Genomic DNA, 144,179 nt, shown 5'->3' with positions numbered 1-144,179 from the left:
TTAAATCCAAAGGTACATTTTGGTTTCCCATTATAGAAACAATGTCCTTAAAGGTAAAAACTGCAACTGTACAAATTTGTTTCTAAGTCTTAAGGTACAATTATGTTCTATAAAAAGGTACTGCCCCAGTGACAAGGGTTTGTACCTTCTTTGGTACAACATTGTACCATTTTTGGTGTATTATATAGAACATTAGCATAGCTGTGCAAATTGTAAACAAGCAGGTTGGAATTCTGCAATGGGTGTTATAGAAGGAACTGGACTCCAGACACCAGATGAATATTTTTTCATATTTATTTATTTTTATTAACAAGATCATCTCCATCGCTGATCGTAAGTGAATCAAGGGATAGAATTCAGTTGTACTTTCAATTACATCTACTTTTCATTCACTTTCAGTTACCAAAATAACTATAATTCAACAGAAGATGGCGCTGTTTCTGTTCTGCACAAAACTTCAACAATATGAAATGTACAAAATGCACATACATTAGCCTGGAACAGTCCAACTAATGTGGCTGAATCCTTCTTTATTAGATCCCTAAACCTTACCCATTCATATTCTGTCAACCAATCAAACTTTCAACTATCACAGCGCTGTTACTGATTGGCCAGTGAGTGGAGACTCTAATCTCTGCTCTCTTTAAAACTCCCTCTGTTCTGTGCATTTGCAACACTTTGTGCTATTATCTGTCAAACGTCTTGTGTTGTGATTTTCGGTGGTTTAATTAAAAACTGAACACAGCAATAATGGTTGAGCAGTACGTTGGAAAATGGAAAATGACTTCAAGTGACAATTTTGATGAATACATGAAGGCTGTAGGTAAGACAGATTTGACTATTATATATTACAGTTATTCTTTTACAATCTATACTATTACTATTTGCTATTTCAATCATACTTTGTCTTTGTGCACAGGTGCTAGTTTTGCCTCTCGACAAATGGCAAATCTTGCTAAACCAAGTTTGTTGATTGCTGTGGATGAGCAGGGCGTCATCACTATGAAAGCTGTCACTACATTCAAGACCCTGGAAATCAAATTCAAGTTAGACGAGGAATTTGATGAGACGACAGCAGATGACAGAAAAGTGAAGGTAAGGGCACTGTTATTTATAGCAATGAAGAAAAGATTTTTTCTGGATTTACTGGATTATTTAGTTTGTGGTTGAGTAAAATGTTACATGTTTACATGTGTTTTGTTCTTTAAAGCTCTGAAACACATTATTTCCTTGTTTCAAATACAAATACTCTAATTAAAAATTTTCAGTAAATAGAAATTCATCAGAAAAAAAAAAATGATTTATTTGTTTTGACTGAAAATAAGAGTTTTTGAAGAGAAATGTTGCTTTCTTAAAGGGATTGTGAACTCAATATTTTAAATTTCTTCACAATTTACTCACACTCAAGTGGTTCTACTCTTTATAAACTTCTTATAATAATTTTCTCTTCTAGTGAACACAAAATAAGATTTTCTAATGGCCATTGAGACCCATAGTAGAAAGAATAACAACAATAAAATACTATGGCAGTCAAAGGTTGTTTTTTTAACATTCTTCAAAATATCTTCTTATGTGTTCAACTGAAGAAAGAAATGCAAACCGGTTTGGAAGTGTACAATGAGTAAATGTCTTGATTTTTGGGTGAACTATCCCTTTAAGTTAAAACATTGTTATTGTGTAGTTTAAAATGAATATAAAAATGAAACTTGAACGCTTACATTTCCCAGTTCTGGGTTTCAGCTCGACGGGCATCCGCTAGGTAAAACATATGTTGAAATAATTGGTGGTTCATTCTGCTGTAATTACCCCTAATAAAAACGGGACTAAGCTTACGGAAAATTAATGAATGAATGAAAACGAACAAAAAAAATAAAAATAAAACACCTTTCATTTTAAACAGGATAAAATGTCATCAGTAGTAAAACAAAAAGGATGTTTAAATGCAAACAACAATTACAATTTATTTTGTTTATTTATTTAATCATGAGCATAATTATGTGTCATTTCATATGTTACGCTTTGCTTTGCTTTCCTTTTCAGACTACTATGAGCCTTGCGGATGGTAAACTTATTCAAAAGCAGACCTGGGAAGGAAAGACCACAATAATCGAAAGAGAGATTCAAGACACGAAAATGATAGCGGTATGTGTACAAGCCTCATGCAGTTAGCTTTATATCGCTAAGCTGCAGTTTTTTATTATTATTTATTTTTAAATTTGTTTGTGTTTTTACATTTTATGTAATTTTTACAATTTGAGTCTCCCTTTGAATTTTTTTTCCTTTTTGAAATATTTCCCAAATGATGTTTAACAGAGCAAGGAAATTTTCACAGTATGTCTGATAATATATATATATATATATATATATATATATATATATATATATATATATATATATATATATATATATATATTAGCTGGAATGAAAGCAGTTTTACTATTTTTAAACACCATTTTAAGGTCAAATTTATTAGCCTTTTTAAGCCATATTTTTTTCCGATAGTCTACAGACAAACCATCATCTTAAAATAGTTTGCCTAATTACCCTAACCTGCCTAGTTAACCTAATTAACCTAGTTAAATGTCTAGGTTTAAATTTAAATGTCACTTTAAGCTGTATAGAAGTGTGTTAAAAATATCTAGCCAAATATTATTTACTGTCATCATGGCAAAGATAAAATAAATCAGTTAATATAAATGAGTTATTAAAACTATTATGTTTAGAAATGTGTTAAAAAAATCTGCTCTCTGTTAAACAGAAATCGGGTTAAATATAAACAGAGGGCTATTAATTCTTAACTGAATTACTGTTCAACTGTATATATTTTGTTAAAGCGTGAGTTTACCTAAAATTACAAATTGCTGGTAATTTGATGACAAGTATATTCTCCTGTAAAAATTAAAGAATTACCTGAAAGATATTTAATAACTTTTTAAGTTTGAGAGTCAAAAAGCCTAAAAAATGAACAGCTGTTGCTCTTGACCTCTTCACTGAGGTCTTATTATATATAATGATAGGTCTTTATGAAACTGAACATTATTTACAACAATATTACCTTTAATCCACAGCCTGACAGTGTTCATGACTGCCTGTAGCTCAAGCTTTCTGTCCCAACTCGATCATATTGCTTTATAACACTATTGTCTGGAACTACTAATATTTCTTTTGTTTGATCTGTATATGTATTTTAGGTGCCTTGTATTTTATGTACTGTATGACCAAGAACAAAGCAACAAATCTTTTTCAATATTGTACTATAGAAAAAAAAGTAGCAAAGTTTCATTTTGGGGAAACTAACTCTTTATTTTAGTTTTGTGGTTTAAGTTTACCATAATAAGTATATATTGCATATATCATAAATCAGTGTATTTCCCAAATAAGTACACCCCCTTTTAAAATGAATTCTTTATCCATTTCTCAGTGCATATAGTCAATCAATTTTGGTGCATTTAAACAAAACAGCACTGTTATGAATTAGAAGCCCCATATAAATCATTATAATAAAAAAAATAAGAGATTGGTCATCGAACATCATTAGGACATCAATAAAAAGACAATGCAGATAAATTCAAATGAGGTTTTACAAAAGATTTCAAATAAAATATAAACTACAAAATTTCAAGTAAATTTGATAGATTTTTTACGTTTCTCATGATTTCTCCTCTGTATTAAAATTGTATTTAACATTTTCCCTAATTTGGGTTTACTGTTTTTGTGGACCAGGATTTTAAGTTATTTTGTTAAATTAGCTACTTTTAGCTTTGGTACTGATTAATCTAGTGTATATACATAAATTATAGTAAAACATCCTATAGAAAGCCATCAGGTTTGATTTGGTATTTCAGTGTTGCATTCATTGTTATACATATTAATCTCTTTCTCTTCTCCAATCATCTCTACAGAAATGCACCATGGATGACGTTGTGGCTATCAGGACATACGAAAAAGATGCATGACCGAATGAACTACAGGCTTTAAGACATTTTAAAGTTCTTGTCAGATTTTAATGATCATTGAACTTGACTGATTTGATGTGAGCTATGAATTGCTTTGTTTCAATGTTTTTTCAGCTTTTTAAACATAATAAAAACAATAACATAAATGTCTCTTTACTGTATATATTACATTATCGATGAATCCTATATATAATCCTGTATAGGAATAAAATACTGTATGTGATCCAAGATGCACTGTATTCTCAGTCAATTTGAGTTGGAACAACATGAGTGAATTAAGTTAACTTATTAGTTTTAACAAACTTAAATGATGTGAACATAAAAAATTAAGTTGTAGGCTCAATAATTGTGTCATTTCAGCTCATTTTAAATAAGTAGTTTGAACAGACATTAAACATAATGCTTGAGTGTGTAAGAAATTACGCTAGTTAACACAACATAACTTAAAAGGATAATTTACACAAAACTGCAATTTACTTTCATTTACTCCTTTGTGCTCTTGCTTTTTTCTGATAAACACAAAAGAAGATATTTTTAAAGACTGTTAAAAACTGGTATCTGTTGTCATCCATATTAGGGGAAAAACCAAGAGGGGCAATGCAATGCTGCATGCAGTACTTTTTAATGGGCTCACCTCACCTCACCTCACCTCACCACGCCCCCTCACAGTGACGTCACTAGCTCCATTGAGTGCATTGTGTCTGACATTGCATCTCTAACATATGCAATCTCAGCTTGCATCATAAAGGCTGCATTCAGATACTACTGGGGAAAAAAACACTATGAGTCAGTGGCTACCAGTTTTAAAACCTTCAAAATATGTAAACAAATATTATACATTCATTATACAATATATATACATATATATATATATATATATATATATATATATATATATATATATATATATATATATATATATATATATATATATATATATATATTCATTCATTTTCTTTTCAGCTTAGTCCCTTTATTAATCCAGATCCCCACAGCGGAATGAACCGCCAACTTATACAGCACGTTTTTACGCAGCGGATGCCCTCCAGCCGCAACCCATCTCTGTGAAACATCCACACACACTCATTCACACTCATACACTACGAACAATTTAGCCTACCCAATTCACCTGTACAGCATGTCTCTGGACTGTGGGGGAAACAGAAGCACCCGGAGGAAACCCACGCAAACGCAGGGAGAACATGGAAACTCCACACATAAACTGACCCAGCCAAGGCTCGCACCAGCGACCTTCTTGCTGTGAGGAGACAGCACTACCTACTGCGCCTCTGCGTCGCCCTCACAAAGGTTTGAAACAAGTAAAATATTAGTAAATGATGACATAATTATTTTTGGGTCTACTATCCCTTTAAATGGACTGTACAAGAAACAATTTATTGCTCATACTTACACTCATGTATTTATATTATCGTTCTTTGGTTTGAAAATGCACACATGCAACATTCTTGGGATGTCATTTTATGGCTGAAAACTAATAAGCTGTAAATAAATAAGGGAAACATTCTGCATCAATTAATTTGAAGATAACTTTGCTGGAATACTCTAGGCATGTTATTTTTCAATCACAACCCTAAAGAAACATCTTCATTATTATTTGATCCTTTAAAAGAAACAACCAAATGGGAAAAACATTAGGTGAATGAGGAAACATTTTATTATAAATATATCTAAATTTCTATTCCAAAAATTCAAACTTGAAAATTACAGTCCACAATTTTTATTATTCGGTTATTAAAAAAATAAATGAAAACATGTTGATAGTTTGATTATAAAGCATATTTGTAGACTACACTCACAGAAATAAAGGTATGCGAGTTGTCACTGGGGTGGTACCTTTTCAAAAGGCACACATTTGTACTTTTTAGGTACTAATATGTACCCTTGAGGTATTAATATAGACCTTTTAGGTACACATATATACACCTTTTGAAATGGTACCACCCCAGTGATAGCTCGCATACCTTTATTTCTGAGAGTGTATATACTGCAGATTGGCGAGACTACAGTATAAATGTTTGAAATGACTACAGAACACATTTTCTTTGCACAAGATATTGACATTATAATTCAGGCTAGCTTATATTTTGGCATTATCTTTAATGCTTTATAAATATTCTCATTCATGAATCTGGAAGAGAGTCTCAGTAGTCCTTCACAAATGAAAAATTAAAATAAAAATAGTGTATGGTTTTAATAGTCAACCTGTAACAGAATACCAAATTGGAGACATGGTGGCAGTTAAAACTTTGGAAATAGCAAGTGAGTACATCAATAATTTTAGTCTTTCAGAGAGTTCAAGCCACTGATATTTGTTTTTGCAGGTGTTATGTTTCTCAAAACTTATTTATTTATATTTGTTTCTATGTTGTGGTGTTGTTAACCCTATTTTATTATTTTATTATAACCCTTCATTAATTATTTGTTTGTTTATATTTTATCCCTAAGATCATAGGTGGCAAACTCAGTACTTGGAGGGCCGCAGCTCTGCACAGTTTAGTTCCAACCCTAATTAAACAAACCCAATCAAACTATAGTTAAATCATTCAGGCTTGTTTGAAACCTACATGTAAAGGCTCGTTTATACCTCTGCGTCGAGTGATCAGCGTGACCCACGGCGCATGCAATGCGATGTAAAACAACTATGTATGGACAACCGCGATCTGCTTACCTCTTGCACCTTCTCTACTCCATAAAATGAAAATGTCCTCCATAAATGGTCTCGTACCTTATCGTCTTGAAAAGCACTGATCAGGTGATGAATAATGTATGGGGAATTCCCCAATACTTAATTACTCCTGACAGGTACACAGGAAAGTTAAGGCAATAAATGGATATATTTTTTTAAAATAGTTTTTCTTTTATTTCACACGATGTGTTTTTTAAACACTCATTATGTGGCAATGTTACACAGTGCATTTATACTTCTGCACGCTGTTTTTGTTCAGAAACGCTTTCTGGCAGTAGGTTTTTATGTTCCTCTGTGATGAGTTTCTTCGCTGATGTTTTGTTTTTTCTGAATGCTGCCTTAATGTACAAGTGGCTCAAACTCGGGGGATCGGCAGATGTTCAAAAAACTTTAATCATAAGGTAAACAAAAAACGTTTGAGGTTACAGAAGTAACCCTTCGTTCCCCGAGGAGGGGAACGGAAGTGCTATAAAGTGGATTTGATCTTGGAAAATCCACGTATGGGAGGTTTCGGTTCAGAAGCCGCTTGTCTGAGAGAGTATTAAACGGGCCAATGAATGCAATGAATTGGCAGCGTAAGCTTGCACAGGTGTGCTTCATTGCCAATTATCCCAGCATATAAGCACACCTGGAGCAAGCAAACGCCATCCTTTTAAGCTGAAGAGACTTTCTAACAGCTAAGGGACAGTCATTAGGGCGACGGAGTATAGCACTTCCATTCCCCTCCTCTGGGAACGAAGGGTTTTTTCTGTAACCTCAAATGTTCCCCTTCGGTTGGGGAACTTCAGTGCTATAAAGTGGATTTGATCTTGGAAAATCCACGTATGGGAGAACTATGGAAAACGCCATAATGACTGCATCTTACCAACGCCCCCGATGAGGGGATAGTCAAGCAAGCGTGACGCACCCCCATCATGGGAGGCGCGGTCCTCCAACGTGTCCCTGGCCCTAACTTATCCCACTTCAACAGAAGTTTTACGGATTTAGATATATTTTTTTGGGAAGTCGTGAGCGTCTAGATAATTCTAGGAAATACGACAGTACGTTGGTAAGCGTGCAATCCCGATAGAACTTAACCGTGGCGGAATAGGCATATGGGATCGCCTAGTGGGGATCATGCATAGCAGGCACCTATACCCAAGACGCGGGCTGACCAGCGGGCAGACCAACAACGTAGTGGGCCAGCAAGTGACTCCTCCACTGAGTCAGTGCTGGGGGCCACGGAGGAATCTGCAGGGCTCACCTGACGGGGAACTTTACTGACAGATAAAAAGGCGCACGTATCTCCGTGTTAGGGAGAATGGTGCAGCAAGCGTGTTTCAACACCCTAGCGAATTGTTTTCTCAGTCACCAAAGGGTTACCTAATACCCTTGAGGAAACCGGCTTCACTCGCAGATTGTAAAACCTTGCAAATGTGTTGGGTGTCGCCCAGCCCGCAGCTCTACAGATGTCTGTTAGAGAGGCGCCGCGTGCGCGTGCCTGAGAAGATGCGATGCTCCGAGTGGACGCGGCTCACCTCGGCTCTAATAAGCGAGAGAATGGCATCCACAATCCAGTGGGAAAACTTAACTTCGATACGGCACTTCCCTGCTGCCGACGGTCCGGAAATACGCAAGACGCGAACTGGACAATAAAGAAAGGGCTGGGTCTGCCTCCTCCGGGGGCAGCGCTTGCAGGCTTACTACTTGGTATTAAAACGGAGTGGTAGGAACCTTGGGCACATATCGTGGGCGGGGTCTCAGGACGTGAGAGAAAGCCAGCCCAATTACAGTCACTGACCAAAAAAATGCCTCCGGGTCCCCAAACCCTCTAATCGATATCAACGCTACCAGCAGAGCTGTCTTCAGGGACAGAAAGGTACTGAGTCGAGGATCGAAGGGATCTGACGCGGCTCCTTTCCAGGTCCACAGCCGCATGCCCGCAACGCACAGCCCCCCAGCCCGTGTTGGAAGCGTCTGTTGAAACAACAACAAGGCTGGACGCCTGTCCTAGAGGCACTTAGGCCTGTAGGAACGAGGAGTGGCTCCAAGGGCTGAGGGCGCGGCGACACAGCGCAGTAACAGAGACTCGATGTGCGCGCCCGTGCCATGTGCGTCTGGAGACTCGATCGTGAAGCCAGTGCTGAAGTGGTCTCATATAGAGTAATTCGAGTGGCGTGAAGTAGCTGCGGATGCCATATGCCCCGGGAGCCTCTGAAATAGTTTCAGTGGGACCACTATTTTACTGTCGAGCTCTCTCAGACAGTACAGCATCAGCTGAGCGCGCTCTCCGGAGAGGCGCGCTGCCATGGTGACCGAGTCCAGCTCCAGCCCGAGAGAAGAGATCCTCTGCGCGGGGGCGAGTTTGCCCTTTTCTCGGTTGACTTGAAACCCGAACAGGTGGAAGTGCCGGAGCACTTTGTCTCTGTGCATAATCAATTGCTCAGAGTGGGAAAAAATCAGCCAGTCGCCAAGAAAATTGAGTATGCGGGTTCCCGCGAGCTGAAGGGGCGCTAAGCCACCCACCCTTGGTGAGGACCCGAGGAGACAGAGAGAGCCCGAAGGGGAGGACTTTGTATTGTCAAGCTCTACCTTCAAACGCAAACCGCAGAAACTGACGGTGACGAGAAAGAGTGGAGACATGGAAATACACGTCCATCAGGTCTAATGCTGCAGACCAACCCCGAGGACGAACGCACCGGAGGATGCGCTTCTGCGTGAGCATTCTGAACGGCAGCTTGTGCAGACAGTGGTTCAAAACGAGCAGATCTAGGATTGGCCATGACCCACCGCTCTTTTGGGCACGATGAAGTGTGGGCTGTAAAACCCGCTCTCCATCTCGGCTGGAGGGAGCGGCTCGATTGCATCCTTCGCCAGGAGGACAGCAATCTCCTCTCGCAAGACAGGGGCGGACAGGGGGCTGACCCTGGTGAATACACACCGTGACTTGGGGGGCCGTTTCGCGAACTGAATCACAAAGTTGAGTCTGATTGTGCTTATGAGCCACCGTGAAGAGCTGGCCCGCACTAACCAGGCAGGCAGAGCTCTCGCTAATGGACTCATCGATACAATCGCTGACGTACCAGCAGTGGGGCAGCGCGGAGTGGGTGTGCTGAACCGGGAAGCGCACGGGTCCCACGGAAGAGCTGGAGGTGAGAGATTTGCTCTCACTCCGCACCCGAGCTCCGGAGGGGAGGCTCGAGGGGTGGGAGAAAGGAGACCATCCTCCCAGCGCTCGTGAGCCACTGGCGAAATGCACCGAACCTGCAAGCTAGAAAGCATAGCATGCCAGACTGGCAGATTTCGGGCTGTCACATCCGGGGAAGTGGAAAAGTCCTCTTTCATGATGTTTTCATGGCAGTAAAAAGTGCCGTTGGAAATGGCCCTCCAGCGGGGAAAGAGCAAGTTCCCTCTTTTCCAGCTTCGCGGTCCGTTACCGCGTTCTGGGCAAGGGGGGCTGCCTGCTTCCGAGGTGCTCGATGCACTCGCTTTGCCAGAGGCATGTGCAGGGGCGGTGCAGCTCTCGCAGGCTGGCGCCTTCGACGAGGAGCAGGTATGGATGGCACGGCGGGCGGAGCGGGCTTACGAACCCGCCGATAAGACATCACCCATCAGACTGCTCTCTCACTGCCTCGAATTCCTGGGTGAATTCACAGACGTGTCGCCGAACATGCCAGCTTGGGATTTGGGGAAGTCAAGAAAGCGGACTTTGTCGACTTTGCGCATATCCGCTGGGGGTGGCGCTCCTGGATCACTAGTGTGGTAATCGTCCTCCCCAACGCACAAGAGCTTAGTCGGCGGCGGTGCGAAGCTCATAAGCCTGGGTTGGACCCACCCTCGTGCAGCTCGGCCAGCGCCTGCGCTTGGTAGCGCTGGTAGGTGGCTATTGCATGCAAGGCGGAAGCAGCCTGGCCCGCAGCCTTGTAAGCTCTAGCTCCGAGGGAGGCAGCTAACTTACAGGCTTTGAATGGAAGTAGAGGCGGACCCCGCCAAGAAGAGGCGCCGCGCGGATTAACCGCCATAGCGCACTCAACCTGAGGAATCGCCACATACCCCCTGGCCGTTCCACCGTCAAGAGTGGTGAGGGTGGAGGGACACGCAGCACGAGCAGAAAAAAGTGCCCTTCAAGACCGGTGTCATCGAGCGTACGGTCTACCATCTGTTAGACGGATCGCTTCCCCCGCCCGAAGCTTGGATGGAGCGATTGGAGGAGCGGGAGGTTCGCGGGCCCGTGGGCGACGGATTATCTCTCGCTGAAACCCTCAGATCTGCCAGAGTGCCCGCTGCAGAGCAGGGGACAACTAAGGTGGTTTGCCCTTTTGCAAAGGCTAGCCGCGATCTTTACTGCTCAACAGTCATGGCATCGCAATGATGACATGAACTGCCCGCGAGCAGCGCATTAACATGCTGGACCCCCCAGGCATGCAACGCAGTGCCCGTGCCCATAATCCGAGGACAGGAAACCACCGCATCCAGAAACGCACAGTCCATCAGAAAGTGTCTGAAGCGAAAAGGATGGCGTTTGCTCGCTCCAGGTGTGCTTATATGCTGGGATAATTGGCAAAGAAGCACACCTGCGCAAGCTTACGCTGCCAATTCAATGCATTCATTGGCCCGTTCAATACTCTTTCAGATAAGCGGCTCCTAAACCGAAACCTCCCATACGTGGATTTTCCAAGATCAAATCCACTTTATAGCACTGAAGCTCCCCAACCGAAGGGGAACAACAGTTTCCATCTAGAGCTCTTTCACGGGACTCCACACATACACACTGACTTTATCAGGCTCACGCAGGTAATCTCCGCCCACACTCGTCAGTGCTACCAAACCGATCAATCACAGATCTTGTGCTACACATTGTTGCGATGTGTAGTTACATTATTTGAGAGATGCAATTCAGTGACGACTACGGTGAGGGCTATGCAACCACGAGTAGGCTGCGCCGGAGCATATGTGTGCACTTGACGCAGAAGTCTAAATAGCCTTAAGTGTTGAAGCAGAACTAAACTGTGCAGGGCTATGGCCCTCTAGGAGTCTGACACCCCTGCCCTATATTATTATAAGGAGATGGAAGGAGATGTAGGATAAATAGAGGGGTGGTAGAGGGGTGGGTTTGAGACTGTATTCCACACTGAAGACCACTGGAGACTTGACGCTCACTGAGTGAAGTGTGTGTGTATGAAGAGATTAGTGAAGTGATTGGATGAAGATATTCTGGTGTGAATGGTTAGATTTCAGGTGACTGAGTGGTTCTCTTTCATCATCTCATGTTTGAGATCCACCTATAGGAAGGCATCCGTACCTGACCTCGGTAAAAGCATCCACTTACACCTTACAACTCTGGCATGACAGGCTCACACAGTCTTCCCAATGACACTGCCTTTTCCCACTTAATATTTCCTTCTCATCGTTACTGCGACTCCACAGCATACAACTGTGCCTGCCTTAGATATGTGGCTTCCTAAACCTGCTGAGTTTGCCCAGCACATTTTATCATGAGCCTTTCCAGCTGTTTGTGGTGCTCTGATTACTTTAAGGGACACTCACCGCTTTTGTGACTTCTCAAGTGTCCCAATAGTATCTGGGTGCAGACTTGTCCAGTCTTAGATGTATTACTTCAGGTTCATGTTTACTCAGGCCGCGCACTCATTTCTCTTGTCTTTGACTGTGACTTTGTCTCTTTTATGAGCGTGTACTCACGCTCTCTGAAATACATGTGCTAAATAACAATTCATAAATTTGTTCTTAGAATCCACCATATAACACAAATCATGTCATCATATCAGATTGGGGGTTTAGAGGTTCTGCTGGTAAATGGAGACAAGAGAATGCAACAGTTTTAGTGTTACCGGTCTGGTAACTGATGTTGGGCCTATTCCACCCTGTGTACATGCAGTAGATGCTCTGTTTAACAGTTTTCTGTTAAAAAACTGTAAACTGTTAAGTGAAGTTTATTCATAAACTAATTTCGAGAGGATCACGTGCTTATGATTTATCACGGCCGGTCTCGCATTTGCTAATCACTATCTTCCACAGTTTCAGTTCACTTTATCTTTGTTTGAAAGAAGCAGCTTCACTGTAGCTAGCTCCATTGAAGAACCAACTCTAAACTAGCATGGACAACTAAAGCAGCTACAAGCTACAATCTTCAGGATCTTTGTTTGGAAGAACGCTCTGCTCTGCTCATCAACTACAAAAGCTACAAAAGCTACAAGCGCTACAAAAGCTACAAGCTACAAAAGCTTCAATCTACACACTTCAATCTACAAGCTTCAAGCTACAATCTACAATATACAATCTAAAAGCTTCAATCTGCAAGCTACAATATACAAGCTACAGCAACAACAACAACTATTACTACCATTTCAAACAACTACAACTCCAACAATTTCATCAACAGCTTAAACAACAACACCAAAACCTTCCACTTCAAAGAGCCTCCACAACGCATCTGCTGTGTCTTCAACCTTATTTCCCAGCAAGATATCAGCCAAAACTCCAAAGCTATTGCAATAAAACTGAACCTTTACCTTCTCCTAGCAGTACACATGCGATCCATCGTTTAACAGATTGTTTACTGGAATGTGTTCAGCAGAGCAGCAGCTCCAGCCATAAACAATGTTGAATTTGATTAACAAAATGGCCGCTAGGCTTTTTGCACCTTTTGCATGGCCTGACTGAAACTCCTTTAAGCCAATAGCTGTAAAGAGAAGCATCACCATCCAATGAGCTAAAAGACTGGAGATGGTCCCGCCCTCTCTCTTGACTCTGTTGCAAAGACCTTATGAATGAATAGGCCAGACACGCTTGTGAATTTAGTTAAGTTAAGATAAAAAAAAAAAAAATCCAATAGACATTTAACTTCTGAAAAGATTATTACCCAACCAGTAAATATTAGCAAGCTATTGGAAAACATTATGCCATCAAGCACAAAAGTCCAATTGTAATACGCCATACAAAGCGTCATATAAGATTATGTAGCAAGTCAGTCGGATGTGAAAACGGCAACGAAAGAAACTTCTCACTTGACTGTTATAAATAGAAATTTAAACTTCACTATTACTTCACATGCTCAGTCTTCAAGAGGTACCAGTTTTCCAGGACCATCAGACAAGCCACACCCCATATCCTCAGCTCTCCATCCCTCTGCCATCCCGTGGGGAGACGAACACCCACCCCTACCATCCTTGCACATTGTAGCAATGAAGCTATCAGCCCATTCATTAACAAAAGCGCTTCCATTTACATGCCCTTATTCAGATGCCTCGCATGGATATCAACTAAAACAATTTTCATGTCTGCCATACTTGTATTATTTTGCAAAGATTTAATTTCTGATTCTCTTTGTTTTTCTATTTTAGAGATCATGACTGCTGGCTCCAGAAGCTGACCCTCATCCAACCTATTACACTCCACATCCTCTTCACAAAGGATACATTCCATTTTTCACTTTATCTAATCTGTCCTAACCTGCAGTCTGCGACCTCCGAACCTGAAACCGTCGATTATCTTATTAAAAAGAAATCGACAACAACTTCATGATTGGACCATTCAAGGCTCCTCCATTTAATATCTTGCGCATTAGCCCCATTGGTGTCACTACTCAAAAATTTTCTGGCAAAAAACGCCTTATAGTCGACCTTTCGTCCCAACACAATTGCTCTTTTACTAGCATTAACAGCACTATCTCATTGGACGAATATTCGTTCAACTACCATGACATTGATCAATCGATCTCTCTCTTTCTCTCTCTCATAAAGATAGCCGGTCGTAACATCTGGCTAGCCAAAGTAGACATTTCCTCTACCTTTAAAATCATGCCAATCCACCCAGACTTCTGGCACCTTTTTGGCATTTATTGGCGCAATCAATTCTATTTTTCGGATGTAAAAGTTGCCCAAAAATATTTGATATGATGTCAGAAGCTTTATGCTGGATTCTGTCTAATATTTACGAAATCCCATACCTCATTCACCTTCTAGACGATTTTCTTATTTCCCCCCGTCATCTCCTCCAGCCAAACACCTAGCGATCACCCAGCAGGTTTTCGCTGATCTCGGAAGGACCCAGTACTTCAATTGAATTTCTAGGCATTAATCTAGACTTGCATAAATTCCAAGCATCCCTTCCTAAAGAGAAAATCAATCGAATAATTTCTCTATCCCAAATTTTCCTTGAAAAACACAACGAGAACCCCTATAAATTCTCGGCTATCTAAATTTCGCTATGCGCATCATTCCTTTAATTTCCCACCTCCTTCAACTATCCACCACAGTTCATGGTTTAGAAGAAACAATTTTTCTCTCTAAACTCAGTCGCGATGAACTCTGCTTATGGATCTCTTTCCTTAAGCAATGGAGCGGCTGTTCCTTTTTCTACAGCGACTTGATTGCATCCCCTATTGAGATTAACTTATACACAGACGCTGCCCCTCCAATTGGTTACAGTGGCTACTATAAAGGACACTGGTTTGCCTCAACATGGCCACCCCAATTGAATTCCATTCTAAAAGACCAATGTTCTTCAGTCCTCTTCGAACTCTACCCTATCATCGCAGCAGCCATCCTGTGGGGGGACAAATGGTCTACATCTAGCATTCTCTTTCACTGCGATAACGAAGCTACAGTGCATTGCATTAACAAAGGGCGCTCCCACTCCCAATCACTTATGCCATTTTTAAGACGCCTTATCTGGATATCTGCTAAAAAAACTATTTATCATGATTGCTGAACATGTACCTGGTTGCAAAAACCAAATTGCTGACTCTCTCTCGTTTCTCTTTGCAGAAATTCTGGCAACTGGCCCCGGAAGCGGACCCTCACCCAACGCCTGTCCCTCCTTATTCAGAAACGATATTGCCATAAACCACCCACTTCATAATCTTCATCAAACTTCTCTATCTCTTATCCTACAAGCAATAGCTCCCAGAACCCTCAATGCATACCTCACAGCATGGAATTCATACAAACAATTCCATACCATGCTAGACAACCCATTACACTCAAAATCCTTACCTCATGCATCTACACCCTCCGTAAAGGTTACATTTCCTCCCATACAGCCCGCACCTTAGATGCAATGTTCAATCTAGCATTTTTGGGTTCCTTAGATGTTCTGAATTAACCGTTACATCCAAATTTAACCCTCTACTCCAGCCCACTATCTCAGATCTAGCTTTGCAAGACAAGGAAACCATCTCTTTCCTTATCAAACAATGCAAAACAGATCAATTCCAGTTAAGACACTCTATCCTTATTTTCAATATACCTTCACCTACCCGCCCGTTTCAAACCCTCCTAGCCTACCTTAACCAAGCAGATCTCAAGAGGCTAACCCTCTAGCCTCGCTTTTTACTGATGACGCTAACCGTCCAGTATCTCGATTCTGGTTTCAAAAACACCTTAAAGAAATCCTTCGCCTATCAGGCTTTCCCCCAGAGCCCCTTTTCCAGCCACTCATTTAGGATTGGCGCAGCAACTACAGCAGCCTCTAACGGGCTCTCCCACCATCAGATCCAGACCCTTGGTCGCTGGTCTTCTGAAGCTTTCAAATCTTACATTCACCTCAGTAAATACCACCTCAAGAAAGCCCAACGGGCTTTAACCAACCCCCAAGCCCCTCCTCACACGGCTCCGACCCCCAAAGGTGTCTAACAGAGCCTCGATTCTCGCAAGAGTCATCCAAATCAAAACACTGTAGAAGCCCATTTGTCCACCCCATGGCACCCTTACATGTTTGCCAACAGACTCCCACAAGGGCCGTTGCAGTTAGCATCTTCCACAAGACTTATTTACAGATGTTAACGTTTGTATCCATATGTTCTCTGCGCATGTGCTGTGTTTGTCTGTATGTATAATATTTGTGCTTGTTTCCTTCTTCCAACCTTTCCAAACTTTTTCCTTATAACCCTAGCTTTCAGCCTCTTGTTTCTTTTCTTCTCTACACTCAACTCCCAACTAAACTCTTCTACACTCTACCTCTAACGATCCTTCTTCTCCTGTCTAGACCCCACCTCCAACCTCTGACACCCGCAGGAGCCCCCTCGAGCTCCAACTCTTGCAGGACTTGGCCAGAGTCCTTTCTTCTTCATGCTGCTACCTATCTTCTCCCGCCTAGACTCTACCTCCAAGCTCTGACCCCCGCAGGGGTCCCCTCAAGCTCCAATTCCATCAGGAATAATCCAGAATCTTAAACTGCTACACTCTACTTTCAACTACCTCTCTTCTCCTTTTTTGACATCACCCTTTAAGCTCTGACCCCCGCAGGGGTCGCTCCGAGCCCCAACTCTCGCAAGAGTTACCCAGAATCCTCTTTTCTACACACTGCTACCTATCTTCTCCCATCTACATTCTACCCCCAAGCTCTGACCCCCGCAGGGGTCACTCTGAGCCCCAACTCTCGCAAGAGTTACCCAGAATCCTCTCTTCTACACACTGCTACCTATCTTCTCCCATCTACACTCTACCCCCAAGCTCTGACCCCCGCAGGGGTCCCCTCGAGCACCATTTCCAGCAGGAGTTATCCAGAATCCTCACTTCTACACTCTACTTCAAACTACCTCTCTTCTCCTTTTTAGACACCACCTTCTAAGCTCTGACACCCGCAGGGGTTGCTCCGAGCTCCAACTCCTGCAAGATTTACCCAGAATCCTTTCTTCTACATTCTGCTATCTATCCTCTACTGTTTAGACTCTACCCCCAAGCTCTGGCCCCCGCAGGGGCCCCTTTGAGCTCCAACTCCCGCAGGAGTTACCCAGAGTCCTCTCTTCTACACTCCACTTCAAACCACCTTTCTTCCCCTTTTTAGACACAACTCTCAAAGCTCTGACCCCCGCAGGGGTCCCTTTAAGCTCCAACTCCCGCAGGAGTTACCCAGAATCCTCTCCTCTACACTCTACTTCCAACTACCTCTCCTCTCCCGTTTAGACATCTCCCCCAAGCTCAGACCCCCGCAGGGGTCCTTTCGAGCTTCAACTCCCGCAGGAGTAACCAGAATCCTCTCTTCTACACTCTACTTTATTTACCTCTCTTCTCCCCTTTAGAAGGGAGGCCCCCTTTTTTACCCATCTTACCACATAAAGTCCAGCCCCCTTATAGCTCCAGTCTCTTTACCCTTCGTAACCCTACTTATTTAATGCCCCCTGCATGAACCTCTCTTTCCTTCCATTATATCCAGCAGCCGGATATAGCTCTATTCTCCTGCTTTTTGGGGAGTTTTTCCTTAAATACGCGGCTGCTGTCCCGAGCGATTAATTACTACATTTTGGGGAGTTCTGAGATCCACCGAGCTTGGGCTTCCCTCTTGCTCTGCCAACGGGAGGAAGCCCCAGGCTCAAGGAGCCCTTGAGCTCGGGGGCTCTCTCCCGGGACAGCATGCCAAACAAGCTTTTATAAATCATCAGCTAAGTGTGAACTCTTGAAGTAAAGTTTATTCATAAACTAATTTTGAGAGGATAACGTGCTTATGATTTATCACGGCCGGTCTCGCATTTGCTAATCACTATCTTCCAATCATATGAGCCCTAAGCTACTATAAATAGCCACAGTTTTCAGTTCACTTTATCTTCGTTTGGAAGAAACCCCCCTCTTCCCCTATTCTCCTCCTTTACCTCTGATTGGGCAGCACGGTGGCCCAGTGGTTAGCACTGTGAGCCCCACAGCAAGAACACTGCCAGCCTTGGTTCCACAGGACCGGTGGGTGTTTCTGTGAGGAGTTTGTATGTTCTCCCCGTGTCCGCGTGGGCTTTCCCCGGGTTCTCCGGTTTCCTCCCACCATCCAAAGACATTCAACATACATAACAATCAAGCTTTGTCTAATCCCTTGTGTTCCCTAAGCTACCGCAGCAGGGGAGTTCTGAGATCCACCGAGCTCGGGCTCCCCTCTTGCTCTGCCAACGGAAGGAAGCCCCGGGCTTGAGGAGCCCTTGAGCTCGGGGCTCTCTCCCGGGACAGCATGCCAAACAAGCTTTTATAAATCATCAGCTAAGTGTGAACTCTTGAACTGTTTGCTAGTGAAATGCTCATTTTTTCCACTTAGACTTACTTTGCATCCTGTAAATAGGAGATTGCAAATAATGTGAAAAATCAAGAGGTATGAAGAGGTATATTGAGTCTGTATTCCAAATTGGTGATCAGATGCGGAGTTCTCTGCTTTCAATCTCTTTGTACTTATTATTTATTTATTTTATAAAGTAACCAGTGCAGCACTGCAGCTCTTAAATAAATATGATGGTCATTGAACAGTATGCAGCAATTTAGTAGACTGTGTGCTTTTACATCGCAGTGGCTAAAGATTTATGGACCTGCATGATCTTGTCCAATAACATTGTGTATGAAACTTAATTTCACCTCAAATGGCAGCCATGGCAAGATGCTTGACATCCAATCGCAACCGAAAAAGATCTCATCCGAGCACCATTCAGTGAACATGTGATGTGTTAATCCTCAGCAGTCCGGTTCACAATAATAACCTCAATACCCCCAGGATTAGCACTAGTCTAGCAGTCGGAGGGGTTCACTGACCATGCGCTGCTTGCAAACTTCTTACTTCTAAAACATACATTCCTCTTTTTTTGTGATCCTAATCTTTCTGAGTACTACAATGCAATTTATATTAAAGCATGTGGCATGAAGGAGGATTTCGTTTCATTTGTTAGGATTAAAATAAGACTTAAAAAAAAATACTTTAAATAAGACTTTGGGAGAAGTAGCAATCAGCAAGAATCCTAATCATTTATATTATTATAATTTATTATATTATAAATATTTATTATGTATTTATGAATATAATTTACAATACATGTATATTAAGAATATATTTTGTGTATTTATTTTTCAAACTAATTGGATAATACAAGCGAGAATGCAAATGTTATTCATTTAAAAAATATATTTTACATAATTATGTTTTTATATACCTGTTTAACATTACTGCTACATATTACTACTAAAACTATGCTACTACTGTACTACCAGTACTACAACTACTACTTAATAATAGTAATAATAATAATTATTATATTTTTCACACACAAAATAATACATGCATTATTCAGTGTTGTATCAAATGACATAAGCTTAATTGGGTCATGAGACAGATTTAAGTCTGAGAAAGTGAAGCCTTGAATTTTCTCTCAATGCTCCATTGTTTTCTAGACTCTACTTATAAGGGACACCCTTTTAAGAATGTCCCAAAATTTTAACAGGAGCTTAAAAAGTTATGATATTATTGCCGCTATAAAAAAATTCTTTGATTTAATTAGTATACCTTACTTTAAAAAGAATCATTTAAACTTATAAGACTGTGTCAAAGATGATAATTGGACATCCAAACCATAAGTTAAATATTTATTTTATGTTAACATTAAATAAAACATTATTTTATTTCCTCAACAAAAATAGTGACAGTCACATTTGTCACTATTACATTTGAACCATTTTCAAATTCAGTGTAACAATAGTTTAAATACCATCAACTATTGTCAGCTATATCTAGAACAAGAACAATTTCATGACACATTAAAAGACTATTTAAGGATAAAATAATGAATTGTCCTTTTAAATTGTATACTTTGCCAATAACCTTCAAAATAACCTTCAAAATGTCAGCAGAAAGATTTAATCATTTAGAATGATCACCTTTGCTTTTAATATTTTTACATAAGGATATGTCACACTGAATAATAAGAAAAAAATATCACATCCATAATTGCACAAATATTATTTGAAGCATTGGTAGTAAATGCTATAATTTCAGACACACACACACACACACACACACACACACACACACACACACACACACACACACACACACACACACACACACACACACACACACACACACACACACACAGTTTGATTTGATTTGATGAAGACAGTTGATTGTCTGTCTTTAAATGCTTACTTTTTTTTTTTAGCAAATTTTAACCGGTTTTTGTGGAACTGTATTTTAAAATAAGCAGTTACTTCTCAGTAACAAAGCATTTGCAGCATTTACTGAATTTGCAACATGAAATTGAGGAACAAGTTCAACTTTCTTACAACACTGCCATCTGCTGTTTATCATCGTCCTTTACGTGTTTATACTTTGTTATGGTGTTAAATGCAGTCTCCAGTGAGTAAAAAAAAATCCCACCACATTATTGATAACAACATAGGGTTTGGCATATTCAACTTTCTTTGAACACACACAGTCCAATTGTTAGTAATTCAAAACTGAATTCTCCGTAGTGCTTTTATCAATTATGTTTTTTCTTGATCATAATTTTGATATAAAGGGCGTTCTATGGGATGTGATGTTTCTGGGGTAAAGATGTTGTGAAAATGTCTAAACAACACAACACTAATAAAAAAGGTGAAAGATTATGATAAAAGGTCTTTAAAGCATATTTAATCATTTTAACCAATGTACAAAGAGGCTCATTTAAACAAATTACTGACATCAGTTATACAATAATTTAAAGCCACAATAATTACATATGTTAAAGAACATAATTTCCTTTTGAAAAGCATTCCTTTCAAAAAAAAAATTACAAAATGTAAATAACGTGAGTACACCACAAGTGTAACTATATATGGTCTGGCACAGTCTCTGTACTTCACAGAAATAATTTTAATTATATTATCATCATCATTTTAACTGTTTTTCCCAAATAAAATGTCGGCTAAAAACTGAAATGTCAAATATCAAAACATGAAAGACAACCATCTCTTGATGGAAAACAGTAATATAAACAGACATAAATTAGCCTGGAACAAGAACAGGTTCAGGAGACATGCAAGCAGGGCTGATAGTGGAAAAAATTCCTGAGCCTGAACTTTTTTTCCTTGCCCCTGAGGTGAGTAGGGGTGGGGGTACTATGTATGCAACGCACTTTTAACACATAACTTGTGGGCCCCTGGGCCCAAATATATTAACAGCCTATGTGTAACCCTGATCATCATTATTGTCAAGTGGCTCTTTTTAGACACATGCCAGTAATGTCAGTGACACATGCCAGTAATGTCAGTGACACATGCCAGTGTCAGTGATCTTGTGACATGTGCCAGTAGGTGTCAGTATAAGCACGTTATAAGCACATTAATCTTATAAGTCTCTTTGCTTTAATATTTAAAAATCATTAGGCAAATGACACCTGTTATCTTACATGCATATATGTTATGAGTTTTCAACATGCATTTTATTATAACTTTTTAAAGGATATTATTTAATATACCTTAAAATGAAAATAAGTTAAATAATAAAATAAATGAATTAATTAAAAACATAAAGAAGTCCATATTGTAGGGAACAAAGGAACTGCCAGGATGCAATAATATACAGTACAACAGATAAGTGTAACCCCTCCCATACATAAGCATGCCACAATAAATTTGACTGACATGTACTGTCAAATGACTATATTACGTAAGTATGACTACGAATACATAAAATAAATGTGTTTAAATTAAAACATTGTGGAGTAGCTCAGCAAATAAACTAACTTGCGACGCGATAAATTATGTTTAAAGTCGCGTAATGATTAAATATGGTTTTGCTCGTGTTAATTAATGTCATAAGCTTCGCCGGGTGTCGATGTCACTGCAGTGACATGCAGCGCGACACTCTGAGTGACACAGGTCACTACACATGCCACTAGCGAGTGACACATGACAGTGGAAAACCGGACTGTGCCAGTGTCATCTGTACGTCAGATGTCGTGTCACTCCATGTTAAAACTGCTACTGTGAATCCGCGTTCAAGCGCACACAATAAGCTAAAACTCGCCCCAAGCACCGGCAAAAACAAATAACAATGAATGTGTCGAGGAAAGAGTAAGGACATATCTTAATTATTTATTTATTATTTTATTTTATTTTTTTATTATTTTATTTTATTATTTATTATTTTAATTTATTATTTACTTATTCTGAGTCAGTGTCGCAAAGATCCTGACTGGCAATCTCCTCTTGGACTCGCCTTTAGAAAGAAATTCATCTTTACGGATAACATGAAGGAGTTTTTTTGTTTTCGATTTGTTTTATTTCGTTAAGTAATAATTTAAAGCTTTCTATAAATATATTTATTATGTCTGTGAGGCATATTGCTTCATTTTGTAAAGCGCTCCTGTTCAAAAACCAGATGACAGAAAGCGCATAATTTTGGTTTTCTTAATTTTATAAAAACGCTGTAATGTTTTTTGATGTATTACTCGTACTTTGTGAGCAAAAATGACGGATAACTTTAAATTGCTCCCACTGAAAAAATGCAAGTGATTGCTCTGGCGCCTCGATGTCCTGCAAGCTTTTTATAAGCAAACTATGCGCCTAATAGCACACATTCTTTAACGTTTAAGCTACCATTGTTTTATACTTGAACTGTTTTATATCTTTTATTTTAGGCAAGTCGTGATGATCTGAGAAGGCAAACTGATCAAACAGACAATGATGGTTTTCCGCTGGGCGCTGTTCGTTAAAAAAACTAATTTTTAACGAATAAAAAATGCTCCAAACGTTTTTCTAAATAAGCGTTTTTCTAAATAATAAAAAAAGAAACTAAATAAAAACACTTTGCCATTAGGATACATACAAAACTGAACTATTTCATAGCTGAAACACTAGTTGTTTAAGGAGAAGGGGGAAATATATTTTTGTCCCGTCTATTGCTTCACCGTTATTTCGAGAATTATCCCAGCGTAAATATGCAGATGTCATTCCCAAAACATATCAGCGTATATGTGCCGAAAACGAAAGTTTCATACAAATTCTGAATGGATTATAGCCTGGAAAGTGCAAAGCACGCTCCTCTTATTATCACTAAAAAGCGTCACTAAGTTCATAGAGATCTCACAAAGATCCGTTATAATTTATAAAGCTCTCTAAACTACACAATTAATCTTTTATTTACATGGCGTCTACACTCAAAAGATGATTCACGAGCACACAAAATGGCACTTAATAAAAACCAATCCGCCGCTTTCAGCAGTGAGTGAATTCTGTGAATCTAGAGAAATGACAGATCAATATCCGTGAACCTGATTTTTTTTTTCCCCCGCAGCCACAGTACGCCGGAAATCCGGCGTGGTGCCGGAACGCTATCACCCCTGCATGCAAGGCATTGAAAAGTGGAAAAAGGAATCGACCAAAGGAGGTGAAGCAAAACAAGTTGGGGTGCAATATGGTCCAGGGTTTACTGCAGAGAACCAAGGTAGAACTGGAAGGAGATACAAGGCAACTCCACATTGAGGGATATTGGGAGCCAAGGTGGAGCTGGAGGGATGATACAGAAACATCTGGAGTAGGCAGGGGAAGAGTCTTGAGTGCCAGGCTTGGAGCATGTATGAAGTCACCAGGGTTAGAGGCCTACATGGAGTTGGTAGGGCTAGATGTCTGCGTAGAGCCAGCAGGGCAAGGAGCTTGGCTAGGGCTGGTAAGGCAAGGCACTTGGGCAACAATGGCATGACAAGAGGCTTGTGTAGCACTGGCAGGCTTAGTGTCTTGGGAGGAAAATGCAGAGACTACAATTGGGGAATGTAGACTTTATTACACTATACTCCGCAGCTTGAGCCAGCACTGGACTACACTAACTGGCTGAAACCCGCACTGTGCTTTAAGATGATGATGTCTTTATTACACTGTGCTCAGGGTTTGGAGTTGACACTGGACTGCAGTGAGGGGGTCAAGGCAGTCCTGCACTGTGCTTTGGGGCTTAGGACTTCACTGCATTGTACTAATTGTTTTCTTGTGCAGGATGACAGCAACTGGGAATGAATGCTAGGGGCAGTGTTTATGAAAGATTCTGATGAAGGAGTGAACAGGTGCTGTTAATCAATAATCATGTTATAGTAGGCAAGTGAACTGGGATCCAGGTAAGGGAGGTGGCTGTAGTGACTGCCTGAAACTACAGCAAAATACAGAAATATCAAGTGACAAGTAGAAATACCTGACGAGCCCTTGTCATTTCAAAACTGGACTACTACAATACTCCTCTAGCTGGACTCTCTTCTTCCTCCCTTAAACCTCTACAATTATCTTCAATGATCCCAAGAGAGCCAATGTAACAGTTCTTTTTATCTCTCTGCATTGGTTACCGGTCGAGGTACATGTAAAATTTAAATCATTGATAATTGCTTACAGAACAGCTACTGGCACAGCACCCTCTTGCATGCACCTGCTCCTGAAAGTTTACATCCTCTCCAGGAGTCTCCAGTTGGGGAGTGAGCATCGCCTTTTGGTACCATGGCTGTAAATCACTGGTATCCTTCAAATGACTACTAACAGATCACCTGGACCCCTGTAAACAAATTCCAGCCGGGCCTTGGGTTGGGGCTTGTATGCATGCACCTGGTGGTCAGATTTTATCCTACGGAACCCGGCTGGGCTGAGCCTGAAGGAGGAAAGTGGGACCATCCTCCTACAGCCCCACCACCTGCAGGGGGAGCCATAAGGGGCCGATGCATTGTGGAACGTGTGGTGGTCAAAGATTAGGACCATGACAACCTGATCACTGAGCACAGAAACTGGCTCTTGAGACACAGATTGCCACCTCACTGGGAGGGAAAGAGCCCGAGATTGTGCAGGAGGTGAAATGTTACAGACTAGAGATAGTTGTTTTCACCTCCACGCACAGCTGGGAATCTGGAACCCAACTTCTTAAAATGGACTGGACTTTTTTCTACCCTGGAGTTGTTCATGGTGAGAGTGGGCTGGCTGTTGTGAGCTTGCTTATAGCTCCCTAACTTAGCTGGCATGTGTTGTAGTTTTCTCCGGTGAATGATAGGGTGGCCTCCCTGCGCCTTTGGGTCAGGGTAAGGTCTCTTAGGCCGTACTCACACTAGGTACAGTTGCCTCGAACCGGGCCAAAGCATGCTTGTCTCCCCTCCCGTCTCCCCCGACGGCCCGCACTCACATCATGTCGGGCCTCGGCATGCTTACGTCATCGCTGCTGCTCTGTTTAGTGAGGAGCGCTCTCTATGGCAAGCCTTTTTAGCATTTAAATCTTTGTTCTGACTCCATAAATATATTAGAGATATCTCTAATTATATTTTGACTAGTCATAATTATAATTCCACTACTCAGAATGACAATTAGAGATATCTGCAATTACAAATGTACTAGTACGAAATCAGATTGGAGATATCTGCAAATATATTATGACTAGTCATATTCCTCCATTGACTTCCATTGAAAAATATTTGCAGATATCTCTAAATGAGTTTTGATTAGTCACAATTGTAATTAGAGATATCTCCAAATGAATTTTGACTAGTAACAATTGTAATTAGAGATAACTCTAATTGAGTTTTTACTAGTCATAATACATTTGGAGATATCTTTAATTCGTCATATTTAGAGATATTTACAAATATATTTGAAGATATCTCTAATTAATTTACTAATAGTCAAATTACAGTTGAATTAGATTTTTGACTTGACAAAATTCATTTCTAATTACGAGTGTGACTATTTAGAGATATCTGCAAATATTTTTCAATGGAAGTCAATGGAGGAATATGACTAGTCAGTCATAATATATTTGCAGATATCTCCAATCTGACAAGTCGAATTATAATTATGACTAGTCAAAATATAATTAGAGATATCTCTAAATATATTTATGGATAGTCAGAACAAGGTTTAATTGCTAAAACGGCTTGCCATACGCTCTCACCCAGTAGCACAGTGGAGATTTCTCTAGTTATATCGTTTCAGTCGTTTGTTATGCAGTGACATGCAGTCAAATATTTCGCCAAACAGCCCTTAGGGATGCGGTGACACGCAGTTAGATATTTCACCGGACAGGTCCGCCACTTTTGGTGCTCATAAACAATCATAAAGCTCTCGTGCTGCAGGAATGAGGAGGTCTGCTGAAGGCGCGCAGCTGACGTGCAGTGAGGGGTTTGTGTCTTTAATAAACGACGGCAGTTTGCGATCACTGAACAGTAAGAATTATTAATAAATCCATATGAAACAGTCCCTTAAAAGTCACGTATCGCTTTCAGTTTCGGGCTTTGGCGCGGTACATTTGTGTGTGAGTGCAAAACGCGCAAAGCCCAAGTGATCCGCGCTCAGGCCCACCTCTTCCAACCGGGCCAGGGCCGGCCAAGTGAACCGTGCTTGAGCCCGATACAGCGCACTCACACTTCTCAAACGATCCGGGAAACGGGCCTGGGCACGGTACGGATGGCATAGTGTGAGTAGGCCCTTAGTTTGGTTTGTACCTATGGGTCAAATACCAGAGCAAAGTACCCGGCCTTCTTGGAGTCCTTGGGAGCAGGGGCGGACTGGCCATCTGGCAAACCGGGCAGTTTCCTGCTGGGCCAACATAATTTTTGGGCCGGGCTGATCATTGTCTTATGAACTGATCGGCCCATTAAAGGCTTAGCAGCATATAGTTTTTTTTCTGTCTTATTGACTGACAACGCTGCGATCTGTGAGTCTCTGAAAGTAAGATGCTTTTTTTCCGGACAGACCGGACTGGCCCATGTGACACTCTGCAGCCCATTGGTTCTTTTCTTTATTGACATTGGGCTGGCCCAATCGCAAACTCCTATTTTGGGCTCTGTGTGAGCGTGGATCATCTGTGTGTATTTGTCAAAATAGTCGAGAGTCAGAGAAAAGAAACGGAAGGGAGGCGCAGAGAAATCACGGGAAACTGGTGTTTCATTTAGCAGTTCAGAAAAGTTCTCCGTTCATTCTAGTACACGGCTAAAAACGCAAATCACGTGACCAAACACACACTCCGCCAAGAGCTGCAGCCAGTAGTTCAGCGGGTGAGCATAAACCCCAGTTGAGAGTATAGCACATGTCGGACAATTCATAAGAGATCTACTGCTAGATCTCATCTCACTATAGTTGTTAAACGTGATATTGAATTCATCCTGTTGTCTCTATATAACAACTCTTCTGTCTTTTGAATCACTTGTTCATAACTGTTTTGGCTGAGTGCAAAGATAAGTTAATATATTAATTTATGTAACACACTGATTCTGCACATTGATTGATTGCTGGCCTTTATCGTATAAATTTATTGTACGTTTTACTGTTATAATGGCCGTTTTTGATTATTAAAACTAATATTCTGCAAAAGAGACAGGGTAAAGTTTGTTATTTTCAAAGAAAATGAAAGGAGACAGTTATATTTAAGCCCTGTTTTGTTATAAGAATGCCGAGTGCAGATGACGCTCATATAAATATGTAGCTACACGAGGCTGTTTGGTGTCTGTTAATCATAATATCAAAATGAAACAAATTTTCTTATATTGTGTTTTCATTGTTTAGATAGTGAAACAGCTAGCAGGGTGAGGTGAATGAGGTTATAAAGTACACTGTTTCCTTTAAGGATTTACCCATGCATCAGCAGGCAGTTTTTGTTATGTTTATAGTTTAATATAGGCTGAGTGAATAGTGTATTGAATAAGCTAAATTGACTGTAGTGTATGAGTGTGTGTGTGAATGAGTGTGTATGGGTGATTTCCGATATGGGGTTTGTGGCTGGAAGAGCATCTGCTGCATAAAACATGCAGGAATTGTTGGCAGTTCATTCCACAGTGGCAACCCCTGATAAATAAGGGACTAAGGTAATTAGTGTATTTTTTAGAACTTAACAAATATCTTTATGGACAGTATACAGAAATTAAATTGAGATTAAAGTTTGTATTTATTTATTTATTTCATATATATGGCTTTTTGTTTTATAAAATAGGAGTTGATAAACATATTGAATGTGCATAGATAGATAGCATTTTGATTGAATGTAGTGGGCCGCTTTGGCCCAAAATGCCAGGGCAGATTTTTTGCTCCAGTCCAGCCCTGCTTGGGAGGGGTGCTGGAAGGTGCTCAGACTGATGAATCCGTTGTTCTATTTGGGACTTCTATGCCCATGTGTGTAAGGACAGTAATACCTGGAGGAGCGTGATTAGGAGGAACGGCCTCTCTGATCTGAAACAGAGTGGTGTTCTGTTATTGGACTTCTATGCTAATCACAGTTTGTCAAAAACAAACAACATGTTCAAGCATAAGGGTGTCCATTAGTGCACATGGCACCACGACACCCTAGGGTGGAGGTCGATGATCGGGGTTGTATCATCTGATCTCCAACCATATGTCTTGGACACTCGGGTAAAGAGAGGAACTGCTGGCAGGGGGTAAAACTGGACAACGTAATGGGAGGGTCCTCTGGGAATGTCTGGGTGAACCTCAAATCAGAAGGATTTTCAACTCTCACCTCCGTAAGAGATTTGACCTGATCTCAAGGGAGGCTGAAGACATTGAGTGGTCCATGTTCTCCAACCCCATTGTTGAAACAGCCATGAGGAGCTGTGGCCATAAGGTCTGTGGTGCCTGTCGAGGTAGCACTCCACAAAGGGATGCCGTCAAGCTGAAGAAGGAGTCCTAGAGGGCTTGGTTGGCTTGTAGAACTCCCAAGGCAGCTGATAGGTACCAACGGGCCAAGCTTGTTGCATACTTAGGCCTGGGAAGAGTTCAGAAAGACCATGGAGGAAGATTGTTTGGCCCTAAAAAGATTCTGGAAAACCATCCAAAGTTTCAGGAGGGGAAAGGAGTTCCACAACAACACTATTTACATCGGAAGTGGGGAGCTGTTGACTTTGACTGAGAATGTTGTCGGATGGTGGAAGGAATACTTTGAGGATCTCCTCAACCCCACTGACATGTCTTTCACTGAGGAAGCAGTGACTGGGGATGCAGGGGTGAACTCAAGCACTGGACACTGGAGAGGAGGATCAGGCCGATAGTTTAACCTAGGATCAGGAGGAACAATGCGGTTTTCGTCCAGGCCGTGGTACACTGGACCATCTCTATACCCTCACTAGGGTGCTTGAGAGTTCATGGGAGTATGCCCAAGCAGTCCACATGTGTATTGTGGACGTCTTGTGGAAAAACACTCGTGGCATTCTGTGGAAGGTGCTCTGGGAGTACTGGGTCAGCGGCGATCTGTTAAGGACTGTATTGTCCCTGTATGAACATGGCAGATGTTTGGTTTGCATTGCCGGCAATAAGTCAGACGTGGCTGGGATGAGAATCAGCACCTCCAGGTCCAAGGCCATGTTGCTTCACTGGAACAACATAGTTTGCCATCTCCAGGTTGGAGGAAAGTCTATAATCCAGGTGAAGGAGTGAGGGAAGGATGGAATGTGAGATTGACAGGCAGATCAGTGGAAAGGCAGAAGTAATGTGGCCAATTTACCGGTCCGTTGTGGTAAAGGGTGAGCTGAGGTGACAGGCAAAGCTCTCGATTTACTGTTCAATCTATGTTTTCTCACCTATGGTCATGAGCTTTGGGTCATGACTGAAAAGACAAGATCTCAGATACAAGCGGCCAAAATGAATTTTCTTCACAGAGTGGTAGGGTGGCAGGGCGGCAGGGCACACCGTCATAGATGTGAGAAGCTCTGTCAGCCGAGAGGAGCTCAGAGTAGAGTCGCTGCTTCTCCACATTGAGAGAAGTCAGCTGAGGTGGCTTAGGCATCTGTTCTAGGCATGTCTCACTGTGAGGAGGCCTCGCAGAATACCCAGGACATGCTGGAGGGATTATGTCTCTTGGCTGGCCTAAAAATGCCTCGGGATCCCCCTGTAGAAGCTGGAGGAAGTGTCTTGGGAGAGGGAGGTGTGGGGTTTTCTCCTGAGATTGCTGCACCTCCGATCTGGTCTCAGGAAAATTGATGAAAATGAATGAATGGATGGTTAAAAGGCTCTTCATTTTCTGATAGTAGTGAATATAGTAAGTGATCTCAATGTATTTACATTTTTATATTCTGGATAAGGTGTAGGACACAAAAAGTTTATCCAATCAGAATATTCAGGCCGAAAATTATGATAGGTAGCCTAAACTGTCTGTCAAGCTGTAGATTTATATATCTGCAGAACCTGTTCACACAGATAAATAAGTCATTAGCACACTCATTACATGCACTACACCATTCTGGTGCTGGCAAAAACATTAATCCGACCTTTCTAAAAGTCAGACATAGATTCTGTCAAAGCACCTTTACTAAGGCTTACACTGTAAAAATGTTTAGAAAATAGTCATTTTTAGCTAGTCGGATAGTCATAGGTAGGCCCACCCGGAATCTGCGCATGCAGACTTCCGCAGATTTTTAGCCCATCTTTAATTCTGTTTATTTACTTGAGTAAATGTGTGTACATCTATATTTATTCAGTTTTTTTTTTATTAATTTCAGTAATAATATTGACTACTATGAAAATGTTCATCTGATTTATGTACAATGCAGTTTGTACAGTATTATTTTCTGTCCTTTACTAGATATATTATTTGACAAGCTTGCTTTATTTACCAAATAAAGTGAATCTAATTGGATTTACATTTTAACCATTAAATAAAAGTTAAAAAGATATTATTTTTTTATTTCATATATAAAGGTTTTAGTTATGATATTCCCAAAACAATTCCGCAGAAATCTGCAGATTTTTTTCCAAAATTCTCTGCAGAAATAACAAAAAATGTCTGCAGACTCCGTCTGGCCCTAGTCATAGGCTACTGGAAATAATTTTATTTTTATATTAAAAAATGCACAAATATTACCCAAATACTTTCTTTATTAAGTAAATAAATATTTTTTCTATAAAATTGTTAACAGTTAAAAAAACATAAATACACAGAACTAGCAAAACTGCATTTAATTAAAGTGATTCACTCCTTTCCTTCAGTAGCATATTCTGACATTTCTTAATTTTGCATTTACTAAGTACATTATTTTAATGAATAAAGTTTATTTAATGATTATTTCCTTTAAAAAATATAAATAACTATAGTTAATAAAAAGTACTGTGAAATGGAAACTGCAAACATAGGCCTACATAAGTTGTGGTTATATTTAAAAAGTCCCTAATGCAAATAATTTGGGTAAGCTAAAATTGTCTGTATGTGAATGAGTGTGTATGGATGTTTTCCAGTGATGACCCAACATATGCTGGGTAAGTTGGCGGTTCATTCCACTGTGGTGACCCCAGATTAAGAAAAAGACCAAGCCGAAAAGAAATGAATGAATGAATGAATGAATGTGTAAATTCATTATTTTACTCTATTTAACTGATATACTTTAAATATGTCAATAAAAAGTTAATTTGGAACATCACTTTTAGAAACGTTTCTAGGCGTTTTAGTCTTCTGTGAAAAAGCTACCTTAGCCTCAAAAAACCACCCTTCCTGTATTTACATCTGTTCGGCTGTGCTTCTTCAACGGGCGCGCGACTGATGGGTCTCTTATTTTGAAATAAGGAATTTCAGTGAGGCCAGCGGCGCGTGATTGACGGAGGCTTCACGGCGGCCGAGGACCGTTCACAACAAAGGCGAGAAGCAGATTTTTTATTTGGAGTCAACACTGTTTCATCAGTTAACTGCGAAATTATTCAGGGTCTAAAAGAAGAGAAAAAACGACAGCTGTCATCGTGCTAATTGGGTAAGCATGTTATTTATATTCAGTTATGCTCCATCGGTGGAATTAACGTTACTTGTTTGTAACGACATGCAGTGTTATCAATACGTTTATGTGTCATAACAACAAGTCCACCAGTCGACAGCGATTAAATTGAGTTTCTTTCTTATAGTTAATCTATAACGTTAGTCTATATATACTGGCTAAACGTGTGTGTCTCTGTTTTTTCGGTAACATCTGGTTTTATAATGACAAGTTGCCAAGCTAACTCAGTTATCATGACTGATCCGAACACAAACGAGCTGGAAAAGCGGACTGCTAATAGATTTAATTTATAATTACAAGTAACAAATGCTTTTTTGCGCAAAATGGAACGCAGTGGAAACAAAACCATCAAGCTAAAAAAACTGACCAGCAACACTGAAAACACGCCCCGGTTACTATTTTTATCAGTGTAAATAATAATGTTTTGCAATACACGACTGTCCAGTCCAGTGTTGATTTTCTCGTGATTCGACTGTGTAATCTATGAAATGTTTATGTAAATGGCTGAAGCCGTAAACACGTCGCCCTGCCCCTTCTAGGAAATCGACGTTTGCTATAAACAGCGCAAAGAATCTGGAACAACACAAACACAACAGCTGACTTCCTGCATACCGAGCATTTCACTCTCCAGCCGGAAAAAATAAACGTTACGTGCCTTCTTATTACCCTTACAAACGTTATCACGTTATGCCTTAGTTACTACAATTGTTGTTGTTGTTGCTACCGAGCCATAACTGATTCAGTGTCAAATCTTGTTTAGGCTGACAGACGTGTTTTGGGATTAACGTTACTCTTGATTAAAGGTGCAACAGTTGAAAATAAAAACATAATAACAGAGATATTTAATTAAAACTATCCACAAGACTCCAGATTAACCAGGGCTTCTAGAAAAAGCTGTTTTGATGCACATTGGATGCCCACCTGTGGATGCTGACGTCACATGACTGGCAGTTGACAGAAATAGAGTGGTGCAGGGATGATATCAAAAACCGGAAGAATAGCTGTGTTTATGTCATATTATTAACTCTCGCTCATAAGTTGTATTTTTTTTCCCCAGCATCAAAAGTTTTTCCACCTGACTCCCTCAATAAACATTTAGACGTTAGGTGTTGCCCAAATCTCACAATTCCAATTATATCAGGAGCTACCACTTGAATGTCACATTTTCATCTTGAAAGTATAAGATGACATGAAGGTTCCTTCAAGATTTTCCCTTTGGATTTACCATTTTTTTAGAGTAAAATGACATCTGTGGTAAACGTGTCTTGGCAATACTTTAATTGCCAGTTGAATGTATATTTTATATAAGCCGTTGCAAAAAGTAGCTACATAAGAACACCAGGATGCATGTCTGTTCAGTTATTGTTATGTTCAAGTATCATCATGGTATGAACAGTTTAGACCAGGGGTGTCCTGGAGGGCCGCTGTCCTGGAGAGTTTAGCTCCAACAAAAATCAAACATACCTGAACCAGCTAATCAAGCTCTTACAAGATATATTAGAAACTTCCATGCAGGTGTGTTGAAGCAAGTTAAAGCTAAAGTCAGCTCGACACCAGGCCTTCAAGACCGAGTTTGGACACCCCTGGTCTAGACAGTTTTGTAATTATAATTGTAAGTCTCTATAATAAACTCTTAAGTAAAATCTCACAGTATCCCACATCTTCTTGGTTTTGATGTCGTCCTTGCATCACTTTAACCAATCAGGTGATTAAAAGTTGGCTTTCTAACCTTATAATTGATGCACATTACATCATTTTTTCCACATAGTTTTTGTGAGGAACGAGCTATGAAATTATTATATTGACCTTATTCTTCACATATGAGCAGGCACAGCCATTGGAATCTATTTGGCTCTAGATTTCTGGTCTCATTCACTTTCATTAAATTTTAAAAGTTAAAACAGCTTGTTATTATATTTCTTATTATATAATTCTACTTTTTATGTACACTACCTGACAGAAGTCTTGTTGTTGATCCCAGTAAGAGCAACAAGATATAACTTGAGTTCTAGTTGATCATTTGGGAAAGTGGCAGACGGTAGATTTTTCCTATGAATCAGCTGTTGAATAGCATCCTAATCATCACAAATACTGCAGAAGACCTATTGGAACTCGCATGAAGCCAAGATTCTCAAAAATTAGTCAAGTTTGGTAAAGGAATAATCATGGTTTGGGGTTACATTCTGTATGGAGCGTGCGAGAGATCTGCAGAGTAGATGGAAACATAAACAGCCTGCTGTATCAAGACATTCGTGCTTCCCATTACATTACAAACCACAGGAAAGGGCAAATTCTTCATCAGGATAGCACTTATACTTCAGCCTCCACATCAAAGTTCAAGGTGCTTCAGGATTGGCCAGCCCAGTCATGAGACATGAACATTATTGAGCATGTAAGATGGAGGAGGCATTGAAGATGAATCCAAAAATGGGTCAAGACCTCATATCTCACAACACGTCTTTCTTTAAAAATGGTCAGTTATTATTTTGTTACTTTTGAAAAAAAGTTTTTCGTAAACATTTGTTGTGCTTTATGGAATTTCATTTAGGAATGTCCTTTTATACTCATTTTTTTTAAGATTGAGAAAAAACACTAATAAGATAAAAACAAATCCCAGCTGTTGAACAAAAACACAAGTGTACTTTTTTGAAGAGGTTTTGAAATGATCAAAGTGTTATGGGAGAAGCAGCTGTTTTATAGTGGAAACAATGGTTACCATGGCAATATATTTTTATGATTGTGACGAGAGCATTACAGTGCCCTGCAGATCGTGGCCACTTTGATGTTAAAGGAATAACATTGTGTTTGAGTGTGAAGATATAATCTAGTTACTCTCCGATTTCTAGTTGCTTAATGATTGACTTTATGGTTTGGTGTCTTGCTAATCTTTGGCTGATATACTGGTCCTCATGTCATTCCAAATATGACTTAGCCTACTTTCTTTATACAATGGAAGTCATTGGTAACCAAAAGTGCTTATTTGTCAACACTCTTCAAAATATATTATTGTAAAGCAAAGCACAGTATATCGCTATCTGGCGACAAATGCTCTTTTTATATTACCATTATGGTCCCATAGGGGAATAAATTATTGGCTGATAAATCCTAGATTACTTCCCCTGGTTGATGGACTTCAGATGTGTGTTGAGGCCTTGAGAGTTTTGATTAGTTTCTTCCACATGACCTTACATGTCACACACAGCAGATGTGCACATCATGCTAGAGGGAAGAAAAGATGTTGGCAATGTGGAAGTTTTTCTCCATGAAGGAAGAGGGTTTCAGTGTTTGTTTGAGCAGTGTTGGGTATACACACACACACACACACACACACACACACACACACACACACACACACACACACACACAAGCATATATATATGCATGTATATACACACACACACACACACACACACACACACACACACACACACACACACACACACAAGCATATATATACATGTATATACACACACACACACACACACACACACACACACACACACACACAAGCATATATATACATGTATATACACACACACACACACACACACACACACACACACACAAGCATATATATACATGTATACACACACACACACACAAGCATATATATACATGTATATACACACACACACACACATATATATATATATATATATATATATAAATATATATATATATATATATATATATATATATATATATATATATATATATATATATATATATATATATATATAATACGCAGTTAAAGTCAGAATTGTTAGCCCCCTTTGAAATTTTTTTCTTTTCTAAAATTTTCCCCAATGATGTTTACAGATGTTTTAAGCGTCTTTTTTCCAGATAGTCTACAGAACAAACCATTAGTATATGATTTGCCTAATTACCCTAACCTGCCTAGTTAATGTAATTAACCTAGTTAAGCCTTTAAAATGTAATTTTAACTGAGTACTAGTTTCTTGAAAAATATCTTGAAAAAATCTAACATTGCAATATTTTTTATTTTGCGATATATATTGCGATACACACTATTTCACCATATGATGGAATATCTACATTTGAAAAGAATTTATAATGTTAGATTTATTGGGCTGATTCTGCAGTGGGAGTGCATTTCCAAAAAATCTAATACATTTATAAAATATTTGGGGTCCCCTGACACATTTTCCTTGCCTGTCCTATTTGCAGTTCATTTCTGCTTTTGCATATATTGTATTTTATGTATGTGTTTAGTCAGAGATTGATGAATTAATTAATGATAAATTTAATAAACAATCCATAAACATTTTGGGGTCCTGACACATTTTCTATGTGGTCTGTGTTATGTGCAGTGCATTTCTGTATGTGCATGTGTTTTGAGTATTTTCATGCCTAACAATCTATAAATATACAGTCAGGAAAAAGATACAATTGAAATAAAGCTTTTTATGTTAAAATTTTTTTATGTTTTATGTTATTGTTTTCCAAGTTTAACAGTATTCAAGTACAGTAACTGAATGATAAAAATCAAAATAATTCAAAAAAATTTATCATTGTTATGCCTGAATGCTTTTAAAAATCACTATACAATCACAGGAATCAAAAACACATGCAAATGATAAATTATAATATGAACTCAACACTGCATATCCTGTGATGTGACTATGTAAAGATCACATTGCGATATCGATGCGGAAACAATATATTGTGCAGCCCTAGAGTAACACGAATGGTCATTTTATGTACACTTCCACTTTTAATGCTTTGACATCCCTTTTTAAAATATAGTTCACACTTATCGCTCTATATAAGCCAACCCAAGGCCCACCAAAAAGGTTAGCCATGAAACTAGGCCGGACGAGTTGTTTCACCCATGAGATTATCTATGTGTGTCAATTTTTGTGTCATGTTCCTGTTTATTTTTTTAGCGTCTGTTTAAGATTTTAAGCAAGTAATGCGAGCGTAAATACAACCACAACTGATACCTCAGGTGTCCATGTTGACAGATGGCATTTGTGGGGGCATAACTTTTGCCCTGCTGAATCCTGCCCCTCGACAGAACCTGCTCGCAGTAGGACGACAGCAGTTGGCAGAGGGAGCCGGAAGCCCCTAGTGTTCCTGGAGGAAGTCTGTTTCTTTCCTCACCAGCTCCTGTGGAGATTGAGTCACTGTGTTGAGACAATTAGCTGTCTGCTTCTGATCCAAGACCTGTGTTAATTTTGCTTGTTGGACGGTTGACAGGGATTCTTGTCGATGTGCTGGTTTTAGATCAGCTGTGAGAGGTGGCCGCGCTCTCACAGGTCTACTAAAGGACACACATGTGAAGTGGGACACGTTTAGCATCTGCTTCTGTCAGGCCTCTCTCATGTGGTTTAACACGTGATTTTGTTTTGTGCCGGTTGGTTGTGGTGGGGATATTGTTTGCCCAGATTAAGCACTTCTGGCCTGATCCTTCCTCAGGTTTTGACTACATGTGTTTCTAACAGTTATACATTTAATATATCTTTAAGTAGGATTATTTTCGGTTTGGGTAGTTTTTTGTTATAAATTTTTTAAATAATTATCCAAGAATGCATTTATTTGAACCAAACATATTTCAGTGAATTACAGTGTCTGCAGGGTGATATGATCACTCAGAAGTCATTTCTCTAATGCTGATTTGCTGCTCAAAAAAATTATTTTGTGGAAATTGTGATTCGCTAGCACTACAAGTTTGGGCTAGGAATACTGGAAATTGTGAATATTGTCAAAAAAGTAAAGATTTTTGTAATATTACCATTTTTTGTTTTTATTTTAAAGTTAACATTGGATTCCAATTGAAGTTGAAATGATTCTTTGAGGTCTTTATAATACGTCTTTCTTGCATTTTGAAAACTATTTCTCAATAGGTTTGTAAATATCTTTTCTCTCTCTGTCAAAAACCCCTCGGTTAACAGTGACCTGTTTCAATACAATTTTATCTATAGTGGGCTTTTCTCTGACCTAAAACCCTACAGTGCAAACAGTAACAAAGCAGGGGTGCGTTTCCCAAAAGCACCGTTAGCCAACTAAGGTTGCCAGTTCCGTCGTTAAAAGCATAGTTTGTTGAATTGCCGTTTTCCAAATCCGTCGTTCCAATGAACATTCGCAAAACTGCGTCGCAAACTTGAGCTCTCACAACTACAGCTCTGGAGCTGTAGTTTGAATATGAAACATAGTTCCCGGGTGTGTTCTATTCCCAATGATTCCCCCTATGCCCTATTCATTTAGAACCTTCTAACATTTAAAGTTTGAATGATTGAAAAGCATTAAGGTCTTGTCTCTTAGGTGTAATTTGTTTTTAAACTATTTTTACAGTTTAGTTTTAACAATCTTCATGTGTACAATTGCATTCCCTTCTCAGTGCACTTTGAAAGCATTGATGTAATTTTAAACACAGCCTCAAGCGAAAGCTATAGGTGACCTATTATTTAAAAGCGGAATTTATATTCAACTTCAAAGCTTATGAAAACAAAAAGCATATTTGAATTATTTTAATTTATAGTGGGTCATTTATTAAGTATCTGTACTGTATATGACATGGGCCCGCTGGTTAGAACTGTCTGTTCTGTCCTGAGTCCTGAAACAAACTTTTTGGACCAGATCGGGAAATTCTAAATAAAAATCACAGCCCAGTGCCCATTTTCTTTTTTAATAGTAATTAAAAAAAAAGTGTTTATTATTTAAAAATGTGTCTTTAGTGAGAACATGAGACATTGTACCAAACTCAGTTATGCTACTTTTCACTTTATTGCATTGCATTTTTCATTTTGGTCTTGTTTTTAGGAAGCACACCATGTCGGCGGTCTGTAGGCCCACAGGCTGAAGAGGTCTGATTGTTCTGGAGAGCTGGCAAGCAAGAGATGGGGAACACAGCCACCAAGTTCCGCAAGGCACTGATCAGTGGAGATGAGGTTCTGGCCTATCAGCTCTACGAGGGCAACCCTCAGTTCAAAGAGTCTCTAGACCCCAATACCTCATATGGGGAACCGTATCAACACAACACCCCACTCCATTATGCTGCCAGACATGCCATGACACGCATACTCAGGTAACACACAGGTTCTTCTGCAATATTTACTATTTTAATGTTCTGCATATTTTAATGTCTGACTGTAAATAAAGTGTTAACATGATACAATTTTGTAGTTGTACTTTGAATTGTATTTCATTGCAGACAATATTAACATAAAATATTTCAGTATCAACTTATGCATATTTCAACAAGACAAAACTAAACCACATTCTGCACATATTACAAAGTCCTGACTGCATAGGAAGAAGATACAGGTACTTGACTGGCCTGTCTGCAGTCCTGACCTGTCTATAATAGAGAATGTATGGTGAATTTTGAAGCACTTTTTGAAGACGCTATATTGTTGGCCATCTTAAGACTTAAGACACCTGAAACACTTCATCACTTGGACGTTTAGTCCCTAAAGGTCTTTGAAGTGTTGTGAAAAGGAATGTTAACATTACAAAGTGGTAAATGGTTTACTGTTCCAACTTTTTAAACAAATGTTTTGCAAGAACCAAAATTGCATAAAAAATCAGGAAGAACACATTAAATAATATTTGTTGTATTGTCTGCATTGAAATACAAGTCTATGTAAATTCAGAAAACATGACTTTCTTTTTTATTTGCGTTTTCCATACTGTCCCAACCTTTTCTGATTTGGAAATATTTAGAAATTCAGTTGTACGATGACTTTAGAACATATCTTGTTAATCTGGTTTACTTTCACTTTGTGTTAAAGCACTTTTTTGAAGTGTCACAGGAGAAATGAGTGATTAAAAATGTCAAATTTAAATTTAGAAAAATCCCTTAATTCACAAAAAATGTTTTTGCTTGCTTGAGGATTTAGCTTTGTGCAACAATGGGTTAATTCAAATAATGGGAGATAAAACAAATTTGATCTAATTTGTATTTTCTAGTCTTTTTGCAAGTCTAAAAAGACTTGCTGAAAGCTGGGCAGAAAACATTTCATGATAAGTATATTTACATATTTTTTTGTCAAAAATTAATAAAAGATATATTAGAGCAATATAAAAATGTAAAGTTTGGCCACACACAATGGGAAAACATTTAAGAATAAATAAAACCATAAAGATAACAGACGAGTCAATATGTGTCATACAATATTGTAATTGTACCTTTTAAAGACAAGACAATGTTAGTCCAGGTTGTAAAATTGTTATTTGGAGCAACAAAGACTAAAAAATATAATTATAATATAAAAAAATTATATTATAATATTATAATTATATTATAGTAATAATATTTTTTTTCTTGAAAAGTAATGTATTTTAAAGGTATAAGACTCAGATATGTTTGTGGGTAAGGAAGATATGATATTTCTATTTAGAAATTTTCTTTTACAAATATTTTGACCCTCAGGCAAATTGGGAAACTGAGAAGAGTTTGTTTAAAATCCCTGGTGTAAATAAGTTTGCCTTGCCTACTTATAGTTATAACCCAACAGAACAAAATATACTTTAATACCAGGTGCAAACAGGACCTATTTGTCATTGACCCACATAATAATTGAATCTCACTCGCATACTTCCAGACAGATTGATATGACATTTCCTTACTTTTTACATGCTTACATCGTCTTAGAAATACTGAAGTATTGTACAATCACATTCTGCTGTTTTCCCGCCCAGTATATAACTATTTGGCCCAAAAAGTGAAGCCGTTTGAGCCAACTTTTGAAAGTTATTTTAAGGCAAACAGCTGTTTCAACTTCAAATGTGCTGAAGATTTTGGGGCTGAATCAGCAGGCCAGTGTTGTCCAAAATTTATAGCCGCTCATGGCTGTTTGCTTTGGAAAGAACTTTTTATGTTCCTCTTAAAGTGTGTGTGTGTGTGTGTGTGTGTGTGTGTGTTTAATACAAAATCAATGAAAGGGATCATGACATGGATGTTTCATATGTTCTTTCAGGTTCAGTACACTAAACAAGAAATATGTATGTGAAAAAAAAAATACCAACTATTATTTTCACCCCTCATCCCTCTTGGTGAAAAGGCCTGTTTTTAAGTGGCGGTTTCTTCAAAGCTTGTCAGTAAATGCCCAATGTTTTGATTGGCTGACATTATTGCATAGGAAACAGCATCAATGTTTCTTCACTTCTGCTTGAAAAGTGATTTGACAACATTTTCACATAAAATAATCATTCAAAGACAAAGCGTTATAAAATTAACTTTCAATACAGCTGTTATGAGATCCAGTATGGCTAACTTCTTCGTCGTTCTGCAAATTTTTTTTGGGAACTCTCCATTACACTGCTTTGTTTACAAAACAGCAGTCAAGCCCTCTGAAAAAAGCTTGTAGTGTAAAAATAAACTATCCACTTGAACTCTTATAGTGACACAAATCATTATAAGCATTTAAAGTAGACAAGTCACAGCAAAAGTTTATTGACTGTTAAGTTTGACCCTGTTTATCAGCAGACACTTGCGCCTACATATGGAAGAATGAATGTAGTGGAAACCATGGACTTATCATGCCAGTCAAATTTAAATGAAGAGTTTACTAAATAAAGCAAAGTCTTTGCATTTTGAAATACTACTGGTATGTTATAAAGGAGCAAATCAGATGTCTTGTGACAATGTATCAATACTCGTTAGCCTGTTTCACACCGCAAGCGTGAGCAGAGCTTGAGCAGCGCACGTTTTTTTTTTTTTCGGTTTCCATGTTAATAGATTAGAGCTTTCATACCACACTGTGGCGAGGGGGCGTGGCCGAGAGCCGTGGGAACAGGGTGAGGCCACCGCGTGAGTGGATACACGTGCGGTGCGCACCTGCCTCGGATCCCACGGAAGGAGCTCTGGACCATAAAGGGAGGACCGATGGCAGAGGAAGCCGAGAGAGGACCGGGCCCGGGCATATTGTTTTACTTTTGCTTTCAGTTTGACGGCAGTCTCCGCGAGGAGCTGCCGTCCATTTGTTTTGGTTTAAATGGCAGTCTCCGTGAGGAGCTGCCGTCATTATTATTAATAAATATTTTAAACCTGCGTCGGTTCTCCGCCTCCTTTTTCCCGGCGGCCAAAGGGCCGTAAACTTCATTACACACAAGTAAAAGCAGGATGTCAGCATGAGGCGTAGCTTCGCTGAAGCATCAGTGCCGCAATAGTTTTGGCGCTGGGTCTATTTTTGCCATGCTGCTCACGTTCAATTAAAGTGAATTAAACACATTGAATTACAGGTAAAAGTAGCAATTTTACCCAATAAATGTATAATTCCAATAATTTTACCCAAATAATGTATAAATTGATAATATTCACAGATTTTTATATAGTCAATCATATAAACGTAAACGATTAGACGGCAATAAATATTTAGTTGGGCCTGAACTACAAAACCAAATTTAAAACAATTTTAATATCGGTTTTGCTTGAGTTGCGCAATAGTTGGATCCTGGATCCTTAACTATAAGCCAACATCATCCTGACAATCAAAAACAAAAGAGCATGATATCACAGATGATTGTCTTTTGACCGAGTGCACCTGTAAAGACATGATTGACACTGCTCAGAGCGTGAAAAGCATACAGTTCTTTATAATGTACAAAATTTGTAAAATGAAGACTTGTAGGTTAAGGAAACAGCATAGGAGGAAGTTGCCGAAGGCCTTGGTGCAGATGAAAAGTAAAAAAAAAAGTGTGTTTATAGATAGATCGGTAACTAGATAGAATAGACAGAGATAGATTGATCTTTGCAGCAGCTGCCGATGAGCTGCGCGGTGCAGACGCAGTCGGTGTGAGGCAAATGCCTGCGCACTGCTTCTGCTCTCCATATGCACTTGTGGTGTGAAACAGGTGTTAGTCAGCGATATTTGTTGACACTCCAAAAAATTCTGCAATCTAATTTCAAATTGAATATTAATTAGTAAATCAACATTAATATATTACATGCCAAATTTAAAGACCAGTCATTTTTATTAACTCTCAAATGCCAACCAAAGTATATAACATGAATATTAAACTGAACTGGATGAAAATGAAAAAAGATTACGTGATTTTGTTATAAGAGATCATGTAATGATACAAATGAGTGTGAACGGACTAACCAGCAGGCTGAGCACATTGACCTAAACAACATTTCAGATGTTTTACCTTCTAAAACGCCGTAACCATTTCAGTATTAGTGTTATTATATTACTAATGACCTCCAGAACTGTCAAGCGTGAACTGCACTCTGTCTCATGGCTTTAAATGCCACCAGGTGCTTATTGCATCTCTGCATCATCTTCTTGGGTGAAAGTTATTTATTAAATAAAGAAAAGATTGACACAGCTTCTCCTATCGCAGCACATTTCGTTTTACTTTTGATATTTGGTGTCAGTTAATCAGGAAGTGACGGTTTTGTTTTCCCCTTCGGCAGGGGAACTTCAATGCCATGTGGAAAACCTTCCACTATGGGCATTTTGTTCAGAGAGCCAATCATCTGAAAAAGAATGGAAACGGGCCAATGAAATGCCAATGAGTTGGCAGCTTTAGCTTGCACAGCTGATGCTTGTTGCGATCAATTTGGCAATAAAAGAACAGAGCGTGCCAAGCAGAGCATCCTTTTTGCTACAGAGTCTTTCATGAAGCTTCTGAGAGAGTCAATGAGGGTTCCTCCTGCTGTACTACAGACAGAGTGAACGAGAGCGGTCTCCTGGTCCAGAGTGTGTGACACGCAGTGGTATATGGTTGATCTAGGTTTCTCCCTTGCCTGACGTTATTTTGGTTTAGTCCTCCAGAGTGGTTTGTATTGTTGCAAATTTCATAAAAGAGCAACACGGTCGTAATGGTAATGCGGTGCTCATGGGCAGTGCATGCCATCACTGCGGTGGCATCTCTGTTGCGCAGTTAAGATTGCAGCTTGCTCCTGCAAAAGGGCCACATACCCCTTGGCCGGATCTGAGGGTTACAGTGGGAGTAAATCAGTCACCCTCAGGCTTGCGGACCTCTCGCTTCTTCACGCGGTCCATCCGAGCTTTGAATGTGAGAAGCGCTCCGTCCTCAGATGACCACCCTCTCACTTGATGACACAGAGGCTCAGATGTCCACTGTTGCATTGGAGGACAGGCTGTCATAGTTTGATGAAGGATTCCTTCCCTCCGCTCCCTCCCTCCAGGGGAGCGATTGTGGTATCGGATCTAGAAACAGACATGATAACCGTGCTTTCCTAGGCTGCTTCAGCCGCGGGCCTGAAGATGGTTTATCCCCTAGCCCCGTGGCTGGACTGACGGATGGGTGTATTAGGTTAATTAAAAAGGCAAGACCTTCTAGCCTCCCATCCCATTCTTCCTGAAAGTGCAAAGTGGTCTCACACACTCTTGGAGGGCACCTTTCTCTGTTCGATCTGCGTGCGCCTCCGCCCTCACCATGCTTTATGGTGGAGCAGCCAGGGAGCTTTTCATCCAACGGCGCTTAAAAAACGCCACCTAAACCTCAAAGAAAGAGCATTTTTTCCTTCCCCGGATGTGAAAGCCCGAACACTGCCAGTCTGGGATGCGATGAAAAGCCTTCCGGCTTGCAGGATCGAGACACTTCGCCAGTGGCTCACGAGCTGTGGGACGACGGTCTCCCCTCAATAGTCTGGGTGCGAGGTAAGAGTGAATCTCTCGCCTCCACTTCTTCCACGCTGACCCACTGCTGGTCCATCAGAGATTGTAGCGAAAAAGTCATTAGTGAAGGCTCTGCCTGCTTGGAAGGATGCAATCTAACCGGTCCCACCAGCAGAGATGGAGAGAGGGTTTTACAGCCTGTACTTATTCGTACCCAAAAGAGCAGCCAATCCTAGATCTGCGCATTTTGAACCACTGTCTTCACAAGCTGCCATACAAAATGCTTACGCAGAAGTGCATCATCTGGTGCGTTCATCCTCAGGATTGGTCTGCAGCAATAGACTTAAAGGATGCGTACTTCATGTCTCCCCTTCAGGCTCTCTCTGTCTCTGCAGGTTTTCACCAAGCTCGCGGAGGGTACCCTGGTGCCCCTTTGGCCTGCGGGACGATACTCAATACTCCATTATCTCGACTGGCTGATTTTAGCGCTCATGGGATCAATTGATTATGCAAAGAGACAGGGTGCTTTGGCACCTCGACCTATTGGGGCGTCAGGTCAACCAAGAAAAGAGCATCTCTTTTCTCGGGTTGGAGCTGGACTCGATCACCATTTCCCGAGAGCACGCCCAGCTTATGCTGACCTGTCTGACATCCCACTGACATTATTCAGAGGCTCCTGGAGCATATGCCATACGCAGCCACTATCTCGCTGCTCGGGTGGTCCATATGACTCCCGCTTCAGCATAAGCTTTACAATCGGGTCCTGAGTGAGCACCAAGTGACTGTTACTCCGCTGTCTCGCCGCGCCCTCAGCCTCTGCATGGACCCTGCGTTTCTACTGGCCTGTGTAGCCTCTAGAACAAGTGTCCAGGCATTTCATGGTTTTGACGGATGCTTCCAGTTGCACTGAGAGGCCGTGTGGTGCGGGGATACAGATGTGGGTCTCTAGTAGGAACCTGGTTGTGATGGCATTCTAATCATCTGGAGCTGTTGCAGTGTATCTCGTGCTGTGCTGTTTTTTTTTTTTTGCAGTTTGTCTGGGAAAATGAAGACTCCACCTCCATCTGTACCAGCTGTTATAGGCTGTGCCTTTCTTTCTATCACAGAGATATGTGCGCTCTCTCGCTTGAGTTCCCCACTTGGCGAACACTAAACAGTTCCACTAGCTACACAGCTGGCCCTGGAGCCTGCGTAATACACATTTCTCCAGTGAGCCTACTCACACAGATACTGTGTAAAGTCAGGGAAGACGAGGAACACCTTGTGTATTGCACCTTGGCAATACACAATCAGACCTGTATTTCAACTCTCTCCTCGTGATGGCCCCTCCCTGGTACATCCCCTGGAAGCAGGGGACAGGCACTGTTTGGCCCCGCGCTCAGATCTATGAGGATCTATCCCCGCTCTGAAGACGTGGCGATGACGGCGCGCTGGGAAGCATCGACTAATCATCCAGTTCCCAGATGCGTGATATGTGGATATTTATTCTATCCTCTTCCCCTCTCATACTTATTTAAAGATCTCTCTATGGGAAAGGTCTACTCGATCAGTCAAACCAGTATTTTAATATTTTTGTCCAGGTTGACAGCCCTGCTGGTCGCGTTCAAATCTGTCAAATGGGTGGTTATCTGGAGGCATTTTCGGTCAGCGAAATGTGGGCGTTTTTGGCCGTCCCACTCTCATGTTTACCTGAGACTCTGGCCCACATAGGTGCTCTAGGTTCCATCAGCGTTCTTTTAGCTACGTAGTGAACCTGCAAGCGCTGCCCACGGAGGAGGCAGACCCAGCACCTTCATTGCTGTTTTCTTTGAGCGCTTGCGTATTAAGTGAACCATACACAGCTTTTAGATCTTCTGAGCAGCTTTTATCTGTTACGGTAATCAGCAGAAGGGAAGTGCCGTATCCAAACAGAGGTTGGAACATACCCACTGATCAACGGATGCCATCTCCCTCGCTTATCTGAACCACTCAGAGCACGCATCCTTTTGGGCGTTAGCACGCGGCACCTCTCTAACAGACATTGTAGAGCTGCAGGCTGGGCGACACATAATATATTGCAAGATTTTTTAATCTCACGTGTGCTGGGTGATTGAGAAATTTGGTTGGGTGTTGTAAAATACTTTCTGCGCCATTCTCTCTAACACAGAAATACATGTGCTTTTTCGCTCTGTCAATAAAGTTCCCCGCTAGACGAACCCTGCACAGATTCCTCCGAGGCCCCCAGCATCTGACTCAGCAGAGGAGTCAGGCGCTGGCCCAGAACATTGTTGGTCTGCCCGCTGGTCAGCCCGCGTTCTGGCTATAAGTGCCTGCTATGTGCAATCCCTGCTGGCTATCCCATATGCTTATTCATCCACAGTGCAGTCCCCCCTCAGAGGCGGACCCATGTCTTCCCTCACTGCTAACCATCCTATATTCATATGTGTACTCCCACTTCTCAGGGCTAGTCCATATGCATTTTTGCTACAAGGTCCCCCACTTGGGCAGTAGGTGGCTTCCGCAACGTTCTTCCTATGGGGACTGCACGCTTTCCCAATCTACTGTCATATTAATTCATAGAAATTAACTAGACACATTGCGTCTCCCCAAAAAGTATATCTAAATCTGTAAATCTTCTGTTGAAGTGGGATAAGTAAGGGCCAGGGAACATGTTTCATGTTGGAATAACGCGCCTCAGTTGATGCAGGTGCGCTCATGCTCTCTCTGCTTGGCATAACCACTCATCGTAGGCGAGGTAAGGTTCAATCATTGTGGCGTTTTCCATACATTTCCCCATAGTGGAAGTTTTCCATATAGCATTGAAGTTCCCCTCCCGAAGGGGAACGCTCTGGTTACTAAAGTAACCTTCATTCTCCGAGGGGGGAACAGAAAGGCTATGTTCCTTTGCCACATTGATTGCCCATTAGCTGTTGGGGTAAAAGCCTCTTCAGCTAGAAAAGGATGCTCTGCTTAGCACGCACTGTGCTTTTATTGCTAAATTGTACAAGCTGAAGCTGCCAACTCATTGGCCAGTTTATATACTCTTTCAGATGATTGGCTTTCTGAACGAAATCACCCATAGTGAACGTTTTAACCACATAGCATTTTCGTTCCAGTTTTGCGCAAAAATGTAATTTGCTTTTTTTGGATGTAAGCATAGCTTCTGTCTCGTTTTTAGTTTAACTATATAAAAAAATCTTAGATCAAGTTAAATATTGTTTTGTAATCAACTTCAGAATAAACAAGAGTTTTTTTTCTTCCTTAAAACAAGTAAAATTATCTGCCAGTGGGGTAAGTAAAATAATTTAGTTTTCACATTGAAATGTAGATATTTGAAGTAGAAAGAAAACACATTCTAAATGAGAAAAACATTTTTTTTAACCAAATAAATACAGTGATTAAATACAATTCTGTAGATCTTGGTTAACAGTAATTCAGACTGAACATTGCTTATCTTGTGATGTGACTATTGTAGATCTGCACATTGCAACATCCATGATTAAACCATATATTGTATAGCCCTATATGGAGGAAAATCTTATTTGCGCAAATAATCAAAACATCATAATGTTAGTCATTTAATCGCTATATTGATCTGTATCAATGTATTGTTACAGCCCTAGTGTTTTTACATGCGGATTAATGCTGACACTACAGACAATGGCACCAGTTTTTGCTGGAAATATTCTGATTTAAATGAAGTGATACCATTTATTAATCATGTAAACTTCAGCATAAGATTTAACTACTGAATTAAACGTTCTTTTGATGACTATTAAACTGCTTGTTAAAAAGAAAATGTCAATAAATAAAAAATGCTGGTCATATAATTGAGTACTTACAATGGTTCGTACTTTTTGTGAGGCCAATCATGAAACATTTATATTCAGAAAAAAGCTAGTATAGGTTTAGCCTACATCAAATGTTTGTTTATTTTTATTATTAACCTAACAGACTGTTTGTCAAGTTTTTATGAGTTATTTTGTTGGATAAAGGAATTTGAGTTTATACATTTTATTTATTTCTATTTTCTATTTACAAAGATTACATTATTAGTAATAATATTTGTTGAAAGACATCACATTTGACCATTTTTTCATAACTCCCATTGCCATTTATTTCGCAGGTCCTTCCTCTTCAGCAAGGATGGGAACCCCAACAAGCGCAACGTGCACAATGAGACGGCTCTACATGTGTTGTGCATGGGGCCGCTTATCCTGCTCTCTGAAGGGGCTCTGCAGCCACGACTGGCCCGACCTTATGAAGATGAACGCAGGAGAGCTGAGTGCCTCCAGATGATCCTGAAGTGGACTGGCGCCAAGCTAGATCGTGGTAAATATGAGAGTGCTGACGTCAGTGCCACCGATAACAAGAAGAACACACCACTACACTACGCTGCTGCCTCAGGGATGAAGACATGTGTGGAGGTACATTTATTAAACACTACTCTTGCTGACGTGCTTACACATTGGTTACATATCGCAAATCATTTACACATGAATTATTTCCTATATAGAGAACAGGGAGACATTGATAAATCATCACTATATGCAAAAAATGGCCTAGCAAGGTAATTTTGATCTTGGAATAAAGGCAGATTGTGGAGATGTAATTATTCATGATTTAAGTTTTTATGAACCATTTTTTTTTTACCCTTTATACAAATGATTGTGTTAGTTAGCGGACAAATAACAATGACTGTAAAAAAAATATGGATGACGCGACTGCGCCCTTTCCCGTTGAACGCTTTGAATGCAAAATGCCTTGTGACGGGCACAAACTGTTGATAAAAAAATGCTGAAATTAGAGCCTGGACATGCGCAGAAGGGACTACCTGATAGAGCCAGAGGCAGAGCCGCTGAGTCAAACTTGCAACCAAACGCTTGTACGTTATCCAGGCCCCCCTTTCATTTGACCACCCGTATCTGACTGTAACAAGGGCTCGCTGATATAAATATAAGCAGTTACATTTAAGAACACATAATAATATACTATTTATTAAAAAAACTGTGTGATGTAAGCAATTTTTAGGCTATACGTTAGACTGCAAAATAAACTATTTATTCATACACTTTAGCATAATCAGACTAGGCTATGAGCAGTAAAATTTGAACAATAACATATAAACAACATTCATTTTTGGAAAGGCTTTTATTTTTTATTAGCTAAAACAGGACCCAAAATATACACACCATGTACAGCTATTTGCCATGCGGGAAAAATTTTGCTTTAAAAACATAAATACAGCAAGATTTCTAAATGTCAACATGGTATTTACACATCCCATCCCTGCACTATATAAAATAATCCTTATCAATTTGTACAAAAAACGTAATCATTTAACTTAAACTTTCAGTATTGATACATAAACTGATATGCACCAGCTGCTGCAACATCGTTTGTATATTGTTTATTATTTTCTTTGCCTCCGTTTTCGATGGTTTATTCGATGCCATAATTATATCAGGCAAAGAGGAATTTACATTCATTTTAATGTTTATTAGGTGTATTAAAATAAAAGCCACTGGTAAATGATGTATATAAATAATATATAACATTTCAGTGCAAACTGAGACACTTGGTTCATTAAAAGACATCTTTTGAGTTATGCAAAGTTCAACAAGTTAACAATATTTTATCGAATTCTTCACATGTGCTGTTTGTGGAGTTTGAGCCGATGAATTATAGGTCCCAGAGTATACAGAATAAATAGGGTCCCATTATGCAAGTATAATAGTTACAGGACAAAGTTTGTGTTAAGTAGGACTTTTAAATGTTTAAAATAAGCTTATCCTGTTCACCAAGGCTGCATTTATTTAAGTAAAAAATTCAGTAAAAATTGTGAAATTGTGAAATGTTTTTTTCAACTATAAAATAAATGTTCAGTAGTTTATAATTCAATTTAATAATTTATTCCAGTGATTTTAAAGATGACTTTTCAGCTTCATTACTCCAGTCACATGATCCTTTAAAAATCACTTTAATATTAGTTGTTGTTGTTGTTGTTGTTCAAAGTCTTTTGTTCCTTTTTCAATTAAATTTATCAGTGAGCAAAACAATTAAAAGAATGGCATTGGTTGACATAACAGAGGGCAGTGGGTGCACATTGTATTTTTTATTACTGTTTTAATGGAACTGTATGTATATAAGGAGGTATTTTTGGATTATATTTTTTTATGTGTATGTCTTATGTTGTCTTGTGGGTGTCTATGCACAGCAGAACTTTTCTCTAAAACAAATCTCTCCCTAGGGGGACAATATATTTTACTTTTATCTTGACATTTAATGTTATCATTAGTGCTGGGCAACAATTAAAATTTTTATTGTTAATTGGGATTAATTGCATAATTTTGTTCTCTCGCAGTAATTGCATTCTTATATGCAAAATTCAATACATTTAAACGTAGTGCAATGGGCAGTTTTATTTGAAAAAAAAAATGGTATATGAAAAAAGTGCAACAGTGCAATAACACTTTAAACAATTGAGGTGTTTTCTTTATAGTAAATCAAGTTAAAGTATTTCCTTATCAACAGTTAAAATATATTTGGTATTTTAACTTAAAACCTAAGTAATCAAATCTAAACCAAATCTGTTTTCCACTGCCAGGGCATTCAGTGATAATTAAGTGATCATTACATCAGTGGTTCTCAGTTGCTGTCCTTGCACCACACTATTCTCTGATGACCAGTTTGATAGATGAGAGCTTTATGCATGAACTGTTATTAGAATTACAGGGTCCACTCCTCTACACAGTGTTTACTATTCCTTACTGACCTCAGTACAGGAAATTTGACTTCAATCTAGGATGTTCATTCATAGATTTACACAGCGTCACTGCCTACAGTGTACTGTATGTATAATAATATGTTGAGTTCACAACCAAAGCAAAATTAAAGGTGCTGTATGTATGTTTTTGAGTGTTCTAAAGCATACAAATACCATAATATGTTTGCAGATATTTAAGAAACATGCTAAGTGAACATACTTGTTTATCTGAAAAGCAATGCTATAGTCAGAAATTCTGCTTTGAAAATGTGTTTTCAGTGCTGGAATGCTGTAGTTGTTTCGGCTATTTTAACCTTCCCAACCTTTAGCCAAATATGTTTCAACATTTCAGGTTGCCTTGGTAGAAAACCGCGTATTTCATTCATTAATTCAGAATGGCACTGAAAGCATGCGTCCGTGACCGAAATGCGACCTCCGGTGGACAGTAGCATACTCCAAAATGAGAAGCATATTCAGTTACACATGAGGTTAATAAGCAAATTTTATAAATGTTATGAACGTAAACATTAGGTGAGCAGGTTGCATTGTAACTCTGTGTCCTAACAACACGCTTCATGACGAGATACACAGTGATTAGCAATTTGGCTGTTTGTACCAAAGGAAACACGACAGAAAATTAAATGCAGCAATTCAGAAGCACAGAATATGCACTCACGAAATGGTAAGGTTTACAATCGATTTAATACATATTAACATTATTGAATGTACATGCTAAATCACTTATATGTGTTTAGTTCTAAGGTTCAATTTCAAACGGTTTATTTTATTTTCAAGATCTGAGGTAAACTATCTGCGGCTGTTTTCAGTAGTATGGCAATAAATGTCATGTAAAATGGCATTCTAACTTGCATTATCAGCATTTAACTCGAAATAAGGCTCATGAAGAGTATCTGATGTGGTCATGGTCAGTTTTCTGTTATTTACCTGTGAAAGCTGTTTCTAATACATCAATTTGAGATGTTGGTTAGGACAAAAACATAAAAAATATTCCTTCTATCATGTGCCGTTGCTTTTATTTAGAACATGGTTTGACCTGCGCTTGCATTTGTTTTGATCCAGGAATGCAATACCTAGATAACCACTTGGTGTCAAACTTACATAATGCACCTTTAAGTGTTTGTGTGAGTAGGTTACATAAAAAATCAATGCGCATAAATATAGGAGATAGGGCTGTGCAATTAATCGAAAATACGATTTCGATTTTAGCTTCTAACGATTATGGAAAAACAATTAATCAAGCTAAACGATTATTAACTTAGCGGCGCGAAACACCGCGTGCTTATGTGTGTGTGTGTGTATGCAGCGTGCAGAGCGCAGCCAGCACACACATCTAAAGTCATCTTAATGTTAGCGCTTTAATGGTTAAATCAGTGTCAAAACGCGGTGTTTAGTGATTATTCATATTAACCCTCATTTGTGTAATAAACATACTAGTTGAGAATCAAAATACGTGAAAGAGAAACCATTAAAGTGAAAGCGATGTTCCTTGCGCCGCCTGTTTTCATGATTGTTAATCAAACAACAAAACGAGAAAATCCCTTAGTGCTTTTGACTGAAGGACTTTTGTATCTAAAGTGTTTTTCTTACAGTAAAGATGCTTAAAGCACAGTTTGTTTTATATTTTTATTCTATTGTATTTATTTCTCTTTCCTTTGCAGGATGGAAAATAATAATCTAATAACTGATTTCTTTCATCTTTGCTATGATGACAGCACATAATATTAGACTATTTTTTAAAATTCAAGCATTCAGATTCAAAGTGCACTTCAAAGACTTAATTAACTAGGCAAGTCATTGTATAACAGTGGATTCTTCTGCAGACAATAAAAAATATTTATTGCTTAAGGGGGCTAATAATATTGACCTTAAAATGTGATTGAAAATATTTAAAACTGCTTTTATTCTAGCCGGAAAAAAAAAAAAAAAGCCTTTCCACAGAAGAAAAAAAATATTATAGGAAATACTGTTAAGATTCCTTGCTCTGTTAAACATGATTTGGGAAATATTAATTCAAAAAAAAATTCTCAGGAGCACTAATAATTTTGACTTTAACCGATAATCGTTTTGAATAATCGTGATTACAATTATGACCAAAATAATCGTGGTTGCGTGATTTTTCCCAAAATCGAGCAGCCCTAATAGGAGAATACATCATGTGTAAATGCATGACGTTTGTTGCAAACTCATCTAATTGAGTTGAATTGAGTTTACTCATCTAAATCATGTCTCAACCGTGTCTTTCACGCAACTAATTTAACTTGAGCAGAAAATTAGCTTGAAGTAAAAAACATCCTGCGAAAGACATAGGGCAAATATCAGCAAAAGGTTCAACATCAACAGTTAAAAATAAGATTTTGAAACACATTTGGTGCTCGATGAGGGTTAATTTTAGTCACTGGTCATAAAATGTTACTATATAATTTCTACTAAAAACTGCTAACACTATATTAACTGCACACAATAAATCATTTATTAAGAATTAATTTTTCATTTGTTAAGCAATAACTACAATAATATACAGAGTTAGCAGTTTATAAGTACATCTACATATGCTGTATATACAAACGTTTAATGTGCTTACTATTATGTTTTCGAACTCTGTTAATGATAAATGTTCAACTTGCTAAACTAAGTATTGGATTATGTACAAACCAGTTACCTTCATCTTATTTTTCAGACATAGTAAAAGTTAATCTATATTTTAATAAATTCTTTATTTACACAAATTCCAGTTTTGAGCTCATCTAAAGTGAGGACTATTAAATTAAAGGATTAGTTATGTTCTAAGCAGAAAAAGGAAATGAACGACAAGGTGATTCAGAAAAAAAAAATCTAATATAAATACCAACATACAAAAATGAAAACAAATAACTTTGTGGTACATTTACTGGAACACAAAATCTCTAACTTGACAATTGTTATTCCCATCAACATTTCATGAAAAAGAAACCTGGCAAAAAAAAAGATTCACTTTTAATAAGGAAGCTCTGAAAAGTGTGCTATGTTTTCATGGTTCACTCAACACCTCGAAAGATCATGGAAAATTAGATTAATCATTTCATGACCTCTTTAAGTCTATTGATCTTTCCATTGTATCAACATTGTTTCCATCTTGAATTTCTCTGCAGTTTCTGGTGAAACGCGGCGCTGATCTGTTTGCAGAGAATGAGAACAAGGAGACCCCGTGTGACTGTGCAGAAAGGCAGCACCATAAGGAGCTTGCACTCGGTTTAGAGTCTCAAATGGTCTTCTCCACTGACCCCAATGCAGAGGATATCGAGGCAGAGTATGCAGCCTTGGACCGCAGGGAGGTGAGCTCTCCAAATAAACTCTGGAATTTCTTGTGACGTTAACATTGGCCACAAAGTCCTGGTGTAGAGATGAGACAAATTTTAATCATAATAAACAGTTGAAGCCAAAATGATTATGAATTAAATAATGTAACCCTACTGCAAAATTTCTGTAGTGTTTAAAAGAGAGAATATATTTTTTGGACTCATTTTTAAACATGATAACTTTTAACTAGGGGTGTAACGATACACTCAGCTCACGATACGATGTGTATCACGATATAATGTTCACGATTCGATATGTATCACGATATTTGGAATAAAAATTGAAAATTTAACTGAAATGCAAATTTTACCAAGTAAACAATTTTTTATGTATTTCTTTTGTTTCAACTTGTTAAACTGAACCTTCTTTAAGAAAATAAACTAAACAGGCCTGTCTCTGGAAAATAAAACAATTTAAAAACTTCTTAAAAAATATTATTGAAATGACAGAGACAAAATAAAGGAACAATATAAGTAAAAGTGCAAAAAAAATAAGCTTTCTATTCAATTGAATTTAACAGTAGGAGCTTAAGGCTTTGCTTGGTCACTTGTGTTTTTTCTGTGTGCAAAAAAAAATCCACATTTCCAGGTAAGCAGCAGTTCTATAAGATAATCCTGAACTTATGTGTATCTGTCTGAGAGGTTTTTATGGAGGGCTGTCTTCATGTTGGGCATGATGAGTGACAGGGTGGCCGTCTTTTCATTACACAGGACAGTCGTGACTCTTTTCAGCAGTTTAGGCAGGTTTACTATTTCTTCGGCTTCGCTGATGTCGGCGCTATCAAGTGTATCATGTTGACGTGCATTTTTGTGTACCTCTGTACTTAAAAGGGTTAATGCTCGTCGTATTCATAACTCTAAAATGCGATATGATTGTTTAAATAATGTGTACGTTTTCGGTTTCATTTCCACTGCTAAGTGCTGTTTATACTTCCCACGCGGGCTCCTGAAAGATCACTCTGTTCCACAAACTGAATGTTGTTTACTACTTTATTAGTCACAACCTGCAGGTTCTGTTCACTGAAGCAGACGCGCGCGTATGGCAAGCCGTTTTAGCATTTAAACCTTTGTTCTGACTATCCATAAATATATTTAATTCATATTTAATTAAATTCATTTAGAGATATCTCTAATTATATTTTGACTAGTCGAATTATAATTATGACTAGTCAAAATATAATTAGAGATATCTCTAAATATATTTATGGATAGTCAGATCAAAGGTTTAAATGCTAAAACGGCTTGCCATACGCGAGCGTCTATCATCCGCCCTCTGTAGTAACAGCTCACGTCTTGTGTGATTTTGCGGCGGCCAATACATCATTATATGAAGACAGAATGATATTTTAGGGTGAATTGTACCTTATAAATACAGTATGTGACTCTTTCAACACCATTAGGAGGTATCCATGTCGCTGTGCAAAGTATGTAAATCACTGTGAAGACTTTAAAACTTAGGATGTTTGACCCAGTATGCGTGTCAAAAAGCGGACGAGTCTAAAGCAATGATTGGACAACCAAAATGTTGCCAGACGTCTGATTTTGAGAGGATGGGCCATCCTCTATTTCAACTCCACTCATCTTGTTCTGCTAACATTACTGCTGCTGCAATCTGAACTCACGTGCGACAGCAGGTGGAACGTAGCTCACGTGCAAACAGCTCAACTAATAAGAGAAAACGGACGTCATATCGTAATCAAATCGTCATAACGCCACGATGCATATCGAGACATTTTTGCATCGCAATAAATCGTACAACGATAAATCGTTACACCCCTACTTTTAACTTAATTATTATTACTTTCCATCCAGTTTTAATAACTAAGTTTTTATACCTAATGTATTTAGTTTTTTTTTTTTTTACATTTTTTTTTTTTTACAGTTTTTAGTAGCCCAAATATAAAATTAAGTAGTCCAAATAGAAAATACATTATCTATTAAATAAAAAAAAAACATACATTTATAAAATAAAAAATATATATAATGGCATTTGTTATATGCTGCATGTTTATTGTTTCAGGTTATTTTGGCAACTATAAAAACTTTCCAGAATATAACAGGGGGTTATTTTTAAAATAATAACAACAATAAATAATTATTCAAAATGTTTCCTCATTCATTCATTCATTCATTCATTCATTCATTCATTCATTCATTCATTCATTCATTCATTCATTCATTCATTCCTTTTCGTTTCAGCTTAGTTCCCTTATTAATCAGGGGTAGCCCCAGCGGAGTGAACTGCCAAATATTCCTGCATATGTTTTACGCAGCCGATGCCCTTCTAGCCACAACCCATCACTGGGAAACACCCATACACTCTCATTTACACACACTACGGACAATTTAGCTTACCAATTCACCTATACCACGTCTTTGGACTATGAGGGAAATTGGAGCACCCGAAGGAAACCCACGCCAACACTGGGAGAACATGCAAACTCCACACAGAAATGTCAACTGACCCAGCTGAGGCTCGAACCAGCGACCTTCTTGCTGTGAGACGACAGTGCTAACCACTGCGCCACTGTGCTGCCCCCTCATGGTTATTTTTGGTTAATTAATGTATATAACAAAATTTCAGTAAAATCAAATCAGTTGCTGCATATTTGATTTTGCTTTAGCCAAATAAAAAAAAAAACAGTTTTAAAATGATTAAAAGTGGTAATCTCTCTGATTTACAATGGTATTGTATTCCATCTTTCTGTTGATTGTCCCCAAAAAAAAAAAAAACAGATTGTCCAAACGCAGTTCTCTTGAGTTTAACTCAAAAATGACCTCTAACCGATGACCTAGTCTATCAATCACACATTGTTTGAGAGGTGGTGGTGCAAGATCTTTAAATATTTTAAACATTAAACAAACATCAGTATAAAGTAAGAAACTGTCAGATGTTTGTAATTTATGTTGTGCAATACAGAATAAATATCTTTCTCTGTGTTCAAAAAACTAAAAAAATCAAAATAAAACTGGTTTGAAACAAGTAAGGGAGTCAATACTGAGTGCATTTTTATTTTTGGATAACTGCCCCTTCAACTATCCCTTTAAGGCAGGGGTCACCAATCTCGGTCCTGGAGGGTTGGTGTCCCTGCAGGGTTTAGCTCCAACTTGCCTCAACTCACCTGCCTGGGTGTTTCAAGTATACCTAGTAAGACCTTGATTAGCTTGTTCAGTTGTGTTTGATTAGGGTTGGAGCTAAAATCAGCAGGACACCGGCCCTCCAGGAACAAGTTTGTTGATCCCTGCTTTAAGGGCAATAAAAAAAAAAAAAAAGAAAATTTCCTTTTTCAAGCCGACAATTGTTTACCAATCCAGTTGAATAATAGCAAAAAGTAAACTGAAATCATTAACTTTAACTGTCATTAACTGTATTCTCTCTTTCATAACCACAAGTATCTGATCTGCACGTGCTCCAGCTTGCGCTTTTTCGTGAAGACGAGTGCAGTCGCATAAGTTAAACGCTTAATTAAACGGTTATTTATTCACAGTCTGACTGACTAACTAACGTATATTGATCCTAATATTGAGTAATAAAGGTTAGAGCGACCTCATGATTTGAACATCATGATGTGATACTGTTTGTTTACGAACTAAAAGAAAGACATGCCCTTTTTAACTATGAAGTTCTATACAATTCTGAGGTAAGAAATGAATGTATTTTTGTTTGTTTTTTTAATCGTCTCTAAGTAAATGTCATGTTTAAAAACCTTAGATACTTTATTAAAGTCATTATTTGGTGCTGAGGACATGAAACATCTGTGACGTGTGATAACAGAAATCTGGATGTTCACTTTAAGCTGCTATAGACACATTAAAGGGATTTTAAACACAACACGTATAAATACTAAATTTGCATTGTTTGAAACACTGTGTTATTTAAGAGGTCATTGTTTATATTGTGGCTTTTATCAAGAAAAAAAGTTGATTTATTGCTGCCGAATCAGCAGCACAGCACACACATAATTATAAAATTTTTGAGTGAATGTAAAGGCATTGAAATATATATCTTTACTCTCACTAGCCCTTCACGGTAGCCCGTCTGGAAAAAGCAAAGCCCCAGGATGTTGGGTTACTGGATTTTGCGAGCCTTGCTTAATTAGGTTGGTTTAGGTTAACTGGGCAAGTTATTTTAATTAGGGAAGTCATTGGACAGCAGTGCTTTGTCTTGTAGCCAACTGAAATACAATATTTCTAAGGGGGCTAAAAATATTTAACTTAAAATTGTTTAAAATGAAATATTTGAAATGAAGTAGGCTAATAATTTTGCCCTTAACTGTATTTACATTTTTAAGAGTTTGAAATAGGCTGCTTTTTTTGCTGTTAACATGTAAGCAATGTGTGTGTTTCAGTTTTATGAAGGTTTGCGAGTGCAGGACCTCAGGAGACTAAAGGACATGCTTATTGTAGAGACTGCGGACATGCTGCAAGCTCCTCTCTTCACTGCAGAGGCTCTTCTAAGGGCTCACGGTATGATGTTATGTTGTGCACTCGAAGATATTTTGATTGCTATTGTCTGTTGTCAGGCCCTGATGTAATTATGGGTAAATGTGTTTGTGAGTACTACAATCATTGGAAGATGAAAACTGGGCTTGTTTGAGGGGCAGCTGTGGGAAAGTATTGTATTTGACATAAACATTATCAAACAAAAAATAGTTTTTTATATGAACATAGGTTGTGTTAACCTAGCATAGACTCTCTTTAAGTGTGTGTTTTAAGTTCAGATAATTTTTTTTTTACAATCAATTTCCATTTGTTTTGTTTTGTGTTGAGTATTATTTGGTTTTGGTTTGTGTACTTTTTGTTTTGCATTTTACCTTTTTATTAGGTAAGGTTTTTGTCTAGTTTTTGTTTCACTTTACTTTGATATTTGTTGTTCGTGTGATCTAGTTGTATTTTTTTGTATTTCTTTTGCTTTCTTTAAAAAACAAATTTTGTCCAGTAGTTTTTTGTTTGTTTTACGTGGGTTTTTGTTCTTTTGTTTAATTTACTTTTAATTATTATTTTGTTTTGTGTTTGTCTTTTTGTTGTTTGCATTTTGCATTGGCTTAGTTTTTTTGTTTTGCTTTTTGGCTAGTTTTTGTTTGTTTTTGATTCAATTTGGTTTGTTTTTTTATTGTTTTTTTGTTTCACTTTGGACTGTTTTTGTTTGTTTTTATTAAATCTACTTATATTTTAAATGCTAGGATTGTTTTTGTTTTAGTTTTTTTTTTGTTTCACTGCTTTAGTTAATGTTTATTTGTAAATATATACTTTTCTTTTATTGTTTGCATTGGCACAGGCTTGTTAGCCTTTTGTTTTGTTGTCATTTTGGTTTTCGTTAGTTTTGTTTTTGTGCATGGGTTTATGAATGTTTTGCTTTATTTCCTTAACATTTATTTTTGTTTGTTTTCTATTTTGTGGTTTGTCTTTTTCTTTTGTAATTTTGCCAGTTATAAAAGTGAAAAAAATCTAATGGAGCTTTGACATTAGTTGTTTTAACAATGAATATAAACTATTGCAAACATATTTAAATTAAAATGAGAACTAAATGGTGACTTCAAAATTAGTTGTGGTAACCAAGAAAATAAATCACGAGGTTAATTTCATACTTGTGACTGTTTTAATTTGGCACCATTGCAGGATTGTTCTTCATTGAAATCCTATTTAATTTAAAAAGCTGACAAGGCATATATCTTGATTTGAATGTTGACAAAGCTTCTTTAAAAATGATGGTTCTGAATATTTAACACAAGGGCACGAACTTTGTGTGTGTTCCATGCAGGCCTACTCCTGCATGGAACAGATATATTCTGACGCATCCCTACTAGTTCATAACTGAAAAAAAATATCTTCATGTACTTTTTAAAACACCCGCGGGTATGATATTGTCTCTGAAGAAATTCTATTAAAATGAAATTCTTTAAGGTGTTTTGCTGTATAGCATAAAAAGCATTCAAGCTCGCAAAGCAGACCAAGATGTTTCCTTCTTCTTAATTTTACAAGAGCACTCCTGTTTAGAGCTGCTAAACTCTCTGGCACAAGACTCATAATTGGATCAGTGCTTTCTTTAATAATCTCCAATTATGTGAGCAGGCTGTCTAGCAGGCCTTGTTCCAGATGACTAGAGCCCATGGGAGAAAAGGGCAGAGCTCTGATTCATGCGCGCTGCTATTATTTCCACGGCCTCTCTGGAGACAGCCAGCCCAGGCCCAAATATGCAGCCTCGCTGTGTTTTAAACTTTAATCCAAATTCACACTTTTGACTCCTAAAATTACAAGAGTAAATTTAGTAGATTACAAAACAGTTGGAGTAGAAGGATTGTGGCTTTTTGTTTGGGTTATTTCTTTGTTAGCTTTTATTTGGATGTACTTGGTTTTGTGGTTTGCCATAGACTTTGAACTGTTGAATCGATTCTTCAGCGTCTGAAGTTTAGTTTTTAGTTTTATTATTGGCATATGTTATCTTTTTTGTCATTTCTTATCTGTTTTTTTAAACCTGCCATCTTTATTGATGTTGATCGACAAGTTAGTTTGTACTTAAGTTTATGTCCTTTTTTATGTGTCACCAAACCACGTTGTAGCCTGGACCTTACTGGACCTTAACTTTTTTCTTTATTTATACTTTTATGCATTTAATGTTTATTAGTTATTCCTAATCGCATGCTTCACCTCCTTTTTGTTTCTCTCATGTAGAAGCCAATGTTTTGATAGTCTTGCATTTTTTTTATGTTTTTTTAATACTATTTAAAAAATTCTATTGATTTCAGTTAATATTTAGTTTGTTTCAATAATTGCATTGTGTTAGATTAGTTGTTATCTTGTGAACGCATTTCTATTTCGTTTTTATATTTTTAGTTTTGTGGTTTTAGTTTAGTTTCATTTTTAACTAATTCATTTAATTTAGTTTTAATTTAAGTCTAAGTTTCGACCACAGCAAAAATGAGTGTTTACACTGCTTTCATTAACTCGTGTGCTAAATTTGAACAAACACTCCTTACAAATGCAACAAAATTATGAAAAATTCAGTCAAACATCTTAATTTTAAAGATGATATATGTAGTTAAACATGCTTAGTTTTTTTCACAGGTGGAGAAAAGTTTTTATTTTTAAGATGTTTATGTATATATTACTTTCTCTTTTCATCACAGAATGAGTGCTTAATTTTCTGAATAAAATAATATTTTTGCTAAGTATTATTTTGATTCAGTTATTGTATTTTATTTCAGTTGTATTTCAGGTTGTTAGTTATATCTAGTTTCAGTTTTTCACTTATTATGAAAATTCTATATTTTCAGTTAAAGAAATATTTATTGATGAATTGTTTTAATCTTAGTTCACTTTGTTTACTAAAATAAATTTTGTAGGAGTACACCAACCATGACTACTAGAGTTTTATTGCTATTGTTGTTTTATTGTTGGCAAACACGTTTTCTTATATCCTGTGCAAAAACAACAACACAACAAAAGATTTTTTTTTTCTCTAATTGTTTTATATAAATAAAGCTTGTGTTTATCTAGTATAGGCTCTTTAAGTGTGTTTTTAAGTGATTAAGCATTTTATTTTATTTAATTTTTTTATAGCTAATTTCCATTTGTTGGTGTGTTTTTGTTTTGTGTTGAGTTTTTTTTCATTTACTTTAGTTTTTGTTGTTTTGTTTTTTTCTTTTGTGTGTGTCTGTTTTTTGTTTTTGTTTACCTTTGGGTTTGTTTAGTTTTTTTGCATTGACTTGTTTCTTTGGGTTTGGGTTAGGGTTTGTTTTGCGTGTGTTTGCAAATTTTTAGCCTTATTTTCTTGACATTTATTTTTGTTTGTTTTCTATTTTTTGTCATAAATTTTTTACAGCCACATATTAAAAATCGATTATCGAGGATTATAAAAAAATGTTTATTTAATAGAGAACTTTGAAATGACTGCTTTGTTGAAATGGTTGAATCGACTGTAAATTCCAGCAGAAAAAGGGATTTGATAGGTGAAGGAGTGTGTATTTTTAGAATTGCTGTGACTCCTCATGAACCCAATTGTCTTTTTTGACATTTAGACTGGGACAGGGAGAAACTGCTAGAAGCTTGGATGTCTAATGCTGAAGACTGCTGCCAGCGTTCGGGTGTTCAGATGCCCATTCCTCCACCCAGAGGGTACAACACCTGGGACACGCTGCCCTCACCCCGTACACCTCGTACCACCCGCTCATCCATCACCTCCCCGGACGAGATCAGCCTGACCCCTGCTGATGACGATCACTCCCTGGTGAGGGATCAGATTTGGTCCGTTATTTGTGTTTTTTACTGGTTATTTTCATTTTTGCCAATATTCTGCAATGGTATGGCCATTGGGATTAGATCTAGTAAGATTAATAATTAAGAATGAGAGTTTAATGATCATGCATTTGCACAGATTTTTTATTTCCACCATGAAACCAAATTTTTTACACACAAATCTTTCAATCTTCTATCCTTAGCTCTCCCTCACAATCCATCATGCTAATAGCCTATAATTTATTATAATGGATCATTGCTTTTTTATTTTCTTTGTGGCATAAAAGTTGCTAGTTACAGCAGAAAATAAACATGAATGAACAGCTTGAGTCTCATCTAATCACTTAATCAGAGTTTTAATCATGGAAAGACATCAACACAACAGCTTGTAAACATGTCATGTAGCATTACATTTACCTCATGGAAGCCATGTAGTGTCTACAATTCGTTGTCCACATAGTGTAGAAGAGCATGTTGCTAAATATTTGCTTAATATTAGCCTTTTTAAGTATTATTTATTAAGGTAATGGTGTCTATTTATTTTATATATTTAAATCTTTCATGTAGAGCAGTTATGAAAATCACTTTGTAAATTATTATTTCAGCAACGCAATAAATGAGAAACCTTTTTTTTTGTAAGTAGGATTAGATGTTAAAGAGAATGTTCACTCCAAGATTACATGATGTATATATATTTTAAATAATACCTTTTAAAAGACTTGTGTTGTAAACAGCAAATCATACAAAACAAGAACTCAAAACCAACAATATTCCAAAAATTGGGTTCCACAATTTGAACTGTACTTTATTTTGACTGTATTAAACAGGTAGATTTGCTACATTACTCTTTACATAGGCTGTATTCTCAAACTCAATCCAAACGAACAAGAAACACACAAAAAATTAAAATAATAAAACACATTGTTTTTGACATTTGATACTTTTTTGGCAACTGACTATCACTGATTAATATTACAAATCACTTTAGGTAAGCTTAAATTTTCAGTTTCATGAGTACTGCTGAAATTTGAATCTTTAACCTAATTTTCCTGCATCCTGTGCTTTTGATATTCAGAGATGTATTTTTGCCTCACTTTATGAAGTGTCTTATGCATAATTTAAAAATTTGTTTAAAAAGTAGATTTTCGCATATACGTGCAAACAGTTCCCAATATTGTTTGTATATTTTTAAGTGCTTTAAGGGATTAGTTTACCCAAAAATGAACATTCTGTTATTTTTTTTAATAATTATTTTCTTATTTCTTAACAATACAGACATAACAAAACATTTTCAAAAGCTACACAAAGAAAATAAAACAACACAAAACAATGAAGAGGACAAAAAGCTCAGATTACATATAAAGCAGGACTACCTCACATAAAACAGATTAGAAAATGGGATAAAAATATCTCTTATTTTTCAGATACCAATACAGTTACAATATTCCTTTTAGCATGATAGGGCAAAGAACGGGTTCCAAGTAATCCAAATATGGAGTCCAAATTTTGAAAAAAAATCTGTTTTTTGTGTAAAACATGGGTAAGATGTTCCAAAGCAATCACCATAAAAATGATTTTGTACCATCCTTTAAGTGATGGACATTTATTACTAATCCATATAAGTAAAATATTTTTACTTGCAGCAAAGGTTAATATATTATACAATTGCTTATAAGCTGATAAAAAATGTGTCCATTATGTATACCCAAAATCAGTGAAACTAGGTCAAAATCGAAAAGTCTGTTATTAAATACTCACCCTCGTGTTGTTTCAATTCCCAATAATTTTCAGAACACAAGTTAAGATATTTTATAGAAAACATGAGAGCTCTCTCATCCTCCATCGACAGCAGCTGTCATAACCCATTCAGTCCAGAAAAGAAACCAAAACATAGTCAAAACATTCAGTATGGTTTGAGTGGTACGATTCAAAGCTACAAGAACACTTTTGTGCACCAAAAAAAGTAACAATGAATTTGTTCGCCAATGTCTTTTGTCAGATCATGGTGCACGTTTACTACAGACAATTCGACCTTTGCATGTTAGCTGTTGGCTCTAATGGCAATATGTCATATTGCCCATTATAAATGCACACCTTGACCTGACGTGGAAGAGAAGACATTTAGTGAACAATGTCATATCTACAATTTTTGGGTCCGCAAAACTGTTCATGGAGCTTTATATGATTACAGTTGAACCACTGAAGTCATACTGAATGTTTTTGGTTCTTTTTCTGGAATTTGGATGTCTTGTGACTATTTCTGTCTATGAAGGATGAGGAAGCTCTTGGTTTTCTTATAAAATATCTTAATTTTTTTCCAAAGATGTACAAAGGTCTCAGAGGATTGGAACAACGTGTGGGTGAGTAATTAATCATAAAATTTTCATTTTTGAGTGAACTAATCCTTTCAGTGAGCTTGGGTTCATGAGTGATCAGATACAGTTACACAATAGTTTCTTTCATGTATCAATACAGACATTGTAGTCTAAAAGTGGGTTCCTTCAGTGCATTATCACCACTTTCTCAATAAAGCCATAGTTTTAGTCAGGAACAAACCTGATAATCATTGAATAGGCATGAGAAGTATTAATAAACATCTTCTCAGAAGATCATGCAGCTAGATGTGATTTTGTTAAAGTGTCCCCATTATAGATTTTTGGATATGATCTTTCAAGTGGATGAAAATGTTCAGCTAAGTTTTAAATCTAAAAGTGCACCAAGCATAAAGTTCTGGGCTCTCAAAACGAAGAGTCAACTCTGAGTCATTAATATGAATCACCCTCCTAGTGGATATTTAACCAATTTGTAGTGTGATGTCTGAACGAAATATTGCCCACCCACTTTCTGCTCGCACAGACCTGGAAAAACTTTACACCCCTCAAACACTGTAGGGGAATGTGGGGGATGAAATTGCGTCAGGACGCAAAGATGCTGAGAGAATTTTTTTTAAGTGAAGTTTATTTATAAACTAATTTCGAGAGGAGCACGCGCTTATGATTGATAGCACCTGGTCCACATTAGCTAATGCTGATTCACTAATCAGACGACTCCTTAACCACTAATAATAACCAGAGTATCTAATCTCAACCATCTTCTTCTTGAACAATCCTCCCTTCCACCTCTACTCCTCCCATTTCCTTGTCAGGGCAGCACGGAGGCCTAGTGGTTAGCACCATGGTCGCACAGCAAGAATGCCACCTGCTCGGACACTACCTGGCCAGGTCGGCGTTTCTGTGCGGAGTTCGCATGTTCTCCTCGTGTTTGCATGGGTTTTCACCGGGCTCTCCGGTTTCCTCCCACAGACCAAAAAGATGTAACATAAGTAAATTGACAAATCTAAATTGACAGCATAGACACTTCACAGCATTTTATTCTACTTCCAACATTATCAAGCAGAGGAGTACTCGAGACCTACCTGAACTCAGACTTCCCTCTCGCCCTGCAAGGCCCGCCCTCAAGAGGCTCTGATTGGTCAGCTAACATAATGTGCTGTGATTCGCAGATCTGCTCCACGTCACCAGGAAAAGCATCACACCCCTACAAGCATGCCCTGTGCCTCTGCTCTGTAAATATTGTCAGTCAGAGTAGCTGTTAGCTGTATCAGTTTGAGCCTGAATCAGACAGAAAATAAAAAGGACACAGCTGAACCTCATGCCTGCTCTCTAAAATAAAATATGTCAAGTGTCTTTCACATATTTGGAATAAGCATGTGTAAGTAATATGAAACGTACCCATATCGCTTGCGAGTTATTAAGGGTAATTTAAGATGTAGAACAAAAGGAAAGAGGTTGCAGAGAGAGAAACCGCAGCGCTGATGAAGGTTGTGGGTGTTTACAGGGGTTTGATGGATAAATAGAACTTGTAGCAAAATTAATAATGGTGCCAAACAGCATTTCCCGTTGTTTACATCCTTGTTTACATCTTTGCTATAACATAACATTAACGCTAGAAAATGTGCATGTAATAGGTCAAATTTAACAACAACAACAACAACAAAAAAAAATAATAATAATAATTCAAAAAAAGCTCTGTGGAAATAGCTGCGTTTGGATGGCAATTTAGCTTTCCCTGCTATAACATTACAGCACCTCTGGCCACGATCTTTTGCTGCGCGTGGTGAATGAGCGTAACCTGAAGCATTGGTGATCACACTAGCCTGGATGTATGTTTTTGCAATTCCCAAACTTTGTTCGCTGTAGGCTTTGCTAAGCTAACTCTGTAAAAGTCAGTGTCTCCCTTTGCATTGAACTTTGAGTGTTTTACATTCAGAGATGTTGTGTATGTACACACAGCTACATCAACTAAAGTTTCAAATATGATATCGTAGTGGAGTTGTTTTTGGTACAGTATATACAGTGGTGCAAAGTAACTAACTACAAATACTCAAATTGCTGTAATTAAGTAGTTTTTCCCCAGGAATTGTAATTTACTAATTAGTTTTTAAAAAATGTACTTTTTACTTTCCCTTGAGTACATTTATAGTGCTGTAATGGTACTTTTACTCCTCTACTTTTCTTTAACCTGCAGTCACACTCACTACCTTATTTTATCTTGTCTATGAGGATTAGAAAAATCAGTCCTGCGAGTCCAATCAAATAATACATAGAAGGTAAATCGTATCATAATGAACTACCTCAAGACATGGGCAGTTTATAATTGCAGCAAACTGTTTGGAAGTATTTAAAGTGTCCAAGAAGATGTCCAATGTCTTTACAAAGCATTTTGTTTGGAACTGAAAATCGAGTTGACGTCAGAACTCAATGTCAAGCCAACGTCAATGTCCAAGGTCCAACGTCTAATGATGTAACAGCTTGATGTTGTGTGGACATTACCACTATTGACATTTATCAGACATTGGATTTTCGTTGCCATACCTGACGAATAAATGTCAGTATTTAACGTCAATATGAAGTTGGTTTTAGATGTTGGGTTGAATTTGGATTTTTGTTACTTTCTAACAACCTAAAATCAACCAAATATCAACATCATTTGACGTCATTACTGGACATCAAAATAACATTGTCCTTCGACGCTGGCTAGACGTTGAATTTTGGTCACCTGACATCACAACCTTAATTGAACATAATATTAACGCCATATGACGTTATGTGCCTGCTGGACAACTAGATGCACTACAGAATGTTATGTTTACACACATCCACAAATTGCATGGAAATGCATCAGTTTTTAACGGCATAATACTCACTACTCTTGAGTACTTTTGAAAGGGCTACTTTTTACTTATACTTTGAGTAATATTTGCAACAGATACTTTTACTCTACTTGCACTACATTTTAGCGAAGTAATTGTACTTTTACTTGATTATGATTTTTCAGTACTCTTTCCACCACTGGGTATATAAACCTGACATATTCACACTCAAGTTGCTGTATTTTTCCCTTTTCAGTGCGGTATTTGTATGTGCGCTGCTTCCATGTTTGAAGAGCCTGTTGATATTCCTTGTGGTCATGAGTTCTGCAGGGGATGCTGGGAAAGGTGAGCTTTTATTTCTTTTTTTTTATTCAGTATTTTAGTCACACTGTGAGTTCTCTCTACTGCTGTAACATCATATAACATTCATGTGTGTTTTTTTTCCCTCCCTTTGGAAAGTTTCTTGAATTTGAAGATTCAGGAGGGGGAGGCCCATAATATCTTTTGCCCTGCCTATGACTGCTTCCAGCTGGTTCCTGTCGAGGTCATTGAGAGCATCGTGTCTAAAGAGATGGACAAACGTTATCTTCAGTTTGACATCAAGGTATAATTACATGATCGGTTACATATTAGTTTCAATTGTGTGCATAGTTGTATTACAAATATTTTCTGATATGGACTTTTAGAATAAAATTTCACTTCATAGAAGTCAAGTCAGCATTAAGCTGCAGTTTTTATTCCGACTTCATTAATAGCTTTCCAATCACACTGATCAGTCCTCTTGCTGGAGTTTGTTGTGTTTAGTGGCATTGTGTAGTCAGTCTTGAATAGAGAACTACTGAAATGGGAGCTCAGATAAGTTAGTTAAAATTTGAACTGTGGCATAAAAAAGGAATAATGCTGACAATGTTTCCTCTTTGTATTGTTCTTTTTTCATATTATACCTGTTTGTCTAGTAAAGCATCTTTTAAAAAAGAAGAAAGGGAAGCTGAGTGGTTTGAAAACAATGTAACTGAAAACAATGGCGTAGTTCCAAGCTTTTGATTATGCTGCTATGGGGATGTCCAATCTTCTACTGGGGAGTATGTGAGCTCATTTTCAGGGTCAGAGTATACAGAGGGACTTCTCAAGCTGTTGGTCAAAAATTAACCCACATCTCAAATTCATAACAAAACTCAGCAAATCAGATGAACCGGAGAAAACAAAATGGTTTAGTTCTGCTTTGTTTAATAGGCAAACATTTACGTGACGTAAGTTGGGAACTTTCTTTTTAAAATAATAATAATAATAATAAATTGTATTTATTTAGCTCTAGGACACTTTACAAAAAATGCGACCAATAGAGATAGTACAAGTAGTTAAATGTAGAGACAGCATTTGATACACAAACTTACAGGAAGTCAAATATAACAAACTGGAATTACAAAAACAAGACCTTAGGGACAAATGAACAGAGTGCTGGTGGATCAGATAAAGTGGTGAGTTTGTCAGATCAGAAGGAAAGCATTCAAAAAGGAAGTGAGCTGTGAGTAAAGATTTGATTTCTGAGATATTATTTACAGAACGGAGTGAGCATGGTAGAGAGTTCCAGAGTTTGGGTGCAATAACACTAAAGTGTCTGCCCCTCGTTGAAGAGAAGCGGTACTGAGGGAAAGCGAGAAGGCCAGAGTCAGCGGAATGTAATGAGCGAGAAGGGGTGTAGGGGACAAGCATGTTGCAAAGATAAGAGGGACCTAGGCCATTTAAGGATCTAAATGCAAGGAGGGGAATTTTGATTTTAATTTTAATGGGGTATGCAACTGGGAGCCAATGAAGGTCGTACAAGATTGGGGTTATATGAGCAGAACGTTTGGTATGAGTGAGTATTCTAGCCGCAGAGTTTTGAATATATTGTATTCTGGAGATGAGGTTGGCAGGCAGACCAATGAAAAAGGCATTACAGTAGTCAATGCGTAAAGAGACAAATGCACGGATGACAGTCTCAGCATCCTTGCTACTGATGAAGGGACGCAGTTGGGAAATGCGACGTAAATGAAAGAATGCAGATTTAATAACAGATCCCAGGTTCTTGGTTCAATTTTGAATTGAATGGGGGATCAGAGTGGGTGCTCCAGCTTGGCCCCACCCTGATCCTATTTTGCTTATTTTATTTGATTTACGTTAAAGGAATGCTGTACAGCCAGATGCCCATTTTGCTTATTAAAATAATAATATGTGATTGTGAAAAATGTAATTAAGTTGAAATTATGTTGTTAAATTTATATTTTAAGCTTTTGTTATGAAAAATCAAGCATTATGCAATATGGATAAAAGCATTCTTTTGTTTAACAACAAAAAATACTTTTATCAATTAAAGATGCATTAAATTGATCAAGTGCTTAAAACTTTTGTATTTTTGATCAAATACATGTTGATCAGTGGAATATTCCCTTAAAATATCTGATTTTTTTTAATCCAAAACGTTTGAATTGTAGTGTAATACAGGAAAATAGTACAAAAATGCCATTGCTGTGGCTATTGTTAGTAGTAGACAAATCTTTTTATTGAACTTTTAACAGAGCAACTCAAACATATACAAGAACAGGCTATTGTTAGGCAACGTTGTATTTAGGTCTGAAAGGGTGAATCTTAATCAGCAGGTAATTAGCATAGATATTTGCTACAAAACATTTTTCGCTATTTTAAGATATATCTCATCTAACTCTTGGCGTCATTTACCATTTTGTTGTTTTCTATGAGCACTGAATCTGTTTTCTTGCTTTGTGAAAATTAGTGCTGAAGTCCTCTGGGGCCGTTTTAAGTCAAAGTCTGTTTTATGAAAATAGCATGTTGTCATGGGAAATAGTCAGATACACAGTTCAGCAGTTTCTATACAAAACGATTTAACTGTTCTTCAGTTGACCCAGTTAGAACCAGAGAGCTGCAAAGTAATAAATAATTATAAATAACAGGATAAGCAAATAAAAGATTTCTCAGAAAACATCAATTTCCCCCTTAAATTAATGGAATTCTATGCAATAGAATGAATTTATTGTACATTAGACTAGTCAGAACCAAAGGCAAAACTGAACTTAAATCGTAATTTGTATTAAAGGTCCCATGAAATTAAAATAAAGTTGTTGTTTTTTTGGATCAACGGTTTTATTCTCGTCACCTCTTTGTACAGTTTCTAATGAAATCATATCCAATCAAATGCTCTATAGTATCTGACATGCCCCGCCCCTTTAATTGATGCACTTGAGCTCAACCTCTATTACTGGCAGAGCGATGATAAAGCAAAACGCAATTGGCTTGTTTTTAAAAAGGGGAGGAGCTATGCCACACTATCCCACTATCCCACCCTCTCTTTTTTGTTTTGATTGAGATTACATTTAACATTAAGTAAAATCTAAAACATAATTGTGTGACAAACATTCAAAAAAAAAAAAAAACCTGTAAGAGGATATATACTTTCTCAATATACTTCAGCAATTTTTCTATTAATTTCCTCACTGTTTTTTCCTGCTTGTCCCTCAGGCATTTGTAGAGAATAACCCTGCCATCCGGTGGTGCCCAAGGGCTGGCTGTGACAGAGCAGTGCGATTGGCTGGACAAGGACCTGGTGCCAGCACCTCTGACCCGCTCAGTTTTCCTCGACTCCAGGCGCCTGCTGTGGACTGTGGCAAGGGTCATCTCTTCTGCTGGTCAGTGCCAGTTACTAATACAAATCTCACAAGTCGAGAGGGAATTTATGAATTTGGAATAAAAACGCTTGTTTTTGTTTTGAAGACCACCCTTAATGAGCTTTAAAGTTTTGCATTCCATAGCAAACAAAATGGGTGTAAGATTTGTTTATTTAAATAAAAAGTCTTAAAATGTAAACAACTTATAAAAACATTATATAATGTAAAGAAGTTGTCTGTTAATAAGAATATGTCAATAACTCAATTTTGATAAAAATGTCAGATAGAACCTTTTAATTCTAAGGTGACGATGTGTGTTTGTATGTTTGCTCTGCTCTCAGTGGTCTCTGGTGATGCAGCTGGCTGAGTTTCTCTTTCCCACAGCTCGGGTCCTTATGTCCCTAACACACAAAGACATAGAAATATACACACACCCACTCAGTGGGCTTGTATCTCATCACTGCCTGTGCCAGATCTGAGCATTATATTTGAGTCAAAACACCCTGTTCTCTCTCTCTCACACACACACTTAAACATTTAATCTGTCTGAGTGAGTATGGACTGCATCTTATTTGGAAGAGCATTCTCTTGGAATACTGTTAATGGTGTCTGCGGTCAACAGTCTTCCAGTGTTGTGATTTAACTTGTGGTTTTCGGGCTCTTCTTGGCTGCATCCCAAATGGCACACTATGCACTTATACACTGTACTTATGCACTTACACACTCAACAGCATAGTCAGAATTTATGAACAAAATATTAATAACTCATTTCTAAAAACTGATTTATTTTATCTTTGCCATGATGACAGTAAATAATATTTGACTAGATCTTTTTCAAGACACTTCTACACAGCTTGAAGTGACATTTAAAGGCTTAACTAGGTTAATTAGGTTAACTAGGCAGGTTAGGGTAATTACACAAATTATTGTATGACCATGGTTGGTTCTGTAGACTATCAAAAAAAACAAATTAGCCTATTGGAGCTAATAATGTGGGGCTAATTTTGTCCTTAATATGTTTTTAAAAAAATTTTAAACTGCTTTTATTATACCCCAAATAAAGCAAATAAGCCTTTCTCCAGAAGAAAAAATATTATCAGACATACTGTGGAAATTTCCTTGCTCTGTTAAACATCATTTGGGAAATATTTAAAAAAGAAAAAAATGTCAAATGGAGGCTAATAATTCTGACTTCAACTGTAAATGTAGTGTCATCCCTAATCGTGCACATATGGTCATTTACTTACTGCAAATCAACCCGTTTCCCAGATGATGTTTGATGGTTGATAAATTAATGACCAACCATCAAATAATACCTGCCATGAGTAAAACTACATTCACCATAAGGAGGTGGTATAATGACTCTCATATGAGATTTTTGCTTTCATAATCCAAAATAAATTAATCACACTTAAGCGCCTGATAGCTCTACCCCTTCCACTACGTAATCAAAACTGTAACTGAGTGCCGTGAAGTGTCTAACATTACACACTTATTTTAAATGTTTGAATAAGTGCGTATTTAAAATGTACCAATTATAGTATTCAGTGTGAACGCACTTCTTACACTATTTATACTACAAAATACCGTAGAATAGTGTATAAGTATGCAATTTGGGACACTCCTAATGTTAAATGTTTTATAGGGTACAATTCAAGTTTATTTGTATAGTGCTTTTCAAAATAATTATTGTTTTAAAGCAGCTTTAAAACATGTGCTGCATTACAATCAAAACGAGAAAAGGTAAGGCTGTTAGTTACCATGACATTATTAGTTAATAATAGCTTTAATTAACTAATTACTAATAGCTATTAACAATAAAGTTATTATATTTAAACATATTATATTTATGTTTAAAGGAACGGATTCACAAATCTTTTACAAAACAACAAAGTAATATGTTATTAGGTTAATCTTTGACCTTGTTTGACCCACACTGATAAATCTCCCAAAAACATTCAAACTATTGCATAGAACAGCCATAATATATTTAGTAGAAATGTAATTTTCCTCCATGCTAACGATTGACATGACATGGATGTTTCTCCTCGCAGGGAATGTCAAGGAGAGGCCCATGAACCATGTGACTGCCAAACATGGAAGATGTGGCTCCAGAAAGTTACTGATATGAAACCAGAAGAACGTGAGCATGTCTTGCTGTACACTTGTACTCCATAAATTTCCTGAAGTACCTGAAGTAAGTGCTTTTGGACCTCAAGCATATTTATTTCTGTCTTTTTCCATTTCAGTGGCAGGTGTAAGTGAGGCGTATGAAGATGCTGCCAACTGCCTGTGGTTACTCACCAACTCCAAATCCTGTGCCAACTGCAAATCTCCCATTCAGAAGAATGAGGGATGTAACCACATGCAATGTGCCAAGGTTATTTGCGTAATAACAATAATAGATCTATTTATAGACTGGGCTAAGAAAAGGTTGGACACTTGGGGGTTTTAAGTGCTGTAAAATTACGTGTACAGTTCATGTAAACAGAGCATCTAGGAAGTTTGACAAAAGCTTCAAATTCAGTACAGAAAGCCTTCTTAGCTTTAGGCTTGGGTGGTAATGTGGTAATATGGTATACTGCGGGATCTAAAAATAGCACGGTATCAGTTTCAATACCGTTAAACCATCATAAAAAACAATGCAATTACATAGGCGAAGAGGATTAAATATTATGATTGTGGTTAAATATAAAATATTTAATGCCTGAAAATGCAAATGCGTGATTGTCATCACGGGACTGTGTGGAGGAGAAAGAGAGAGGTGAGGAAAGATGACAAGTCGCGCACCAAGTAACCTGGTCTCGAAAAAGAACAACCTCTGAAGTTTTTCAGTATTCCGGGGTAAATGTGAACAAGGCAATTTGCAAATTTTGCAACAAACAGGTGACCGCAAACCTAAGGTCGCATGTTCGGTATTCAGTTTCTGAATGTTTTAGGCCAGGGTTATTCAATTAATTCGTCATGGGGCCAGTTCATAAAAAGCATGCCAAATTAGGGGCCAGAGAAATATGACTTGCAATATGAGTGATGACACAACAGCATAAAAGAGCCCATATGTTGTATTTATTATTGTATTTTTAAAGAGCCCATATGGGTTAAGACATCCACATTGGATTTTTCTACATTATAATGTTAATATATTGTATTTTAAGATATAATATCAGTGCATTGAACAATAGGCTTGTTTTTTAATTTTTTAATTTTATTTTTTTTACAAACATTCATTGCTTAAGTAGGCTTTTTCTACATTTAGACACATTCTGTTATTGTTTTGAACTGCATAACAATTATGGATAGAACAATTATAGATTTTGGTTGTATGATTATATAGTCTGAAGAGTAATCATGGTCTTGCGTTTAGGGGCTGATCACACCGAACACGATTTTTTGCGTTGAGACGCTTTTTTTTTTTGAATGGTCTACTGATGGCTACGAGCATTTTGCTGCTGCTTATGCCCCCTGTGTGTCTCACGTTTTAACCGCTACCTGTGTCTCGCGTTTTTGCCCTTTTGCGCCAATTACTTGCAGTTGAAAAAAGTCGACTCTGAGCAGAAAAAACGTGTTACGTCACTCACATCTTTTTTTATTCTCCATTCAAATAAAAGCAGAGGCGGGTTTCCGTTGAGGCGCCTGTAGTGTTTGTGTTGTCAAGACAACAACGGAGACTTTTGAAGATAGAGGAGAGACTGGTTGCTGAGTTTTCAGAGCTGTATGATTCACAAATCTTAAATATCACGATATTATTAAATTTTAAAAATTATATTAATATCAACAGCAACACTTTACAATACCCAGCTAATTCAGTCGTTGCCTAGCGACACTTTTTTTCTTGTCAACAAAAAAGGCAGTGTGGTGCGCCCTGCGTTTTTGGAATGTAAATGTGCGTTTGGTGTGATCGGCCCCTTATCATGTCTAATGTAAATTTAACCTTTATATTAGGGAAGTATTTAAATGAACTATTGTTATTATCTGCGTTCATACAAACGTAATCACTTGAATAATTTGTTGTAAGTCGTCTTATTACAGTTATTTCAGTTGTGCACGGAAAGCCATGCACAACTTTCACCCCTACAGCATGAGATGTTTTCAACTCTGTGCACCTGGAAGGCACAAGTGCATTGCTCCACTTACGCACGCATATTGGCATATATTCTTACAATTGAAATAAGAACTTGTGCGCGGAAAAGACGTGATATGTAAATGGCCCGCTGCTATAGTTAATCCAGTGTTCGTGTGTATAACCTTGGTGTATAAGCTCAGAACTTTGAACTAGAGCACAAGTGGCATAAGTGTGTTTAGTTGCAGCAGTTTCGTTCTTTCGTTCAACAGCGTTAAGAAGCCTTTATGATGAAGTAATCAAATTCTTTTGCCCTTTTGCGCCACTTGCTTAATGTCAGGTGACACCTACTCTGAGCAGCCTTTAAACTGCAGCTCGTGCTGTATTGAACAGAGACACGTCGCTTTATAACTATAGCAGCAGTTTTTCGACTGAACTAAATTTATTTTTGATGTCTTGGTCACACTATTTGGAGCGCCGGAACAAATTGCCTCTCGAACTTGGCCTGTGGGCCGCCAATTGAATAGCACTGGTTTAGGCACAAGCCAACAGTTTGGTGACACTGTCTGAGTATTTCATCATAATTTTTTATTATGCTCAGTTATACCATATACCGAGGTAAAATAGGGAGGAGGTTTGATGGTATCAAAATTTGGAGACCACCCAAAACTACTACATTTTTATCTTTTAAAGTTTGGATTTGTTTGTATGGTTTACAAAAATTCCCAGGGCCATTGGCCAATATGAGTGGGAAGGTGTGTATCAGAACAGGTGGTAAAATAAATCAGCTCAGCAGTGATAACTTAGAGCAGGATGGCTGATAATAAAAGGTCAGTAGATTATGAAAATGAGCAGGCCAAGAACAGAACCCTGGGGAACACCTTAACTGGAAAAGTTGTATTTCTCAATGGAGATGAAATAATATCTTCCAGGAGGGAATTATGCTAACCAACATGGTTGTGAGCCAAGAAAAGAGTAAACCAAGTCTGTCAAAAATGGAATTTTGGTTAAATACCTGATTAGAACAGACAATAATGACTATTAGAACGATCTGAAATTAAGCATCACTGTTTATTATTATGGGCTTGACGATCATAATTAAACGTTAAGCTTAAAATGTGTTTTTAAAAGTGCTTCCTTTGCTACAGCAGGCTTATGGAAATCAGGAGAAATTTCTCTAATTACTGAACAAGAAATGTGTGTGTGCCTTAGAAAGGAATGTATTGATCTTAATTCAATCTTGATAATCCAGCAACAAGGTTACTAAACAGGGAAATACATTGCAAATGCTGGCACTCCAAAAATAAAAAAGGTTGAGAGATAGTTTCCTAGCAACACACATAATCCCTGCTGTCAGAATTCCATAACTCCCAGTGTGCTGCCTGCTAGACTTATATATGCGTTTGTGACATACAAAGTAGGTTAGTAGTTTGTCTTGGTAGAGGGGCGGTTAATCAAGAATGTCTTTGTGTCTGTACAGTGCAAGTATGATTTTTGCTGGATCTGTCTGGAAGAGTGGAAAAAACACAGTTCCTCTACTGGAGGGTACTACCGCTGCACACGATATGAGGTCATTCAGCAAGTGGAGGAGCAGTCTAAAGAGATGACTGTTGAGGTACACATTCTTGCTTACATGCTAAAAAAAACATGTATTTTATTTCTGTACACAGAAAAGTATTTCCACAAATACTTACATTTTTACAACTGTAAACGGAAGTTTTTAAAGCATTAGTAAATTTTAGATCTCACTATTCTGTTCAATTCGTCTTTATTTCTATAGTGCTTTTACAATGTAGATCGTGTCAAAGCAGCTTGACAAAGAAGAGGATCTAGTCAAAAGTTTTAAATTAAAACTCCCCTAAAACACTAATGAGTGTCTGTGTGTTTGCATAAACATATTACACATGTGTTGTTCTTTTGTTTTTGCAGGCTGAGAAGAAACACAAGAACTTCCAGGAATTAGATCGCTTCATGCATTATTACACACGTTTTAAGAACCACGAACACAGTTACCAGGTAAAAAAAAATCATTAATAATTCTAACTTGTTCTATAAAGCCTGAATGTAAAATGTTTATAAGGTTATTCTTAAAATATTTTCTTAATGCAATCACTTATGAAGAACTACTTTTAACTTTTTATTAAGGGTAACATTCAGTAACCTCTTTGTGATAGTTGTTTAAAACAACAATTGTCGCTTTGCCTAAACACAGCTCATAAATATTATGTGTAACACTTAAATGAACTCATATTGCAATGCTTTCTTATAGGTAGAACTGTAGATATACATTAATGTTAGACTAATGTAAACCTTAAATTGTTTAATCCAGCACACTTTATTGTGCACTTACAACAGCCAAGCAGAATAGAGCTTGGAAGATCAGATAGACTAAAACTTTCCAGTTTTGTGTGCAGTATTTTGTCATATGGTCAGTGAACATACGTTTCTAAGTCTATAGACTGATTTAGACGTTGCATGTTTGAGAATATTGCAGTTTTTGCTTTGACGAGAGTTTACAAGTATGTCTTTAACCTTTGAGAAAATGTGTTGTCTTAAGAAATTCAAAAGGATTCACTACTAAATAGTTTGTTAATTTATTCCTGCCATTTTTTATGATATGTAGTATATAATACTTACATAATGAATGGATTAAGTCAAAGGATGGTTCTATAAATCTTCATTTTCTTATTTTCCGTTTCTCTAACAGTCTTATATTTTGTTTCCAAGGGACAGAAAACCATGCATCTCACTCGAGATATGTGTTGGGGCCTCCCCAACTGTAATATAACTAAAACAAATTGCCTAAAAACTGGTCAATGCCTGGGAAGTTTTTTCGCTCCTAATTGAAGAGTTATCCTGTCTATGATGCAGAACGAGAGTTAAAGTACAGTTTGAATTACTTAAGAATTCAAATTATGAAAGCAAAAAATATCCCCGTATGCTTTAGTTTTGGATTGATTAGATATGTTTTGGAAATGAGAGTATCGTTTTCCAGAGTCCACATCTAATTGTAATAGCAAATAGGGTATATGCAGACCTTGGGCCCTATTATAGCAATAGTCTTTTGCTAGTTTCAGCTTGGCGCAAGAGTCGTTTTGAGGTGTTGCGCCACGCTGTTTAAATAGCAAATGCATTAGCGCTCATATGTGCACCCATAGGCGTTTAAAACTAAAACAGATTTTTTATTAGACCAAAACAAACCCGGTCTAAACTCCAGCGCAGTGTTGCACCTCGCTTACACACTGCTTAATACGCACAAGAGAGCAATAGGCAAATATCTTTACATATGAAAAAAATTAAATATTAAGGATGTATATAGGATATAATAAGAATAAATATAGGATTAAATATAAAGGATTAAAATATTACTAAACATATTATTTTCTAGCCTACATAAATATGAAAAATCACTGCTTTTATGCCTTCATCTCCAGAGGCTTTTTCAGTTCATTCATAACAATTTGCTTTTGTTTAATGTTATTATTATTAGCATTATTATTTATTATATCCATATTTATATTTATTTTATCAAAAACAAGCTTAGATTTGCCCAACTGCAGGTTTTAGACCATATGGGGCACAGCATGTGTTTTAGGATATAACTCAGGTTTTTGAGCACACTTTGTTAATATTGTTCATTTATTCGTTTGCTGGAATTTAGAACTGAATTTTGAAATAGTTTTGAAACTAATATTTGCGCTTAACAAACGCAATTAAATATTTATAGACTAATTGATGTCTGTGCGTAAAGGTTTCCCTATCTAAGAGCGAAAGTGAAAGTAGATCCATTATCTCTTATTCTCACGCAGTAGATGCTCTGTTTAACAGTTTTATGTTAAAAAAACCTGTTAACTGTTTGCTTGTGAAATGCTCAGTTTTTCCACTAAGACTTACTTTGCATCCTGTAATTAGCGAATGCACTTGGCGCGATGCAGCTGACTCTTAAAGGGAATGGAAGATGAGAATCTAATTGGTTTATTCTCTAAACACACCTATAACTCATTAAGAAAATAAACTCAACCCTTTTAGACCATGCGCCACGGCGCAAAGCACTGCGTTTTGCGCTCTGCACATGGTCCATCAAAATAGAGCCCCTAATGTTTCTTTCCATACTGATGAACTTCCAGTGAACAGTTAATGTGACATTTTACTATTTTTTACGGTTTCTTGTACAGCATCAATGTAGTAATATATTTAAATTATAATCAGTTAAATAGACTTCAGTGTTCGTTTAGTTGCTCAATTGTAAAATTAGTTGAAAAGATGTTTACTCACTTGCGCCTGTCAGGAATAGCACGCTAACAATGAAGCTCTATTGAAAATATTGAGGGTAAATCAATGTTCATATTCTAAAGACATGGCAGAGGAAAATGTAATTTAATACAGTGCTTCTTGTACAATCTGAGACAAAATTTATATTAGATGTCACACAGCCAGTGGAGATAGATCATTTTTAAAGAAAACAGACCTTAAATGATTTTGCAATGGATTTGACCCAGGTTACTGATAAATTAAAAATGATTCCGCATATACCCTATTAAGTGAACTACATTTTACACAACATTGTCTTTCTCTGTTTTGAAAATTATGTTTATCATTGAGAACTATACCAGAATATTTGTGCTGTGAACTGTGCATCTCAACACTGTGTTGTTTATTTTCATAATATCGGTTTTGAATGAATCATATAGGCCAGTAATTTGAAGATGTATTCATTGCTTTGTTTCAAAATGAATCATCCTTTTCATCCATTTGAATTAATATTTCAGTTAATCATAAATTAAGACAGGAACCTACTGGTCTTTTTATGTCAGCTATTTATCCTTCATTTAATAATTTTTTGTTTATCCAGCCAAGGAACAAAAACACAATCAGAAAAATATTAATTATCACTATTAAAAACAAATAAATAAATAAATTCCAGAATTTGTATTTAATTCTGCAAATCAATATTATACAGTTAGCCCTATATTCAGAATTATTAGCCCCCCTTTGACCTTTCAATTTTTTTTTCTTTTTTAAATATTTCCCAAATGAGCACATTTCCACAGTATGTCTGATCTTATTTTTTCTTCTGGACAAAGTCTTATTTGTTTTATTTCAGCTAGAATAAAAACTGTATTTTATTTTTTTAATAACCATTTTAAGGACAAAATTATTAGCCCATTTAAGTTATATTTTGTTTCTATAGTCTACAGAACAAACCAAAATTAACCTGGTTAAGCATTTAAATGTCACTTTAAGCCAGGGGTCTCAAACTCGCGGCCCGCGGGCCATTTGCGGCCCTCAGTGCAATATTTTGTGGCCCGCGCCGACCGCTGTACACTGACAGAATCAGCGGAGCGGGGAGAGAGAGTGCTCCCCGCTCCGCTGATTCTATCCGTACACAGCGGTCACTGGCATTCCCTGCCCGCCGTGTAAACAAAGGGGCGAGGATGCCGGTAACGTCACCACGCACCCCGCCCTTTTGTTAGACGCTGTGACGGGCGGGAAGTGTGGAGGGGCGTTGTCGCGCGCGTTCTGATCAGCTGTGTTGTCGCGCGCGTACTTAAGAGTGGTGTTATCACGCGCCTACTGAAGGGCGGGACCGAGGGTGTGTCGCGTCGCGGGGGCACTTTTGATCATTTTGGAAGGGCACTTTCTATGCAAAACTAAAAAGGGCATGTGCACTGCACAGGTTGAGCCCTATGTGTGCACGTGCCTGCCCTGCATCTTATATATATTATAGGTAGATACAGACTGGTACAGACAGGAGTAGGGTGGGGATGTTTTATTTATACAAATATACGCCTTTTTTTTTAGGTGAGGGAATGGAAGTTTTGAGTGAGTTCCCCCACTTTTTTCCCTAGGACTTCAATAAGTCAAAGTACAGGTCTAGACTTAATAATGATCATCTTCAAGCCATACTGAGGGTCTCAACTGCTTCCGCTCTAAAGCCAAATGTGGTTCAGATTTGTGAGAAGAAGCGCTGTCAAGTTTCTGGCAGCAAGGAGTAGGCAAAAGATGCCATGTTCAGAAGAACTGTTCATAATCTTCACTCAATGTTCTATTAATGTTCAGGACACTTCATGTTCAGAAGAAATAATTAAAACTGTTAATAATGACATTTGAGGACTTTTTTTTTGTGAAATCCCTTATGCGGCCCAGCCTCACCCAGACTTTGCCTCCTGCGGCCCCCAGGTAAATTGAGTTTGAGACCCCTGCTTTAAGCTATATAGAAGTGTCTTAAAAAATATCTAGTCAAATATTATTTACTGTTATCATGGCAAAGATAAAATAAATCAGTTATTAGAAATGAGTTATTAAATTATTATGTTTAGAAATGTGTTGAAAAAAAAAAAACCTTCTCTCTGTTAAACAGAAATTAGGGAAAAATAAACAGGGGGGCTAATAATTCCGGGGGGTTAATAATTCTCACTTCAAATGTATAAATATATATATATATATATATATATATATATATATATATATATATATATATATATATATATATATATATATATCTCCTCTTGTGTTGCAGCTGGAAGAACGCCTGCTAAAGACGGCCAAAGACAAGATGGAACAGCTGAGTAAAGTTCTGAGTGGAAGTAAGATATAAAACCTCACTTACATAATATTAATGAATACTTATGTCATGTTAATGCACTGACAACTTGTGTACCATGTTCAAATTTAAAGATTAAAAAAAATCATAACCTCATTCAATCCAGCAGATATTATTTATTACAACGTGCTGTAGACTTTTATTTTGATAATTGTAATGTATTATATACATGTTGTTTTAGGAGAAGGAGGCCCTCCAGACACTACTTTCATTGAAGACGCAGTGCATGAATTACTCAAGACTCGTCGTATTCTCAAGTGCTCTTACCCTTACGGGTTCTTTCTGGAGCCCAAAAGCACAAAGAAGGAAATCTTTGAACTTATGCAGGTCAGTAGCACAGATGCTGTTATCATAGGACATGTGTGCTATGTAGGTTTTTAGTAAGTGACAACTTGCTCTTATTGCTAGACTGACTTGGAAATGGTGACTGAAGATCTTGCACAGAAAGTCAACCGGCCTTACCTCCGCACGCCTCGTCATAAGATCATCCGCGCTGCTTGTCTGGTGCAGCAAAAGAGACAGGAGTTTCTGGCCTCTGTAGCTAGAGGTGTGGCCCCCAACGATTCGCCCGAAGCCCCTCGACGCAGGTATGAACCTATTGCTTAAAAAACAAAACAAAAATGAAGCTTCAAACAAGATTGGTAAGATTCATAAAAGGCTGGATTGCCTGTTGTTTTGTTTTACTTTGTGTGGCACATACAGTTGAAGATAATTTTATTAGCCCTCCTCTAAAATAATAATTCAAATAATAATTTCCAAAAGAAAAGAAATAGCACAAAGAAATAATAACAATTATCATTTTGTCTTTAACTGTAACTATGCCTATAGGTCAAGTGTTTTCAATTTCTAACATGTAAAAAGAATCTGTAGTATTGTGGATAAAGACACAATTTATAACTAGATAATTGTCTAGATGTCTTACTTTCTTTTTTAATATTTGTTTTTCTTATGATGAATTAATTATGGTGAGGTGCGAGATTCAGATGGAGGCCAGAAAGTGAAATACTGAATGGAAGTCTGTGTATTTTTTGCGATTTATAATTCATTTTAAAAGAGATATAAATAGAATATAAGCACATACAGTATGTTGGTCATGATCCTTATATTATGAAGAGGAGCAAGTTTTCTGTTGAATTGAAATATTTGCCTGCCATTGAGGTAGCAGATGCGAAGATAGGTAGTAGAAAACTATTATAGTAATTTATAGTAAAAACTAGTGATTTTAAACCATACTATAGTGAATTACTTTAATTAAATTGTTGTAGTTATTCTATGGTTGCTGGTAATAATACAACTACTGTAATAAACAAATTATCCAATACTGTACTGCAGGGCTATTCAATAGGCGCAACGTGGGCAGAACCCGGCCCCCAAGGCAATTTGTTCTGGCCCTCCAAACAGTGTGACCAAATCATCAAAAATAAATTTAGCTCAGTCAAAAAACGGCCGGTATAGTTATGAAGTGACGTGCATCTGTTCAATACAGCACGAGCTGCAGAGGCTGCGTGACGGCGAATCACCTTTTAAGCAAGTGGCGCAGGGAGCCGAAAACAATTAGGTGTGTTTATAGAAAAGGCCTTTTGTACAATGCACTGATATCGTTTGTAGGAATGCAACAATTGGCCGATTAGCTACTAATTTCACTTTAATTCGTCACAGTTAATTAATCGTAAAAGCCACATTTCTGATGCACGTAACAAAACGAAACTGCTGCAATTAAATAAAGTTATGCTAAGTTGCCAACTGTGTGCTAGTTTAAGTTCCAAGCTTGTACACCGAGGCTAATACGCACGCACACCGGATTAACTATAGCAGCGGCTGTTCCCATATCACGTCTTTTCCGCTTGCAAGTTTGTTATTTCTAATGTAAGAATATATGACGATATGTGCGCATAAGCGAAGCAACGCACTCGCGGCTTTCCAGGCACACGCTGTAGAAAATGTAACCCGGATAACCCAGGTTACTAGTTGTTAGTACACAGCAATAGAAAAAATAGAAATACCCTTATAAATATGAGAAAAAACACTGGCAGAATACTCGATTAAATAATATACATTAAAATTATTTATTTATATAAATAATTTATAAAAGAGTATTATACAGCATTCAAGGGAGTATTGCTTTAGAATGACATCATCGTGCCTTCTGCTATAGCAGCAGAACAACTTTACAAACTATAACAAATCTCTCTTGTCTGTTAGTTTGTGTTTACTGTTGCTATGGTGATTCAGTGTTTGCAAGGGAGTGAGAGAAGATTGAGAGAAAAAGCGTCATTTGTATATGAGAGTGAAATCTGCACACGAGTGCCACCTGGAGTTTTCCTGGGTTTTCGCTTTGATTTTGAGTGATTTCCTTGGCTGGGTTTTTTGTGTGTGTCGAAGCATCTGTGATGAGTCCCTAATTCACGTTGGACTCGAGGAGAAACTTACGGCGAGCCACCCACGGAACCGACTCTCCTGTTAGACTGTGTGTTTGTGCCACCGGACTGGTAGGAGAGTTCTTTTGATTGTTTGGAGAAACGAGACTCGGACTCATCGCGACCTTCCGCTTTTCCTTCTTACTTTTCCTAAAATCCTCAACGGAAAACCTTTACTGGAACTGAGCTAAGAGAATCAACAGTTCTCTTTCACGAAATCCTTGGTATTGAACTGTGAACGGCAACCGGTGGAACGAATCATCTGAAAGCGAAACAAATCCTTTGGACAGCAAAACGAATCTTTTGAGTAGCGAACGATTCATTTGAACAGAGTTTTGATTCTTTGAACAGTGAGGTGATTCATTTTAACAGAGTAGCGATCTTTTGAACAGGGAGGTGATTCATTTGAACCGTGTATTGATTCTTTAAACAGAGAGGTGATTTATTTGAGCACATTAATGATTTATTGAGTTAAAAGTGTGAATATTGAATTATAGCCTGCATTTGAGTAGAGTTGGAATATTTATTATTGATTTATTTCTTTATTTTCTTTTATTTATTACATTTGAGAATACAGAGTATTTTTTATCACAAATTTATTGCCTTCTTTACTTTGTTTTATACAAAGGGTAACACAGTGTTGTAGCTTTCTAAGATTTTTATTTTCATTTTGTACAAGTGTTTCTCAACTGTCTTGATCACAACTTTGTTTTAACTGTATATTGACTTCACGTTCATCTGTGTAAAGAAAAAAAGAGAAAATTATTTACTTTTTATTATTATAATTTATAATCGAACCTATATATACATAAATACTTATGCTTATTGGACAGAAATTCACAAACTCATAACATATTTCTAATTATATAAACTATATTGAAGGAAAAAACTGACTGTGTCTGATTATTCACTCACCTGCTGTGCTGCTTTTCTCTCTCCAGTAGCCGTTCTTTCTCTTCTGACCAATTGGCCCACATTGAAAAATACGCTATCGCGACAAATCAATCGTACTTGCTACAATCTTGGCGAGCCAGCCAGGAGTGAGAAAGCAGCAGCTTTTGAGGTGAATAATTATTGAAATACACATATATAGTGAAAATATAACATTACAATGGATGTCATAGAACGAGAAGACGTTAAAATAGAAAATGCAGTGATTATTAGTGGTTTAACCCTAACTGAAACAGATGAAGTCGTAGAATCCTACCTTTTGAGATTTGGTTCTATACGGCAAAACTTTCTGATTGATGATCCGCAGTCTGCATTTCATCATAATGCAGTTGTTGAGTTTTCACACAACTCCGCCATTTGCAACATTGAGCCTCAATTGCCTTTGACTATCGTAAGCCCTACTGATATGAGTGTTATATTCCGCATACATAAATTGAGTACTGTTTACAGCACCGCCACATATAGCGCCACAGCAAAGCAACTGAAGTCACAAGAGGATAAAAATGTAGAATCCCAACAAGATATCATTAAGCAAAATTCAATGAAAATTAATGGAGTGACACATTTGGATGATGCATCACACAGAGATTGTGGACTTGAAAATTTAAAATCCAGCACAAAAGTCTTGACAAGTGTAACTAACACCCCTCAGCGAACTGGAAGTTTCAAGCCATCTGCTTTAAGAAATGATAATAACAACCCAGCCAATGTGAACATGAGTACTACATCGCCCCATAGTTTAACAGAAGCCAATTCTGCATCTGTGAGAATTCCTATATCCTCTATGCACCCCCCAGACATTCAGAGAGTAATTATGGAACATGTTGTGAAGATGAGTGAAACAGTGCCCCAACACAGTGCTTCTTTCCGCTTAAAAGCCTTTTCTGGACGGATGCCTCGTCCAGGTAATGAGCCTGACTTCGACACATGGCGGACAAGCGTTGACTATTTGTTGAATGAGTTATCCCTTTCTGAGTCACATAAAATGCAAAAAATTCTAGACAGCCTGTTACCGCCTGCTTCAGATGTCATTAAGCATGTGAGCCCCAATGCTCCAGCATCAGAGTGTCTGAGGTTACTAGAGTCTGTTTGCGGTTCAGTGGAAGATGGAGATGAATTATTAGCAAAGTTCATAAACACTCTGCAGGATCCTGGTGAAAAATCATCTGCCTATCTTCATAGATTGTATGTGCTCTTGTGCACTACCATTAGGCGTGGAGGGATTGCGGAGAGTGAACGAGACCGTTATCTCCTGAAACAGTTCTGCCGTGGCTGTTGGGACAATGCCTTGATAGTTGAATTGCAGCTAGAGAGAATAAAAGCTGATCCACTCTCCTTTGCTGAGTTAGCAGTACTCTTAAGAACAGCTGAGGAGAAGAAAACTTCAAAGAAGAGAGAATGAGAAAGCATCTTGGTTTGGGCAGACCCTCACCAACCCCACTCAAATTAAGAACAATAACTCACCAACAGTCTGCTCACTTTAATAACTCACTTGAAGTGGATGCAACTAATATTCCAGCATTTGACAATCAAAAACAGAAAGTCTCTAAACAGAAAAGTAAAACCCAGTGTCCTGAAACATCTGAAGCTGATGCTTTGAAAAAGGAGATTATGGCTCTCCAAAGCCAAATCACTGCCATTAAAACAGCAGCTGACCAGGAAGCAAGGGAGAGAACTGAGGCAAGTGAGCTTCAGCAACTAAAAGGACAGATAGCAGAGCTTAAAGTCCAACTTGCCACTTCTGGAGCACAGAGAAAGCAGTTTCAGAAATCCCCTCAACAGAGTAATAATCCTAGTGATTTTGGTGTCAGTCGAGAGAGAAATGAAAGGCAAAAAAACACTGAATTAAGAACCAATCGACCCAGACCATGGTATTGCTTTCGCTGTGGAGATGATGGTCATCTTGCCATTTACTGTGAAAATGCACCAAACCCATTAAGAGTTGAAGAAAAGAGACAAAAATTAAGAGAGAAACAAGCTGAGTGGGATCTTAGAAATGGAGGAGCCACAGTGCCTTTAAACTAAAATCAGTCTCTATCGCAGGGCGGATGGGGACTGAGAGAAAACAAAGCCCAAATAATCAACAGTCACTTAATAAGCATACAGATACCAGGAACTCCTTAAAGTTACCAGCCGGACTAGTGGGAATGAAGTGTACTGCTAGAGTCAAAATTGAAGAAAAGGAAGTGAACTGCTTGCTAGACACAGGGTCTCAAGTCACAACAGTCCCCATGTCTTTCTACAACCGCTACCTGTCACGACATCCTATGCAGCCATTGAATCATCTGTTGGAGGTTGAAGGGGCAAACGGCCAAGCTGTTCCTTACCTTGGATATGTTGAACTGACTCTAAAGTTTCCACAAGAGTTTTTAGGAACTGAGGCCGAAGTTCCAACATTGGCCCTAGTTGTCCCAGACCTAACACAAACACCCCAAATCCTTATTGGCACTAACACCCTAGATGTCTTATATGCTGGTCATGCTCAAACAGTCAAGCCCAGAGTTATGTCACGTTATCAAGGGTATCAAGCTGTGATAAGAGTTCTAGAAGCAAGACTGCAGCAGGCTGGTGTGAATGTCCTGGGCCAAGTGAAAGTAAAAGGAGACATGCCTGAAGTGATAGCAGCTGGAAGTACTGTAGTTCTTAATGGATGCGTCAAAGTTATTGGGCCACTCTCAGAGACTTGTGTTACAATTGAACCCTCAGTATCGTCATCTTTGCCTGGTGGATTACTTGTGGCAAGCAGTTTGCATTCTCTACCTGCAAAACGCAATGTCCAAATACCAATAGTGCTAAGAAATGAGACACAAATTGATTTAACTATTCCTCCAAAAGCAGTATTGGCCGAAGTACATGCTGTACAAAGTGTGATTGAGGGAAGAAAACCAGTAAATGCTTCTGTGAGCAAAGTTACAAATCCTGCACAAAATAGAATCATCCCTGACTTTGGTGACTCTCCGTTATCAAATGATTGGAAGGAAAAGATAACTGATCTTGTAAACTCCATGCAGGATGTATTTGCACTTCATGACTTGGATTATGGCCACACAAACAAAGTAAAACACCATATCCATCTCAGTGATAGCACCCCATTCAAGCAGCGTGCTCGGCCTATCCATCCCCAGGATGTCGATGCTGTAAGACGGCATCTTAAAGAACTCCTTGATGCAAACATCATCAGAGAATCTGAATCCTCTTTTGCTTCTCCAATTGTAGTAGTAAGAAAGAAAAACAATGATGTACGCCTCTGCATTGACTTCAGAAAGTTAAACTCGCAAACTGTAAAAGATGCATATGCCCTGCCTAATTTGGAGGAAGCCTTTTCTGTTCTATCTGGCTCCAAATGGTTTTCAGTTCTCGACTTAAAGTCAGGCTTTTATCAAATTGAGATGGAAGAGGCTGATAAATCAAAGACTGCATTCGTCTGTCCTTTAGGATTCTATGAATTCAACAGAATGCCTCAAGGCGTCACTAATGCACCAAGTACATTTCAGAGGCTGATGGAGCGATGCATGGGTGATCTTAACAGAAAAGACGTCCTAGTTTTCATAGACGACCTTATTGTCTTTTCCAAGACATTAGAAGAGCACAAAGCCAAACTCTTGCAAGTCCTGACACGACTAAAAGAATACGGATTAAAGCTTTCTCCCAAGAAGTGCAAGTTTTTCCAAACATCAGTCCAGTACTTAGGCCACATAGTCTCTCAGAATGGTGTTGAAACAGATCCAACCAAAATTGAAGCTCTCAAAACCTGGCCAAGACCTAAAAACCTTAAAGAACTGAAATCTTTTCTTGGATTTGCAGGATACTACAGAAGGTTCGTTCAAGACTTCTCAAAAATCACAAGACCCCTTAATGACCTTACTATTGGATATCCCCCACTGCAGAAAAATCAGAAACGAAACCCCACAAAAAGTACACCTTACCTGGATCCTAAAGAACAGTTTGGAGAGCGATGGAACCAGGATTGTCAGTGGGCATTTAACACAATCATAGAGAAGTTGACCTCTGCTCCAGTCCTAGGATACGCAGATCCTAGACTCCCCTATGTGTTGACCACTGATGCCAGCACTGTTGGACTTGGAGCAGCTCTTTATCAAGAGCAGGAAGGTCGAATGAGGGTGATTGCCTTTGCAAGTAGGGGACTAACTAAAAGTGAAGCAAAGTACCCCGCTCACAAATTAGAGTTCCTTGCACTCAAGTGGGCAGTCACAGCCAAATTCAGTGACTATCTGTATGGAGGAGAGTTCACTGTGATTACAGACAGCAACCCACTCACCTACATATTAACATCTGCAAAACTCGATGCAACCAGTTACAGATGGCTGTCCAGCCTGTCAACATTCAATTTTAAGATCCAGTATCGTGCAGGCAAAAGAAATCTAGATGCAGATGGACTCTCAAGACGGCCCCATGATGAACAGATTGATGATTTCGCCTCTCAGAAAGAACGTGAAAGAATCAAACAATTCACTCTCCATTACTTAGCTGAGACAGAACAACAAGTTATCTTGCCCGATGCAGTAAAAGCCCTCTGTGAACGACACCAAGTATATCAGAGCTGTGGTGATTCTAACCTACCGTATTCTCAACTTACTGTGGTAGAATCACTGTCCCAAAGTGTTGATGCAGTACCCCAAGAATTCCAGCAGGAGGCAGGAGGCCTTCCAGTTCTTCCCCAAATGTCAGAGGAAGAGTTAAAAGAATGTCAAAGAACTGATCCAGTGCTTGAAAAAGTAATTAGGCACCTTAATTCTGGAAAGAAACCTCATGGGAAAGTAGAGCCTGCAGAAGTAGCTTTGTGGCTAAGAGAGTGGGACCGCTTTGAGTTCAAGAATGGAATCTTATTTAGAAAGAGACAGGACCCAAGAGGCGTATTGTATCAGTTGGCCTTGCCCAAAAAGCTCAGAGGAAATGTATTAAAAAATCTGCACAATGACATGGGGCATCTCGGAATTGAAAGGACTTTGGACCTGGCTAGAGCCCGTTTTTACTGGCCAAAAATGGCAATAACTGTGGAAGAGAAAGTAAAGACCTGTGAGCGATGTGTAAAACGAAAGACCCCTCCTGAGCGGGCTGCACCCCTGGTGAATATCACAACCAGCAGACCCCTTGAACTAGTCTGCATAGACTACTTGTCACTAGAGCCTGATCGAAGCAACACTAAAGACATCCTTGTAATTACTGATCATTTTACCAAGTATGCTGTTGCAGTGCCCACTAGAAACCAGAAAGCTGAAACTGTGGCCAAATGCTTATGGGACAACTTTTTCATCCATTACGGGTTTCCTGAAAGAATTCTGAGTGATCAGGGGCCCGACTTTGAGTCAAGAATAATCAAAGAACTGTGTGGCATAGCAGGAATACAAAAAGTAAGAACTACGCCTTACCATCCCAGAGGCAACCCTGTAGAGCGTTTCAACAGAACATTGCTCCAAATGTTAGGGACCCTGGAGGACAAACAAAAGACCTATTGGAAAGACTTTGTTAAACCATTAGTCCATGCTTACAATTGCACTCGTAATGACACAACAGGATTCTCACCTTACGAGCTGATGTTTGGGAGACAGCCTCGGCTGCCAGTAGACATAGCATTTGGTTTACCTGCTACTGGGTCATCCCCATCTCATTCCATTTATGTGAGAAATCTGAAAGATCGCTTAGAGGAAAGCTATAGAATAGCTACTGAGAATGCCTCAAAATTAGCAAGAAGGAACAAGAAACGATTTGATGAGCGAATAGTCACCTCATTCCTTGAGGTTGGAGATCGTGTTCTAGTACGGAATGTCAAGCTAAGAGGAAAGCATAAATTGGCTGATAAGTGGGAGAAAGAAATCTATGTTGTGTTAAAGAAGGCGGGAGACTTACCTGTTTATACTGTTAGTCCAGAAGGCAGGGATGGCCCACTTCGCACACTGCATCGAGACTTGCTGCTGCCCTGTGGATTCTTACAAGAAAGCATGCCTGAGCCAGTAAAACCTAAACCACCCCGCAGACCTAGAACTCGAGCAAACACTAGTGCAAGAGAACCTGATACTATGACTGAGAGTTCTGACTCTGAGGATGATTCAATGGATCACTACTCACGTAGACACTTACCAAAAGTAGAGAGCAGAATCCTCTTCAATCCAAGACATGTTAAGCCTTCAAGAGACAGGCCGATTGCAGAACTTTCTAGTAAAACAAGAGTCGTGAAAAGTAAAATCAATGACTGTCCTGCAATAGAGATACCACAAGAGAACTTACCTTACTTACCTGAAGATGAAAACTGTCCCATGAGTGAACCTGAAAGAGAGAACACACCTGTAATGGATTCTGTTAGACCAGATATGTTGAGAAACGTACCTGTAGTAAATGATCAAGAACTATTGGAACAGAGAGATGAACTGGAAATATTGAGTGAAATAGATGATGAAACTGATCAGAGAAATATTCACAGTGGCCAGGCAGTGATCGACCAGGTTGAAAGAAATACATTGAGACGTTCGCAAAGACGCCGTGAGCCACCACAAAGGCTACAGTACTCTCAATTAGGGAATCCTCTTTCTCTGGTTATACAATCCTTACTACAAGGTCTCAGTACAGCAGTCACTGCATCTTTAGAGGAGTCTGATTGCCCCAGAGAAGCCTCTCTTTTAATGCAGAAAATGTTCCCTTCTGCTGCCGTTACGCAGCCTAAAAGATGCAGAGGGACCTGCATAGATTCCAGGCGGGGAGAATGTAACCCGGATAACCCAGGTTACTAGTTGTTAGTACACAGCAATAGAAAAAATAGAAATACCCTTATAAATATGAGAAAAAACACTGGCAGAATACTCGATTAAATAATATACATTAAAATTATTTATTTATATAAATAATTTATAAAAGAGTATTATACAGCATTCAAGGGAGTATTGCTTTAGAACGACATCATCGTGCCTTCTGCTATAGCAGCAGAACAACTTTACAAACTATAACAAATCTCTCTTGTCTGTTAGTTTGTGTTTACTGTTGCTATGGTGATTCAGTGTTTGCAAGGGAGTGAGAGAAGATTGAGAGAAAAAGCGTCATTTGTATATGAGAGTGAAATCTGCACACGAGTGCCACCTGGAGTTTTCCTGGGTTTTCGCTTTGATTTTGAGTGATTTCCTTGGCTGGGTTTTTTGTGTGTGTCTGTAAGATTTCCCCTATATTAGGCACCAGATTCAGCAAAGTTCATCAGGTCGACCCGGAGACATGAGAAGAGACCAAACTGTAGTTAGAATGGTTTATTCTGCAAGCCTGATGATAAGGATGAGCAGGGACATATATACATAGTGGGCTGACCTTTAAAAGTTATACAGAAGAAGGAAGACACTCTTAATATGGGCATGTTATACAAACAGAATAAAGAAGAAATGTATATATAGCGGGGACTTTCCAGTGTGGAAGATATCTGCAAGACCGAAACCAGACGTTGACCTTCAGACCTCCGATGCACACACACACAAAACCACAAGCACTTCTGCACGTAGCTGCAAGCACACTAAAAAGAGGACAAAATGTTCTCTCAGTCCCCTCTTTTAGGCCAAAGGCCTAACGCAGAGGAATCTTATCATACCGTTGACCCATCATACTGTCCATTGTGGCATAGATTCGATTCATTAAACATTGCAAGAGAAAAGGACCACAACAACAAATAAGAAGGAAAATAATACATACAGGAATTATCATAGTAAGGAAAGGAGTTACCCAGCCGAACAGACCCATCATCCAACCCCAAGTTGTGTCGGGAACATAATCTGAAGTCATGGCAGTTTTTAACCCTTGGAGAGTAGACATAGCAGTACTCATTTACATACCCCCCCTGGGATGCTGTTAAGAGATCTAGAGCCATTCTATTTTGCAAAACCATGGTACGTAGATTACCCAGCTCCTTATTCTGGGCCTCATTAATTATTTTTGAGGCATTCAGAAATAGGCCCATGCGATAGTCCAGGGTCTCAATTCTTAGTAGAGCTTTTCCCACACCTATTTGCGGAAATAGAGCCAATACCACTTTACTACCAGTGGTCCATAAATTGAAACCCTCGGGCACATCAGTACCCCATACAGAGTCATGGGGCTTCATTTCAGGGACACTGCGTTTAACTCTTTGCTGCGCTGACAGGACCTGGGCTGTCACAATAAAAGTGTGATCAGTCACATGCACAGGGGCACACTGCCCCGTCCAGTTTGCAGGTAATGACATGTAGGCGTTTTTCCCACACAACCACCACCCACCCTGGACCACATAAGTGCCATTTGAGGGTCCTGACACATCAACTGGGGCTCCTTCTCCGGAGCAGAAAATCTGCTGACAGTTGACAGTGCTTCCCATAAAATGAGAGCCCTTGGTCTGGTTGTAGCACACAGGGTGTGTAATAGAGTGGTTAATAAAAACCTTGTGGCTAATAGGTGCGGGTTTAGCGTGGCCAAATTTTACCCAAAATAGAGCATCACATGTACCATTTCTAATGCCAATCCGGTATGGATCGTAGTCATCGACAATTATATATGGATTCTGGTACCCTGATCCTGCAAAACTGGCAAAACATTTAGCAGAGGTCTTATTCATGGGTTTGGCATAAAGAGGGGTTTGCTTGGCTGAATGAGGCATGACAGAACATACATAACAACCAGATACATTATATGACCTAGCTAAAACTTTCACTTATTGATACCACATATTATTTCAATAGGATTGTCAGCCCCATCCTCTGCCCATCCAAATTCATGATCATGTGTCCAGCGTTTCAGCCTGGCTGCATTAGCTTGAGCAACAAGAAAGAGAAACAGTCCAATTGTCCGCAGCAAAAAGGAAGTCATGCTGACCCTTGCCTTAAGGTAGACAGTGCTACGTGTTTAGCTCCCATCTGTCTCCCAAACGCAATTGTGCAGCTGTAGAGGTGTCGTCTGTGCTGAGGGGGCCCCCAAAATCTGTAAAACAAAGAGAGTCTGCAGACAGATTATCATAGTACAAAACTTATACATTTTTATTATTCAATAGGTGCTCGTTTTATCCTGGTTGCATGGATCCACTGTGGAGAAGAGGAGGTTAAAACGGCGGTTCTGGTTACAGCCACGACATCCGTCGGGGGGCCATATTTGGGGTCCCCCAGTTCTGTGCTCATTTTATTGAACTGTCTAATCATTACTCTGTCACCAACCTTAAAGGGGTGTGTTGGGTCTACCGGCATCGGGGCTGAACCAGAATGTATATTAGTCCAGTATGCATGCAATATTGTTAGTAGCTGTTGTGCACATTCACTCATATGAATATCCAAAGAACCGTCACCCAGTGTGGTACCCCTTTGCCTCCATGGTGAGGGAAAGGGTCGTCCCATCACAGTCTCATAAGGAGAGAGACCGTGAAGACTTTTGTGAGGAAACATCCTCATGTCTGCTAAAACGACAGGTAACAAGGCGAGCCAATTTGAGTGCCCTGCATGTTGCATAGCCTTTCTTAATTTGTCCTTGATAGTCCTATTAGTTCGTTCTACTATGCCAGATGATTGTGGATGATAGGGAATATGTAGCTGCCAATTAATTTGGAGTTCTTTAGCTAGATTTTGTATTACTTTCGCAGTAAATGAGGTTCCCTTATCTGAGTCTATGGCACATGGTATACCGTATCTTGTAATGATTTCTCTTGTCAAACATCTGACAACTATATTAGCATCTTCTTTACTGCATGGGAAGGCTTCAACCCATTTTGAAAATTTGTCCACAAAAACCAGTAGATATTTATTAGGACCCCTCTTTGGCAGATGTGTGAAATCTACCTGCCATTCCTGAAAAGGTGTTTCAGGAAGGGGCAATTGTTGATGTTGAGCTTGAGGTTTAGTGATATTATTTTGAGCACATATCAAACATCTATCTAGCGTGTTATTGACATGATGCTGTAAATTATTGATGCATAAAAAGGAACTCATTTATTGATGCATAAAAAGGAACTCATTGTGTCTATTACCCCTCTTCGGCCGCGGTGTGTAACACCGTGAAATTCCCGGACGAGAAAAGGTGCACAGGATGATGGCAGGCATAAACGGCCTTTGCCATCTAGCATTATTTCATTAGGATCAGTCGTGGCATCACATTCAGACCAGTAAGTATGGTATTAAGTATTTAGTAAGCTGCTGTTTTAGATGTATTAGGAGCTCCTCCTGATCATCTTTCCACGCGAGGCGTGTTTTTATACGAGTACGTGTCTTTTTATCATCTGTTTCTTCCTTAACAGTTTCTGTTTGTACTATATCAAGCTTGCGATCAAGAGCAGGTATTTTTGTTGTTATTTCTTCATCGTCATAGGACGAACCCATTTTGGTTTAAAGGATAAATCGATAATCTGCCCCAATTAGTTGGCAGTGACGCGAGCTGCGCAACAGCATGTCTACAAATTGCAGTGGTTTGTCCACTTCTGGTAAAAGAGATATGAGATCTTTAAGAACAGAGGGTGAAGGGGGAATTATTTCTATCCCTCGTGGTTTAGCAACCCATACCGCAGCCACATTAGAGGCTGAAGTAGTGCCCTTCGTGCTGTCAGGGGAGTCTGGTTTAGTTTTAATCATTTCTGTCAGTGACGGGTAAATAGAAGGCACTGTAGGAGAAGCACTTACAGAGCATGAAACTGCAGGCGGAAGCCCCGTATAAGGGGGTGGTGATATCATAGTTGTCTTAGCAGCTGCGAGAGAGCCCCTCTTATCTGCCTTACGGGCAGTATTGCTTCTGCTTTTGGGTTTGGGGACAGATTTCAAAACGGTTTTAGGTGTAAAAATGCCTTTTTTTTTTTTTTTTTTTTTTTTATCCCTCCATATGGAGCTCATTTTATACCATGTGTCATATCCATTCATCATATATTGGTCATCCCATTCTGGATCCCCATATCAATTTGTAAGCTAACTGAAGGAAACCTGGGTCAAATGTTCCTTCCCTAGGAAAGTCTCTCCATTTGAGATTGCCCCTCTGTCCACCCAGCTAAGTTGGACAGCCAAGGTTCAGTATAAAATCCCCAGCCGCATCTATCCATCCACTCTTTTGGACTCTCACTGGGTTCTGGTTTTGGATATCCTTGTCCCATATTGCTGAAGCTGGTGCGTAATACTTATTTACTAAAATTTATCAAATCCCCTGATTTGTGGAACCCAAATTTAATCGGGTACAACAACACAAATCCTTCTGTGCAATTTACTGTTTGAAGTAAACTTGACAGGCTAGCAAGTGTCAAATTAATAAATTTTCCTGATTTGTGGAACCCAAATTTAATTGAGTACGACGACACAAATCCTTCTGTGCAATTTACTGTTGAAAGTAAACTTGACAGGATGTTCTGTGCTCTAGAGCACAGACCTCTCTTACCTAATTTTAACTAAAATCTTACGATTTCCTGAGATACACCGGAGCAGGCAGTGTGAATAAAAAATTCTCTTACCTGGTCAGATGTATCCCGGACGAGCCCCCAGACCTGTAAGATTTCCCCTATATTAGGCACCAGATTCAGCAAAGTTCATCAGGTCGACCCGGAGACATGAGAAGAGACCAAACTGTAGTTAGAATGGTTTATTCTGCAAGCCTGATGATAAGGATGAGCAGGGACATATATACATAGTGGGCTGACCTTTAAAAGTTATACAGAAGAAGGAAGACACTCTTAATATGGGCATGTTATACAAACAGAATAAAGAAGAAATGTATATATAGCGGGGACTTTCCAGTGTGGAAGATATCTGCAAGACCGAAACCAGACGTTGACCTTCAGACCTCCGATGCACACACACACAAAACCACAAGCACTTCTGCACGTAGCTGCAAGCACACTAAAAAGAGGACAAAATGTTCTCTCAGTGTCGAAGCATCTGTAATGAGTCCCTAATTCACGTTGGACTCGAGGAGAAACTTACGGCGAGCCACCCACGGAACCGACTCTCCTGTTAGACTGTGTGTTTGTGCCACCGGACTGGTAGGAGAGTTCTTTTGATTGTTTGGAGAAACGAGACTCGGACTCATCGCGACCTCCCGCTTTTCCTTCTTACTTTTCCTAAAATCCTCAACGGAAAACCTTTACTGGAACTGAGCTAAGAGAATCAACAGTTCTCTTTCACGAAATCCTTGGTATTGAACTGTGAACGGCAACCGGTGGAACGAATCATCTGAAAGCGAAACAAATCCTTTGGACAGCAAAACGAATCTTTTGAGTAGCGAACGATTCATTTGAACAGAGTTTTGATTCTTTGAACAGTGAGGTGATTCATTTTAACAGAGTAGCGATCTTTTGAACAGGGAGGTGATTCATTTGAACCGTGTATTGATTCTTTAAACAGAGAGGTGATTTATTTGAGCACATTAATGATTTATTGAGTTAAAAGTGTGAATATTGAATTATAGCCTGCATTTGAGTAGAGTTGGTATATTTATTATTGATTTATTTCTTTATTTTCTTTTATTTATTACATTTGAGAATACAGAGTATTTTTTATCACAAATTTATTGCCTTCTTTACTTTGTTTTATACAAAGGGTAACACAGTGTTGTAGCTTTCTAAGATTTTTATTTTCATTTTGTACAAGTGTTTGAAATTTCTCAACTGTCTTGATCACAACTTTGTTTTAACTGTATATTGACTTCACGTTCATCTGTGTAAAGAAAAAAAGAGAAAATTATTTACTTTTTATTATTATAATTTATAATCGAACCTATATATACATAAATACTTATGCTTATTGGACAGAAATTCACAAACTCATAACATATTTCTAATTATATAAACTATATTGAAGGAAAAAACTGACTGTGTCTGATTATTCACTCACCTGCTGTGCTGCTTTTCTCTCTCCAGTAGCCGTTCTTTCTCTTCTGACCAATTGGCCCACATTGAAAAATACGCTATCGCGACAAATCAATCGTACTTGCTACAATCACATCTCATGGTAAGAGGTGTGTGTGTCTTTCAGTGCAATGTAAGTAAAATACATGTTAGACGAGTTATTATTGAAATGATTATGTATGCATTAATGCGGATGGCAACAACAGTTAATCTAAATAGCTACTTACCTAATACAAGTTTTGAATTTACATTAGACATGATAACCATAAATCCATGATTATTCTTCAGACTATATAATCGTACAACCAAAATCTATTATTGTTGCATCTATAATTGTTATGCATTTCAAAACAATAACATCTGAGTGTAGAAGAAGCCTACTCAAGCAATTCACTGCTTTTGTTGTGCTCTGAAACACAACGTTTAATTGTTTGTAAAAAAAAAAGAAAAAGTCTATTGTTTCAAAATACAATATATTAACATTTTTATGTAGAAAAAGCCAACGTGGGTGTCTTAAGGTGCAAAAATAAATTATGTGGGCTCTTATATGCAGTTGTGTCATCACTCATATAGCAAGTCATATTTTTCCGGCCTTTCGTTTGGGATGCTTTTCATGAACCGGCCCCCATGACAAACGAATTGAATAGCCCTGCTGTACTGTTTTCTACACTATATAAATTATTCACCACCACATCACAGTTTACAGTAGTTATTACTATTTGGTTATTACTATTAGTTATTTACTATAAATTACTATAGCAATAGGTCCGATCAGGATTTTTGCAGTTGATCCCGAGTAGTGATTCTTTGTCATAATGGCCCTATACCAAGCACAGATTCTAATGTTACATTTTCTTCACTTAATGTGATAAGTGGGGATCTTGTCTTACCTAAGAAAATAAATGAAGGATGCTGCAAATAACACCTTAAACATGTCTCTTTTAACCATTTAGTGTGGACATGTCATGCCCAGAAGCAGCTTTACAGAAAATAATAGAACACAGATATAAAACTTGATAAGAAACATTACAAACAACGCATTCTGGAAACATTGCAAATGATGGAATAAGAATTCAACATGTCTCAATCAAGAAAAGGTTTGGAGCACACATTTGATGCATAAGAAGTTAAAATGCACACCTAAATATCTATTACTTTTTTACTAAAAGGTAAATTTTCTTAAAAACTTCTCTTTAATGCATCAAGTATATTACAATTTATATTATTAAATATTCATGAAAAAAAGACTAATAAAATAATTTTGCCAATAGACTGTATAAACAGATTGCTCGCATCTGTGTATATTTTAGCTGTTGTGACACAAGCTCATTGATCGCTCATGCCTCACGCATCATTTACCTCCTCATGTGTTGTGGCAGCTGTAGGCTATGCATAATATATGGGAGCGAACGTATGTCTTCCTCTGCTTGTAAACTCGTAAATAAACCCCTGCGATTGGTTCATGCGATCGGCCAGATTGGCGAGTACCGATCAAGTCATTACATGTGATTATTGATCGGAGCATTCCTACATTTAACATTAAATTACTATACCATTTAAAGCTAGTGAAGGGATAGATTATTGGAAAACAAAACAGAGAAAACATTGAAGCAATTACATGGCAGGGTAAGTTATTTATGTACTCCTGGATTTTGTATAAGTGTAGTGGAGTTTGTAGTATCTGTTTTTTATATTATTGTTTCAATGGAAAAGGCAGTGATAATCAAGCAGTACAACCAACACACACAAAAAGCTAATGCTACAATGTAGTTTTAAAATATACAAAATGTTTTTTTTATGACCGTAATACGCAATATATTTATAGAAATAAAATGTTTATAAATCATTATGATTGAAGTTAAGAGTGTTCAATTCAGAGTACTTTTTTAAGAACTTAACCATGTGTGTTGTAAACTACAATTTTTACATACACTAAAGTAAAGGGGGTCCATTGTGACTAAACACTGTATGTTCAGAACTTCCTAACTGTTGCTTATTGTTTGTGACAAATGTACCTGCAGCCTCTCAATGTAAAGAAGCCCATAAAACCTAACACTTCTATTATTTCCTCTATTACAGTTTTGCTGGTGGAACATGGGACTGGGAGTATTTGGGTTTCGCCTCTCCTGAGGTAACATTTTTTAAGCCTGTTTTACAAACTTTGTGTTATTTGTGTCTTAAAAGAATGTGTTAAATTTGTATTTTTGGCCAATGTAGTGGTGGTTTTGGCTGTGCAAACCGGTCTGTAGAAGAAGATGTGAATGTGTGAGACCTGTGATGTGCAGTTAAACCGTGTACCGCTATTGTGTTCTAAAGATCCAGAGGAATCATGCCTTTCTCGGGGGAATTGATCCGAGAGAGCACTGTCAATATACAGGAAGCCATCCACAGGTATTGAAGAATCCTCATCTCAGGAACGGCTGAACGAAACGTGGAATGGCACCTGTCATGTATACTCCATCTGTCATGTCCACTTTCTCCTCTTTTATTTTTTTGGTCGCATGTTGACTTTTTCTTTATACTCTATTGACGCTATTCATATATTCAGACCTTCTAGATTAGGAATTGACCCACTGGTAAGCCCCCGCCACCCCCTTAGTTACTGTTGCTAACTCGGACAACAAACAGAGTCCCTAATAGCTGTGACTTAAAACATTGTCCCAAAATGTTTTAATACATTTTAGACATTTTAGACTGCCAGTCATAAAGAAGCATTCAAGCCATGGATGGTTCTATATTAAGCCATGGAGGTGTTCTTTAAAGTCATTTATAATAAAAACGGTGCATAGGATACAATTGAAAGCGATGCATAACAGTGCATGAGATTAATTTGAAAGCGAGAGTTCACATATCACAATTAAAGCAGGTGAATGTGATGTTATGGCTGTCTCATTCACAGATGAAAGCATCAAGGATTAACACCACCATTCATATACTGTAGCATAAGATAAATTGATTTACATGTGACTAGTTTTGTTAGTTGCTTATACCTGAGGCACAACCAAAGTTACTACACAGCCATTGCGAGTAAATAACTGTAGGTGATGTTTACCTTAAAAAAAATTACTAATATATTCTTGTTGATCTTCTGGATTTTACCTTGTCTCGTTTTGGGTTTTGGATATGGAATGAAATAAATTAGCGTCCAGAAACGGCAAATTTGTGCAGTTCCAAAACAGTGCAGATGGTCATGGACATTTCTGCTGAGGATTGACAGACAATGTGCAAATGAAAGAACATTGCTTTGGTAAATATGTAAATAAAATCAGCGCATTGCAAATTAGCGTAGCGTAGACAAATATGTGGGGTACTAAGAAAATAATTGATGTTCTAGACGTCATCCTACTTCATTAAAAACTAGGTATTTAATGAAAGCAGCAATGGTGCACATTTAACAAAAGAAAATATCTATTTATTTTATATATTAAGTAAATTCTATTTAGTTTATTTATTCATTCTCTTTTCGCTTTAGTCCCTTTATTAATCAGGGTTCAACACTGCGGAATGAACCGCCAACTTAAAAAGCATAGTTTTATGCAGCGGATGCCCTTCCAGCTGCAACCCAACTCTGGGAAACACCCATACACTCCTGCACGGGAACACAGGGAGAACATGCAAACTTCACACAAAAATGCCAACTGACCCAGCCAAGGCTTGATCAGCGACCTTCTTGCTGTGAGGTCTTTCTGCTACCCATTGCGCCACCGTGCTGCCTTATATTTAGTTTATTGTTTATTTATTTGTTTATTGGCCAAAATAGATAAGCTTAATTTGTGACCACAAGACAATGACAAAAACCTATTATATAAAAGGTGAAAGATTGTGTGAAAGTTAAACTGCAGCTATATTCACCTTTTCATATACTTCCAGTAAGCCATATCCACTGTATTTGCTGTATGTGAGGCCCAGTTTACACTAATACGCTTTAGTATTAAAATGGCATTTTAGAACGAAAATGATCTGCATCCACACTGGCGTTTCCCTTAGCATTTCTAAACAGCTCTCTGTCCACACTACACCACTGAAAACGCACACCATGTGACCACACACACACTCTGGCATGTGCTACATCGGATGTGCATGTCTGAGCTCCAGGCAGTCAGCGGTTGCTTTGAGCACTCCTCCCCAGATGGGTGCAGTGGACTCATCGAACAGTTTATCAAGGATCTTCCGCTGTATCTGATCTCATTTCAGTTGTAAAACTAAATATTTAATTCATCTTTTCTTTATCGTTATGACTCTTTGGTCTTTTGAGTCTATTACTTGTTTTCAGGTAACTTGTTTTGGCTGTGCGCAAAGATAAATTTAATATAATAATTTATGTAACTTACACTGATTATGTACATTTGACTGATTGCCTTTATTTCCTATATTATTATAGGCTCCGTTTTGTTATAAATATGCATACACTGAAAATGACAGTCATACAAATATGTAGCTACACGACGCCTCAACATTTTTAGTGTCTGTTAAGTTGTTAATAGCAAAATGAAAATAGACGTTCCGCATATCATGTTTTCATTTTATTGTTAATATAGTGAAACAACATAGCCAGGGTGATGTGGATTACTTGAAGTACACAGTTTTTACCCAACATGTTGTTAGGAGTTTGTTTTCCAAATCACACTTGCGAAGTCTCAATTTACAAGGAAAGGATACAAGAATGAACCTTATATGGAGGGAAAAGCCCCAATTAGATAGATGAATGCCTGCAACCACGCCTCCGTTTTCAGATGTCTCCATTTTTTCCCCATCCACACTGACACAAAGCATCAGTGTTTTAAAAACAAAACAGCCTCATCAGCATCTCCAAAACACTTGCTCGAAAACCCTGGGGTAGTGTGGACGTAAAGTGTATCTGAAGCAAAACTTATGCGTTTTAAAGCGTAAACGTATTAGTGTAAACGGTGGCCAACTTTTTGTGTTATTCACAGTCCAGATGCAAGTAGAACCGATCACAGTCTGAAAGAACTTATATTGCACTGGTATCACATGACTCACCCTAGTTGATTGTTCCAAAATGTCTTTTATGTCTTAGAGCAAATAAAAAATAGCATATTTTGCAAATAATATGTTTAGATTATATTTCTCTGACATTCCACGTAAATACATGTGGATAAAATATTTTACCTTATACCATGCACTCAGTTCTCTGCTGTGCTTACTCCAGCAACTGCAGCCATTTCAAGCGCAACATTTAAGACATGCTTTTTTAAGAGGTTAAATAACGTGCATTAATCATAATTTGAGGAGCCAAAACATTAGTAGTAGTTTAAATACTCTCCTCCCATGAAATTGGTTTCTGACCAGAAACCCCTACAAATGCATATTCAGTATAGTCAGGTACAAAACCTATGTATTCATTCCTTGAGTTTGCGCTGATGCAAGCTGTAATGTAGCCGCAGATTGGCACTTGAAATCAAGCACCATGTTGTCTTACCATTTTCAAAGCATAAACATCTGCAAAATAATGTAAGCTTTGGATCTTTCAATGTTTCCGCCACTGAAACTTTTAAGATGTCTTTGTGCAGCTGATACTTAGCTGCCTTTGGTTTATCTGCGTTCAAGGAGAGGGGCTTACCGATAGGTCAATTCTGATGCTGTTTTAACATTATCCGGAAACTGAGGTCTTTGTTCTTATATCCTGACATGGTCTACCAAAAAATGCCTTTGGTGTTACATCTTCAAAAGGCAGTTTTCTGCTTTATGCTTTGTTTCATGAAAGGTCATAAAATATGAGTTTTTGCAGACATTCCAAAGTGACGCAGGCCATCACTTTAGTCTATATTGCTGGTCGCTGTTCTTCTTTTGAAATCATGTATGCAGGCTATGGGATAATTTAATTTTGCTCTGGATTTATGGCTTATAGAAAGAGGAATAACAGTGATGCACTTTATTCAACTTTTTATTATTGATGCTTGAGCGGTACCTCTCAGGAATGTTTTCCCTAAATGTACGTTTTCTTTGACGTTGTTGCATGCTTACTGCATGCAGCTTCAGTTTGATACAGAAGACTTTATTTTCAGAAATTGATCAAGCTGTGGTGAAAATAAAGTTAATAAAATATAAATAAATTATGATTGAATGCTAAACAGATTATTCCTAAATGCTTTATCTTGTCAGTTTTATAGTGAATGACATTACTGGGTAACAGAATGTTTGCATACGTGCGTGTATTGAAAAGGGTAAAAGAAACCGTCTATTAAATAGTCATAGCTCTGCTATCATTTATTTACTTACATTTTTTGAGACCTGTTTTTTACTTTCATACAAAATACATTTTAATTTAAAGAAAGAAATACTGGTTACTTTTTTTCCATAGTAAAAAAGAATGAGACATATATTATATTATATTATATTATATTATATTATATTATATTATATTATATTATATTATATTATATTATATTATATTATAATTTCTACTAAAGTTAACAACATTAAATGGATTTTGGTTAAGCAATTTGACTCAAAACATATCTGTTATTCTGACATGAGACAGCCAAAGACCCTGTACTTTCATGTGACGGAATTCCTGTAGAGTGGTGCAGGTTTCTCTGAGAGTCGGTCTTTTATTTGCAGAGTCTTGTGGGAATGCTGCTAGACCTTTTAAATTTGCTTTGAAATGCTATGTTTTTTCTGGTCTTTTTGTTGTTTAGGAGTATGCCGAGTTCCAGTACAGACGCAGACACAGGCAGCGCAGGAGAGGAGACATGGCCAGCCTCCGCAGCAACACACCTGACCCTGATGACCCAGGCCACAGCACTTTAGGTATGTTTTGTGAATGTGTTTTTATTTCCTCTAATATCTGATACAGTATTTAAGCATTGTGGGATGTTGTAGTAACAGCATTTTTCTGCACACTAAGCAGAAAATGCACTGTTAACTTATTTATCACAGCTTTCTTTTGCAATAAAGGTTATTATTACTGCAGTATACATTTAGTTGAGCAAAGCATTTCTAGGGTCAATTGCTATTGTGTTGCTCAGGGCTTCAACATTTGAGATCCCTTCACAGTGAACATGGCACAATAAAGTTAGGCTAATTACTGTCAAACTGTGCTAATCGTATATCTTATGGTATATGTTAGTTATGCATTTAAAAAAAAAAACTCTTATGTCCAGTGTTGTTTGCATTTATGATTAATTTATGTAGCACCATTGTCCTGCGAGACACGATTACGTTCCTCTGTATGTCCACACATGTAGCGGAATTGAATTGACTTGCTTTCACAACGAACACAAAACGATACAGCAAACTTGTGACTACACAATTAGCATGTAATCCTGTACTGGTCTCATAATTCAATTATAATGTCAAACATCAAATAAGCGATACTGACATGTTCAGCATCGTTTCACTGCTCAGTGAGATGGAGAGATGGAGCTTTTTACAGTATGCCAGTGCGTCTTGAGTTCTACTGTACCTGGGAAAAATATCCTAGCAAACTCACAAGCAGAATATTGTACTCAGATGTAGGCTTGGTAAATAGTTAGTATTACTAACTGGCATTACTAAATACTCAAACATACACTCTCCGGCCACTTAATTGGGTACACCTCTCCGACTGCTCGTTAATGCAAATTTCTAATCAGCTAATCACATGGCAGCCAAACCGAGCATCAGAATAGGGAAGAGAAATGATTTAAGTGATTTTGAACATGGCATGGTTGTTGGTGCCATAAGGGCTGGTAAGAAACTGCTGATCTACTGGTATTTTCACGCACAACCGTCTCTAGGGTTTATAGAGACAGATCCAAAAAAGAGAAAATATCCAAGAGAGGCAGTTCTGTGGGCACAAATTCCTGAGGTCAGAGGAGAATGGCCAGACTAGTTCCAGCTGATAGAAATGCAACAGTAACTCAAATAACCACTTGTTACAACCGAGGTATGCAGTAGAGCATCTCTGAACGCAAAACACATCAAACTTGGACAATAGAAGATTGGAAAAACATTGCCTGGTCTGATGAGTCTCGATTTCTGCTGCGACATATGGATGGTAGGGTCAGAATTTGGCATCAACAACATGAAAGCATGGATCCATCCTGCCTTGTATCAACAGTTCCAACTCAGTGCCAATAGAGCATCATGTCAATGTCACAGCCTACCTGAGTAGTGTAGCTGATCATGTCCATTCCTTTATGACCACAGTGTACCCATCTTCTGATGGCTATTTCCAGCAGGATAACGCACCATGTTATAAAGCATGAATCATCTCAGACTGGTTTCTTGAACATAACATTGAGTTCACTTTACTCAACTGGTCTCCAAAGTCACCAGATCTCAATCCAATAGAGCACCTTTGGGACAAATCTGCAGCAACTGCATGATGCTATCATGTCAATATGGACCAAAATCTTTGAGGAATATTTCCAGTAGCTTGTTGAATCTATTTCACCAAGAATTAAGGCTGTTCTGAAGACAAACAGGGGTCCAACCCAGTACTAGTAAGATGTACCTAATAATGTGTCCAGTGAGTGTACGTCTCATTTACTTTTCCATAGTATGCTACTTGTGCATGTTTATCGCCTCACTTGACAAGAAAGTTCTCCGTTCTCATACACTAAGGATTACAAAAACTTAATATCTATTATTTTCTGGTACCCTTTTCTTTAGCATCTTCACTGGGTTCAAAACATTTATCGTGTTAAGTTTTATTTTTTATATGCTACTTCAGCAGCTGTGGGCATGCAATCGAAAGATCAAAACTAACTGTAGAGAATGATGGGCAATTCTTTCAAAGGGAGATTAGAAAAAAAATCTGCATATTAGCCTTGACAACTTAGTCATGCCACAGTCTATCGCATCTGGTGTATACAGCGCCAGAGGGATCTATTGTTTGATTCAAAAGTGTCATCATGCTTTGAAAGTTTAAAGGCTCTTTACTCGCATTGGTCCTACTAGCTGTCCCACTAAACTCTAATCTGTGTCATGACACAAATCCCTCCAGTTTTACCTGCCCTGCTCTAATTAGGATTTTGTTACTGGAGGTGGGTACACTAACAAGGACACTTTAAAAAACTGTGCCTTGCATCAGTCACTGGTCTGCCTCTTGAGGCTGGGGAATGAGGTTTACTCGCACAACTAGTTACTTGTTTAGCCTCTGTTAACACTCGACAGCAGAGTACGGGTCGGTACGGGTCAGGCTTATCAGGCTTGCGTTTCCCCCACAAAGGGTACCCTTTTGGTGGGCGTGGTGTACGACATAAAGTTTAAGTTGACGTCATGCTCGCTCGAATAAATGTCTACGTTAAAGCTGTACGGGTCGTTCACATATCATAATGAGCAGCACTTCTCACAAAACAGATGCTTTATACACATAAATACTTGTTTATAAATGTTCATTACTAACTTTTCTATGAACATGATTTAATTATAACTGCAGATCAATGACAGTGCGAAATAGGCTACTGTAACATCTGTAATTATATAAAATAAATACATAAATGGAACATGTATGAACACATACAGCCTCTTACAGTCTCTGATATATTATTAATTACAGAAAAATTACACACAGCAAACATTTAGTCCTTATTTGAGTTCAAAAACACACGCAATATAGCCCACAGTCAGCGCAAACCTCTCATCTGTGTCTGTAATCTTCACCAGCACATGTAAGCTCTGTTAGAGAGTCATTTTGTCATTCCCAGTTTATAATAATCCAAAAGTCGAAGATAAACATAGCAGTTTGTTCATGATTCAAGTTGCTGAAACAATTTCAGCTGCACGTGTAGCTCCACCTTTTGGTACCCTGTCTCCCGTTTGGTACCCTTTCGAAAGGATGCCGGAAAAGTGGTACGGTACAGTTTGGTTCGGTATGCTTTTTGACAGTGGAAATCTGTCCATATCAAAAACCGTATCATACCGTACCACTCAGTGGAAACGGGCCATTACATGTTGAACTGAAGTAGTCACCCTTAAGCATTTTCCTTAATTATCACATAAGCTTTACCTCTTCTGTTTAAAACCTTCCGCTCCATCACAGAAACACCAGGTCAAAAATTTGCAGGAAAACTTTACAAGCCATAAAAGAAAATAATTTTTATTATTATTATTATGTTTTTTTCCGGGGTATTCACCTTTAATGGACATGGCAGTAGAGAGTATTTACTAGAAAGTGTGGGGAGAGATAGGGAAGGATCAGCATAGGACCTCGAGGCGGGAATCTAACTCGGGTCGCCATGAGCACCAGAGTGCATGTGTCAATGCTCTAACCACTACACCATCTGCACTGACATAAAAGAAAATTCTGTGAAATAAAAAGCACTGTTGAATCCTATTTGATCTGCAATTTCTGTGTCCTTGGCTTGACCATATTAAGCTTTAAGACCACAAATTCAGGTCTACCTGTAACTTTAGCAGCTCAAAGTATGTGGACAAAAGCACCAATCTCATTGGTTGACAAGTCTTTAATGTGACACTACAAACCGAAAAAATAAATAAATAAATAAACAAACCAGTTATTTAATTTTTTGAAAGAAAAATGTCATTATGGCTGGCATTTTTGCACATTCATATTTGCACTCTTTGTTTAGTCCTAAGATGTTAAACTTCGGAAATAAGCATGTGTGAACATTTTCTTGGTGTGTATGGGCCTTTACAGTAGCCTTGGTTGAAAATCCTTGAATTTATAGAACAATCACCTTTGATATCAAGGATTTGGCAGTTATTGTTAATTCTTGTACTGTAGTTATTCCTTGCTGTGCAAGCTTTCTAAGCACAATCTTAAACAAAAAATGTATTTTCTTACAGACACGCAAGAAATTGGTGGAGGTCAGAGACCGGGTTTGCCAATGGTGAGTGAAGACCCTGGTTGTTGAAATTCTGTGGTGAAATTTAATCTGAGAATCCTCAACTTAGAGTAGCATTCATCTTTTACCTTACAGCCTCATAGTTCTCTGGACGAGGACGATCCGAATATCCTGTTGGCCATTCAGCTGTCTCTGCAGGAGTCAGGACTGATGGCTGGTGGGGCTGGTGTTGATGCTCAGGAGATCCTTTCTAATGAAGCTTCTCTGGGGGCCATAGGAACCTCCCTGCCCACTCGGCTTGACCCGGTTCTGTGTGGGATAGATGTTCCCCGTGCTGCCCTGAGCAGCTCTGAGCTCTTAGAGGTGGGTGACAGCCTAAAGAAGCTGGGAAATATCAGTGGCCAGAATGTTCCGCTTCGCTTTGACAATCTCAACAATCCTGCCAGAGATCCCTCAGAGGGTCCTTTCCATAATCCTGCGAGACATATGGAAAGCTCTGATTTCAATTCGGACAACGCCAACCTTCTAGGCAACATCATGGCTTGGTTTCATGACATGAACCCACAGAATATCAGTTTGGTTCCTTCAGCCGGTGCAATGCATCAAGAATTCGCCAGTCAGTCAGCGAGGATGCCGTCAGAGTCAGATTGTGCTGTACCGCAGTGGATAACAGGGGGCGACAGAGAGGTAGAGCGAGAGTTTGACTCTGGCATCATCGCAGGAGAGCGGGAGCCTGTCAGGCCAACACAGCTGGACCTAATAGGTCTAGATATGTGTCCTCCTCCTTCAACTGTCGAGTTGGGCGAAACTCCGAGTGCTTTGAACCCGTGTCACTCCGATACCCCAAAATGTGACTCAGACCCTGACCAGCCTAGCAGTAGCTCCTCTGAATGGGAGGGTCAGGTACACCTTGTATGAAATACTGACTTTAGCTACTATCTAAGCCACTTTTTTTGATAAAGTAGCTGGCGGAATTCACCCCGAGGAACAAGATTAATGACAACGAGAAGCTTTGTATTGTTAGATATGTAGAAATCGAAACAGTACTCGTCGAGTACTTGTGTGTTTCAGGCCTTTGTGCTTATAAGGCATGTGTTCTTTGCTTACTGAAAATAACTCTTTCTGATCGTGGAGTGTTAAACACTTTTAGAGTCAGTAACTGAACCACAAAGCGCTAAGAAGATAAGACGAGTGTTGAAGTAGCAAGAATAATCTACTGTACAGAACGGGACAGTGTTCGGTGTGAGTTCCTGTTCGCCTGATTCAAAAAGATATATAAGATACTGTAGGTGCCAAACACTGGCTTGCACACGCCGAGTGAATGGTGTGCAGATCGTGCCTGCTGCTGAGGGCCTAGTCGCCCTGTTGAGTACACTATCCTTCCTTTAAACTAGACCTGTAGTGTTAGAGAAGTACAGCGTCACACTCTGAACAGGTTCCGTAATGCTAATTATCACAGAAACTAAACGAACGTCAGCTCTAGTTGCAGTCGACTTTTCTGTTTTGGTCAAACGTAATCACTGTAACCCGTCACTGGTTAATTAGAACGGCGAGATTTAAACGGTAGTCTGGAAAACGTTTTTCTATTTGCAACTTATCACAGTGCCTTTTCTGTGAAACTTCTCTTAATTTACAGCCACTCTGAGCCCCAGAGTTTGGTACGTTCTATATACATCGTGTTTGTACATTCAGGTGGCGATTACGCAAACCGAACTCAATGTTTTTTAAAAGACATTTTTATATTTGTTTGGTTGTCTTTTTGCATGCCTCTGGCCCCTTCCACACACACAAAAAAGTTTTTTTTAAAGCAAAAGTTGAATGAAACCACACACATCATGTGTTAGGATGTGAAATCAGCAATTTATAACAATCTAATTCTAAAAGAAAACACTTTATGAAAGACTTAATGAATCTTTTCTAAGACACCACTTCAAAAAAACACATTTCTCTTAATGATATCGATGGATCTTGCGGTGGAGGCGAAAAACATCTGTGTTTTAAGGCCAGAAGCTGTTTTATCTGCAGATTTAAAGTACATTTCTACACATGGTGGAGCTCTCATTTTTTACACTTAATTTAACTGTGGTTTTTCTCTACGCTAAATTATATTAAAAAAAAAAAACAAATTTTCTATTTATTAAAAATTGAATGTCCTTAAAATGAATGAAGATCCATAAAAAAAGAGCGCCAATATATAAATATATTTTGTGTATGTATTAAACTGTTATAACAGTGCCACTTTTCTATATTAGCTTCGATATTACTTAAACGTGACTGCTGAAATAATTGTTAAAAGCCATTCAAAACTAATCAACAGAATGTTTTTGCTTACATATTCTTGCGAACACCTGGCCAACTTTTCATCATTTCAATCAAATCACAGCAGCACTGAGTTTGAAGCACTTCTAAAAATAAATTGCACAATTTCGCTCTCACTTCAGCCTTGGGAAAAAAAAAGAGTTTTTGCTCATAGGATTGCGGTTTTAGCTGTGGGTTTGACCGAGCAGGCGCCTGATGCTTTACTCTGTGGGCTTGATGTCATTTATATGCTCAATCTGACCTTCAGTCCAAATGTTTTGCTTTGTATGAAATTTATACAAAGTGAAAAATTGAAGGCAGTCCTGTTAAAGTGATTATTTTAGAGTCATTCCATTCCTCAGAGTTTGGGTTTGCACACATTATTATTTGTCTCTGTATGTACAGTATGTGTGTGTGTGATCAGAATCAGTTAAGCTCACTAAATGGCAGTATTTCTTTGGACTAATGTATGTCGCCAAAGGTGGAGATGGATCTAATGTCTGTTCAAATGAAGCATATGGTAGATTCGTACAAACATGAGTTAAAGAATGAATAAAAAGAATGACTGATGATGTCCTGTATGTGACATATTTTGTAACCCATTAAAGATTTTATATTGTTAAGCATCTAATCCTTGAAACGGTATTTGCACTTTCATAATCTTTACTTGATACATTCCCGGTTTATATGGAAAAAAAAAATACAAATGTGTGATGTTTGGCCATTGAATTGGATTGATTTGAGTGTGAATCTCAATAAAGTTGCTAAACATGTTCATTTGTAAAAGTGGTTGTTTCTTTCTGCATGACATAGTAGGGCTGCACCATGTTGGAAAATTCTGACATTATTCATTCATTCATTCATTTATTTTCCGTTTGGCTTAGTCCCGTTATTAGTCACCGCAGTGGAATGAACCACCAACTTATCCAGCATATGTTTTATGCAGCAGATGCCCTTCCAGCTGCAACCCATCACTGGAAAACATCCATACACACTTATGCGCACATGTCTGGATTGTGGGGGAAACTGTAGCCGGGGTAGAACATGCAAACTCCACACAAAAATGCTAACACACCCAGCCGAGGCTCGAACCAGCGACCTTCTTGCTTCTTGAGGTGACAGTGCTACCCACTGCACCACCGCGGCACCAAATCTGACATAATAACATACATTCATTCATTTTCTTTTCGGCTTAGTCCCTGTATTAATGTGGGGTCGCTACATGAATGAACCAGTTCATGAACCCGCAACATATCCAGCATATGTTTTACGCAACGGATGCCCTTGCAGCTGCAACACATACACAATTTTAGCTTCCACAATTCACCTATAGCACATGTCTTTGGACTTGTGGGGGAAACCGGAGGATCTGGCACCCGGGAGGAAATCCACGCGTCAAGGGTGTAGATTTGCTCTTGTCATTGGTGGGACATACATCCCTAGAACGCATGCCTTGAACATCACAAATTCTGTTTTGCACTTTTAAAAGCATAAATAAAGTACTTGATAATATTAAATAAACCCATACTAATACATATATCAATCACGTCAAGTCAATTCACATCATTTTATTTCAGTTGGGCTTTGAGGAGGTATGAATGTAGAGAAATTTGGAGAAGTGTGTGACACAATTTAACTGTTTTATCCCGATTATTGTTTTTCATAATAATGAAGGCCAAAAACAAAACTGAATTTCAAGTAATTGCGGAGTCTTAGTTTAGTATTACGGTGACCTAATAGCAAACTTGACTTTGTGCACGTGTAGGTTTCTAAGGGTTGACAGAGCATTATTTAATGTTGAAGTTGATTAAATTATTGGTAGGGACATTTCAGTAATTGGTGGATATTGGTGGGGGCACGTCTTCTACATCCATGTCAATCCTATGCCCTTGCCACGCGTACACGGGGAGAACATGCAAACTCTCAACAGAAATGCCAACTGACCCAACTGTGGCTTGAACCAGCAACCTTCTTGCTGTGAGGCGATTGTGCCACCCACTGCATCACCGTGACACCCTATATTATAATAAATTATATTATTCATTTATTCTCTTTTCGGCTTAGTCCCTTTATTAATTTGCGATCGCCACAGCAGAATGAACTGCCAACTTATCCAGCATATGTTTGACGCAGAGGATGGACTGCAACCCATCTCAGGCAAACATCCATACACACTCATTCACACTCATACACTACAGACAATTTAGCCTGTCTCCAATTCACCTGTACCGCATGTGTTCGGACTGTGGGGGAAACCGAAGCACCTGCAGAAAAGCCACGCGAACGCAGGGAGAACATGCAAAATCTACACAGAAACCCCAACTGACCCAGTTGAGACTCGAACCAGCGACCTTCTTGCTGTGAGGTTGACAGCAATACCTACTGCGCCACTGCGTCGCCATTATATTATATTATATTTCTATGCTGTGCACCTGCATAAATATTTTTTTGTAATATTTTGTTTTATTTAACATTTTTATAAGATATTTAACAAAATCAGTACAATACCACTAAAAAGAAGAAAAAATATAATAATACAAAATAATTGACATTAGCCCCCACGCCCTCAAAAAAATAAAAAAATAAAAATGGGGATGGATCGTCTCAGTTACCAAATATACATAAATGTACATACATGACATATGTAACTTAAACATATTAAAAAATGACAGTATTTATGTTTTTACAAAGTCAGTGTCATGAATATGAGTTAAAGATGAAAATTTACAAAGGGAAAATGCTAGATTCTTAAGAGTCTTAAAATAGGTCCCCATGTGTTTAGCTTTTTTCTGTGAAGTTTCAAGACATAGTCGTTCCATTTGAATGACATGAAGCAGCTCATTCAACCATCTCTTAAAACAGGGAGCCTTAGGAGATTTCCAATCAAGTAAGATCATCTTTTTAGCTGTAATCATGCCAACCATCAGGGCGTGCTGTTAGGTTGATGGAAAGGTGTCCATTATATTTGAATATCCAAAAATAGCCAAATTGTAGTCAGGTTGGATAGTGGTTCCATAAGCAATTGTTTTACCATTGTTTTACCATCGTTTAACCATTGTTTTACAATCGTTTTACCATTGTTTTACCATTATTTTACCATCGTTTTAACATTGTTTTACCATCGTTTTACAATCGTTTTACAATTTTTTTACAATCCTTTTACCATTGTTTTACCATAATTTTACAATCATTTTACCATCGTTTTACCATTGTTTTACATTGTTTTACCATCGTTTTACCATTGTTTTACTATCCTTTTACCATAGTTTTATAATCGTTTTACCATTGTTTTACTATTGTTTTACCATCTTTTTACCATTGTTTTACCATCATTTTACAATCGTTTTACAATGGTTTTACCATTGTTTTACCATCGTTTTACCATTGTTTTACTATGGTTTACTGCAGTTTAACTATAGTGAAAGCATACTAAAACCATAGTTAATCTACAGTTCACTATAGTAAACAATAAATTGCTAATAAAATCATTGTAAAACCATATTAAAATGATGGTGAAACCATAGTAAAACAATGGTTAAACAACGGTAGCACAATCTTTTTACCATCGTTTTACCATTGTTTCACCATCTTTTTACTACCGTTTTACAATCGTTTTACCATTGTTTTACCATAGTTTTACCATCATTTTACCATTGTTTTACCCTAGTTTTACTATCGTTTTACCAAAGTTTTACTATCGTTTTACTATGGTTTTAAAATTGTTTTACCACTATCGTTTTATCAGTTTACCATGGTTTTACTCTCATACCACTTTCCCCAGAAAGTCCCCTAAACAGTCTCCAAACGTCTGCATTAACATATAATTAGACCAAAGAATTAACTTTTTCCATTGTTTATTGTTCAGAAAACACAAACAGTATAAACCATAAATGATACATTTTAGAAATAGTTTACATCTACATGAAACAGAAAGATTTTGAATAACAAAATACAAAACTGAATTGCAAACTGAATCTTTAAATTACATGAACAATATGATGCACAACTGGACAATTCTTGGAATAACTTGCAGAACTATATGACATTTTAAACAACAAAAATACTAAATGTATTTGCAAATGTACACTGTAAAAACGCCAACTTTCAAAAAGTCCTCTGAACAAAGATTAATAAGTTAACTGAATTTAAATATTTTCATTTGAAATGCTGACAAATAATAGTTAGTTTGTTCAGCAAATATGGTGCTTCAATGTGAAAAACTTAAAATATTTCGTTGAACTAATACAAAATTCTTAGTTTTGCGTTGATGCGTGCCCTTCTTGTTGGCGCATGCGCCTTATAAGCTTCTGGCGCATGCGCAATTTACTTCCATAGCTCACTGCAGGGGGTACCTGTCACGTGCGCGCGACAAAACGAACCATCTTTCTTTCTGCGGAGCTACGTGTCAATCGTTTTCATAATCGATTGTATATAATTGTATACATGTTTTTGTGCGATGTGCTACCCATCTGACTGCCCGATCTATTTTACCAGTGTATTAATGATGTGAGAGACCGTGATAGAGCGGTTAAGAGTAGTGGTGGGCAAAGCGAGGCTTCGTGAAACACTGAAACAGTCGAAGCAAATGTGTCGAAGCTTCGAAACGTTTCGAAACCTCACTCTACAGTGACATTTAGTGGTCATTTTTTATATATATTGCACTGAAACAGCTTCAGCAAAGAACGATTGAACAAATTGAGGGATTAAACCCCACTTTGTGAAAGTGGAATCCTTCAAGTAACATAGTACAGTGGTTAAGGTGTCAGACATCCATGCAGGAGTAGTAGGTTTCGAAGCCAGTCAGTAGCAGTTGTTTTAAAATGCTTTAATACCAGTTGGTAATGCTTTGCTCTTGTATCGTTTTGTTTCAACATTGGTCTCATATCCGAATAAACAATTTGTGAATAAATATGTCTTGTTTTTGTCTTAAAACAGGGTTGTTGCTAGATCAAAAACGGTGGCCTGAAGTTATCAAGAATTATTTATATTATTCATTAAATTTCCCATTTATTGTATTTTATTAATGTCTACCCAAACCCTAAACCCAACCATACTGTAAAAATATTTATTATTGTTTTACAGTGTTACAAAAATGATGCTAAATTGATGGCGTAACTGTAGCTGTATCCTATTTAGGCTACACAAAACAGAAACATGATTAAAATACATAAAACCATGATTTCGAAGTCGGGACTCGAACCCAAAACATCATGCTAAGCATAGAATCAATAAGCAAACCCACAGTGCTCTAAGCCATTTGAGACAGAGACTATTTGGAGACCTTGGCAGTCAAATTAGGATTCACCAGGTCTCGAAACGTTTCTAAGCTGATCGATGCTTTGAATCGCTTTAGTCACGTAACTAGGTGTTTCGAAACACTTTAGTCACGTGACTTGGGTGCTTCGGATCATGCTTCGGTGCAGTGATTCGAAACACTTGCGCTTCGGGATCTCGACACTGTGTCAAAACATCAGTTTCACGTCAGCCATCCCTAGTTAAGAGCAGGCCAACGACGTTTCTGCTAAATCATAGGTATGTATGTCTTTTTTTGTTGTCATCTAACGTTATATTATTTGATATGTTGGCTTTGATGTGCGCGTGTATCCTAATACGGAACTATTTGTTATAATTTAGCCGTGAGTTACTTGTTTCGTGCACTTGGTTTTGGCTATTTACATCAATAAAAGTTTAGAGTGAATGTATTTGAAACAAATAGCGATTTCAATCGAGTCATTTGCTTTAATAACTCACGATTAATACAATGAGTATCATATAACATACCAGATCAGGTATCCAAGTCAAATATAACATTATGTCCTGTTTAACGTTATCTAGATTGCTGTCAGCATTGCGCACATCATAACCTTTTTTTCCCTTCGAACCAGAGCCAGTGGAACAAACGGTGACGTGTTTAACTGTGTAATTTGTGTGAAAATCGTGTGATTTTCATGTAATTCATTGCTTGATTTGTTAGCTCGACTAAATGTCTATCATATTCAGACCAACTTGCTTTAACAGTCAGCTAGCTTTTATTTACATAAAAAATATAAAGGGCTAAATATATATTTTTCTTTCTTTTTGCTCAAAAGGACTGAAATATTGACAATGACATAATTCAATGCAAGATTTCCCTGAGGAGGTGAGACTTGTTATCATCAGTGAAATTTGACGGTCTTTCACCAGCAGATGCAAGAAACCTTTTCTCTTTGCCCAAAAGAATTTGTTGAGATTTAGCCAGGAAGAAATTAGAGAGAGATAACCTGGACTTTAAGGAAGAGGTAAGTCACTATATTGCAATTGCTTTGGTTTCATTCAAGGTAGTAATGATAATGCTAAAAATAACAAACAACATTATTATTATAGGTAATTCAAAATACATCTGTATTCAGCATTTGAACATTTAAATATTTACATTTACACACACACATATATATATATATATATATATATATATATATATATATATATATATATATATATATATATATATATATATATATATATATATATATATTATGTGTAAAAATTAATATGTATGTTTTTTTTTGTATATTGTAGATCTGCACAGAGTTTTCTCAGATCTGTAATGTAGATCTCCTGAGACAGTTAATCGAGTGACTTGATAAATATACAGCACCTCTCCTGAAACTCTACAGAAAAGAAGGGATTCAATGGGTCCAGAGATGGATACAACTTTAAACAAGATGGATGAGCAGGTACTCATTAAGATTTTTTTTTTCTTATACACCCGTCTGATGTTTTTAACATGTGCAACATATTTTGTCCTGTCAAGAATTTCATGCTCAGGTAATACAGTCTAATAAAACGTAATTGCAACAATTTAATTGTCCAGCCCTTTTGCATTAATTTTAATTGTGTCAAGTTGTGTTTTGAATGTGAGATGGAAGTAAGATAAATAACAGATGTTTCACTTGTTTTGAGTGACCATTTCAAATGAATACATTCAAAGAGGAAAATAGAAAATAATAGCTGTAGTTTTTAACTCAAAGTAATTGTCACATGAAACTAAACATTTTTCTAAATTTGCCAACACAACCATTATCAAATTCCATTGTATGGAAACCACAAAATTCTTTTTTAAAAATAAAGCCATGTGTTTTTTCAACAGCATGAATAAAATACTATGCTCATTTAAATGTACTAAGTACATTTTTACTTACAAAACAATAAGATTGTAAAACACCCTTTGTAAATGACTTTCCTTTAGGTCACTGATATTGTCACCGATCGAGAAAGAGCAGCTCTTGAGGGATTGCCAATTTTTCTTCGTAAAAATTCTGCTTGCTTTCTCAAGATATGTCTGGTAAGTTACCCATTTTCATACCCTATTCTACATTTATTAGTCTGCTTGGTAACACTTTTAATAGCTGCACGCTATAAATAATTTATTTAGTATTAGCGAATAGTTAATTTATTTTCTGTTAAGCATAACTCTACATGAAGTGCTCAATGATTGTATTTTTTTTAACTTTAATGATTCATTTGTATTACTAATTTAAGTATTGCATTATTTACAAACCAGTTATTTAAGAATAGTTGGTGTTTTTAAGATCATTCAGAATGCTTAAGTACACGATTAATAAACTATTCAAATTAACATTTAAATATCCTAATATTAAGGTATGTAATAATAGTTACTTTGTATGTTAGTATATGCTTTATGAGCTTAACTTCATCCAGTTGTGACCTAATCTAAAGTGAGGACTATTTATGCTTTATAAATCCCTTATGAATGACAATTAAAGGCTCAGGTATATTCTAAACAGGACAATAAACAACTTTCACAATTGAAACTGTATCAAATAAAAGTAAATCTTTGCAATTTTATGTAAAATAAAAGTTTAAAAAATTGCTAAATATTAAAAAGTTGTCAATATATTGTTAAATTATTATATATTATAGACTATTCAAAGTGTTACTGTTTGTATGTACGAAAGTATTACATGTTTTTATTTTCTTTGCATAATAGTAATAACATTAATAAGTAGTAATTAATATTACACATCAATTAATTTTCCCATTACTTAATCTCCTATAAGGACACGGACCCTGAAGACCACAGCACCAGAGATTAAAGGATTGGAATCTTCACTGTGGTGGAAGATGATAATGGCACTTCTGCATCCCTGCAATATGTGATGAACCTCGCTAAAATCTTGGAGGAGGCCATAGTACTTCAGGATATCACACATCTGCCTGCAGCCTTCGCTTACTTGTTCAGCCTCTTGTATAGACTGAATATGGAACACCCAAAAGAACTCAAATATACTTTTTAAGTGATTCAGCATGTTTTATGGAGGTTGGTGGCACATGATCTGCGAGAGTTCAGTTCATTCATTCATTCATTTTCTTTTCGGCTTAGTCCCTTTATTAATCTGGGGTCGCCACAGCGCAATGAACTTGTTTTACGCAGCGGATGCCCTTCCGGCTGCAACCCATCTCTGGAAAACATCCATACACACTCATTCACACATACACTACGGACAATTTTAGCCTACCCAATTCACCTGTGCCACACGTCTTTGGACTGTGGGGGAAACCGGAGAACCCAAAGGAAACCCACGTGAACGCAGGGAGAACATTCAAACTCCACACAGTAACGGCAACTGACCCGTGACCACTTCCTAATGTGCCACTGTTTCAATGTTTTGAGGTCTGTTTTTGGACTTTATGTACTTTGTTGACAAAAGTGCAGTACACTTTAAAGACTGTATGAATGGAGTGGCTTTTAGGGTTTACTCTGATTAGATGATTGTATATTCACCTGGTTTGAGTGTTTAGACACAATAATAGCTTGGTTTTAGTAAGGTTGCCAGTTATTTTATGTTGAGGCAGTGTACAATCTTTTCAAATCTGGAAACATTCAGTACTAGTTGTGTACAAACTAGCCCAATGCTGAACACGGCTAATGTCAAATGCTGATTTTGTATGCAAATGTTTTGGATTGTGATTTGAACACAGTTAAAAATAAAAAAAAGTGAATTGACTATTCTTGTGTATTTAATTTGAATCCTAAAAATTAATAGTAAATGCATAATGAATCAGTTTGTTTTATTTTGTTCAGTAAACTAAAAAAATCTTGTTGGGTAAACATAATCATTTTTGTTCAGTAAACAAAAGATCTTGTTGAATAAACGTGAAAATTTTTGTTCAGCAAACAAAAGATCTTGTTGAGTAAACATGATAATATTTGTTCAGCAAACAAAAATATCTTGTTGGGTGAACATGACATTTTTTGTTCAGCAAACAAAAATATCCTGTTGGTTGAACATGATATTTTTTGTTCAGCAAACAAAAATATCCTGTTGGTTGAACATGATATTTTTTGTTCAGCAAACAAAAATGTCTTGTTGGGTTAACATGATATTTTTTGTTCAGCAAACAAAAATGTCTTGTTGAATGAACATGATATTTTTTGTTCAGCAAACAAAAATATCTTGTTGGGTGAACATGATACTTTTTGTTCAGAGAACTAAAGAATTCAACAAAATATTTTGAGTTCACTGGTCTTCAAACCCTGTTTGTTGAGTTAACTCAAAAAGCTATGTGTGATAGGTTGCCTAATTATTTTAAGTTTACTCAACTTTTTTTTTTTTACAGTGTATGAATCATAATTGGTAAATTATTAAAATAATTAGCACCTGGAAAACAATATTTATAAAAAAGACATTTTAAACAACAAAATTGATCTTCAAATGTTTAAAATGTAATAAATTACAATATGATCCATATCTGATAAACTTCTAAAATAATCAGCATCTGCAGATAAATAAATATTTTAAACAAAATAAATTTATGCATGTTTTAAGTGTGATAAATATTCATACAAATATGATCTATCACTACTAAATTACATTTTAAAATATGCATTTGCAGAACAATACATTTATAAATAAGACATTTAAAACAACAAATATTTCAAATATAGTGAATCACACTAATAAAATATCTCATGGCTGGTAAATTATTCAAATAATTAGCATTTGCAGAAAAAAAACATAAAAATAAGACTATAAACAACTAAATTGATTAGCAAATATTTTAAATGTAATTAATTATATAAACTTTAATGCGATAAAAGAGTAGGAGAAACCTTCTAAAAATAGAAAACAATTGTGAAAAACAAGTCACCACTTGATGTTGAGAAATTTTTTATAAATATAACATTGGACATTTATCTGCATTCTTTTTACAATGTTTATAATTGTGTGGGGCTAACTTTAAAACCCACTAAAATAACTTCCTCAGTCACCTGTTCCAAGGAGTAAGAAAACTTTTGCCTTGGGTTTAATGTATGACAATTCTTACTAGGCAACAATACAACAAAAAATAAAACAAAATGATTGATAGTAGGGAGAGAACACGTCTATAAGGATGTTACGAAGCTCAGTGTTACAAAGCATTACACAAACCTGTCCAGTAGAGGTCGCTAACGAACTGCTAATCACACATGCCCTTCAAAGATGAGCACGTGAGAGAACAATGCAGTCTGAGTGGTGTGATTTTTTTTCCCAAACCAGTTAAGTGCAAACCACGCCCCCTACGCGAAAACCCCACCCTGCAGCGGTGACTCACGTCTGTGGCTCGATTTCATTGGTCTAGCTATATCACAATGCAACGAACACACTATTTTTTAATATAAGACCTAAAATACGAAAGGTTAACAAAGCGTGCATGAAATGAAACGCAGGACAGTCTATAGCTTTTATATAACGGCTGGGTTTAATGAATAAAAATTGTGCCTAAAATACATGTAGTAAACAAACAGCATGTTAACAGAGAAAACTTTACTAAGTACAACCGGCAAAAAACACACCCAAACATAATATTTATTTATTTAATAACAGTTTTGTAAGGTCCACCCAGTTGGCCCAATGCCGGTGTCCACTGGTGGATGAAGGTTTAATGCCTGTTCGGTCTTTGCAGTGCACAATGTTGATTTACCTTAAATTTAACTAATATCTAATTCCAATTTTAGTATAAGGTGGTTTAGAATATTAATATATTTATCCTTGTTTTATCTGCCTCCAATCATAAAACATTAAGAAGATTATATCAATATGTAATTTAGATAAATGTTTGAACCTTTTGTCTTCACTAGTAACTATTACATCCGTTTATTCGGGTGCTCATGTCGCTCAGAGAAATTGCCTCGGCCGAAGGCGTCCCTCACGGTCACACTCCGGTCAGTCTTGAATATTAAACAGAGGTAATTGACTAATACTTTAGATGGCCGCTACCAGCGCGCTCGTTCTAAAATACTTTAGTTAGTCCCGCTTAGATGTACACCTTTGAGTTAAGACAATCATCATTTCTAATTAGAGGTTAGGGCATTATTATAAATGTACCCGACTACTGGACTCTATAGTAACTTTGGTTCCCCTTCGGTTGGGGAACTTCAGTGCCATAGAGTGGATTGATTGAAATCCACGAAATGGGAGGATTCGGATCAGAAGCCGCTTGTCTGGAGAGTATTGAACAGGCCAATGAATGAAAATGAATTGGCAGCGTAAGCTTGCGCAGGTGTGCTGCATCGCCAATTATCCCAGCATATAAGCATATAAGCGGACCCGTGTCTTCCCTCTCCGCTAACCACTCTTTTGCTATGGGTACTCCCCCTTTTTAGGGCTAGTCCATATGTTAGTACTGCCATCTATCCCCCCTTGGGTAACGGATGGCCTCAGCAGTGTCCTCCCTATCGGGATTGCACGCTTCCCAACGTACTGTCGTATTCCTAGAGTGATCTAGATGCTCACGACTTCCCAAAAAATATATCTAAATCCGTAAGACTTCTGTTTAAGTAGGATAAATTAGGGCCAGGGACACGTTGGAGGACTGCGCCTCCCATGATGTGGGTGCGTCAAGCTTCCTTGACTATCCCCTCATCGGGGGCGTTGGTAAGGTGCAGTCATTATGGCGCTTTCCATACTTCTCCCATTTCGTAGATTTCAATCAATCCACTCTATGGCACTGAAGTTCCCCAACCAAAGGGGAACGTTCGGGGTTACAGAAGTAACCCTTCGTTCCACGAGGAGGGGAACAGAAGTGCCATACTCCGTCGCCATAATGACTGTCCCTTAGCTGTTTGAAAGTCTCTTCAGCTTAAAAGGATGGTGTTTGCTCGCTTCAGGTGTGCTTATATGCTGGGATAATTGGCGACGCAGCACACCTGCGCAAGCTTACGCTGCCAATTCATTTTCATTCATTGGCCTGTTCAATACTCTCCAGACAAGCGGCTTCTGATCCGAATCCTCCCATTTCGTGGATTTCAATCAATCCACTCTATGGCACTTCCGTTCCCCTCCTCGGGGAACGAAGGGTTACTTCTGTAACCTCGAACGTTTTCTCCGAGCCCATGGTTTCCCATATGAACTTAATTTAGAATAATATTACCTTCAAACAAAGGTCGGGTAACCAATCTAGGTTAGTTGTGCAACAACTTGTTGACCTAGACGGAAGTTAACGCCCTTTCCACCCAAGTACACTTGAATCAATATCAAGAGTCAGTCGGATCCCTAAAACACAATTAGTGTGCCCAATGCTCCATCTCAACTGGATTTTAGTCCGTCTACTGACCTGACGCAAGACGTGCGGAAACAAGGATACAGCGTAATCAACTTGAATTAATAATTACAGAGTGAGCAAAATATGGTCAAACATTACAATTTATTAGTCAGGTAAATGTATTATGCCAAATTCAATCAGTTAATTCATAAACGATCAATACAAAACATCAAATTATCAAAGACAAATCCAAGATGAAAAGATGCATTCCTGACTTCAAAAATATACATAACATGGAGCAAGCCATGTTATGGGCTGATCTGGTCAGGCAGAATCGCCCTGAGCCTTTCTCAAACCTTACCTTAAATAATCCAAGAATTCCCTCAAGGAAGGGGGTGTGTGTATAACAAAAGGCATTCACATTTAGTGCTGCCTGTGGAAAAGTCACACCCTTCACAGTGGTTCAAAAGATGCCTAAAGTTATATATTTATTGTTTTGAATATGTCTATTTCTGAGAGAATGAGACCATTGTACCAATCGCACTGAGACATTTCAAATGATATCAAACATGATAGTTAAAGTCAGTTTGGTTAATCTAGAACATTTAAACATTGAAATTACCATATGTGTGAGATGGGGTGGATGAAGCCGAGTTTCAGCAGACTCATATGCAAATGCAGCAGGAACTGGTTTTTCCCGCATTCCCACCTGCTGGGTTGTGGAGTCAATTGGCCCTGTTTTCAGCTCATGTTTTGAATTGTCAAAGACATCAAAAATATTTGTAATATTTCAATTCTTACAGTTTTTATTATTAATAATTTTGCACAGCCCCTGCATGCAAACATAACCTGTCTAGTATAAAAACGTTAAATTGAATGACTGATTATGACAATATCTGGTAATAATTCAGAGAAGCTGGATAGTGTATGTGTATAATTTGTTGTCAAAATCTAGATATTTTGCTAAATAACCCGATTTTTAAACTAAAGAATGTAACATTTGTCCAACAATTACACATGCTTTATGGTCTGTATGAAATATGCTGTCACATTCAAAAATATTTAAAATATGTTTAAGAATTAAGTTTAAAAAAAAAATAATTAAAAGGTTCTGTTAGACTCAAATTTAAAGAATTAAAAGATTTATTTTTGTTGTCTATGCTTTGAGATTTGTAGATATTTTTAAATAATATTGAGTAATTACATGACTTACAGATTAATTAAGTTTTTAATTAAATTGATTTTAAAAAGTTAATTGTTGTATTTATTTTTAATGATAATTAGTAGTCAGTAATGAATAACGTTTTCAGAGTAATTTACCTAACACTGCACATAATCTTCATATCAGATGGAAATCAACTGAAGCGCAAGTATATTGAACTATACCTGTTTCTATACAGAGTTTAGATGTTTAAAAACTGCAAATGAGACCAACATGTGTTCTGCAGGCATTTCAAATAATGAATAAATCAAAGAATGAATAAATCATTAGTATATGGCAAAATAATAATATGTACACGTTAATTTGATTAGTTTAGTAATCATTTACAAACTCATTCTAAAAGATCTTAAAAAACAACTACACTTAAATAAAAATGATTTGTGAATAATGTGTTAAACTAATCATGAAAAAATAATCAGTAACAAATTATGAAAGTACAAACTAAATTTTCACAGTTTAGAAGTCAAGAATACAGCATTTGTATCTGCAGTTATAAACTCCTTACTAACATCTGATAATGTAAAGTTAATGGTTAACAGAGAATGAGTTCACCATTTGCTAATGCTTTATAGATGATTTATTGTTTTTAGTTATTATAAAGTGTTACCCACATTTTTGTCTGGGTGGACCATCATAACCCTAACCCCTATGTGGCCTCACATTGGTACCAAGAGCTCCTAAAAAACAAATTCCTTGTATTTGCACACACTTGGACAATAAAGCTAATTCTAATACAGTTTCAATGCTTTATCTATTAAATAGATAATCTCACAAAAATACATGGTACACAAAAGCAGCATTAAATATAATATTACATTACAGCTCACAATTACCATTAAACATTTACATTTAAAAAAGAGGCATTTAAAAAGAGACGTTTAATGACTTTTTTCTGTACAATTACTATTGAAATTGTGTCCAAATTTGATTTTAATTATGACTTCATAACATGCAGCCCAAAAAATAAACATATAATTTATACATTTTATACATCAATATTTAATACTTTGTTTGAATTTGTCAGGATTATCAGCTGAAATGCCCACAGCCACACTAGAGAACACTCTAGTCTCTACACTCTAAATTGCTCATTTTTGACCCTTGCTTGTTTTGACCAGTCCTATAAAAGTAAACAATAAAAACTGAATTTGGAACTTCACCTTAGTTGTAACCACCTTTCATAACAGAACAACGTTTAAATTTTAAATGTTCAAAGAATGGATGTGGCTTCATTGTTACAATTTGTCATAACAGAATACTACGCCATCAACATTCCAGCTACTATGGACCCAGCAGGACCTTAAGTTTGCCTGCATCATTGTAAATGTTCATTCAAAGACCACAAAACGGTCAGGCCTTTCAGCAAACTTTAGTTGATAATCATGACATCATCAACTCATCTACTACAGATTTTACAAATAAAGTATAAACAAATTAACCTTATCCCCCCCCCCCCCCCCCCCACCCACGCACACAAAACTAGCTAAACCAATCAATATCATTTATCAATTTGCTAATTTTTAAGGTTGATGTGAGAAATTCATTGCCACAGATTCTGACAATCGGTGGCGAACCCTGACAGCCTTTTTCCCACGTTTCCCTGCAGATTTGTTGTAATCATGGTCTGAACCAGAACTACTTTTTCTGGGGCGCCCCGATATCAAATGCCGCCTAGAACCATTCTTGACAGTTCTTCGGGCGACTGCTGTGGGCTGACAGCCAATAATAGGACCTGGTCTTCTAGCAGCTCGTCTTAATGCAGCTGCTCGTTTAGATGCAAACACTCCTTTACCAAAACTGTAAATTGCAAAGATTAGTTGGGCCGGGTTGTGCTGTATTTTTTTTAAACTGCTTGGCCATTGCAGTTAAGGCGTCACTGTAGTCTGTGTTTACAGCTAGTTCACCAAGCAGTCCCAGCATTCGTCTAACAGGAGACTGAGGTGTAGATGCTATTTAAACACACAATAAAAACAATTAAATTAAAAAAAATATTTGCAACAAATACTTAGACCTGGAAAAAAATTGAGGTGTGTTAATTGAAACTAAATTATGCGACAAAAATGTGTTTCACATAAACTGAATACACCTGCGCAAACACTCCACTGCATGCCTTTAACTACCTAGTAGTTTTTGGTTGTTATATATTGTTATTATTTACATTCATTTACCTTTAATAGGTAATCTGTGATCTTGGCAGCACTTAACAAAAGGGTAAATAGTCTTCAGATGGTGAATTTGCATTTTTAGGTTGAACAGTAACAGTTTAAATGTACAGGAAACTCTTAATTGATAAAACAAATGCTGAACATTTTCTCCAGGGTGCAAAATACAAATAAGAGTAAAACTAAATATATAAATAACAGTAAATGCAAAAAGTAATGCAAGTAAAACGCAACAAAAAAAAAAAAACTACTTAGAAAATCCTGGTTATTTGGGCTCAACTAAACATCCAGGCTTTGACTCACCTCCCTCTGTGTTACCCTGCACACAGGGTTGTTTGGAGTATGAGTCTTCTTGAGTATGCGTTGTTTCACGCAATTCTGTCCAGCTGATGCAACTCTAAAGTTATACACACCGACAAAATGAAATGTTACAAGAGAATTTCTGTTCAATATGCTACCATTAGAAATAGACAAAGAACCCATAAAAATGCACCATGCCTCTCTTTATACCAACCATCATTTGGAGCACGAAGATGGTACTGATGATCAGTAGTAGAGGTTTCTTGCCTGATAAGCATGCCTATAACAATTGTGTACAACTGCATTGTATACTATTGTATATTTGTGAGAATTTAGCATGTATAGTAAATGTCAAGTCCCACTTGAATTTTCTTACCTTGAGCTAATGTGCTTGGTATTGGAATATTTTGTCGTAGAGGGTTTAAGAACTCAAGAGAAACTGAGGCTGTGAAGGTGATGAACAACACATAAAATTTGTATAATTAAAAAAATTAAGCTATTCAAATATCTAAGGAAGATAGTAATAAAACACATCAGTCAGTGTGTGACAACCTATAATGACAAACAAAAGATTACTTTTTGTTATTTTTAGCAGCTCAGCCCTCATTTCAGCTGTTGTGGGGAGAAAGTTGATGGAGGCCATTTTGTAATTTTGCACTACTGCTGCCTGGTGTTTACATGGTGCCCCATTATGGCCAGCTGGACATGTGCAGAGCTCAAACTCCATGTCCACTGTATATGATTGCCCTGATGTGGAGGATCTCACACAAAATGTCTTTTCACCAATCTATTAGTCACATGAAGACAAAAAAAAAAATACCCTAACAACTTTAAGAATGCACAGAACACAGAATCATTCTCACAAAGACAGTCTTTGCAGACTTGTTTTAAAAAGTCTTAAAGACACTAAGACACAAAAAAAAAAACATAATGAATATTGAGATGCAGCCATCTTCAAATAGAACTAACAATTTTATAAAAGATTTATAAAATATATCTTCCTTGAGAAATATCACAGGATGTGATATTGCTTTTTGTAGCACGGAATCTTGAACGGTGGAATGCCTCCCAATGGCCAAGTGCAACATCGGTCACACGTGCTTCATAGATCAATACACCCAGGTCTGCTAAGTCTGTCAAAGCTATGGATTTACACAGACTAAAATGTAACATACCTGTAGCAAAACTGAAGGTCTGGGCAGATTGCACGGTTGGCTGAGGCATATACATACTTGTTGCCATGTTCAGCCAACAGATCACTTTTAATTACAGCCAGAGCTGATGTTGGGCTGTGCCCAATCTCAAATAATTGAGTCAGGGTCTCAACTACAGTGAACCCTACATCCTTGTGCCTCAGTTCCTCCGCAACAAATATGTTATGATTATGCACATTGTACAAGCGCACAGAGGTTGGGTAAGTGGGAATATGGGGATCATTGCTCCTAAAAAACAAAACCAAATCACACAAAGAAACTTTCAAAAAACTTATTAATCCATTTTTGACACTTCTAACTCACCTACTTGATCCTCCCCTTTTGTCTACAGTCTTTACCAGAGTGCAAACCATTTTTGCCCCACAGCATGTGTTTTTTAACAGCCGTCGTTGATTAGCCGTGCCTGGTCAAACAGGAACATTGTGCTGGCACCTGTAATGAGCCTATGGAAAATATGAATGTTTTAATGTGTACAGAAGTGTGCACAAATGTTAGATATTTTTATTTTACATTTACATTTAGTCATTTAGCAGACGCTTTTATCCAAAGCGACTTACAAATGAGGACAAGGAAGCAATTTACACAACTAAGAGCAACAATGAATAAGTACTAAAGGCAAGTTTCAGGTCTGTAAAGTCTAAGAAGGGAAGTATTAGTAGTATTAGTATTTTTTTTTTTTGTACAGTTAGTGTGATATTCAAAGAGGCAATTGCAGATTAGGAAGTGAAGTGGAGACTAAATAGTTGAGTTTTTAGTCGTTTCTTGAAAATAGCGAGTGACTCTGCTGTTCTGATGCAGTTAGGGAGTTCATTCCACCAACTGGGCAGATTGAGCGTGAGCGTTCGCGAAAGTGATTTTTTCCCTCTTTGGGATGGAACCACGAGGCGACGTTCATTCACAGAACGCAAGTTTCTGGAGGGCACATAGATCTGCAGAAGTGAGTGCAGATAAGAAGGTGCTAGGCCAGAAGTCACTTTGTAGGCAAACATCAGAGTTTTGAATTTGATGCGAGCAGCAACTGGCAGCCAGTGCAAACGGACTAGCAGCGGAGTGACATGTGCTCATTTAGGTTCATTGAAGACAACTCGTGCAAAAAATAAACATATAATTTATACATTTTATACATCAATATATAATACTTTGTTTGAATTTGTCAGGATTATCAGCTGAAATGCCCACAGCCACACTAGAGAACACTCTAGTCTCTACACTCTAAATTGCTCATTTTTGACCCTTGCTTGTTTTGACCAGTCCTATAAAATTAAACAATAAAAACTGAATTTGGAACTTCACCTTAGTTGTAACCACCTTTCATAACAGAACAACGTTTAAATTTTAAATGTTCAAAGAATGGATGTGGCTTCATTGTTACAATTTGTCATAACAGAATACTACGCCATCAACATTCCAGCTACTATGGACCCAGCAGGACCTTAAGTTTGCCTGCATCATTGTAAATGTTCATTCAAAGACCACAAAACGGTCAGGCCTTTCAGCAAACTTTAGTTGATAATCATGACATCATCAACTCATCTACTACAGATTTTACAAATAAAGTATAAACAAATTAACCTTATCCCCCCCCCCCCACCCACACACACAAAACTAGCTAAACCAATCAATATCATTTATCAATTTGCTAATTTTTAAGGTTGATGTGAGAAATTCATTGCCACAGATTCTGACAATCGGTGGCGAACCCTGACAGCCTTTTTCCCACGTTTCCCTGCAGATTTGTTGTAATCATGGTCTGAACCAGAACTACTTTTTCTGGGGCGCCCCGATATCAAATGCCGCCTAGAACCATTCTTGACAGTTCTTCGGGCGACTGCTGTGGGCTGACAGCCAATAATAGGACCTGGTCTTCTAGCAGCTCGTCTTAATGCAGCTGCTCGTTTAGATGCAAACACTCCTTTACCAAAACTGTAAATTGCAAAGATTAGTTGGGCCGGGTTGTGCTGTATTTTTTTTAAACTGCTTGGCCATTGCAGTTAAGGCGTCACTGTAGTCTGTGTTTACAGCTAGTTCACCAAGCAGTCCCAGCATTCGTCTAACAGGAGACTGAGGTGTAGATGCTATTTAAACACACAATAAAAACAATTAAATTAAAAAAAATATTTGCAACAAATACTTAGACCTGGAAAAAAATTGAGGTGTGTTAATTGAAACTAAATTATGCGACAAAAATGTGTTTCACATAAACTGAATACACCTGCGCAAACACTTCACTGCATGCCTTTAACTACCTAGTAGTTTTTGGTTGTTGTTACCAGGACTGGGGTGGAGTGACAGGAGACCACAGGAGGTAAGATCCACTATGCAGTTTATTCAATAGTCAGGCAAGCAATGGTCATCAGGTGCAAACAGGTATATACAGGCAGTCCAGAATCGTAGTCGATATAAACAGGCAGAAGGTCAAAAGGCAGGCGGCTTAACAGGATAACTGGGATACAAGGCTAAGATCGAAACACGGAGAAACAAGACAGGGAAACGCGTTGTAATGTTACTAGGAGAACAAGACTCGGCCAACTGGTGGCGTGAGAGAGTGGCTTAAGAATGGGATGTAATCAGTCTGTGAACAAGGATCAGCTGGTGTTTGCAATCAGGATACATGAGTGAGCAGGCGTGCGTGTTTGGGAGCAATGCATGTATGAATGTGTAGTCCTGGGGAATGCGGAAATGAAGTCCTGAGTTCGTGTGAGAACCAGCGATCCTCTGGGGAGCGATCGCTGGTTGTGACATAGCCCCCCCTCTGGCTGAGGCGCTGGCTGCGGCGTAGGCTCTGGCTGAGGCGCTGGCTGCGGCGTCGGCTCTGGCTCTGACTGAGGCGTTGGTTGCGGCATCGGCTCGGGCAGCTCTGGCGGTGGCAGCTCTGGCGGTGGCAGCTCTGGCGGTGGCAGCTCTAGAGGATCTGGCAGCACTGGACGGTCTGGCAGCACTGGACGGTCTGGCAGCACTGGACGGTCTGGCAGCACTGGACGGTCTGGCAGCACTGGAGGGTCTGGCAGCATTGGAGGGTCTGACAGCACTGGAGGATCTGGCAGCACTGGAGGATCTGGCAGCACTGGAGGGAATGGCAGCTCTGGAGATGGCCTTTCAGGAGCAGGAACAGACTTTGAACTGGAAGCCATCTTGTGAGCTGGCTGACTGGGAGCGGCCAACTTGTGAGCTGGCTTTGGACAATGGGTCGCAAGCCCCGTAGCCAGCGGGTCTTGCTCTCTACAGCCCCCCCCCCAAAAGATTATTTGGATTTTCGTCCACCTCTCCTATGGTGAACGAAGATCCACTCATTTGGAGAGCCAGATCGATAAATTGTGCCAGTGTCCAGTGGGGATTGTGCAGTGGCATGTAGGAGTACAGTGGTTCAGCAAGTCCTCCGCGAAAGAAAATCATTAAACATAACTCACTCATAGATGTCAGATGTGAAAGTTCAATGAATTTCTCTACGTACTCCTCAATTGACCGAGCATCCTGACGGAGGCGCATGATTTGAATACCCGCTGGATCCATGTTCTGGCCGAGTCTTCTGTAACCACGACTGGGGTGGAGTGACAGGAGACCACAGGAGGTAAGATCCACTATGCAGTTTATTCAATAGTCAGGCAAGCAATGGTCATCAGGTGCAAACAGGTATATACAGGCAGTCCAGAATCGTAGTCGATATAAACAGGCAGAAGGTCAAAAGGCAGGCGGCTTAACAGGATAAATGGGATACAAGGCTAAGATCGAAACACGGAGAAACAAGACAGGGAAACGCGTTGTAATGTTACTAGGAGAACAAGACTCGGCCAACTGGTGGCGTGAGAGAGTGGCTTAAGAATGGGATGTAATCAGTCTGTGAACAAGGATCAGCTGGTGTTTGCAATCAGGATACATGAGTGAGCAGGCGTGCGTGTTTGGGAGCAATGCATGTATGAATGTGTAGTCCTGGGGAATGCGGAAATGAAGTCCTGAGTTCGTGTGAGAACCAGCGATCCTCTGGGGAGCGATCGCTGGTTGTGACAGTTGTTTTATATTGTTATTATTTACATTCATTTACCTTTAATAGGTAATCTGTGATCTTGGCAGCACTTAACAAAAGGGTAAATAGTCTTCAGATGGTGAATTTGCATTTTTAGGTTGAACAGTAACAGTTTAAATGTACAGGAAACTCTTAATTGATAAAAAAAAATGCTGAACATTTTCTCCAGGGTGCAAAATACAAATAAGAGTAAAACTAAATATATAAATAACAGTAAATGCAAAAAGTAATGCAAGTAAAACGCAACAACAAAAAAAAAAACTACTTAGAAAATCCTGGTTATTTGGGCTCAACTAAACATCCAGGCTTTGACTCACCTCCCTCTGTGTTACCCTGCACACAGGGTTGTTTGGAGTATGAGTTTTCTTGAGTATGCGTTGTTTCACGCAATTCTGTCCAGCTGATGCAACTCTAAAGTTATACACACTGACAAAATGAAATGTTACAAGAGAATTTCTGTTCAATATGCTACCATTAGAAATAGACAAAGAACCCATAAAAATGCACCATGCCTCTCTTTATACCAACCATCATTTGGAGCACGAAGATGGTACTGATGATCAGTAGTAGAGGTTTCTTGCCTGATAAGCATGCCTATAACAATTGTGTACAACTGCATTGTATACTATTGTATATTTGTGAGAATTTAGCATGTATAGTAAATGTCAAGTCCCACTTGAATTTTCTTACCTTGAGCTAATGTGCTTGGTATTGGAATATTTTGTCGTAGAGGGTTCAAGAACTCAAGAGAAACTGAGGCTGTGAAGGTGATGAACAGCACATAAAATTTGTATAATTAAAAAAATTAAGCTATTCAAATATCTAAGGAAGATAGTGATAAAACACATCAGTCAGTGTGTGACAACCTATAATGACAAACAAAAGATTACTTTTTGTTATTTTTAGCAGCTCAGCCCTCATTTCAGCTGTTGTGGGGAGAAAGTTGATGGAGGCCATTTTGTAATTTTGCACTACTGCTGCCTGGTGTTTACATGGTGCCCCATTATGGCCAGCTGGACATGTTTAGAGCTCAAACTCCATGTCCACTGTATATGATTGCCCTGATGTGGAGGATCTCACACAAAATGTCTTTTCACCAATCTATTAGTCACATGAAGACAAAAAAAAATACCCTAACAACTTTAAGAATGCACAGAACACAGAATCATTCTCACAAAGACAGTCTTTGCAGACTTGTTTTAAAAAGTCTTAAAGACACTAAGACACAAAAAAAACATAATGAATATTGAGATGCAGCCATCTTCAAATAGAACTAACAATTTTATAAAAGATTTATAAAATATATCTTCCTTGAGAAATATCACAGGATGTGATATTGCTTTTTGTAGCACGGAATCTTGAACGGTGGAATGCCTCCCAATGGCCAAGTGCAACATCGGTCACACGTGCTTCATAGATCAATACACCCAGGTCTGCTAAGTCTGTCAAAGCTATGGATTTACACAGACTAAAATGTAACATACCTGTAGCAAAACTGAAGGTCTGGGCAGATTGCACGGTTGACTGAGGCATATACATACTTGTTGCCATGTTCAGCCAACAGATCACTTTTAATTACAGCCAGAGCTGATGTTGGGCTGTGCCCAATCTCAAATAATTGAGTCAGGGTCTCAACTACAGTGAACCCTACATCCTTGTGCCTCAGTTCCTCCGCAACAAATATGTTATGATTATGCACATTGTACAAGCGCACAGAGGTTGGGTAAGTGGGAATATGGGGATCATTGCTCCTAAAAAACAAAACCAAATCACACAAAGAAACTTTCAAAAAACTTATTAATCCATTTTTGACACTTCTAACTCACCTACTTGATCCTCCCCTTTTGTCTACAGTCTTTACCAGAGTGCAAACCATTTTTGCCCCACAGCATGTGTTTTTTAACAGCCGTCGTTGATTAGCCGTGCCTGGTCAAACAGGAACATTGTGCTGGCACCTGTAATGAGCCTATGGAAAATATGAATGTTTTAATGTGTACAGAAGTGTGCACAAATGTTAGATATTTTTATTTTACATTTACATTTAGTCATTTAGCAGACGCTTTTATCCAAAGCGACTTACAAATGAGGACAAGGAAGCAATTTACACAACTAAGAGCAACAATGAATAAGTACTAAAGGCAAGTTTCAGGTCTGTAAAGTCTAAGAAGGGAAGTATTAGTAGTATTAGTATTTTTTTTTTTTTGTACAGTTAGTGTGATATTCAAAGAGGCAATTGCAGATTAGGAAGTGAAGTGGAGACTAAATAGTTGAGTTTTTAGTCGTTTCTTGAAAATAGCGAGTGACTCTGCTGTTCTGATGCAGTTAGGGAGTTCATTCCACCAACTGGGCAGATTGAGCGTGAGCGTTCGCGAAAGTGATTTTTTCCCTCTTTGGGATGGAACCACGAGGCGACGTTCATTCACAGAACGCAAGTTTCTGGAGGGCACATAGATCTGCAGAAGTGAGTGCAGATAAGAAGGTGCTAGGCCAGAAGTCACTTTGTAGGCAAACATCAGAGTTTTGAATTTGATGCGAGCAGCAACTGGCAGCCAGTGCAAACGGACTAGCAGCGGAGTGACATGTGCTCGTTCAGGTTCATTGAAGACAACTCGTGCTGCTGCATTCTGGAGCAGTTGAAGAGGCTTGATAGAGTTAGCTGGAAGCCCAGCTAGTAGAGAGTTGCAGTAATCCAGTTTGGAGAAAACATGAGCTTGAACAAGGAGTTGAGCTGCATGTTCAGATAAGAAGGGTCTGATCTTTCTGATGTTATAGAGTGCAAATCTGCACGATCGAGCAGTTCTAGAAATGTGGTCAGAGAAGTTTAGTTGGTCATCAATCGTTACTCCAAGGCTTTTCACCATTTTGGATGCAGTAATGGTTGCCCCATCCATCTGGATTGAAAAGATATGGTGTAGAGTCGGGTTGGCAGAAACTACAAGCATTTCCGTTTTTGCGAGGTTCAGCTGAAGATGATGATCTTTCATCCAGTGTGAAATATCCAACAGGCAGGCTGAGATACGAGCTGGAACCGAGGGATCATCAGGATGAAAAGAGAGGTATAGCTGGGTATCATCAGCATAGCAGTGGTAGGAGAATCCATGTCTCTGGATGACTGGTCCTAGAGATGATGTGTAGATGGAGAAGAGAAGTGGCCCAAGAACAGAGCCTTGAGGTACCCCAGTGTTTAGATGCTGTAGGTTGGACACCTCTCCCCTCCAAGACACCCTGAATGACCTGTCAGAGAGGTAAGATCTGAACCATTGTATAACAGTGCCCGCAACGCCCAGTGACTCAAGCGTAGATAGCAGGATCTGGTGGTTGACATTGTCAAAAGCAGCTGACAAGTCCAGCAAAATGAGGACTGATGATTTAGAGTCTGCTTTAGCCAGTCTGAGATCCTCCACGACCGAGAGCAGGGCAGTCTCAGTTGAGTGGCCTTTCTTAAAGCCGGATTGCTTGTTGTCCATGAGATTGTTTTGAGTAAGAAAGTCCAGAACTTGATTGAACACTACTTTCTCCAGAATCTTGGCCATGGAAGCAGGGATACTGGTCTGTAGTTTTCAAGTAGCGTATGGTCCAGGTTGGGTTTCTTTAGCAGTGGGGTTACCCTAGCCTGCTTAAATGTAGTGGGGAATAAACCAGAGTCAAGAGATGTGTTAATTATGTGAGTCAGTGTTGGTATGACTGCAGGAGAGATGGCTTGCAAGAGATGAGAGGGAATGGGATCGAGTGGACAGGTGGTTGCATGGCTAGATAGCACAAGTTTGGACACCTCAGACTCAGAGAGCTGAGAAAAAGAGGTGAGTGTGTGTGGTGTATCTTGCGTGTTTGTTGTAGGTGTAGCAAATTGAGCACTGATTTTTGCAGTTTTGGTGCAGAAGAATGTAGCAAAGTCATCAGTAGTAAGTGTGGAGGATGCGGGTGGAGGAGGAGGATAGAGGAGGGAGGAAAATGTTTTAAAAAGTAGGCGAGGATTAGTGGCATTGTTGATTTTCAGACGGTAATACGTCTGCTTTGCAGAAGTAACCTCAGCTGAGAAAGAGGACAGAAGAGTTTGGTATGTTAAGAGATGTGCAGGATTTTTTGTTTTTTTAGTTTTCCACCAAATTCTCTCCGCAGCCCGAAGTTTTGAGCGATGCTCACGGAGAGCATCCGAGAGCCAGGGTGCAGGAGGACTGGCACGGGCTGGCCTGGATGCAAGAGGACATAATCGGTCTAGACATGATGCTAGTGTGGAGCAGAGTGTATTAGTGGCACTGTTCGAATCAAGTGCAGTGAGTTTGCGAGATGGAGGAAGAGAGTCTGAAACAATGGTGGATAGTCTATTGGGTGAGAGAGATCGTAGGTTTCTGCGAAAGGTAACCAGTGTTGGAGTGTGTGGTGGCTCAGGAGTAATGTGGATGTTGAGAGACAGAAGGAAATGATCAGATATTTGTAGTGGAGTTACTATTGTTTGATCAGTGAAGCAGTGTCGTGTGTAAATAAGGTCTAGCTGATTACCTGATTTGTGGGTAGCAGAAGTAGGTGCTCTTTTTAGGTCAAAAGAGGCAAGCAAAGTCTGAAAGTCTGCAGCTTGCGGTTTGTCAACGTAAATGTTGAAGTCACCTAGCACCAATAAGGGAGTGGCAAAATTAGAAAAAGATGAGAGAAGAACATCCAGTTCATCTAGGAAGTGACCTAATTTACCTGGTGGGCGGTAGATGACAACCACATTTATGTAGAAGGGGTGGATAATGGTGACTGCATGGAATTCAAAGGAGCTGATTGTTGGCAGGGACGGTATCAGAGTAAATTTCCATTCTTTGGAAATTAGTAGTCCAGTCCCACCCCCTCTCCCTGTCTGACGAGGAGTGTGGGAAAAAGAGAAATTAGCAGAAAGAGTAGCATGTGTAGCAGTGTCCTCCGGCCTCAACCAGGTCTCAGTTAGAGCCATGAGATTATAGTCAGAATATGTAGCTATGGAGGTAATAAAATCAGCCTTGTAATAAAATCAGCTGATTGACAGTTCCAGAGGCCCACGGAGAGAGAGAGTTGTGAAATAGTAGATACATGTATTGAACGAAGGTTGTGAGGATTACGCCTGCAGCGTACCTCCCGTGTTTTGCGAGTGTTAGTAACAACAGGAATTAGAAAACACATAATAAAAGTGCACTGACAACAAAAAATAAGTGTAAAGTAAAACAATACAGTAAAGTACTCAAGTGCTTTGTCGGTGTCTTTGCTCGGTGGAGTCGCGCAGGTAGAGTCGATGGTCTTTACCCTCGTCGGTCTTCACACGAGGCTGCCGCGACCGCTGCCGCAGTGAACTAGTTGTTTATATAACCCCAAAGCACTAGCTGATTGAATTCAGCTGGACACGCCTCGAGAGTCAAAACAAGGGCCGAAACTGAGGCGGACGACGCGAAACCGCGTCTGCGTTCGCTACACAAGCTCTTATAGTAACCAAGGAAACAGTGGCTAAACAACTTCTAGTATTATACACAACTGAAAGCAAGTTTAAATGTCCTACAACTTTACACAAACAGCTGGAAACAAGTCCTCAAACCATACACAACAACTGAAACAAATCTTAAATGTACTTACAGGCTGCTGGTCTAGATGCTGCTAAAGTGCTTCTCCTGCCGACTAATGCTAGCGTGCTCACTATATAGTGGTTACCTGGCGTTTGGACACGCCTCCCGAGTCAAAACAAGGGCCGAAACTGAGGCGGACGACGCGAAACCGCGTCTGCGTTCGCTACACAAGCTCTTATAGTAACCAAGGAAACAGTGGCTAAACAACTTCTAGTATTATACACAACTGAAAGCAAGTTTAAATGTCCTACAACTTTACACAAACAGCTGGAAACAAGTCCTCAAACCATACACAACAACTGAAACAAATCTTAAATGTACTTACAGGCTGCTGGTCTAGATGCTGCTAAAGTGCTTCTCCTTTTACATTCACAAATATCAAAGGGTCACAACAATGATGCAGCAGTATTCTAAGATCTGTCAGCAAATCATATAGGAAATCTGTACGACATGTATGTAGACTTTGTTCTCAGATTCATTCATTATTTTGATAAAGTACTTTTACATAAAAATCCCCTCAGATGAGATGTGAAAGTTTACTTTGTTCAATAAAAGCAAGGTTTTGATGTTTTTGTGGGTATCCACAAATAAAAAAAGTTACTGCTTTGAATAGTCTTGCTCTTATCTTTATGACCAAAATGACAGAATATTTGAAGATTTTCACTGCCATTAGAAAAAAAGACACACACACACAAGCATACCTGCATGTTTGTCGATATCATGGGTTAAAGCTTTTATGCATTAAATCTATGATACTTTTAATAATCCAGCATTTAAATCAAATTAATAAATGCCCATCATCACAAAGTGATCCTCAAAATAACAGACAGGTATGCAGGCAGTAAATCACTTAATGTCTCAGAAAGTTGTATGTTTATCAATGAGGACTGTCATCAATATGAACATTGCAGCTATTTTATCTGCACAGACTTGTTTCCAGGTGGGCTGTAGCCTCACAGAAATCCTGTATATTTAAACCAATCAGAGGACAACTGAGAATCTTCAAAAGTGTTTCCAGAAAAGTGTGCTGTATGCATCAGAAGTTGCTTGGCATGATGTCTGAGGCTGAGACTATATGATTTCAGAATCACTTTGGCTGTGTATATAAAAATCTATCTATCCATTGGACCTGTCCTAGGTTTATACAAATACTGGAGCCATCACAAGGGTAAAAATGTCACTGGACTATTACAAACCATTTTAAAAGTCAATGTTAACTGATATTTTTAACTGGCACACTAAAGCTAAATATATTAATAAACATCTTAGTTTGTGTGAAGAATCTAAAATGTTTTGAACAGTAGAATTATGTATGTTTAACATATTTACTGCAACGTTATTTTCAGTGTACTACATTTATATAGTGTGAAAAAGAATGAACTGATTTCACATTACCTTATAAAGCACACGTTGTCCCTTTTTAGGTTTTGTCACTGCCACTCTCCAACTTACTCCCGATGACTCACTAAGCTTTTTCACCCATTCCTTTACTTCCCAAATCTCTGTCAATGCAATTCTTAGAATTGCTTCAAAACTTGTGTGGTCCAAATGTGATTCACTGTTTGTACTGGCTAAGCGATAGGTGCAAAAGTGGTATTTATATCCGAGAGGCAACCAGTTCTGTAAAAGTAAAAATAATTTACCTGAAAGACTGTTCACCCATAAGCATTTAAACTGAGATATCCCAACAAGTAACAATAGGCCAAGTTTATTACAATAATAATAATAATAATAATAATAATAATAATAATTTATAAATCTAATTTATAAATGCTGTTCAAACGTTTTAGATCAACATTATCATTAGTTTTTTTGCTCATCAAGGCTGCATTCACTTTAATAAAAATACAGAAAGCTGCATTATTGTGAAATGTTAATGGAATTTAAAGTAATGCTTATATTTCAATGTAAATCAATAATTTATTCTGAGTTTTCTGAAAAGCTGAATTTTCAGCATTATCACCATAGTCTTAAGTGTCACATCATAGTTCAGAAATCATTATAAATGCAGATTTATTATCATTGTTGGAAACAGTCTAAACAAATTAGTTTTCAGTCAATAAGAAACGAATAATTTAACTTTAATAATAATTCACAATATCACAGTTTTTCATTCTGTATTTTGGAAGAATAGAAAGCATCCTTCTATAAACAAGATTACAATTCTTGCTGATCCCAAACTTTTGAAAGACTGTGTGTACTATATTTGTGTGTTAAATGAAAAAAACAATATGTTTTTTTACCTTTAGATCCACAGCTTGGTCTTCACCACAACATAAACAATCATACTCTCCTGAGGGCGATCAAAGATAATAACCTAAAGATAAAACATAAAATTAAAACTATAAAAAAAGAATAAAAACATACACTCACATCTCCAAGTACTAAATTACTAATATTACACATTATTATAAAAGAAGTGTTTACCGTTTGTCAACGACGGATCCATTAACGACGAACTTGATTGATGTGTGCACTCTGAACTTCTTTCTCAGACGACAAGTAACAACGTTGACCAATAAAATCGAGCGTGTCCCAGCTGCGGGGTGGGGTTTTCGCGTAGGGGGCGTGGTTTGCGCTTAACGGTTTGGGGAAAAAAATCACGCGTCTGGGTGAAGCAACCGGCAGTGAAGTTGCTAATTATCATTGTTTGGTGGATTTGTGTGTGTTATAAACAAATCACATTTCTATTCACCAGTGTGGAATAAAGTAACTGAAGTGGTAACACTTTACAATAAGGTTAAATAGTTAATCCATTTACTAACATGAACTAATCATGAACAACACATGTACAGCATTTATTAATCTTAATTGAACATTTACTAATGCATTATTAACATGCTTGTTAACATTAGTTAATGCACCATGAGTTAACGAACTAACAATGAACTACTGTATTTTTATTAACTAATGTTAACTAACATGAACAAATACAGTAGTAAATGTATTGTTCATTGTTTGTTCATGTTAGTAAATGCATTAATTAATATTAACTAATGAACCTTTTTGTAAAGTGTGACCACTGAAGTTAACTAAACCAGATGCATTCTAACCGATGCACCACAGTGATCACCACCTTTAAACTGGCAACTTAGTTGACTTCTCAACACAGATTTCTTGTTAGTTTTTCCGTTTTAAGCTGTACGCACCAAAGATGTCATTCTGGTGGAACTTTCTTCATGTTTTGTGCATAGAAGCTCTAATGATTGCGTTGCCAGGTAGTTCATCAGTAAAAACTAATGTCAGTTTAAAAAAACAATTATTCATTTTGACAGCAGCTGGAAGAACAGTCTACTTGTTTGCATTAAAGAGTCACATAATCATATACTTAAAATTTAAATAATAAAGAGAGTGTGTAGAAATGCTTAAGTGCACAATCAGCATACAGTGCTAAACATATACGAGTACACCACTCACAAATCTTTCATTATATTTGTGCATGCACATTAGATTGGTCAGTACTGAAGCCAAACCTGGAGCAAATCTAACAAAATAACTTATAATAATGGTCCAAAATTAGTCCACCCAAATTTACACTGTAAACGATTTCTGTTGTTTTCACAGTATTATACTGCATTTCTCAACAGTTTTTTACTGTATAAGCTGTGCACAGTGAGTTCGTGTATATATTGTTGTTTTCACAGTATAATAATGTATTTTCAACTTTTCTATACTGTGAACATGGTTAACAGTATGTTCCTGTACATTTTCCAATGGATTTTGGGAAAAAATCAGTTACTGTGCATCTTAATACAGTACTGCAAATGACCAAGAACAACTCCACACACACTATATATTATGATTATTATGTTTATTTATTTTTTGACAAATTATTTTGTGAAGTAAATAACCTAACCAGTTTCTTCAGACTGTTCAGTGCATTAAACTGTCCCCTGGTTTTCTATTTTTGGGATGCACTGCACCTTCATTTTATAAGGTAACATGGAAATATTAAATAATATTTAATAAACATAACTTTGTGCTAAACCAAAACGTAAATTGGAACAAAAATAATTGATTCACGTAACCAAAGACTGTTAAACACACAAAATGATTTCAAAGTCAGCTTAAATGTCAGAGTGACCAACCTGCTTTAGACAGATTCAAGAATATTGGGCGCCCATATGGGCCACCGTAGAGGTCACATATCTCCGCATTTTCAAAACAACATTTTAAAATACGCACTATTTTAATGAATAAACCACAAACTTGAGTTTAAAACATTTACATTTTCGCATGAAAAACGGTTAAAACTTTATTTCATAACACATTTATTATCGAGTCATCGAAGACAGGGGCATGTCTCAATAATGTCTAGGCCAATTAAAGCATGAGGTTTGCCGGATACATGAGTGATGGAGCGCCGTCAACCCCTGGAGGGCAGAATCTCCCCTATCGGCAAAGCACACTTAAAATTAGACATGATATCTATAAACAAACCACAGATTTGAGTTTGGAAGAACTACATTCTCGCATAAAAAACGTTTAAAACTTAATTTCGTGACATATTAAATGCAATATTTATGATATGATCTGGCTTTTCCCTGATGAAAAAAACAGCTTAAACCAGCCTAGGCTGGTTGGCTGGCTTTAGCTGGTCGACCAGGCTGGTTTTAGAGGGGTTTTGGCCATTTCCAGACTGGTTTCCAGCCATTTCCAGCCTGTTCTTAGCTGGTCAGGGTGGGAGATGACCAGCTAAAACCAGCTTGACCAGCCTAGCCAGGCTGGGAGCTCAGCCAAAACCAGCTATGTCCAGCTTAAACCAGGCTGGTCAAGCTGGTTTTAGCTGGATTTAGCTGGTCATTTTCCAGCCTAACCAGCTAAGACCAAGCTGAAAACCAGCCTGGAAATAGCCAAAACCCCTCTAAAACCAGTCTGGTCAACCAGCTAAAACCAGCCAACCAGCCTAGGCTGGTTTAAGCTGGATTTTTAAGCAGGGAAACCATTGTAAAACCATTGTAAAACCATTGAAAACGATGGTAAAGCGATTGTAAAACCATTGTAAAACCATTGTAAAACCATGGTAAAACGAGTGTATTCCTGCTGAAAAAAACAGCTTAAACCAGCCTAGGCTGAATGGCTGGTTTTAGAGGGGTTTTGGCCATTTCCAGGCTGGTTTCCAGCCAGTTCTTAGCTGGTCAGGCTGGGAGATGACCAGCTAAAACCAGCTTGACCAGCCTAGCCAGGCTGGGAGCCCAGCCAAAACCAGTTATGTCCAGCTTAAACCAGGCTGGTCAAGCTGGTTTTAGCTGGATTTAGCTGGTCATTTTCCAGCCTAACCAGCTAGGACCAAGCTGGAAATGGCTGGAAACCAGCCTGGAAATAGCCAAAACCCCACTAAAACCAGCCTGGTCGACCAGCTAAAACCAGCCTAGGCTGGTTTAAGCTGTTTTTTTTAGCAGGCATACAATCGTTTTACAATGGTTTTGCAATCATTTTACCATCGTTTTACAATCGTTTTACAATGG

At 38.1% G+C, this 144,179-nt stretch overlaps 2 protein-coding genes and 2 long non-coding RNA genes across 6 annotated transcripts; 3 read left to right on the top strand and 1 right to left on the bottom strand.

The window, feature by feature from the left end:
- Positions 1 to 672: 672 nt before the first annotated feature.
- On the top strand, positions 673 to 4,102 carry fabp4b (fatty acid binding protein 4b). Its single transcript, NM_001020558.1, has 4 exons — positions 673 to 823; positions 920 to 1,095; positions 2,041 to 2,142; positions 3,903 to 4,102. Exons 1-4 carry the CDS (start codon positions 751 to 753, stop codon positions 3,954 to 3,956), a joined length of 405 nt encoding a protein of 134 aa, NP_001018394.1. The 5' UTR covers positions 673 to 750; the 3' UTR covers positions 3,957 to 4,102.
- Positions 4,103 to 31,914: 27,812 nt separating this feature from the next.
- Positions 31,915 to 112,467, top strand: ankib1b (ankyrin repeat and IBR domain containing 1b). 2 transcript variants are annotated; one of them, XM_068214103.1, is made up of 21 exons: positions 31,915 to 32,062; positions 38,867 to 39,131; positions 48,743 to 49,043; positions 54,532 to 54,714; positions 59,088 to 59,205; positions 62,757 to 62,965; positions 68,382 to 68,470; positions 68,585 to 68,729; positions 71,642 to 71,808; positions 73,842 to 73,930; positions 74,037 to 74,167; positions 77,328 to 77,462; positions 77,777 to 77,863; positions 82,368 to 82,434; positions 82,633 to 82,778; positions 82,860 to 83,038; positions 100,722 to 100,773; positions 100,959 to 101,033; positions 105,302 to 105,413; positions 109,398 to 109,441; positions 109,532 to 112,467. In XM_068214103.1, exons 2-21 carry the CDS (start codon positions 38,944 to 38,946, stop codon positions 110,312 to 110,314), a joined length of 3,300 nt encoding a protein of 1,099 aa, XP_068070204.1. In that variant the 5' UTR covers positions 31,915 to 32,062; positions 38,867 to 38,943; the 3' UTR covers positions 110,315 to 112,467. The 2 variants fall into 2 exon arrangements, with proteins under 2 accessions (XP_068070204.1, XP_009290458.1); XM_009292183.4 differs by lacking the exon at positions 100,959 to 101,033.
- Positions 112,468 to 117,084: 4,617 nt separating this feature from the next.
- On the top strand, positions 117,085 to 120,702 carry LOC137487888 (uncharacterized). Its single transcript, XR_011006670.2, has 5 exons — positions 117,085 to 117,226; positions 117,784 to 117,972; positions 118,253 to 118,410; positions 118,923 to 119,018; positions 119,755 to 120,702. It is a non-coding gene; the product is annotated as an uncharacterized lncRNA (long non-coding RNA).
- Positions 120,703 to 126,001: 5,299 nt separating this feature from the next.
- Positions 126,002 to 129,560, bottom strand: LOC141378194 (uncharacterized). Of its 2 annotated transcripts, XR_012392065.1 has the most exons (5): positions 129,421 to 129,560; positions 129,079 to 129,345; positions 128,118 to 128,690; positions 127,907 to 128,000; positions 126,172 to 127,390 (listed from the first exon to the last, which is right to left on the bottom strand). It is a non-coding gene; the product is annotated as an uncharacterized lncRNA (long non-coding RNA). The 2 variants fall into 2 exon arrangements; XR_012392066.1 differs by lacking the exons at positions 128,118 to 128,690; positions 129,079 to 129,345 and having other exon boundaries at positions 126,002 to 127,390.
- Positions 129,561 to 144,179: the final 14,619 nt, after the last annotated feature.

Source organism: Danio rerio, chromosome 16, assembly GCF_049306965.1.
Source record: "Danio rerio strain Tuebingen ecotype United States chromosome 16, GRCz12tu, whole genome shotgun sequence".
In the NCBI taxonomy this organism is placed as follows: Eukaryota; Metazoa; Chordata; class Actinopteri; order Cypriniformes; family Danionidae; genus Danio; species Danio rerio.
This window is presented reverse-complemented; position numbering and strand designations above follow the sequence as displayed.

Coding starts and splice junctions, on each gene's coding strand:
- ankib1b (XM_068214103.1), top strand. CDS start 38,944: ATGGGGAACACAGCCACCAAGTTCCGCAAGGCACTGATCAGTGGAGAT. Junction 59,206..62,756: donor GGCTCTTCTAAGGGCTCACG/GTATGATGTTAT, acceptor TTTGACATTTAG/ACTGGGACAGGGAGAAACTG. Junction 71,809..73,841: donor AAGGGTCATCTCTTCTGCTG/GTCAGTGCCAGT, acceptor TTCTCCTCGCAG/GGAATGTCAAGGAGAGGCCC.
- fabp4b (NM_001020558.1), top strand. CDS start 751: ATGGTTGAGCAGTACGTTGGAAAATGGAAAATGACTTCAAGTGACAAT. Junction 1,096..2,040: donor CAGATGACAGAAAAGTGAAG/GTAAGGGCACTG, acceptor TTTCCTTTTCAG/ACTACTATGAGCCTTGCGGA. Junction 2,143..3,902: donor AAGACACGAAAATGATAGCG/GTATGTGTACAA, acceptor TCATCTCTACAG/AAATGCACCATGGATGACGT.